General features: G+C 49.9%; 8 protein-coding genes and 1 long non-coding RNA gene across 16 annotated transcripts in view; 1 reads left to right on the forward strand and 8 right to left on the reverse strand.

Annotated features, from left to right (window-relative positions):
* Positions 1–5,412: 5,412 nt before the first annotated feature.
* LOC128140454 (BPI fold-containing family B member 4-like) lies at positions 5,413–13,799 on the reverse strand. The gene is made up of 12 exons (XM_052784224.1): positions 13,585–13,799; positions 11,747–11,870; positions 11,242–11,445; positions 10,869–11,148; positions 10,289–10,393; positions 9,638–9,784; positions 8,831–8,894; positions 8,239–8,299; positions 7,448–7,539; positions 7,304–7,346; positions 6,492–6,547; positions 5,413–6,302 (listed from the first exon to the last, which is right to left on the reverse strand). The coding sequence occupies exons 2-11, from the start codon at positions 11,853–11,855 to the stop codon at positions 6,516–6,518; spliced, it is 1,137 nt and encodes a 378-aa protein (XP_052640184.1). The 5' UTR covers positions 11,856–11,870; positions 13,585–13,799; the 3' UTR covers positions 5,413–6,302; positions 6,492–6,515.
* A 1,787-nt stretch (positions 13,800–15,586) lies between these two features.
* Positions 15,587–25,550, reverse strand: LOC128152189 (BPI fold-containing family B member 4-like). Its single transcript, XM_052810281.1, has 17 exons — positions 25,491–25,550; positions 24,802–25,063; positions 23,382–23,531; positions 22,162–22,699; positions 21,465–21,569; positions 21,163–21,306; positions 20,438–20,498; positions 19,809–19,869; positions 19,168–19,259; positions 18,611–18,823; positions 18,313–18,366; positions 17,654–17,824; positions 17,412–17,479; positions 17,223–17,265; positions 16,496–16,559; positions 15,980–16,056; positions 15,587–15,854 (listed from the first exon to the last, which is right to left on the reverse strand). Exons 1-17 carry the CDS (start codon positions 25,548–25,550, stop codon positions 15,831–15,833), a joined length of 2,187 nt encoding a protein of 728 aa, XP_052666241.1. The 3' UTR covers positions 15,587–15,830.
* Positions 25,551–25,636: 86 nt separating this feature from the next.
* Positions 25,637–33,568, reverse strand: LOC128140496 (BPI fold-containing family B member 3-like). 2 transcript variants are annotated; one of them, XM_052784460.1, is made up of 16 exons: positions 33,531–33,568; positions 32,321–32,432; positions 31,253–32,003; positions 30,786–30,890; positions 30,550–30,672; positions 30,094–30,157; positions 29,569–29,629; positions 29,115–29,194; positions 28,298–28,480; positions 28,073–28,126; positions 27,802–27,972; positions 27,343–27,410; positions 26,952–26,994; positions 26,435–26,498; positions 26,238–26,314; positions 25,637–25,988 (listed from the first exon to the last, which is right to left on the reverse strand). In XM_052784460.1, exons 2-16 carry the CDS (start codon positions 32,415–32,417, stop codon positions 25,914–25,916), a joined length of 2,016 nt encoding a protein of 671 aa, XP_052640420.1. In that variant the 5' UTR covers positions 32,418–32,432; positions 33,531–33,568; the 3' UTR covers positions 25,637–25,913. The 2 variants fall into 2 exon arrangements, with proteins under 2 accessions (XP_052640420.1, XP_052640328.1); XM_052784368.1 differs by having other exon boundaries at positions 30,550–30,675.
* A 761-nt stretch (positions 33,569–34,329) lies between these two features.
* On the reverse strand, positions 34,330–44,425 carry BPIFB6 (BPI fold containing family B member 6). The gene is made up of 16 exons (XM_052810294.1): positions 44,288–44,425; positions 43,722–43,821; positions 42,990–43,088; positions 42,737–42,886; positions 42,184–42,247; positions 41,556–41,616; positions 41,136–41,227; positions 40,661–40,837; positions 40,440–40,493; positions 39,948–40,118; positions 39,666–39,733; positions 39,179–39,224; positions 38,358–38,421; positions 37,973–38,214; positions 37,633–37,686; positions 34,330–34,491 (listed from the first exon to the last, which is right to left on the reverse strand). The coding sequence occupies exons 1-16, from the start codon at positions 44,394–44,396 to the stop codon at positions 34,330–34,332; spliced, it is 1,713 nt and encodes a 570-aa protein (XP_052666254.1). The 5' UTR covers positions 44,397–44,425.
* A 4,091-nt stretch (positions 44,426–48,516) lies between these two features.
* BPIFB2 (BPI fold containing family B member 2) lies at positions 48,517–54,035 on the forward strand. Its single transcript, XM_052784596.1, has 15 exons — positions 48,517–48,625; positions 48,893–48,992; positions 49,327–49,431; positions 49,582–49,719; positions 50,162–50,207; positions 50,490–50,550; positions 50,808–50,899; positions 51,019–51,195; positions 51,558–51,599; positions 51,725–51,889; positions 52,188–52,255; positions 52,948–52,993; positions 53,355–53,418; positions 53,518–53,594; positions 53,879–54,035. Exons 1-15 carry the CDS (start codon positions 48,517–48,519, stop codon positions 53,945–53,947), a joined length of 1,359 nt encoding a protein of 452 aa, XP_052640556.1. The 3' UTR covers positions 53,948–54,035.
* A 1,074-nt stretch (positions 54,036–55,109) lies between these two features.
* Positions 55,110–69,979, reverse strand: LOC128139990 (BPI fold-containing family B member 4-like). 2 transcript variants are annotated; one of them, XM_052783237.1, is made up of 16 exons: positions 69,889–69,979; positions 69,090–69,219; positions 68,218–68,332; positions 67,600–67,704; positions 67,177–67,332; positions 65,668–65,731; positions 65,181–65,244; positions 64,647–64,738; positions 63,420–63,593; positions 62,568–62,621; positions 61,748–61,915; positions 61,569–61,636; positions 60,141–60,183; positions 59,538–59,601; positions 59,087–59,163; positions 55,110–56,950 (listed from the first exon to the last, which is right to left on the reverse strand). In XM_052783237.1, the coding sequence occupies exons 1-16, from the start codon at positions 69,892–69,894 to the stop codon at positions 56,837–56,839; spliced, it is 1,494 nt and encodes a 497-aa protein (XP_052639197.1). In that variant the 5' UTR covers positions 69,895–69,979; the 3' UTR covers positions 55,110–56,836. The 2 variants fall into 2 exon arrangements, with proteins under 2 accessions (XP_052639197.1, XP_052639207.1); XM_052783247.1 differs by lacking the exon at positions 55,110–56,950 and adding an exon at positions 58,339–58,481.
* A 13,000-nt stretch (positions 69,980–82,979) lies between these two features.
* Positions 82,980–94,551, reverse strand: LOC128139993 (uncharacterized). 2 transcript variants are annotated; one of them, XR_008234582.1, is made up of 6 exons: positions 88,738–94,551; positions 87,239–88,391; positions 86,699–86,807; positions 85,762–85,845; positions 84,669–85,445; positions 82,980–84,580 (listed from the first exon to the last, which is right to left on the reverse strand). It is a non-coding gene; the product is annotated as an uncharacterized LOC128139993 (long non-coding RNA). The 2 variants fall into 2 exon arrangements; XR_008234583.1 differs by having other exon boundaries at positions 84,689–85,445; positions 86,699–88,391.
* A 16,247-nt stretch (positions 94,552–110,798) lies between these two features.
* On the reverse strand, positions 110,799–121,414 carry MAPRE1 (microtubule associated protein RP/EB family member 1). 2 transcript variants are annotated; one of them, XM_052783276.1, is made up of 7 exons: positions 121,298–121,414; positions 120,340–120,463; positions 117,428–117,573; positions 115,877–116,081; positions 115,382–115,491; positions 114,531–114,683; positions 110,799–114,107 (listed from the first exon to the last, which is right to left on the reverse strand). In XM_052783276.1, exons 2-7 carry the CDS (start codon positions 120,458–120,460, stop codon positions 114,051–114,053), a joined length of 792 nt encoding a protein of 263 aa, XP_052639236.1. In that variant the 5' UTR covers positions 120,461–120,463; positions 121,298–121,414; the 3' UTR covers positions 110,799–114,050. The 2 variants fall into 2 exon arrangements, with proteins under 2 accessions (XP_052639236.1, XP_052639247.1); XM_052783287.1 differs by lacking the exon at positions 121,298–121,414 and adding an exon at positions 120,725–120,907.
* Positions 121,415–121,869: 455 nt separating this feature from the next.
* The window catches only part of DNMT3B (DNA methyltransferase 3 beta), a 22,093-nt gene continuing 5,691 nt past the window's right edge, over positions 121,870–138,271 (reverse strand). For 2 of the 4 annotated variants that reach the window (XM_052783329.1, XM_052783319.1), the window contains exons 4-19: positions 137,137–137,289; positions 136,483–136,674; positions 134,786–134,944; positions 133,878–133,985; positions 132,751–132,892; positions 132,228–132,356; positions 131,727–131,771; positions 131,316–131,395; positions 130,917–131,029; positions 130,350–130,533; positions 130,011–130,095; positions 129,332–129,477; positions 129,085–129,175; positions 128,664–128,812; positions 127,933–128,018; positions 121,870–125,117 (exon numbers count right to left, since the gene is read on the reverse strand). In XM_052783329.1, the coding sequence (XP_052639289.1) occupies positions 124,976–125,117; positions 127,933–128,018; positions 128,664–128,812; positions 129,085–129,175; positions 129,332–129,477; positions 130,011–130,095; positions 130,350–130,533; positions 130,917–131,029; positions 131,316–131,395; positions 131,727–131,771; positions 132,228–132,356; positions 132,751–132,892; positions 133,878–133,985; positions 134,786–134,944; positions 136,483–136,674; positions 137,137–137,289 (2,004 nt within the window). In that variant the 3' untranslated portion in view covers positions 121,870–124,975. Of the gene's footprint in view, positions 125,118–127,932; positions 128,019–128,663; positions 128,813–129,084; positions 129,176–129,331; positions 129,574–130,010; positions 130,096–130,349; positions 130,534–130,916; positions 131,030–131,315; positions 131,396–131,726; positions 131,772–132,227; positions 132,357–132,750; positions 132,893–133,877; positions 133,986–134,785; positions 134,945–136,482; positions 136,675–137,136; positions 137,290–138,271 lie in introns of all 4 variants that reach the window. The other 2 variants (XM_052783309.1, XM_052783298.1) reach the window with 1 other exon arrangement.

Genomic DNA, 138,271 nt, shown 5'->3' on the forward strand with positions numbered 1-138,271 from the left:
TTCCAGATATTTTTTCAAGTATTTTTTTTCCTCTGCTGGCTGAGTTATTTAATAGTCAGGCATGGATCAGGGACGTGAAGATGGTCAGACGCCGGCCAGAGATGTGCATGGAGTGTCCCGGTGCCCACCGTCCGGCTGCGTGTGCAGGGAAGGGCGATGGACTGGTGATGGGGCTGGCGGGGACGGCTACGCACCCCCTTGCTCGGGCTCTCTGCACCCCTCCAATCCCAGGCTGAGCTCTGCCACGCCAGGTGCTCTCAAGAACATGAGTCCATAAAGTAAAAGTAAAATGCTTCCCGTGTGGCAAAGGTGGTGCAATTCATTTGGACAGCTCTATTGGACTGTCTCTGGGAAAAAGAAAGACTTTCTGTCGCAGGCTCCCTCCACCCCCAGCTCTCGGTGTGCCTGCTCCCGCACCCTGGCAGCGGCTCCGGCCCTTGGGTGATAGCCCCAGCACTAGAGGCACCTCTCAGCTCCTATTTCCCACACAAGACCTCCTTCGCTCTCAGAAATCTCGTCAGGGACGTGCCCCGGGGACGTGCTGGGTGTTCAGGACATCCTCGCTGCGGTACCCCGGGGTGCTCCGCGACCCACGCAGGGACGGGGACCGGACAGGGTAGCTCTGGGATGCGGGGAGAGCTGGAGCAGCAGCAGCAAATCGTGGGAACATGGGCTGAGCTGAGTGTCTGCTTGTGATCTGCGCTTCAGTGTTTGGCATGGAGATTAACAGGAACGTTGATGTTTTACCTGGAGAACTCACAAGATCAAACAACAAAGTAGGATTCAAAACAGCATTTTGCCTAAAATGTCAGAATTTCAGAGAGCAAAGCAGCCCTCAGTTGAGAGATGGCCTCTCTCAGCTGTGTACTGCGTGCTGCAGGATGGACTCGAGCAGCGCAGCTGCCCGGTGCGAAGCCCCCCGCACACCCCCCCGTGTTGCAGGGAGCCCCCAGGGCCTTTCTGCCCCCCCAAACCTTTGCTGTGCAGGAGATACTGCAGCTTCTCTTTCGCACTGCAAATACAACTGCTAATGGGGAAATTCGGGAACTTGTTTTTCCACTGGGGAAAAGACGACAGTGCAGTGGAAGCCCAGCACTGCACATGGTAATTTGGCTGAGCCGATGTCAGCTGCTGACCTGCAGAGGGGAAAGCTTTTTTTGGCGTGGCCAAAGCTGACGCCCTCCTCCCCTGGCAGCAGAAGCCCTTGATCTGAGCACCGTGCAGTGAATCGATGCTCGTGGTATATTGTAATGTGCCAGCTGCATGGGGATGGTGCAGTGCCTCATGTGCCTGGCAGGTTCTCATCCCTGTTAGCAGAACTTCCTCTAGGAAATTGGAAGTGAATTATTTCACGTTATTTCAAGAAGCCCATGACTAGGATCTCTGTTCCTGCTGGGTCGGAGCCACCTTCCCCAGCAGTCGGGCTGGTGGGAGCTGGTGCTGCCCCTGGGAGCACGGGGACAGGCAGGGCTGCCAGTCCAGCTGAGTGCCTTCGGCTTCAGGGATTTTCTTATTGTATATTCAGCGGTGTCAAAAGCAAAGCCCATTGGTGTTGAAAACACCCAAATCTCCTAAGTCTCCTTAAGACCAGGAAAATGCATTCCCTGGGCTTCATTCCCAGGAGTTGTTTGCACGGGGCAAGGCAGGGTAGGGGTGGGAAGCGGGGCCGGGTCGGCTGCGTGGGGAGAGGATTAATGCAAGAACAAACCTCATTTTCCTATGTATCCTTCTCACATTAGCTAGGAGGAGAAAGGTGCCCGATTCCGTGAAAGGAAACCCTGGTATGACAACAGCCTGATGTACAGTGGCATTTCTAATAGAGCTATCAGGGTGCTTCAGGGACGCTCCTGTTCATGGTGTGTCTGCTATCTGCAAAGTCAGGTCGCAGAGAATTAGCTTGCCCAGCCCCTGCTGTTGGCTTGCATGCAAAAATTACACAGCAAACTACGACCAGCTGCAGAACGGGTAATTTGCAGCAGTGCCTACAGCACTGGGTTTAGGCTGATTAATATTCAGCGCACTGCTGTGAAAATGAAAAGCCAGACAGAATTGTCCTCCTCCCCTTTCTGCATCCATGAAGATGCCAAGGGTAATGGCTGAAGCACAGAAACAAAAACAAGATTCACTTTCGGTCAAGCTGATACAGGGTTTCTGAGCCTAAACAAGATGCTCCATTCTCTTTGGGTTATTTAGCCTCATCTTTTAACCTGTTTCTTCTCTTTTTTTTAATGTTGTCCTTCTGTTATTTATTTACAGGAACTTTAAAAAGGAATAGTGGGAGGTTTTCTTTGAAGCTATCAGAACAAAACAGTAAGCATTTCAAAAAAGTTTCTCCTTAAAAAAGGGAAATGTTCTGACATTTTAAAAAAAGAATCTTCCCATGTTTTCTTATTCAAACTCCGTTTTGAAAAGCCCTTCTGCTGGGAAAATTTTCCCCATCCCATGCTCAGAGGAAAGCACAGCACAGGCCTGCCGGGAGCAGCGGTACCCGCTGGCAGAGACCTGGCATCCTCCAGGCAGCAGGAAGACGTGCCAGGGCTCGGGGGACAAACCAAACCCCCGCAGCTGGCTGGCATCCTCAGCGCTCGCCCTCGCCAGCTGCCTTTCCCTGCCCCGGCCGCAGGTGACAGGTTTCTCTCCATCCTCCCAGGGCTCTTTCCTCCCCTCCTTGGGTGGAACAGCCTGGGAGATGCTCAGACCCGCTGGTCCTGCTGTCCCACCCGTGTACGGTTGAGGTAGGGCTGGGTGCTCTCGTACAACAAAGCAGCTTGCAAAAGAGGAAAGCAGAGGCGCGGTAAAAGCCGAGGCTGCTGTTTGCCTTCGGGGCTTTGGTTTTGCATTTACACAGGCCAAAGTAAACCCTCACCCGGCAGTCCCAGACCTCATGTTTTTCTGTTGTGCAAACAGAAGCTGGATGAGAGCGGGCTGATGTGCTGTCAGAGCAAAACCCGCGAAGGCAAACACGGATCGAGGCGTTGCCGCGCGGGAGGAGCTGGCATCGCTCCGAGCCGTGCTCGGCCACGCACTGCCGACCCCAGGCCAGGCTCCGGCCACGCGGCTCTGCCGGCCAGCCACACGCCGACCCTCCCTGCGGGCAGCCACCACAAAGGACGGGCCATGTGTCCCGGCCGCCACGGGGGGAAAGAGCGGGGTAAGAGGAGCCTCGGGGTGCCCTCGACTCCTCTGCGATGCCCCTGGGCACCGGCTGGGGGAAATCCTGCACAAAACCACATCGGTGCCCTTGCAAACAGGGCTCGCAGGGGTCTGAGCTGTCCCAGAGTCACTTGCCCTTGCACACCGGGGCCAGGCGGCAGGGACATCCCCCGTGGCACCGTTTTACATTAATATCGGTGCATCAGACTGGTGCGGGCTGGTGAGGCGGGTGCTGCCGCCGGCTCCGTGGGGCTCGTGGTGGCCGATGGCCAGCTGCCCCCTGCTCTGTGGGAGCAGAGGTGGGAACCACCCCGCTAGCACCGCGCCACCTGGAAGGATTTGCTTTTTGGCATTTTGGGTCTAGGATTACTGAGGAAACCTTTACACCTGTCTTTGCAATTATTCACAGCCAGCGAGCCTGGGTTGGGAACTGGCACTTTCTTTAATCCTGCTCCTTCTGTTTCCTTAGGAACTGGAAACCGAACGTGCCCAGCGAGGTGTTACGTATTAGACAGCTTGGGCCAAGGCAATGCCATCCATCCCTGGTCCTTCCCCTCGCAGCTCTGCCGCTGCCATCGAAGGACATCCGTCCGTCTGCTCTTCACCTTTGTGCTGCTGAGCACACGCAGTTCATTGGCATAAAGTTCGATTTCCCGGAGCCCCCAGAGCATCAGTGTTCATTGCGAGAGGCAGGAGGGATGAGGGATGCGCCAGCTGCAGCCTGGTGGTGCTTAATGCCCATGTCTCAATAGCATCGTTACCTCTGTGTTTAATTGGCGGGGGGGGGGGGGTGACATCCTGCCCCCCACTGAAGTCGGGCTACTCAGGGTATCATCGCTCACTCACAGGCGGCCACAGGCAGGTAAAAGGAGCGAGGAGCAGCAGGAGAGGCTGGGCTGGAGTCCCTGGGCATCGGGGGCACCTTGGTCACCCCATTGACTTGTGAAAATGGCAGCGAGAAACTCTGAGGTGTTTAGAGAAACATTTAGACTCCCGAACACTCAGCTGCGGCGTGCAGGAGCTATAGGTTAGGCTACAGGAAAATGGTCTTTCCCCAATGAAAATTTTGTTCTTTCATGAAGAAAAAAAAGAAAACTGAAAGCTTTTGTTCACAAATCAAATAATTCTGTGGGGAACTTGAGCTGAAACACTTGACTTTTGGATCAGCTGCACAAGAGCTCTTCACTCCCCCAGTTGGGCCTTTGCTCCCCAGAGCCACTGCTGCTTGGCAGAGCTGTGGTTTCTGCACAGAGCCAATTTAGTACAAAAAAACCCCACTTTCTGTCAAACCCAGTTCAGGTGTGAAGTTTTGGAACAGCACTAGTGCCAGCTGCAGGGGCCAGGGACAGCAGCAGACACGTTACCAGCTGGAATGACAAACTGCAAAGTAAGTCAAGGGTAAATGCCAGGTGAGAAGCGGGTCCCGTCCTCCAACCAAGGCAGCGGGATGTGAGCAGGAGCCCTGGTCCTGGGAGCGGGGGCACTGGGGAAGATGCTGTCTGCAAACCCACAGCTCACGGGACCGGGTCTGCCCCGCGCCCACGCTCGTGGGACCTGTGATGGGCAGAGGCAGAGGAGGGTGTTGGTGCTTCCATCAGGGATGCCTGGCAGAGCCAACATGGGCGCTGGGAAGTGGCCGGCGGCTCTGGAGGCTGCAGGGCTCGGGGATCTGGCACTGGCCCTAGCAGCTCTCGCCGTGCAGCCGTTCTGCGCGGGGGCTGCGGCACAGCCGACCCCAGGACGTGCGTCGATGCGAGGAGCAGCCAGCAAGCCGCCGCGGCCGGGAGCGAGCTCCTCCTGCGCCCGAGAGCTCGCCGGCCCTCACCAGCCGCTCACCCCCGGGGTCCTGGGGGTCCCGGCAGGGCGTGAGGGACGTGTTTGTTCATGTCAAACAGCTCCCAGCTCACTGGCAACAAGCGGGGAGCAGGAAGAGAGAATAAACAAACCAGCAGCTCAGGGACAAAGGCAGAATAAATCTGCATAAATACAAATGAGGGGAAGATTTATTTCTCACATTGACCACCTTTCTGCAGCTACTTTAAATTACGAGAGGTATGGGTCCGACAGGGCTGGGCAGGGCTTAGACCCGGCTCCGAGGCTGCAGCTCGTTGTCGTTCCCCACCTTTCCAGCAGACTTCTCTATTAAATATTCTTTGCATGTGAGTTACTCCTGTAGCTGATAGGAGAGATAAATAACAAAACCCTTGCAAATGCAAAAATTCTTCGGCAGTTTGGAAAGAAACCAAATCGCGTGCTGAATGCAGATGAAGAAAAATCCTTTTTATTCTAAGGAGTAACAGGAGGGATGTGAATCCACCTCACCCACAATGCAACACATCCAAATCCACTTGGAGATTACAAGACAGGATAGCATTTACTCTGATCAGTTCAAAGCATAACTGTTTGGGAACAAATCAGCTAAGTACCCGTCTGGATTAGACTGCAGGCCTTTTTTGCCTTCTTGTTAACAGTATGAAATCACTGGAAACAGCAAGATTTCCTTTTGAAATAGTAAACTAATCAAGAAGCAGAAGGAGAGCAAAGACAAAGCGTTTACACTTCATCGGCATTTGTCCCTTTTCTCTCTTCCCTTCATGGGAATTTGGCGCGGTTGGTGCAAACTCACAAAATTCTCATGGGGTGGCTGCACAGGGACCAAATCGCTGCCGCCAGCAGGGCTGTCTTGGTCCAGCACCAGGAAAGTCTCCTCTGCGCCGAGTAATGACCTGGCCCGAACCATGGCCCCAGTCCAGGCAAAACTCGGGTGTGCGTGAGGAAGGACTGGAGGGTCAGGGCAATGCCTTTGTCAGTGATTGCTGTAACAAGAGGCCGTGACAGCCAGGAGGGCACATGGGCGTGATCCAGGGCTCCTGGCTCTGGCTCCACTGCCAGCAGCACCATCGGCACAGCTAACCATTGGCATGGCTAACCGTTGGCACGGCTAACCATCGGCACAGCTAACCATTGGCATGGCTAACCCTGGGCTGGACGGAGACACCAAAGGCTGATAAGGCTGAAATGTAATACAGAAGAAATAGTGTATTTTCTTGGTTGGGTTTCTTCATTTTCACATCTGTTCTCTGTGTATTGAGTCATCTTCCTTCCTTCCCTCCTTGGGGCGGAGCGGTGGGAATCGCCCACTGGGGCACCTGGGGGGATGCTGGAGCTGAGGTTTTGGGCAGCACAGGGACTTGGAGCAGCAGCCCTGTGCTCCCCCGTCACCCCCCACTACCAGGCAGCAGGGTCAGCCCTGGTGGGCTCGTCTCACCCAGCCCAGGCACCGGCACATCTGGCAGCAGAGCTCTGAGCCAGGTCTCCAGCCAGCAAATCATCCTTACCCCACAGCGCTGCTGGCCCCACAGCTATGGAAAGCTCCCGGGATCGATGCCTATGGCTGGGGGAGAGAGACCCAGGTCAGTGCACTCCGGTCCCCAGCCCCCCTGGCCCCCCTGAGCCCCGGCAGCCCCCACCCATGGGGCCGGGCTCCGTGGTGCCTGATGTGCCGGCGGCCTGAGAGCCCCTGGCTTTATGGGCAGAGATGATTTAGTGCCCTGAGGAATACGCCTCCGGGGAAGCTGGGACGGCTTCCAACTCTTCCTGCCCTCCTCTATATATTAACTTTGCATACATATGAAGCTGAAAGCTCTTCCAATCACCTCTGCAAATATTAATTAATCCTCACAGCATCCTGAGGACCATTATTCACTCCTATTAAGTAAATATTATTAAATCCTTTTATGAGAGGTGAAGTGACTTTTCCGGGGCTGTGCAGGGCGTAAGTAGGAGCGCATAGACTGTGTCTCACGACCGTACGCCCAGAGCCACCAAGCGCGGCAAAGCAGCCACCGCTCATGGGTAAACCTGCCCATGCCTGAGCTGGGGCATGTCTCTGAGGACCAGGGACCCCGACTGCCCTGCAGCACTGCTGTGCCGTGTGGGGTGCAAGCACTTTGTGGGACCACCCTGAGATACAACAGCACCCCGTGGCTTTGGCTGCGCCCCAGGGCCACAGGGACCCATTCCCCACTCTTGGCCACTACCCACGCCAGGGCTGCGTCCCCCCGTGCAGCCCTGCTTCTGTGGCTGCTGCCCCTTTGTGGTTCACAGACACCAGCGGGGATCCCCATTGCGGCATCGGGGCTGGACTTACTCTGAAGGAGCCAGTTGATGAAGGCGCTTGGGAATGGGGAATTCTGCGAAAAAACAAGGTGGCATTCAGGCGTGTGACTGCAGAGGCTGTGGCAGGCAGGAGGGCAGGCAGCGTGGGGGGACCAGGGATGGGACACAGCCGTACCTGCAAATCCAGCTCCACGAACTGCCCAGACTTCACCGGCAAATCGGAGAGGGCAGAGTGGATTTTCCCCAGGAGCCCAAAGGAGACAACACCTGGGGAGAGGGAGAGGCCGAGGCCATCAGGGCTGGGCAGAGCTGCTGCCTGCCAGGAGCCTGCCGGAGTGCTCTGCCTGCCTGGATCTGTGCGGGCAAGCGGAGCATCTGGCAGAGACTGGGAGACCGTAGTCCTTGCCTGGCCAAGTCCCCAACACCAGAGGAGGAAAAACCCCTCATCCTTCCCGCAGGTCTCCAACCTCCTGGGATTCAAAGGCTCCCATGAAAGCCGCTGTCCTGGAGCTGCCTGGTGCCTGTCTCATCACGTGGGAAACGTTTGGGCTACTTGGGGACAAGGTTGCTTGCAATGAAGCAGCAATTGCGTCTGTGCGGGATTCAAAGTGAACAGAGCTGGGGAGGGAAACCCCCCCGTCTCTGTGGGGCTGCAAACCAGGGGTCCCAGCAGAGCCACCTCTCTTGGCAGCAGCTTGGGTCTGGCCCCAGTTAGAAAAACAACCATGAACACATCAGGATCGTGATTCTTTCGTGATGTCAGACAGCAGGGGAGTGAGCCAGGACTGTGCCACCCACAGCAGCCTTGCCAGCGGAGCGGAGCTACTCCTGCTCGGTGCAGAGCAACTCCTTCTCCCATGGCTCCGGCTCTTCCGAGGACACCCGCTGCCTGTGGAGATGGCTAGACACGCAAAACTCAAGTGTCACTCTAAAAATTAATATAGAAAAGAAAATTTAACAACTTACGGTTGAGGAATTGTAGCTTAATATTGATGATGCTGACCCAAATATTCATTAATGGGCAAAGCTGCAACGGTAACAAGTGGCACAACCTTGGTGAGAATATCATGGGTGTAGCAATGTGTTTCCCTAACATCGTTTGAGTTTCACAGACTTTAAATCAAGATGGAACCATCAGCTCCTAGAACACAGTTTCCTCCAAGGAAAAAGAGCAATATAAATTGTTCAGCCCTCTTCTCAAAATGGCACAGATTCCATTTAGCAGAATAAAAGATTTTCTAACAAGCACCTTTTCTCTAAGTGAGACTGTCACTTCTGCTTACCACACCATCTCAGTACCAGAAGGCATTTCAGAAAGCAATTGGTTACAAATTATCCCGTAACATTGCATGATGGAATTTGAATTACTTCTAACAAATAAATTCTGATTGTAAGAAAGATCAAGGAAGTTTGCGGAATTCACTTATGGGATGTGAGCATATGTCTGGGCATGCACATATATATGTATGTGTGCGTAAATCTGCTAGACAATTATGGCAGGAGCACTAATTTCAGCTGAAGTGCAGCTTCTTACAACGAAGGACTTTCAGCCACTCACCAGCGCAGGTACGAGAGACTGAAGAGAAGAGTTCAGCAAACTGCTCACCAGATTGGTGAAGAAGCTGGAAAGGGAAAAAGACAGACAAAAATTACCAGGGAAGTTGTCAAAACCCAGGGCTCAGCATCAAGACAAATCTGAACTCCTCTGCTGGTCTGCAATGCTGTGAGTGCCGTGCCCGTTGTCATCTCATCTCTGATGTTAAAAGATGCTGCAAGCCCACAGCTCCCCCAGGCTTTGGCAGGAATTATAGATGCTCAGGACTGTTATCTGGTTCTCAAAATCTGATTGTTAAAGTGTAAATCTGTACCCAGATTTGAGACTGAAATTTTGCTCCACTGCAAACTTGCAAAGAGCTGATCCATGGCTAGTCCTGCCCATTATTTTAACTATTTGCCCATGCACATACCAATATCCCATCCCCTTGCAGGTTTCTCAAAATAAATTGGCTTTTCTATGAGAAAATCCCATGGCTTCCTCATGTTGGATAATGGAGCTGCCATTTACCCTGCATGCTGCCTCTGAGATTTTTGCTGAATTAACCTTCTCTGCGAAGTACTGGTGGTCTCAAGTCTGAAAACTAGAGCCTGGCTGGGGAGCTTGGAGGTGAGGGATGGAGAAACCTGCCTCCAGCACGAAGTGCAGCCCTATGCCAGGGGCCACGGTCGAGCCCCAGGTAAGCCCAGTGAGGTCGGGCTCAGCTCCTGCATGTGATGGATCTGTCCCTGCAAATCTCCTTGGGGCTTCAGTGAGCAGCTGCTCGGTGCATGACAGGAGCGCGGTGGTGGTGAATGCTCCCACACTCACCCCTTCCGCAGGTTGACATTGAAGCCGCGGAGCAGGTTGCTGCAATCCTTAATCACTAACTTGAGGTCACCAGGGGTGTCTTGGGTCAGTGCGATGTGTGACGTGATGTTTGTTTCTACCGAGGATCCGCTCAGAAAGCGAAAAATCCTGAAAAATAAGGAAGTAGTTTGGAGGGTTATGGAGGAAACCAAATCAGCACAGAAGAGCAGTATCTGTGGCTAAGCTGCAAGCTTGGGCTCGGCTGGGGCAATGTTTTAGTCTCAGGACTTCAGTCAGGCTCCTGGTCCTGTTAGCAGATCATTGAAGTCTCAATGTGCAAACAGGCATGGAGGGTTTTCCAGGACAGTTCTGACTTTGGGGTAGGAAGGACAAGTCGACGTGAAGAAGCATGGAGCCTTCTCGGCACTTTCCTTCCAACACCTTGTCCACAGGAGGGTCACTGCCTCTGCTGGCCACCGAAGACTGAGACCATGCCTTTGGAGTGAGGACAGCTGGAAATGTCCCCAGGGAGAGACAGCAGCAGAGCGCAGAGCTTTCCTCACCAGCCCCTCACTCAGCATTTGGGGACATTTCTCCAGCACCTGGGAATGTCCCATCTTCCCCAGCACCTTCAGGCCCCCATGGCCTTGCTCCACTTTCTCGCTCACCCACCCTGGCAAGCGGAGCATCAGCTTCGAGTACAGGTTCAGCACGAGCTCGCCCCCGCGAAGGACCTTCCACGACACTCGGATGTTCTCAAAGTTCAGCACCTTCAACCTGGGGTCGACACCAAAGCAAACCCACTTGAGATGGCAGGACTAGCAAGACCAGACCCTACAGTCCCATCTCCTCCTGCTCATCATTTGACCTGTTACTTGTGTGGATATTCCCAGTTAAAAATGAAGGTGGGGAAGGGCCAACCCCCGCTCCAAGAAGAGCCAACTTCAAAGCAGAATCAGGTTGCTCAGAGCTATGTCCTGCTGAGTCTCAACCAACTCCAAGGGTGGAAATTCCTCCACCTCCTGGGTTGCTCATTGCAGTATCACATCATCCCATAGAGAAGGCTTTTCCCGTCTCTGGTTGGAATTTCCCCCATCGCAGCTCCTCACGTGAGCTGTGAGCCCAGGACTGGTGGTTTGTGTAACAGGGAGGATCTGGTCCCCTGGAGCACCCCTTTGGGGGAACCCGTCCTCTGGACATTATTTGCTTACCCTGCAGTGACCACCACTGGTGTGCTTCTGCTCTGACTTACCAGGCGAAGCGTGTTGACTTGCGAGGGTCTCCATCATCCAGCAGTTCGACTTCACCCAGAAGACCATTGAGACCAAGCAGACTTCCATTGCCTAGGAGACCTCCTTTTCCAAGCAGCCCTGTGCCAAGCAGACCTGTCTCTCCAAGAAGGCTTTTATTGCCAAGGAGGCCGTTGCTGGGGAGGCCATTGCCGGGGAGGCCATTGCCAAGGAGAGCACTGCCAAGGCCTCCCCCACCAAGGATGCCTGTGCCGAGCAGACCACTGCTGCCAAGTTGTCCTCCTGCAACAGTTAGACCTCTGTTACTGTTCTGGCTTTGACTGCCCAGAAGCCCTCCTCTCCCAAGCACACCCATGTCAAGCAGACCTTCCTCACCTAGGAGGCCTGTGCCAAGGACCCCAGATCTGCTGGATGCATTTCCTGCATCAAGGGGACCTCCACTTTCTTCTCCAGTCGGACTTCCTCTCCCAAGGAGGCCGGTACCAAGTAGCCCACCTTTACCAAGAAGGCCAGTGTCAAGCAATCCACCTTCTTTGCTGATGAGACCTTCACTGCCAAGAAGACCAGTAGCAAGCAGACCTGCACCAAGGGAGTCCCAGTTACTCATCAGACTTCCACCATGGGACAGATTTCATTGACAAGCAAGGTTGGTTCAGCTACGTTAGGCTGACCTGCTCGTGAGGTCTCACAGAGACCCCTGAGCACACTTGAGAAAGTTGGGTTCCCCATGGAGCCAAGCCTGCCAGGAGGCAGGTCCCTGATGAGCAGGGGGATGCTCCATGAGCCCGATGTGGCACAGGACACACCGGGACCAAGGTGGGCATGCAGCCGTCTGTGCCACGACGCTCCCCTGGGAAATGTGGAAAACCTCCGAGCTCACCGTCTTTGGGTTGCGCTGGGCTCAGCCCAAGGACACTGCCCAGGCTGACGAGGCCCTGGGAGGGGGGCAGGAGGCCCCCGAGAAGGACGAGACACCAGAAGGGCAACATCTCCTGACCCGGCACCTGTGGGGAGACCCACATCAGCCCAAGCACCAGTCCCACGACATGGGAATCAGCAGCCTGGGCACCAGTCTGGCTCTCCATCTGTCATGTGTGCCACCCGGGGGTGGTGGGGCAGGCTTCCCCTGGACATACAGCCCCCAGACACCGTCCCCCCAGTCCCGGGGGACCAGCCCGGACCCACAGCACCTTTTTTCCACCCAGAGAGGTCAAACTGCTTCTGGGTATCAGGGAGAAACTGAAGCATGGTGACATGCTGTTCCAGAGCCATGGATGTCTCCATACCTGGCTGGGCTACCCCGCTACAGAGCTGGGTGCCTGACATCACAGGGAAGCTTGGAGGGAGGAAATACCATTTTAAAGAGAGCAAGAGAGATGGAGATGAGGCAGGAGAACCTCGTAGTGAGAGAGATGGATGGCTTCCGACCACTCTGAAATGGCCCTGAAAGAAGAACACTCAAAGGGGCACAGCCGAATAAAAAATGGCGTGTGTCAAAGTCGTGTCCTTCTCTCCGTTATGAAGAACACCTTGCATTATTAAAGCTCAAAGCGCAGCCAAAATCAGACTCACTTTTCCGTGGGCAGGTTGTTTGTTTTTCTCATCTTGCTCCATTCAGGCTATGAAAAGAGCCCATTTTTCCCTGTATTTGATCTGCTTCTAGTCAAAAGAAAACACGTTCAAGGACCTTATGTTCCCGCATGAGCTGGACTTCTTGGGGTTGCAACCAACGCTGTGGAGTGTTTGTTTATGCACAGACAGGTATTTGCAAAGAAAGAAAAAGAGGCATCCGCCGAAGCACTGCCGTAGGCCCCAGTTTAAGGGAGCACCCGCGTGCACAGCCCAGTCCCGAGCCGGACACCCCGCCTTGTCTCTTCTGAGAAAAACAACGTATGGGCTGCGGATTGCAAAGGTTCAACACTGAGAAAAAACATTATTTAGGTCAGACTGAACAACTTCTTTATCTGTTCCAGATACTTAAAAAAAATCCCTCTATGACAGTTCTCGGCACAATTAAATTAGACTTTAATTCACTAGACTGTCTTTCACATTTTCCCTTTGATCAGCATGTAATGATGCACAGCTCCTGTAGCTGTGATTATTGAACAGGAGAGAAAGATAGAGGCTTGAGCAGCTTCTATTGAAAATCGTGTCAAATAAAATCAGTGGGATTTGTTGGAGGGTCTCTGCAAGACGTGCATAGCATTGTAAAAGGATACCAAAATGGTTGTCAGGTCTTTTAGAAGAGCTCTTAGAGAGAACACGTGACAAAGTAGACAACTATCTCCGCAGTTATTAACAATATCTATTGGGTTGCTACCTCCTTGGTCACACGCATTTAAGCAAGCTCAACATTTTGCATGTGCAAAACGCATGTATGGCTTTGCAGATAAACACTTATTTTATACCAGCTGAGATGAGCTCTGATAAGCTGAAAATTGACCTGAATTGGTCACCAAGATCATGAAAAAAATCCTAGTCATTTCTGCTAGCTTAGTCATTATAACAAACTTAACGACAACAAAAATAAACATGGAATTTGACAAGCAAGAGCTCTACTAGTTTTAAAAATTAATTTTCATAAAAGATTAAATGCTGCTACAGAAATCAAAGGAAAACATCATTAAAATTCTTGCTTTTAAAGGCAAGTTACACTTTCCTGTAGGTCGTCTAATGGGAGCAGGAGCTCTGTGGCCACGGTACCTTAATGCCGCTTACCTGAGCCCTTTGATGTTGCGGTGCCGCTGCCTAAGGCATCTCAGCGGCGGCTGGCAGGAGCCGCTCTTATACACCCGAACTGCAGGAACAAGGAAAGTCCAGGGAAAGACGAAGCAGGGATAGTTCCTGCTGGCTCTCGAGTGTGAACCCTGCACCAGCCTGACCCCGAACGCCGCACGTAGCAGCGCCGGACCGTGTCCAGCGGCACCCGGCAAGCCCAGCAGCTCACCCCCGTCCTTTTGGGCTGGGTGCCATGCCTGGCCGGGGCACGCTGCCACCCCGCTCCCCAGGGCTCGTCCCCTCCTGCCCCCTTTGCCTTTCAAGACAACGCATGCCTGGGGCAGCAAAGTCCGAGGGTCCAGCAGGTCCAGACCCCCACAGCCCCTGGGTGCTGGGGCAGGGGCTCACATCCCCAGGCAAGGGATGCTCTGGATCAGACCCCATCCAGCCAAGTGCCGCGCAGCTCCCTGTACGTGGCCCAGGGTGGCTGGCTATGGCAGGGACACGGGCCGTGGCGCGGGTGGCTGCTGCTGCTCACAGCTACTCTCCCGAAGTGACCCAGAGTGGAGCAGGAGGGTGCTAGCACCCAAAAGCCCCCGGCTGCAAATCCTCCCCACATGCCCAGCCCCGCTGAAAGCCCCAGACCCCACTGGGAGAGCAGTCACCAGACCCACGTGTGTCGCAGGTGCCTGGTGTGGCTGTGGCCGTGGTGCGGATGGTGCCGTGCTTTGCAGATGGTGCCGTGCTTTAGAGGCAGCAGTGGGTACCAGCTCGCAGCTGCGGCAGCAGCTGTGTCCAGCCCAGGGCAGCTCTCACTGCCGAGGCAGAGAGGTGGAAATCTATGATCCCTCGTTCTCCCTCCCTCTCCTCTGCATCTCCAAATTTCCACAGGACACGCAGACCCCAGAGCATCCCCTGAGCATTGCAGTTACTATGAGACAACCTCAGAGCAGCCGGGGCAAAGGAGGATGCCACGGGGGGCTGGGGTGCTCCCAGGTCTCTGCCTGAGTAGAGGATCCCCGGGATGGTTCGGGGCAGCTCTGCTCCAGGGGATGCTCCATCATAATCAGCAGAGCACGAGAGTCTGAGGACAGTGAGAGGTGAGCAATTACCTCCCAACAAGTTAATTACATACAGAAACAGCACAAGGCTGACATTAAAAAAAAAAGTTACCACAAACCAAAGAGCATGTGGATTTATGGGGTACCAGATGCGCTGTGAAAACTGCCTGTCACCCAGAGGTAAGCAGGAGATGGCTTTGCCTCCAAGAAAGATCTTGGCAATTTAAAGGGGGCTTGAGAGACAACAAATAAAAGAAAATGGGGAAATAAATACAGAGGAGAAGGAAAAGGAACATGAAAGATGACAGAAAAACCCGAGTTTGACGTTCCAGATGGTTTTCAGGGTGGATCTGGACTGGACAGGGGCAGGACCATCTCAAAGACAGCAATATTACAGCCATCCCAGCTATTCCCTTTCACCCCAGGAGCAAGAAGCGGCTTTAGAGCCTTAAATTAGCAAAGGCTTCATTGCTTCAACAGGCAGCTGAACCGCGGGAAAGAGCTTGTGCATAAATAAACTGTGCGGTTCATGCAGAGTTCACAGGCATCAACGGGTGAATTACACCCGTGTCCCTGAGAGCTTCCAGGACAAAGCCCCAGTAAAGCCTGGGGCAGGTGATGGTGTGAGGGGTCCTCAAGATGACCAAGAGACCCCACGGCTTTGGATCCAGGCCCTGAAAAGAGGCCGACATGCCTGGGTCTAAGGCAGCAGTTGCTGGCAGACAGCTCTCTGCCCACCCTGAGCTGGGTGTTGGGTGGGCACAGCCGGGGCTGGGCAACTGGGCAGGGGGCTGCAGCCCTCCCACCCACAGCAGCCGGGGTCACCAGCACTGTGGGGTCTGTCCTGAGCCCCTGGGGTTCACCGGAGCTGGCCAGCCCCACAGACTCGAGAGGGCTGGTCTTTATTAAACCTGAGCACGAGAATACAAAATACACCCGCATCCTTCCGAGCACCCACAAAAGAGTCCAAAACACAATGTTTGGAGGCAAAAACCACCTGTGTTCCTTCTGTTCCAAGCAATGCAGGCAGGATGCAATATTTGCATGGAAAAGACCAAGCTGCTGTTTTGCTGTGTTAGGTACTAAGAGAAATGCAGTAGGGATCCTTCAGGCAGGCTGGCTTCCCATCCCTCCGGGGATGGATGGGGAAAACCAGGGGTCCCTTCCCAAGCCGGTGTCCCTGGCTCACGCCGACAGCACAATGAGATCCTGGCGAAGCAGATGGGTTACCTTCCCTCTGAACATCCCCCGTGCAAGTGACGGGCGCTGCCTTTGCTCCGGAGCGGAGCTGAGGTGCCGTCGGGAGAACCTTGGGGCACAGCTGAAGCACTTACCTCGATGACGTCGACGTCCGCGTTGGTGAAGTCGATGTTCAGCAGCCTGGGGAGGGGAACCCCTGCTCCCAGCACACCTGCGGGTCACAAGCCAGCCAGGCTCAGTGCCGCGGGAAGGGGGGTCCCTGCCGAGCTTCTGCCCGGGGCTTGGTCCCCAGCTCCATCCTCCCTGTGTGCAAACCCCTCCCTCCACAAGTGCAAGGCTCTCCGGAAAGGCTTTGTGTCATGGGACTTAGCATGTCGGCAAAACTTATTGTCATTTTCTCCTGCCCGTGTAAGCAAAAGCGGCAAGCAGCAAGCAGCCCCGTGGGGGGGCTGCAGGGCCCCTGCTTTGTGATATGCGGGTTCGCCTCCCGGCAAAATGCTGCCATCTGAAATGAGCCCCCCCGTCAGCGCAGGTCAGTCCCACTGGCTCCTATCCTATACGGCGAGGTAAGTTATACCTGCATGAACTTGTCATATAGTGTACAGTCTGGCACTCATCAATCCGTGGATAAGGCATAACAGCTTCCTTACCGTTCATTGCAGGCAGGAAGGCAACATCGAAAATCTGACCAACGAGCATCTCCAGGCGCGAGACCTGCAACAGGGAGGGGGGGTCGCTTAGTGCCATCAGTGGTCCTGGTCCCGTGGTCAGCCTGGCCTCACCCTGTCCTCGGGCACATGGGGATGCTCCGCTCACACCAGCTAAAGCCGAGCTGAACCCTTGGTGGTCCAGCTCCACACCTGTCTAATGCAAACTCCCAATTCCACAGAAATTGGACTTTAAGCATTCTATGGTCAATTTTTAGTCCCCGGCTAATGCCATTCCACAGGCCCCTTTCCACTGGCATTAAAGCTGCCTGCAGTAACCACCTCTGGAAACCAAATGTGCTCTATCTGCAGGTATCTTGAGACGAGGGAGCCCAGGATTCCTCCCAACTTTTGCTGTCATTCCCTACAAGGCATGGGGATGAGCCTCCCCAGGCGCATCCCAAGGGGACATTGTGGACACGTGCGGGGTGTCCTGTGGTTCACTGAGGACCCAAAACCTCTCCCTCTCAGTGAGGATTTTTTCTGAAAATTGCTCATGGATCATCCATGGAAAAAAAATCCATCTCCAGAGGTGAAAGAAAGGTGATCTTCAAAATACAACACAACTGTTACACCGTAATTGGCCCTTATTTCTCCTGAGCCAATATCTATCAGCACATTGCTTTCTGCAATGGATTTCGAATGTTGCTGAGGCTGCTCATGTTCTTACATCAAAACCACCAATGGACGAAGACACCAAGGAGAGATCAGCCCTGCAGGAGGAAGCAGAGGTGAGTGAAATCCAGGCAGTTCCTCTAATGACCCAGTCCTGTCGATGCCCTCATTGTTGCACAGCCCAGGAGGTCCCACATCCATGGCCACCCCTGGCCACCCCCCCAGATGAAGACCAGGGTCCTACTTCTCCAGGCTGACGCCGATCTTCAGTTTGTTGTCCTCAACTGAAAACCAAGCCAGCAAGGAGGTGTCCTGCGGTCAGACAGAGAGGTCAGGGCAGGGGTGGCTTCTCCAGCCCTTGCCCAGCCTTTGCCCAGCCACATCACGTCGGGTGCAGATCCCATCTACCGGCACCCCCACGCCTGCCATGCTGGGAGGGGGAAACTGCAGGAGGAATTTCTGGACAGGCTGTTCCTTCATACATACAATATTCAGAAGGCAGAGAGACTTCTGGACATCATCTGGGTGGATTACCACCACCTCTGCTGTAGCTGTGAGCTGGATCACACCTTTGTTTTTCTTTAAGGTCACCACCGGTGCTTCAGGGACTGCAATTTTCAGCAGCAGTTCACGTGACTCAGGGTATGCCTTGAAAATCTGTCAACAGCCAAAAATGGAAAGTTTCTGGTGGCTGTAACCAGGAGCCACAGAGCAGGCTGCCTACTCCGGCAGTGTTTGCACAGTGCTGCTCGCAGGGGGCACATCTTTGCTCCAGCCCAGCGAGTCTATATCTCAGCTAGCTGAAGTGAAGTCAAGCTAGCCGTGAGCTCAGCCCCGTGGATGCCCTGAGTCCCGCTGAGAGCACCTCGTCCTGGCTGGAGGAGCACAGACAGCCCCACATCCAGGCGGACAGGGCAGCTACAAGGCTCGCCTGTGACCCGAGAAAGCTGCGGAGGATGGGGTGACAAACCAGGCTCTGGCCCTGCTGCGGTTTCCAGTTTTGGACCCGAGACAGAGCTCGTTCACTTCCCTGGGATGTCTGGGATGGTGCCTCTGAGAAGGAAGGGACGGGGAGACCTCCCCCACCTCTGGACGCTGCTTCTCTGACCGGGTTCCTCGCAGTGCAAGGGGGAACCAGGACTCACCGCGGGAACCAGGGCTCCAAGGGTCGAGGTCGTTAGCGGCGGGAGCTCAGGAAACTGTGACAGAGAAGACAGAAATGCTGCCTCTGTGTGTGGTAGTTTTCAGCAGAATCTGCCTTCACCAGTAATGAGCCTTTTACCACATGGTCTCTCACACACATTTTTTCACCTAAGATAGCAGAGACCCTGATAGATGGTACAGAGGTGGTAAAGCATCGCACGGTGGGACCAGCCTGCACACTGCGTGGCCGACAGGCCTGAGTCCTTCCAAACCCAGAGGCAGGCAGTGCTCCCCACTCACCATGCCGGTGGAGACGTCCAGGTCCAGGGCACCCTCCTTCTGCAGGACGGAGAGCACCGAGCCGAGGAAGTTCACAGAAAGGCCCAGCTGTGAGGAGCTGGTGTCTGCCATGGGTGGCAGGGGTGGCATGGGGACCCGTGGTGGTGTGGGGACAGTTTCTGGCTTTCCCAGCGGATAGTCCACCAAGCCTCCTGCCGCTCTCCCGACGACAGTCTGGAGTTACAGGGGAAGGAAGCACAGGCCAAAATGTTTGCAATATTTGCCTTTATGGTTAACTTCATGTTCCTTCAGTGTGAAATCGCTGCACGCACGACCACGCCAAGTCAGGCCCCGTGACACTTCCTTCTCCAGAAATTCATGAAATGCAAACCCTGCTGCACTCTCCCATGACGGTGGCAGCAGCAAGAGCAGGGCACCGAGCTGGGAACTCCCAGAACTTTCCACAGCTTCCTTGGAGCCTACTGCTCAGGTGTAGGTGGCCCAAGGAGACCTTCCCAAACCCAAGAGAAATATCCCAACCCTGGTACATAGACAGAAGGAGAAGATGCAGGACTTACGTTCAAGTCTACCTCAAGGAACTGGCCGGTTACCAGGGGAAGGCTGGACACGGTGTACTGGATACTGCCCAGCAAACCCAGGGGCACCAGTGCTGGGGGGAGAGGAAGGGAGTCAGCGATTCCCTGCTGGGCTCGGGTGCGAATACCCCCTCCCCTGCCCGGCAGCTCTTTTTCTTCCAGAAGGGCCCTGGCTTGCAGCTGGACTCAGGGCAGCCACTTGGCCCCGGCTCCGAGTGCTCTGTGCCGAGCGGTAATGCCGCAGGAGACGAGCAGTGCGTGCCATGGCTGCAAATGGGGGGGGACAGCTCACAGCCCCCGTTGATGCCACCTTTATGCACCCAGGGGTCTTTCTGTCCATTATTAGAGACAGAGAAAGATGAGACGTGGGGAGAGGAGCGCATCCCGCAGTGTGCTGGGGCACTGCTCCCTGGCTGCTGCCCGGGGGTGATGGGGTCTGGGCAGGGAGCTGCTGGGGGTCCCCGCTCCCAGTATGGGGCAGACCTGGGGTATGCAGGATGAAGTGGGGGGGGGTCACTGTTCCCACCTGGGATGCAGCAGCAGAGGGGAAAGCGTCACAGTCCTCACGCAGGCAGAGCGGAGGTGACACGAGGGGCAAGGCATGGGACCCACCAAGTACTTACAGTTCACAAGACCCAGCTGGTCGTTGACGAGTCCCAGGGCGATGTCGACCACCGGGCAGAGCTGCAAGAGTCAGGGAAGGACAGTGGGTAACCTGCGTTCAGAGCCAGACAAGGACACGCAGCCCAGCTCGGCTCTGCCTCGCTTTCCCTGGGGATGGGAGCTCCGGGCGCATGGGATGGCAGTCCCCGCCGGTCACTCCATGGTGCTGCTGAGGCTGCACCAGATCTGGATCTGGCCCTGGGCACCTTGCCCATCATCAGAGAAGCAGGGTGAGGACTGGGTCCCAGGAGCCCATGTGGGATGGCTGGACAGACCCTGGCTTTCAGGAGGAAGGAGGCATTCAATTAGCCCATAACAGTCCAGAGCATCACTAGAAACTCCCAGGCATTGGGCAGACCTGCATCGGGCTTGCTGATTTTGCATTTGGGAGGAGGCAGCAGCTTCTCCCAAGCAGGTGGAGACATGGCATGTGTCCCCCACTAATCCCAAACTACTGAGTGGGCGGGTGGACGCAGCAGCCCTGGGACAGCAGCGGTGCTCCTGGACGCAAGCGATGCTGTGGGGAGCTGCACCGCAGCTTTTCAGACTCATTGCTCCTTTCCGGGATGGAGTTTTTCTTCTGACTTACCAGATTAGGAAGAAGTCTGTTCAGGACACTTGCCAATAAATTATCCACAACTGGGAGCAGGCTGTGGAAGAATAAAGGAGCACCATGAAAAAAACCTGCTGAAAAGTAAATGGGTCTTGTTAAACAATTCCCTGTGAATAGTGTGGAGCGCAGACCTCCCGGAGCAAGGCAATTGCAACAGCAAAGTGAATTGTGTATGCTTGGATTTTGCATGAGATAAGTGTAATTTGCATCCCAAAATAGCCAGTGGGAAATTTAGTGCTGCCTTTTATCTACTAGTGTATAGTCTCCTTAAATGAGCAGAAACAACCTCAGCCCAAGTGGTTTCTATGATTTACATACCACATACTTATGTCTCAGAAGACCCCGTGCAATGTCAGTTAAATTGACCTGTGAATGTGGCACGTGGGACAGAAATGTCCCTCCAGGACCTCTGTGGGGTCGTGCAGCCCTCTGGGACAACATGTTCATTTTCTGCGGCTGCATGAGGGGCATGCAGGGACCACGACTGCCAGAAGCCCTTTGCTCAGCCCCGTGCCATGGCCGGTGAGCGACTGTCACCTGCAGGGACAGTGGCTGCCAGTGTCACGGTCACCCATGGGATTGAGACACGCAACGGGGAAATGCCCTCGTGCGTTTGCCGTTCTGCAGGTGCGGGCTGGGGCCAGCAAAGCCCGATGGTGAGGTGGCTCACGCCGGCAGAGAAGGAAACCTCCATCACTCACCCTCTCAGGAGTCTAACTTTAATGCCACCAAGAAGGGTATTGCATCTTTCTGTCACCAGTTTGGGGTAGCCCGTGCCATCCATGGTTAGCCTGACCCTTGATGTGATGTTGACTTCCACTGCGATGTCAACCAAACCCAGGAGGCTGTGCAAGGGGAAGGGAGCAACCTTCAGAGGAGCAGCCTCTTCCCGGAGAACAGGAGCAGTGTCCCCCCCCAGAGACACCCCTCGTGGCAGTGCTTCCAGCGGGCCCAGGGCGCGGCTGGCACTGCCACCAGCAGCACCAGCACGAGCCCGACCTACCTCTTGGCGTTGAGGGCCAGCCGGGTGTAGAGGTTGAGGTGGACACCGACGCCAGGCAGGAGCCGCAGGGACACCCTGGGGAGCATCAGCTCCATGATCCTCAGCCTGCAGGGACAGCGAGGGGACACCACGAGTGGGCTCTGAGCCCAGCACCCCCCCACCCGGGGTCTACCGCTCACACAAAGCCACTGCTCAAGGGGTGGGTGGGTCAGAGGCCATTTAGACCAGAAATGGCAGAAGACACCAAGTTTTCTCAGTTATTTTCCTGTTTTAGTTATTTTCCAGTTTTATCAGAAGCTTTGTTCTAGTTGCCTTATTATTGCTTGTGCTTCTGCTTGGTGCTGGGCTTTAAATAAGAGTTAAAATGGGATGGCTGCAAACAAGTAAGCATTGGCAGCGGTGGCACTGGCTGCCCAGGGCTGATGCGTGGTCCGATGCACCCTCTAGGGGCAAGTGCCTTTCAACTACCAATTCCTTTAACTTCCCTTGTGTAGTTCAAGAGGCTCTTTCGCAGCCAGCGATGCAAACCTGGCAGGGCTTCCAGGCAGCATTTATCTCAAAGCAGCAGCTCCAAACCAGATCTGAGCATCTACTGAAGCATCACCATTGCCCCCTCGCAAACAGCACTGAGGTTGCCCCCCCGCAAACAGCACTGAGGTTGCCCCCCTGCAAGGAGACTGGACGGTGCTGTCCTTACCCAGTGAGTCCCTGGATGGTGCTGAGCAAGCCGCCTTCGCCAAGGACGCCGAGCAGGCCACCGCCTCCCAGCAGCCCTCCTCTGCCAAGAACACCACCGGGGCCACGGAGGATCCCTGCCATGCCGAGGAGACTTCCGTCACCGAGCAGACCTCCTTGTCCCAGCGCTCCTGCAGCAACCCCTGCAGGGATGCCATCCCTGGGGACATCGCCACCAGCTGCCGGCCAGCCTCTGGGAGAGTTTTTGGGCTCCCCCCCGTAGGCGCCTCCACCCAGCGAGTCACCGCTGGCATCGCCCCCTCCACCAAGCAGACCACCAGTCAGCCCCCCCAGCAGCCCTCCACCACCACCGCCCAGCAAACCACCAGTAATACCACCAGGCAGACCACCACCACCAAGCAGACCACCACCCAGGAGACCTCCTCCGAGGCCACCCAACAGGTCTCCACTTCCATCTCTGCCGGGACGTCCGCTCCCGAGCGGCACCTCTCCGAAGGCACCTTGGAGGACATTGCCTTGCCTGAGTGAGCCTGTAAGAGCTGGAAACATCACCCGCCATCAGCTTGTGTGGCAGAGCTGCCTCCCCGGCCACCACTTCAGCCTTCGAGTGGGGACCGGCAGGCAGCTGCCAGCCCTCTGCCCACACCATTACTCGTTGTGCTCTTCAAGCATGGGTTGTCGAGGGGTTTGTGCTCTCCATTACCATTGCTGCCTATCCCAGTCCCTAACTATCCCCTGTCAGTTTTCCCATATATGATGTAACAGAAAGGGCTTTGGGATCTAGGACAGGAGGCACCTTGTTAAGACCTGTATAAAGCAGCTCACGGGAATTTGCCTGCAGCCGCACCAGGTAAGGCAGCAAATGGTGTGGCAGAGGCGCAGGGGCTGGGCACTGATAAATCCTAAATGTGAGATAATTGAGGTGCTGTGTGGCTCACACCTCCTGAGCAGTGCAGGCTCCCAGGAGGAGCAATCCCCCACATGAGCAACGTCTCTTTCCTTTTAGGAGCCTGGCCAGTTGAAATTTTAATTACATAAAAAAATGACTACGGGTTCAGTTTGGAGGGGAAGGTTGGCATGCAAGCCTCCTGCTCTTCCATGTGCAATTCCCTTCCCTTCCCCAGCTGATTGGGCTGTGCTGGTACAAGGGCATCAACCCCCAAGGATCACTGTTGGTTCCTGTTTCCCAGGATCCCGCTACAAGGAGGCAGAGTGACTCACCATCGCTTAAAACACCTTTACTGAGCCTGAGGACGGCATCTTTCGGCTGGCTTAGTGATGGGGTCAGCAGGGCATACAAGAGGGCGATGCCCAGAACCAGTGGCATGGTGTCTTCTGCTCGGCTGGGAGAGCTCTGGGTGCTGGCAGGACCTGGGGAAAAACAACAGGAAAAGAGTGGGAATAGGCTGGGCAAACCCCTGGAGACGAAGGGGAGTCAGATATTTCGAGCTGGGTGAAAATTTTTCAGTGACTAGAAAACATGAGCTTTAGGAGGACCAAAACAGTTCACGAGTTAGAGCGACATTCGGCAAACAGATCTGGACACACACAGAGAGGGGGGTGTCCGTACGCACATCCTCAGGGAATTTTTCAAGCCAGCTCCCGCACAACCCCAGCACCTGTTTGTTTATTCTTATTTATGGACACCGCGGGCAGCCTGCTCCTTTCCATCCCCGGTCACCATGACATAATTTTAAACTTATGGTATGAAGTCATTATTCATAACTTATAGAACACACTGAGCTCCCCTCGCTAATAACCGCCCTGTGAGTAGGTATGCAAATTAATGTTGCAATTATACAAGCAACTCACATTTGGAATAAAGCTTTTCTTTTTAAAATGGAATGTTATAAACTTATAACAATAAAAATAATAATAACAACCTTAAAAGGATATTGCAACACAAAAATTCCCTAAATTTTTTTGTCAGATGAATGTTTTTTAATTCCGAGAAGGGTTTTCATTTTACTATAACAACCTTCTTGCCTGATTTTTCAGGCTAGTCACTAAAAATAAACCAGAATGACATACCTGCATTTCTACCATTATAGGTATTATTCCCATGTTTTTTTCTTGCTCACCAGAGTACATTGTAAGGCTTGTAGGTAAAATGGTGGCTCTGTGCCCCAAGCTTACAACACCCCATACCACTGTTTTGACCATCTTTCTTTACCTGGCCTTATCCTGAATTTCAAAGCCTGGCTTTGGTCTGCAGTGCTCAGCTCTTGGTCAAACGGAGACCTTACAGTGGTCCATAGGCACCTCTGCTTTAACATGTAGGAACAGTGGGTCCTTATATAGCAAAGCTGATGCAGAAAAAGTGGAAAGATGCCTAAATTGTAAAAGCTGGGATAGTGGATTGAGTGTATAAAGTAGCATTTGTGGTTTTAATATATTCCAATATAAATAAAGATTTGTAAAACAGGGAAAAGCATTGAGCAACAGGTTATTGGATACCCAGTTACCGGGCAGCGCTGTTACCCAAGAGCCCAGAGCTAAAGCAAAGGAGAAGGAGCCCGAGACTCTGCGGGCTGCAGCACATGAGGCTGCTGCTGACCCTGAAAGAGCCGTGCTGGAAAATCAGCTTATTCCAGACAAATCCCCACTAACACTTGCACACAAGCTGTCACACACAAATTACCATAGCAGAGTAATTTTTCAAGTTTCCAGCGAGCATGTGGGGAGGGTCCAGAAAAGCACCAGGAGATTTTTATCTCCTTTAACGCTTGACCCGAGAAGCAGTTTCTGAGGATCATCCCACTCGTCCTGGCAGCCGCCAACCGCTTCCTGGCAGCCGGTATTTCCTCAGCCTCAGAAGAGCCCCTGTGCGGAGGGACATGCCGCTCCACATCAGCTCCAGACCATAAGGGGGCTTTTGTCCTGGTGTTCTCAACACTTAATACCTTTGTGAGATAAAACAACCTGGTGCATCTTACACAATAAGGGGATAATATGCTCCTGAACAAAGCAGTACGAAGGGGTAAGCTCAGTTTATCTGTGCCTGGCTCCGTACAGAGCCTTGCACAACAACCACCGCCGGGCTCCACGTGGGACATGCTGCAGATGAGCCTCCAGCAAGGAGCTGCTCCCCATGCGACAAGGGCTTCAAATGAGTCAGAAATATCAGCAAGCGCTTTGCTAAATCCGCGCTGGTTTTGCATTGCGAGCACCTCCTCTGCCCCTCATCAGCCTGGCACGAGCAGCACCCAGCCGGGCAAGGGATGGGCTGTGGCAGGGCACCCATGTGCACCAAACCCCTGCTCCCATGTGAGCTGCCATTTCACACCTTATGGCACAGGCTGAGCTTCAAAAACACTTTCTGTAAGGTACCGGCTTGTTCGCTATAGGTACAGCCGCCTCTTCAAGCTGCGCTGCCTGTCCGTGGGCCATATGGCATAGGGGCACGGTGGCGACAAATGGATGCTGGCAGCCAGAAACCCATATCAAATAAATATTAAGAGAGAGAAATACTGAGGCAGTGAATGATTTTATTGAAAGAGCAATACGAGAGCAACCTTTATGCTTAAGAAAGAGCTCTGCTTCCCAACTATGGATGTTAAAAGTGGCCACAGAACCCCCCCCTAACATCCACCAGCTGAGCAGCTTTCCCTACCCCGATGCCAGTCTACACCAGGACCAGCCGACCAGAGACCCTCGGGCCACGGCAGTAACACAGGGTGTTACTCAAGGGAAAATGAAGATGGAGACAGCAGAGATGAGCAGGGCTCTGGGGCTCACGGTGCATTGCCTGCCTCAGACAGCGAACAGGGTCAAGGGTCCTCCCGAGCAGGATCTTTTGAGACTGTTCTGGTTGAAAGAGTCATCTGCCTGAGAGAAGCAGCACAAAAACTATTCAGTTTTCTCATACAGATTTTCACCAGCTTTTCCCTGTATCCCAGGTGAGGTTTTCCTGTGGGTCCACACCAGCAGAGGGACCTCCTGGAAACCAGGAGAAGCCCATGGGAAATGGGACTGGCCAGAGTGGCGCGGGGCTTTGGGCTCCGCAGGTCCCTGCCCCGGGGTGGGCGCAGCCCCCACTCCCTGGGAAGGCATCACTGTGGGAAATGCGATCCTTACATCGGTGATGTCAACCTTGGCGTTCCTGAGGCTGGTGTTGAGAATGTTGGGCAGAGGGACCGACACACGCAAGGCATCTGCAAAAGCAAGTGAAAGCATCTCGTCACTGGGGGGGAACCAAACGGAGGCAGCGAGGGAAGGGGGAGAGCCCCAAATCCGACTGCGTTTGAGAGAAGGGACCCAGACCCTGGCCATACCGTTAATGGCAGGTACATATGCAGCAGCAAGGACTTGCTTGAGCCATCCTGCAAGCGGGGAGACCTGCGGGGGAAGAAGACATGTGTCAGTACCAGTAGAAGAGAGCAACAGTTAGTGGGAGGAAAACAGTGATGTCAGGGTTATCAGCTAAGTTCTGTCACTGCAGGATGCTCAGAGCCATGAAACGCAAACGCTGGAAGCTTCCTTCAGTGAAACTCTGCCAGGACTGAGGGTGGGGGGCTATAGCAGGACATGGTCTTTGGGTAACAACTTCTCTGTTATTCCTCCCCACTTCCCGGCACCCCCAGTGCACTGCCAACAAGTGAACATATACATCCGAGTGTCACCGCTATAGGGCACAGGGGATCGACAGGGCAGACAACAATTGGCCTCTGCCAAGACAAGGAATGTGAAGACTGAAGAATAATTGTCATTTTGGTTCTCCTTCCCTACACACAGTCTCTGGCCAACACATCGCTCGCTGCAGCGCCTCGATCCAAAGCAGCGTGCACTTACACTGAGAGGGTCGAGTCTCAGGGGTGCCCGTGTCAGGTTGATGCTACAAAAGATAAAAACAAGGCAGAGTCGGGGTGCATTGGGTGCAGCCCTCCTCCAGCTTCCGAATGCTGCTCAGACCCTTTCACGGTCTGGCATTTGTCTCACCCACATAAAGATACATGGATTTTGAAAATAGGGCAACTTTTTTACAACTCTCTCATCACTTCAGACATGCACTTGGTCTGAGGTTGGGGAGAGGAGGCAGGAAAGCTCCAGCAGCCCTTTACATCCCTACCACATCTACACCGCATTCCCTGATCACTGCCACCAGACTCATCTTGTCAGGCTCCTGGGAGCATCCCCAGGCAGAGCCCCCCCTGCCCACAGCAACCACAGAGCTCGGCTCTACCTGTCAAGAGCCAGGGAGGTTTGCAGTTTGCCGTTGGAGACCGATGGGATGATGTTCAGAACGATGTCCTGAAATTGGAACAACAGAAGAAATTAGGTTATTTCCCTGTGTAGCTCCCAAGACTGAAAAGAAAACCCAGAGTATTTGTAAATAACCCATTCTGAGAAAAACCACCTGTCTGAGCCTAGAAAGTGCTTTTTTTTGACGGATGGCATCATGCATTTCTCTCCCCAGGGTTCACCCTTCCTGTCTTTATTTTGTATTATTCCTTAAACATTTCACTTGCACTTGTTACGAGCATTTTAAAAGGATGGGGCACCACCATTTTGAAGATGTAGTAAATTCAGAAGTACAAGTATGACATGGCTAAGGGCATGACAAGCCGAGGGGATGCCAGAGAACAGCCAGACTCACCCCTTGCCCTGTTTCAGAGGTCTCATCCCCCGGGACCCCACTCACCGTGTCGAGGGAGAAGAGAGGCTTCTGGGAGGACTGCAGGAGGGGACTGAAGACGTCGATAGAGGCTTTGAGGGTGGCAGTGGCTCTTCTGTCCCTCACGGCCACCACCGGCTTGTTGGCCACCCGCACGTGCAGCTCCAGCGGCAGAGAGCCGGGGAGGACCTTGGCGACCTGCACGGGGCAGGGGGAGGTCAGGGCAACGGGGGGGGTCTTTGCGTGGCCAGGGTGGGCGTAGGGTTGGAGATCAATGTGCATGAAGGAGGTGGCTGACCTGGGGCATGAGCGGCAGGAGGGCAGACGTGGACAGCGAGATGCTATCGGGCACCTGCAGGAACGGCACCAGCGGTGTCGGCGGCCAGGAGGGTTTGTGCAAAGCCCACGCTGGGCTCGGCTGGACCCCACCAACAAATACAAGCACGCGGTGGCGAGTACCCTTGGGTCACCCAAGAGCCACCAGGACCCCGACCCAGCCCCGGGGAGGGGCGTCGTGACCTACCATTGAGTCGGTGATGCTGAGGCTGAAGGCTCCCTGCCCCTGGATGGGCTCCAGCAGGGTGCTGAGGGTGCGCTGGGAGAGCCTGAGCAGCGGCGGGTGGCCGGTGGCTAGTAACAGCGTGGCTGCGAGTGGCGGTCCCTGCGTGGAGGCCACCACGCCACCTTCCGCGTCCCCGACGAGGAGCTGCAGGGGACAGAGCAGGGGAGGGACGCTGGTGGGGCTCGTAGGGCTGTGGCCACGCTGGGCACCCTGCTCGCCCGTGGACCTCGTGGAGAGGCTTCACACGGGGTGAATCGACACTTCAATAAACCTGCGGCTGCTTCAGCCTGTTCTAGCACAGGCAACGGCTGCATCTGCTGCAGCTTTCCCTTCAAAACACTGTCACGTCTCCCAGTCGGAAAGACACATTGCCAATATTTTTGGCCTGATTGTGGTCCCTACCAATTACATACCAAACTTTTACAAACCACTTAGAAATGGAACCTGCTTGTGAATGGTGACTACTGCTCCTGTATGAAATTAAGCTTTTCTGATTAGCAACTGTGAAAGTGCTATAATTATGCTTAATTAAGCAGCCTCAAGCCAATCTGCCTCATGCTACCCTCAAGGATTAGCAAGTAAAAAAAAAAGGTAGAGACCCAGTGATGGCATTAGCACAGCCATGGCCAGACCACACTCATCAGTACCTCCCAGTGAATGCTTTCCTGAAGACAGCTGGAATAAGACAAGCCTTCGACAAATAGCCACCACATTCAGATGAATTATCCAAACCCACTAAGTCCAAGGTCTTTGGGCCAGGGGAAGCGGTGGCACTTACATTTAGATCCAGCTGGATGGCGTCGCCGCTGATGATGGAAAAGGGGGGCAGATCTCCCAGAGTCCCGAGCGGGAATGCGGCTGTGGGACACAGGGAGGAAAGCCTTTAAGATGCAATGAGAGGGGGATGCTCCCAAATCCCGTGGTCCCAAGAGATATCGGAACCAACAGCGGCTCCTGCTCACAGCATTCCCAGCTGCACAAGCCACTAGAAAGCATTATTTTGCAGCAAAAATGTTGTTTCTAAAAGCAACAGTTCCTGAAGTGGCTTTCTGCAGGAAAAACTGTCTGCTGCTGCTCTGGGGCAAGGGAAATTGAATGCTGTACTTGAGCTGAGACTTGTGTTTTTAGGAAGTTGTTAAAATATTTGTATTTACCCAGTGTAAAAAAAGCAACCGATCCTAAGTGCAGGGGGTCACGCAGGAGCAGAGGAAAAGGAGGGTGCCAGCACTTACGCGTCCTGGAGCCGAGCAGAGCGCTCACCACGTTGAGCCTGCTGTTGACGATGTTGCACCCCTGGGGAGGCAGAGGACAGTTAGAGCCCCGGGACCCGCAGCACCGGCAGATGTACATTGCATTAACACGCGTAGGAAAAACCAGCTCTGCCGGGGTTGCGCGGCATGGGCAGGAGCCGCTGCCGGGCAGGGTTTGGTGGGACGCCCCGTTACGGCAGCGCTCGGCATCAGGCAGGCAAGTGGCCCCGCTAAGCCAGGGTGGGTTTCTCCTCCCGGGCAAGACTTGCTCACTGCAACCGCTAAACCAGCGCGTCTCAGAAACCTGTTTGCCGGTGGTACCTGGCACAGGCGATGGTGCAGGCGAGGTGCCGGTGCCCGTCGGCGGGGAGGTACAGGCTGACCTCCCTGGCTGAGCCCACAGCTGTGCAAACAGCCGCGTCCGCGGGGGCTGCCTGCCCTGCCTGCTCTGCCTGCCCACCCAGCACCGTGCTGATGGCTCGCGTGAAGATCGCTTTGCAGACTTACCACCTCACGCAGGACATCACTAAGGAGGCGTTTTAAAGGCTGATCCAGAAGTGGCACTTTGGGTCTGGGTAACAGGAAAATAGGAAATAAAAACTGATGTAGATTAATGGCTGGAAAATAAAAGTATTTTGCACAAGAGAAATATGAGGCCTCACTTGCACTGTCCAGGGCCGCATACAGTGCCAAAATATTACCAAAACCAAGCCTTCTGAATCCAGCCCGGTGCTAGGTTCCCAGCACAACCCAGAAATATTCTTTCTTGAGCCCAAATTTTAAAAGAAAGGTCAGCTGTTCCCCTCCGAGGCCAGCAGCCGGGTATTTCAGCCTCCGAGGCATCAGGCACAAAAGCACTGCCTTCGATGGCCAGCAGCACCAAGTTTTCCCACTGCCACAGGGGCCACGTGCTGGCCGTGAGCACCGTGCTCACACGGATGCCAACCTCTCACGGAAGCCTACCTCACACGGATGTTTATGTCCAAAGTCTTGCAGTCCTTATTGCTCTGGAGAGCCGCCCACTTGTCCTGGACCAGCATGACCACGTCTGCTTCCACCTGCACGCAGAGCGCCCTGCCCAGCGCACTGCTCGGGGGGCAAACACAGCACGCAGCTCAGGAAATTTGCTGGCCGTTTACTTTCCAAAGAGATGGTGACCCCCCCTGTCCTGAGCCATGCCCCTGACGGACACACCGTACCTGGTGCTCTCTACCAGCAGCTGGGTGTTGAAGCCCACCTCGTGCCCAAAGCCTGGCAGGGAGCGCAGACTTATTTTGGGGAGGGTGTTGTTCACAATTTTCAGCCTGGATGGTTGAAACAAGGCAAAGGCAGTAAGTAGCACATTTGTACAGTGGATGCCCTATCCCCTTGGTCCCCAGTGCTGCGGCCGATTGCGGAACCGCAGTCTCGGGGTCCTCTCTGCCCTGGATCAGCAGGGATCCCGACCGGCCAGGAGCAGCTTGTGGCACATACAAGGCACCCTTGCATAGCAGGCACATACAGAAACTCCCAACAGCTGAACCCTCACTTATGAACCTGCCCAGGAGGGGAAAGAGGGGGCCCCATGTGTTCAGACAGCAGGCTCCAGACCAGAGCCTCCTTTCCCCAACGTGACCCAGACACACAAAGGGCTGCTCAGGGACACCCATGTCCCACTCTCACTCACCCTGTGAGATCTCCACCATTTCCACCAAGAAGATTGCCAACGAGACCATCTTTTCCAAGGACACCACCTTTTCCAATGAGAATATCAAGGACAACATCAAGGAGACCATCAACAAGACCATCTTTGCCAAGGAGACCATCAACAAGACCGTCTCTGCCAAGGAGACCACCAAGGACACCATCTCCACCAAGGAGTCTGCCAGCAACACCATCTCCGCCAAGGATTTTGCCAGTGACACCATCTCTGCCAAGGAGACCACCAAGGACACCATCTCTGTCAAGGAGACCACCAAGGACACCATCTCTGCCAAGGAGACCACCAAGGACACCATCTCTGTCAAGGAGACCACCAAGGACACCATCTCCGCCAAGGATTTTGCCAGTGACACCATCTCTGCCAAGGAGACCACCAAGGACACCATCTCTGTCAAGGAGACCACCAAGGACACCATCTCTGTCAAGGAGACCACCAAGGACACCATCTCCGCCAAGGATTTTGCCAGTGACACCATCTCTGCCAAGGAGACCACCAAGGACACCCTCTCCACCGAGGAGACCACCAAGGACACCATCTCTTTCAAGGAGACCACCAAGGACACCATCTCCACTGAGGAGACTGCCAACAGCACCATCTTCACCAAGGACGCTGCCAAGAGGACTATCTTTTTCAAGGAGACTACTGAGCAGCTTGCCGCCAAGGAGACCACCCTGAAGCTTCTGGAGGTCACGTTTGGCTAGTGAATGTTTAATATCTGAAAAAAAGGATAAGAGGTCACTGTGAACTATGTGGACTCAGCATACAAGCACACTGTGTCAGCCTGACTGTTCCTTCCCCTCCACTGTCCCTCCATCTCCCTCTTTATACAACAGGGGTGGTGGCACCAGCCACTGTAAAGTATCTGAAGTGCCATCTCCAAAGTGCTTTATAAATGCAAATTACCAGCATTGCCACTACTGCTGAATGGATCTGGACAGTTTCTGATTTTCTGAGCATGGTCAAGAGACAGAAAGAGCAGAACTGGTCTCAAAAAAAAAAAAAAGATAAATCCTGTCTCTTCCATACACTTACCATCTACATCCACTTTGCCAACCGAGGACATGATTGCAAGTCCTTGTGAAGGGGTCAGCAGGCTGCAGAGAAGGAAAACAGCCCAGAACGCAGACATCCTTGGTCCTGATAACTGTTGAAAGTGATTGCCATCAGTGCAATGCTGGGACAGTGAACACAAGCCGGTGGAGGGAGGAAAGAGGAGGGTGGAGGAAAGAAAAAGGAGGAATGACTGTCAGGGGAGACAAAATCAGAGAGGAAGCTGCTGGCATCTCTCCCACCTCCTCACCACACTGGTAGGCACAGTAAAAATCCTGATGGCACTTTCCTGCAGGAGGAACGAGAACTTCAACAACGGTTGCTCCAAAGACCGACTCTCACAGCAGCCAAGTGAAAAGCAAGCACTTGTTCGCTTGTTGCTGTTTTAATCCCTCAGCGCCGGTGAGGAATGTTGGTGACTGATCTGGACGATCTGGGGCACATCTGTTCTGGGTGGGAATTTCTCCGAGAAACAAGATCCTGTATCCCGCATGATGGGAACACAGGACGTTTCTGACAACGTGATCATCTCTAGTCACGGAAAGAAAAGCAATGGCATCTACACAGGGCAAATGCACCAACATATCTAGTAAGGAGAGCATCTCCTTGTTTGAATGTCATGATCTCTCCACAAACATCAAGCATCTGAAGCTTCCCTCTGCATAAAAGCACCTTTTGCTAGAATTGTAAGAAGGAGAAAATAGTTTTCAAAGTTTCAGTGTCATTGAAATATTTCTGTGGGACCTACAGCTTGAAGTCGTTTTTTTTCTAAAGAACCATAATGAACTTCATTGCCCCAGATCTATTTAAATGTAAATAGCACATCAAAAAGGGATCAAAACAAGTGTGAGAGGTCTAATTCACCTTAGCTAAAAATCTATCACAGATAATAGAGTTTCACCAAAAATAATTTAAGTGATAATTGTTTATGAAAACCATGAAATATCCTTTCTTCTTCAAGGACTGCAAATACAATGAACATGCATGTCTGTTCTTAAGAAACTCATAGTGAAAGCCGCTGCACATTTTACTTGTTGGAGCATAATTCAGGCAGGCAGCAGGCAAGAATAACAATTTTTGTTAAAAAGCCAATACTCCCAAATGAACATTAAGGGTTGTCCTTTGGGAAGCATTCAGGTTTGCAGAAGCAGAAGCTAAGAGCACACTTTCAGAGGAATAAGTTTGCTTTTACCTGACCAAGCTCTTGAGTGCGAGGCTCTCTCCAGCCGATGTCCCTGTCTTCTGAAGATGACCTGCATCAAGCATCTTCATATATAGAGCTTTACAGCAGGAAAGAGGCAAGCGATGTCATTGAGGACATCCAGAATAATTGCTGGGGAGCAAGACAAACAATGTATGGTTTCTGGTGACTTCCACTGCAAATATTTCCTTAGAGATGTTAGGAGTTAGGTAAATCATTGAGCAATGACCCATAGGGGCAGAGGCAGACTTGGCCAGCTCTGGGTGCCAGTCCGCACACCGCTGCCTGGTTTAGTACATCATCCTTTCAGGCTTGCTCTCATGTCAAGATGCGGACATGGCTGAAAAGTCATGCCCTGATAAAATACTTTTTTGTTTTCAAATAAAATTGAGGTTTTGACTGAAAAAGGTGTCAAAACACTGGCCACCCCTCACTGTTATGTACTTCTACAGCTCTCAGTGCTGCAGTACTTAGCACTTTACCCTTGCAGTAAGCCCATGCAGTGGGGATGTGCCACACGTTACGGGTGATAAATGAAGGACGAGACAGCACCTTTCTCAGTGTAAAGACAGACTGTAGAGATAGTAACAGAGGCGGGTATTCACCACCCAGGCCAGCAGGACATGCCCAGCATTCCCATCCTAACTTTCCTACAGACTGTGACCTTACCCAACTTTTATCAAAGCCAACAGCACCTGTCCAGTGACTTGAACAGCTCATAATCTATTTGATAATTGAGGAAAAGCAAGTATTGAATTGGGAAGGAATAGTGACACCGTGATAAGGCATATCAATTGGGTGTCATGGCTTTATGGATACCCTGAGCTGACAGACTCTTCGGAGACACACCATCTGATTCAGAAATGCTGCACTGGTCTAACTGCCATGGCATTATTTCCAGGTCCATCACCTCTGCCTCAGAGCACTCCAGGAGGACTGGAGGTGGGATGCGCTGTCACAGGGAGATGCTCTTGAGAGCGTGATGCCATTGACGATGAAGCCAGGGAGCTCCCAGGCTAGACCCTGTTGGCTCTGGATCATTTTGAAATCTTAGAGGCACTGCTGATCCCAGTGTGGGCATATCAAGAGAGGTGGCCTCCCTGCCACACAACCCCACACAACAAATGTGCTGCAGGAGAGGAACAGCCATGCAACTGCCCAGGGTCAGCTCTGTCCAGGCCCTCACCCTCTCAGATTTCTGGCCAGTTTTTTTCCATGCTGAATACTTGTCTCCCACGTAGTCCATTATTGCTTATTTACTGCCAGATAATTTACTGCTACAGGCAGGAGAAAAGGAGAAAAATTTCTGCTGAGCCAACATGTCATGTGCACCCACAACCATGCTGGCTTTCTCCGTTTCACCCCGTCCTGATCCCAATCACAGGCACTGCATGGATACACGGAGCTGTTGCCTCAAGCTGTACCAGAGCAGTAGCTCTTTGGGGCAGGAAAAAGAAAACCCTCCTCTGGGGACCACAGAGCAAACGTGGTCCCCATGTGCGGATCACAGCGGCACATGTGCGGATCACGCGGCAGAGCGAAGGCTGTCCGTGGCGGAGGGGAGGATGCATCGGCCAAGGGGACAGTGGTGAACTATTCACTCCCCAACGTGCCCATTAATGACCAGGGTGGATGGGCTGCTCCTCAGCTCTGAAGAATAATAGTCCAGAAAAATGCTTGCTCAGAGTTAATACTTTCTGCAAACTGGGAAATAAGTATTTCTAGCAGATTAGCCAGCTTGTGTCACACATATTAATTCCAGCTTTAAAAAATATCTTAGCTAAAGGCCAAGGAAGGAATGGCGAAGGTGCCAAAATACTTAAGGAGTTGTCACTCTCCTTGCAACCTGATCAGCCAGGCACCTTGGGAGCACAAAGCCTTGCTGTCATGGCTAGATCATGACATTTGATAAGGTGGAAGAGAGTGTTAACAAGATGGTATTATGTTATCATCCCTCCTGAATCACTTTATACTTTGGGCAATCACTGTACGAAACCTGAATTACCATAAAGACAGACCTGATAATGGTCAGCACACAGTAAAGGGGCACTTTGGCACTGCAGAGAATAGCTTCTGAGCAGTGACCTTTCAGGCATGACAGTAACTTGGCCTTTCACCAGTTGTTGCTGAATGCAGAGGTCTCTGACAATTAAATATTTTGGATAAACCGAAGCAGATTCCCATAAAGAGAATGACATCGCAATGTCCAGGTCTCGCTAAAGTGACTTTCAAAGCCCCAAGAACACAAAGCCAAATCACTGTGTGAGGACAGAAACACAGACTAAACCAGAATGGACTCAGTCAAAGGGGGAAGAATAGGACTGATGTGAACAGACGCTGCTTTGACACTCGGATCACCTGGAAACTAAGATGTAAGGGCAGGCAGTCAGAGGGACACAGCCCCAAGAAGCGTTAGAGATCTTGACATTAGCAAGAGGGTAGTAGGCTTTGGCCAGTGCAGGTGATGTGAAACTTATTAGCCCTGGCTGAAAACGGAGACAGTTCTGCTCTGCCCTCCCGTTGATGGCATCATCCAGACATGGCCTTTCTGCCTGAGGAAACTGTCTCTGCAGGAACCCCTGAGCCAGGGCAGTCTTGGTTTGCTCTTTCATTCCTCTGGGACCATTAACTGTGAGACACTGGTATATCCCCTGCTGCCGGGATCAGGGCTGCTGGGGTCTGCGTACAGCTCCGGGGGACAAGGCTGGTGCCTGCACATGTCCGAAGGCTGCCCCTCCACCAAGTGCCCCAGGGCATCAAATACAAGTTATGTGACAGTGCAGCTCGACAGTGCAGTTAAGTGTTTCATAAAAAATTAACTAGGTGCCCCCTGAGATTTCCAGCCTTGATTTCTCCTAGGAGGGCTGCATACAGATATTTTGATTCCGCTTTTGTTGTTCTTAGGGAATTCAGACTCAAACTGTTCGATTGTTTATTAGCTAATGCAAGAACAATAAGGGAAATCTCTTAAAAAATGTGTTTGGCATTGACAATGTTTGCAGTGAAATGAAGAGAGAAGGCACCATAAACACCAGTCCTCACGGGGAGCTGGTTTTATGGCTGCTTCCCTCATTGCTTAGGACTCCTGACGAGGACAATTCCTTACAAGCGTTGCAGAACAAATGCCTGCTGGGTCTGGCAGCACACACAAGAAAACAAATGGAGTTCTCAGAGCCTGCCTCACAGCAAGATTTTCTTGGGGACGATTTCTTAAAAACACAATGATCTTTTCAAAGATATCCTTAGTTCTGCACCAGCTACCTGTCACCAGGAAAAAATGTTCAAATCATGTCAGCTCAATGAAATCAGGATCGAAGCTGTTTATTGACTTACTAACGACAGATAATTATCCAGCAATCAGTGAACTATACGCTTGGGATCAATATCTGCAATGCAGCCGACAAACCACGATGCTAGGCACTTCTGAAATATTAAAAAACACAGGGAGATGTCTAAATACCCATCTCTAACTCATTCCAAGCAGTCCTAATCCCCACACATGACTGCAGACACTCTCCCCTCCTCTCGCAGCACAGGCACCCCAGGAGCTGGGGGGTCCCCTTCTGGCACCCCCCTCCTGCAGGAGGTGTGGGTGCTCCACCCTGACGGCAGCCCACACTGCTGCCTGCAGCACGCTAATGCACGTGCTCTTTCTGGTGCAAATGTGATTTATTTAGGGACCAGTCCTTTCAAGAAATACCACCTCTGCCCAGACATGCCCAGCTGGCTCCACTAGATGCACAACAGGCCAGAGTCTCGCTGTGGGGTGGTGGGGTCTTTTTATTTCAGCTTGTGGAGTCAAACTACTGAAAAGTGAAGGAAAGAGGAAGAAATGCCCCAGGAACACCAGCACCCTTGCTGCTCCCTCTCCCACCTGGTCCTGGTGGGTCCTTGCAGTAGTGGCACGCTGCAGCCGTACCTCAGGTCTCCGTGGCAGGCACATCCAGCACTAGAACATTGTGCAGATCTAAAAATCAAAAGCACATGGGCAGGATTTAACAGTTGCTTCTGTGCTCAGATGTGACGGACTAATGGCACTAATTCCAGGGATGATACAGCAAAAGCACCGCGTGAGTAGCCTTTCGGTGCCTACCTCGAACCTGCTGATGCTCGTCCGCTGGTAGGTGATGCCCTCCGCACAGCACCCCTGGAATGAGTGGGAGATGCTGTCAGAGGTGCTCCAGCTGCAGCATCATGAAAAGCTTTCCTTTTCAGAAGGAAAATCAGCAGGGCTAGAATTGCCGGGTTTTGTATCTTAGCATGAATAAAATTTCTGCTTTTGGCATACTTTCCATACGAGTTAAGCAGATAAATGGAGGTTCCAGGGTGGGGTGGTTTTTTTTAGACACTTTGGCTGTTTTCAGGCATGGTAAAGAGGGATGTGTCCATTTTTGGAGACTTCAGAAACACAAAGATATTATGAAAACTGTTACCGGTTGTTCATGGCAAGTGATTTTGATTTTGAGAACAGGAACAACATTCAAAGGGGCTTCAGGGGAGAAGCCTGCACCCTTTGCAGTGGCTCTGCTGTGGGCGGGCAGCCATCTCCTGCCTCTGAAGGAGTGGGCATGCCGGAGCCCCGACCAGGAGGCATTGCCCTCCTCCAGCACCCACTGCAAACCCCACGGGTGCAAAACAGCCGGCAAGCGATTTTCCTGGCAGAGCCACTCACAGCCTTGAGGGCAGGAAAAGCATGCAAGATCAGCCAGGCAATGCCATTTCCAAAAAAAAGATAACAACAGTCTATAGGAAAAGAAATGAGAACTATTTCCCCCTTTCAGATAGCGAATCCTCAGATGAAGCCATAGCCGTGCTTACTGTTGATCAATGGCACATAAGCCACATGAATAATATCTGCCAAAACTCCTTTCAACGGAAGCTCCTGAAACACAGAGAAGTGGTGTAAATCGCCCATCGCTCCGTGTGCCAGCAGCCGCGTCTGCCGGGCTCACCCCATCAATTCATCCAGCGCCCTCTCCAATCACAGGAAAACTGCTAAGGTCCCCCCGAGCTGAATGGGAACATCTGAGAAATTCTAAATTTCCATGAAAACTGGCCCAGATGAGACTGTCCCCAGCCGCAGCAGCACTCTGCTCTCTGCCCTGCAGCCGGTGCCAGGCACCCAGGCGCGCTCCTCGCAGCCCAAAGCCCTGCTGCAAGACAGACCTTGTCAGCGCTCACCCTCCCAGGTGTCTCTATCTCAGCATCAGGATTAGAGGGAGATGAGGAGATTGGACATCCAGCGCACACCACCTCCACCCAGCCCAGCCCACGTTCCCACCCAGCTGGTGCCGCAGCGGGGAGAATTACTTGTGGCCAAAATTCTCCCACAAATGAACATGGCGCATTATGAGGAGGGCCCCCTTCCAGAGCATTTGTGCCTGTGGGCAAATGGTTTTGGCAGTTGGTTTGTCATTTGTAATTCCTTGAAATGTTATTCCCTGAAATAACATTTCAATCTTCAGCATTCACTTTGGTTTTCTTGTGGGTTTTTTTGTAACAAATCTGTTATTGATAATGAAAGCACCAGGATGGGGCTCCAGGGAGTGAATTCCTGGTACCACATTACAGAAACTGACAGCACGGAGATTCACAGCGGCAACCCCAGCCCCACGCACAGCACAGACTGCCCAACTCACGTCAAACATCCCGAGGGAGGAGGACGCCAAGGCCACCCGAGACAGACTGCAGGGAGAGGAAAGGCACGGCGTCATTCGCCTCCCGCAGCCCCCCGGCAAGCTGCCCCGTCGCCCTCAGCAAACTCCTCACCCAGATCTTGGCCTCCAGCAAACCTCCCCCTTGCACCAGAGGTGCCACGGCTCTGCCAGCCTCCCCCCAGGAATGGGGGGCTTCCCACCAAGAGCATCTTCTCCACCCTGAACCAACTTCAGCTCTTCAAACTTAAAGAGCAAAAAAACCCAAACAGGTTTTAGGTCAGCTGGATTATGTCATGTTGACCCTCATCTATGTTTAAATAGCTGTTAGTATAAACTATAAAAACATCATGCAGAGACAGCAAAGGTTCCTTCTGAAAATGCAGGGGTGAGATGCAGCGTGTGATCTCCCCAGCAGCCCAGGGACTGTCACTCTGCTAGTGCTGGCACTGGGGACCAGCAGTGGCGCTACCTTTGCAGAGCGAGGGAGAGCAGCAGCTTTTCTTCTGCAATGGCAAACTGCACCTCCAGGTTGCTGTGCTGCAAGGGGAAAAGGAAAGGGAGTCCCCACCGGGACCCCGGTTCCCCCCACCGCCACTCCAGCTCCACGGGACCCCCCCAGCCAGGCATCTTCCTGACAGACGTCCCTGCCCACTGTCCCGGATCTCTCGCTCTGGTGTTGGTGCGGGTTTGCTGGCTCGGGGCAGGGGCGACCACATTCAGCCCTCGCCAACTGCAAAAGGCTTCAACTCACAATATCCAGGACAAAGAGGGATTCGGGAGCAGAGTCTGAAGGGGAAACCCAAAACTCGGCGGTGCTGAAGAGCTGCACAAGGCTTTTGTCTGGGGTTATGGTCACCACTGGTGCTTTCTCTTCTCGCATTTCAATCATCACTGGCTGTGATGGGGGCAGCACCCTGGAAATCTGTGGAGAGTCAAAGCAAAGGGGTGACATCCCCTTTCCTTCCCAGTTCACTGCTCTGGGGATTATCCTGGTGGGTGCTGAGCATCGGTGACATTCACCAAAGTCAGTGGGAGTCAGTCAAGCTGGTCCATACTGCTCAGTAGTATGTCCCTTAAATAATCTTATTACTAAAAGTTTTACTAATAAAATAAAGAGATCACCAGTCTGACCTTGGGGAAAATGTTCCCAGCATGTCTTTGTGAATGGACAGCAGCTTTATCTGCTGCCATAAGTAGCCTGACATGACCCACAGACCAGTAGGATCCAGTAAAGTCCACCCACCTTGGGGATGAGGGCTCCCAGCATCGTGGTCACCAGTGGGGGAAGCCCAAGAACCTGTTGAGAAAGTGCCACGGGGCAGGGACTTAATGCACTCACTTGGGTGGGAGGGAGTTTAACATGGGGAAGGGAAGAGGCATAGACAGAGCATGGATCTGCCTTGAACTTGAGTGTAGATGACTTTAGTGGTCTCTTGAGGAAAATCTCAAGCCCAAATCACCCACCATGTTATTGCTGATCTCCAGGTTGAAGGATGTCTGCAGAATAGAGAGCTCAGCACTCAAGAAGTTTGCAGACAGGATGAGCTGGGTAGCAGCATCCCTCTTTGGTGGCAGAGAAGCAAGAGACGACCGGTCCATGGGAAGACCAACCTCTTTTCCCTCCTTTTGGTGGAGAATGGTCTAAAAGGACCAGTAAGAGGAGCCATGTCAGAGAGCACAGGTACATTTCCAGGACTTGCGTTTGGACCAGGTACAAGGTACAGGATGCTTTGCTTTGTAGTGTCAGCAATGAAACAGAGCAATAAACTCCATAGAAAACGATGAGCCAAGGAAGTGATTAGGTGATATAATGCAACCTGCACATGTCTGCACCCCTTCCAAAGCCTCTGCTGCCCAAGGCTGAGAAGGACAACACCTCCGAGCAAATGGATGTCAGAAACCACCGCTCCAAGAGCCGGCACCAGGCAGCAGCACTCACCTTCAAATCCAGCTCTATGAAAGTTTCACTCGTCAGTGGGGGGTTCAGCAAAGCATATTGGAGGGTCCTAGCAGTCCCAAGAGGGATCTCGGCTGCATGGAAGCAAAGCGGGATGCTTAACCAGAAGGTGCACGCTCTGCGCCACGGGCAGAGCGCTCACCAGTGCCAAACCACTGGTTCACCAGTGCCATGTGCCATTTACGGCTTCAGTGGGCTCCTGCCTCCCTGCCAGCCTCTGCGGTGCCAGGCATTTCCAAATCTCCACCAAGGAGGCGGTGGATATTCATGTGGCCCCTGTTGGGGATTGTCCCTGCCTGATGCTAGTCAGGGCTCAGCAGATTGTCTATCCCCAGTGATAGATCTGCGCTTTCCCCTTGCTGGGGGAAGGGAGGGAGATGGGTGGGATGGATGCCAACTTACAAGTCATGGTGGTGAATTTTGCATTCACACGGTTGAGCACTGCATCCACGGCTGGACACAGCTGTAGGGCGAGAAGAAAGGTGTGAGAAAACATTGCACAGAGGCTTCTGGTGGGAGCAGAGCTTTGTGGCTGCCAGGCCAGTGCAGCTCCCACCCTGAAGCACCAGGACCCTTCACTATTAATTATCCAGACAAGGGCTTGCCTCAGTTTTCTCTGTCCCTGGTTGAATTAGGTTATTCTGGAGTAAACCTGCCTTAAGCCAAGCAAAGAACAGGGCCAGAACCCCCCCAGATATCTGACTAAACCAGACTGACTTTATGACACATGTTAAGAGGCTGCAAGTCCGCCCTTTGACAAGCCTTTAGGAAGAAGCGTGCTCAGCATCGAGATCAGCTCTGTCTGAGCATCGCATCCCTAACCATCCGGCTGGGACAAGGAGGCTTTAGGCAGTGACAGTGCCTTTGCTGCGGGTGTTGACTGCATAAAACTAGTAATTGCTTGAAATGCTCCCTTTCACCAGCCTGCAAGCTCCTTTGTGGGGCAAAACTGTGAAAACCCTTACAGTGCAGTGAGGAAGAGGAGGAGATGATCTCCGGGAAACAAGGATGGGAGGAGGACCAGACTTACCAGACATGGCAGCACTTTCTGAAGGGTGCTGTCCAGAAACTTGCTCATAACTTCGGGCAGCACGCTGGGCAGAGACAACACATCAGCTGACACAGCCATTATGCACATAGCAATAATTATTTATGAAAGATCAAAAGGCAAGAAAGTCAAGCGCTAAAGAAACCTATCTGGTATGGATTAAGCCAAAATATGCCTAATGTCTAATAAAAGATGTTTTCTTTCTTTACAAACCTTTTCTCAAGAATGCCATCTTCTGGCTTTAAACAAAGCTAAAGGCTTCCATGCCTAAAAGAAGCTCTGATATCCCAGGAGTACAGCACTTAAATGAGGACTGATGCCAAAGATGAACATTGCATGGAATAACACAGGTAGAGCTGGCATAAATTTGCCCATAAAACATTTTGGTTTTCTTAGTGGAAAAAATGAACAGTTAAAAGTATTTGTGTTCTGTAGAAATCCAAACCTGGAGACTGAAAGATTCAACAATGCTGTTACTAACCTCTTAGGAATTATTAATATTGGCAAATCATCAGTGTTGTCCTTTGGGACTCACCTGCTGGGGACCTTGGTTTTAACGCTAACGAGAGCGATGTGGCAGTTCCTGGAGCTGAACCTGGGGATGTCCGTGGCGTCCTGCCACAGCCGGCTGCTGGCCGTCAGGTTTGCGGCCAGAGCGATTTCCATGTTTCCTCCTATGAAGCAGCTCAGAGCAAAGCTCGGTCACCGCAGAGCAAACCCCTGGGAGAGAGCCAGCCCACCCCAGCCCTGGCAGCGGATCTCCCCCATGGGCACCGGCTCCTGCTTACCTTTTCCCAGTGATGGTCATTTGGACTAAGACGGCCATGAAGAGCCCCAAGCCCGGCGAGAGCATCAGCGATATCGCCGGGGGACGGAGATCTTTCAGCCTGTGGGAAAAAAACAGAGGAAAAGATCTGGGAAAGAGGAGCCTGCAGAGCAGCCAGGTTGGGCTGCTTACATCAAAGTTGCCTATCACTGATATTGCCATCACTATCTTTATTATTCCGCTTCTTGTTTAAACTTTCCATCTAAAATCACTTTTAAATTTAGAAACAAGTTCTTCCTAACAAAAAGATTGCACAGTTCAATTTTGAAAAAATTTGGAAAAGAAAAAAAATGTTTTGGTGTTCAAAATGTCTCCCTGCTGTCACTCAGCACGAATCTGCAGGATGGAGGGCCAACTCTGATCCCCCAGAAATTCTGGGTTTCCCTCAGGATATTATTGACAAAAGCTGGGCACCCCCGGCTTTGAGAGCAAACCCCACCCGGCGCTGCAGAGCCACTGCAGCAGTCCCCAGCCGACGCTGAAGCAGGAGCCGACGTGCTTTGTTGCCTTTAAGTTATAGTTTCTCCATGTATTTGTAGACACAACCATGCAGAAAATCACTGGCTTTAATATCACACTTGTTAGTGGGGAGTGATTCGTTTCTGCCTCCAGGCTGACACTTCCCAACCTTCTGCTTTTATTTTCTCATTCCCAGGCTCAGGCTCGTGGTGTAAGGCTGCTGATCATCACTCACCTCGAGATGCCTTTGATGGGTTTGGCGTTTGCCTTTTTTTTTGCGGCTTCCTCTGCCATTTTCTGCAGAACATCACTCTCATTCAGAGCAGTGGAGACTGCTGGAAGATTTGCACAGGACGAGGAGTTTAGCACAAAAACCCCCAGGGAGGAGCCTGTGCCAGAGGGTGGGGGGACTCAGCACTCCCCACTGTACCCTATGAAACATCATTATTAACATATTCCCATTCCAGCACACCCAGGTACCATCAGGGCGCTTTGCATGCTGTAAATTCGGATTACCAGCGATCTCTGCTGTAAATTCGGATTACCAGCGATCTCTGCTGTCCCTGGATAATGGTTGGAGCTCAGCGGGCGCAGACCGCAAGGAAGCGGCTCCTGCTGCGGATGAAGGGCAGCGCCCGGAGCCCGCCTGCCCGGCGGCACTCGGCGGGGATGCACTCGGGGATGCTGGCTGTGCAGCAGCGAAAGGCGGCTTCCTCGCTGCGACACGGCCGGTGCACCGCTGCCCGCTGGTCCGCACGGACTCATGCCCGTGCACGGACGTTAACGTGGCTGAGCACTTACCGCGGTCAATCGTTCCAAGGTCGATCCTGATGACGGCTCCTGGGCCAGCAGCTCCTCCTGACCACGCCAGCCAGCCGCCAAGGAATAAAATGCACCAAACCCTTGACATCTTCCGATCTGGTACGGCTGCTCACAGAGCTCCAGGGGCGGCAGAGGCTTACAGGACTGTGTGGGCTTCAAGGGACAGAGAGAGGCAATGAGCTGGGGACAGTTCCCAAACCGCACATCAGGGGCTAAGCGCTGCACTCATGATAGAGGAAAGCGAGCAGGGGTCTGTGCAAGCCTGGCAGAGCTACACTGGCCAAAACACAACCTGACTACAAGAATCATGCCCCAAAATTCAGACGTCCATCAAGACCCCAGAGCAGCCCCATCAGGACATGCCTGTGTCCTGCACCACCCGCCCCGTGGTCGGTACCCAAGCAGGGCACTAGACCTTCCACTTCCACAAGTACCAGAGCTGCTCACGATGCCTAAAACCTGCCGTAGAGAAAGGGCTGGAGCTGCCTGATGGAGCACATGGCCCGCTGGGTCTCAGGGCTACCCCAAGCCCTGGCTGTAGGAGCGGCAGGAGAGCTCATGGCTGTTGGCCATGGCAGTGGCACAAGGCGTGATGAGCCTTTCCACAGCTATCGACATGGCTCTACCAGTCTGCTCCGGCTTGGCATCCCACTTCTCCCTTGCCCTGGAGAGAAATGACGTAGGCTGCTGCACCTCACCACGACGGGGACTCCCGCAGGGAAGGGCCCTGTCGTCACCTCGCCCAGAGAGTTCCCAGAGGTTGTCCAGGCTTTGTGCTGATCTTCTGGAGAGAGGCAAGAAACAGCCTGCATATAAACCGTGACCGAGAAAGAGGAAAAACAAAAGAAGTAAAAAGCTGGGTAATTACTGTGGTGTAAGCTAATCCCCAAGTGTTTCTGACATCCGCCAATACAAATAATTTCACTAATAAATTTGGAAGTCCAGGTAAGCCCTCAAGCCTTGGGTACTAGGCAAGTGCTCCCAGCAGGCTGAAACCAGGGCTCTTGCTCAACGCCCAGGAAGAGCCAACAGAGACTTGCACATCAACTCTGAATGAAAAACCTGATCTGTTTAATTACATGGTACAGGCAGAAGTGGGGGTGAGAAGAAATCTAAGATGTGCAATGGTAAATTCTGCTTTTGGAGACACCCGTGTAACTGCGACTCTCAGGATGAGTGGCACTCGCTCCCCAAAGGTGCATGAAGCTTGTGCAAATGCTGGGGGAGGACATGAGATCAGCTGGTGGAAATTGTGGAACCCAGTGGAAATTGTGATAATCTCAGTAATATTCTTACTGAGTTCAGCCAGGTTGGAGTGAGGCTGAGAAGAATCATCATCTGCTCAGAGAATGGGCTTCTCAGCCCCAGCCCCATCCCACCGCGGGAGAGCCATGCGTCCCACCAGACAGCACACAGGCTGCACGAAGCTTTCCTCCGGGCTGGCCACGCTGCCGCTCTTGCTGTGGCTGCCCATGGACCAGCCCTGCCCGAGCTGGGGCTAGTGGCCACCTCGGTGTCCTCACCCGTCCCCTCCCGGGTACCCTACCCAGCAGGACCCGGCTCTGGGAGTTCACCCTGGCAGGATCCTGCAGCACCAAGTAATTTATTTCTTCTCTTCATTTCTGTATAAAACGTGTCATGAGGTTTAATCTGCCATCACCTCCCTCTCAGTGATGTACTCGGTGGCTCTCTGCTAAGCCCAGACAGGGAGATTTACATCTTATCTAACAGGAGTGCAAGATTTATAGATAACTCCCAATAAGGAACGCATCATGTCAGAAAGACACTTTTGTGCTAGTAACTTGATCAGTCATTATGCTATAAGTTGACATCTAATTAAGCCTCCAAAGGGATCATTGGGTCCAGAACAGCTCTTCAGGAGGAGAAAATCCACCTCTAAGCACCACGGTGCCATCTCGTGCTGGCAGCTTATCCCCAGACCCTTGCACTGCTGTAAATGATAATAACACTCCACAGATAAATCTCCAGTACTGCCTTGAGAAGAGCTGCTGATATTACCTACGCTGGAGCAAGGTATAGCAGGGGCAAATTTCCTACTGCTGCTCTAAAACACAGCAAGGACTTATTTCTCAGAGACTTTTCTAGGTTGTGTCCCTGTCCCTACCAAAGTCAGATGCCACAAAATGCCTCCCATGTCTCCAGGGGACTTGTCTGCAGGTTACAACCTTCTCAATGGATTTACTTCTCTGAACACATTTCTTGCCTCTAAATGGGCTGCATACATCAGCGTAGAAGTGTAAATCCTGCTCTCCCTCAGTAGGCTGCTAGGCGTATATCTTCATATTTCCTCTTGACACTGCTATCTGGATGCCTTCAATGGAAATGCACAACGTGGCTGAAAGTCTGCTTTTCTTGGCACTTCTCTGTCACGCTGAGAAGAAAAGCAACACAGTGCTGGTGAGAGCCAAAGGCTTTGAACATGTCAAGATGCACCTGGAACCAGCACCCAATAACTCACTTCACCGATGCACAAAGGACAATGGTTGCCTCCCCGGGCAGCAGGTGTTTCAACAAGCGCTGAACACCTTATCCCATTGCCAAGGGATTCAGACAGAAATGGGCAATGCAACCCTCTCTGCAAGACTGGTCATGCCTCAAAGCCTGGATCACAAATATCGGGGGGGGGAAGTCAGAACACGAAGCACGAAGGAGAGCTGGGTGAGACCATGGAGGATGCGCTTACATGGCATTTGCAGGTAGTCCACGCTCTGTCTTCCAGACCAAAAGGAAGCCAGGAGAACACGATGGACCCCAAGCACAGGAAGGAGAGCGACTCTGAGTTCCTTCCATGAATGCTTTCACTGCTTGTAGAGACATTACCAAAGAGGATGGACACCACCCACCATTTTTTCTACCAGTTGTAATAAATATTGCCAGTGGCTTTTGATTGGGAATGGGTTAAAGGGAGGAAGGAATTATTGCATGTGGGCCATTCCAGATGTTAGAGGAGATAACTTTTTAAAAAAAAAATGATCTTCTGTCTTGTCTAAAAGTTACTGAACCCAACAGAAACACTCCTGTTGCCTTCAACAGACTCACCCAGGCCTGATGGAAATGGAGGGCATCCTTGATGAATTGCCAAGACCTCCTTCAGCGCAATACATGCAGGTCTCATCCCTTCTGGTCTGGGCTGCCCAGCCGGGAGAGCGACACAAACCAAAGCAGCTTCTTGCTGGTGTGGACATGGTGGCGGCTGTCCCTGTAGTGTTCAGAAGAAAGCATGGCTGCTTAGCAAAGAGACCGATGTTCGCTTTCTAACAATGTCGGATTTCTTGGCACCCTCCACCCAGAGACCTTTCTTTGTGCTCCTCAGTAACACCAGAATGAAGGCAAGCTGCCCCAGCACCTGCTGTTCAATATTTCACCTCGCTAGGTCAACAGCGAATGTAATCAAGTATATGGGGAAACAATTAAAATGGTATATAAAACAAAGTGTCCACACAATGTCCTGGTTTCCAGCCCTCTTTGCCAACTTCTGTCCCATCAGCTTTGGTTGTGAGGATATATAAAGCCAGCACAAATCCTTGGTGGGGCCACAGCAAGACACGAACTGAGTTAGAAGAATGGGAAGACTGGCCAGGAAAGGTAAAGATGCATTTGCAAACTAAATAGCTTGATATAGGCACTGCTTGTACTTACTTTGGTGTGTCTCTGTAAGGGTGAGTTCTCATCAGAAGTCCACCCTCTGCAAAATCTGATATAAATCCGTATGTTTTCTGCAGGTTAAACTTTCTGAATTACTTGTTTTCTTAATATTGTAAGAGCATTACAAGCATTATAAATAATTCCCAAATGGTTTTCAGAGAGGTAGCTAACACTTTCACCTTTTTATTTTATTTCAGCCTCCTCCATAACTTCCGTTCATTCCTCAGTTAATTTTAGCTCCTGTTTATCTGCTAGTTTTATACCAGTTGTAGGCCATTATATGCTCTTCAGCAGGCATAATATGGCTGCAAGCACCACTCTAGCTTACGGACTTGCCGGGGGTTTTCAAGGCTGAGCCTCCTTAGTTAGTGCTTTTAAATGCCCAGGCACCACACGAGAGCTATGCGTTGTTATTGCACGAAAGCTGCCAAACTTGGGACCGCAAGCCCGACCCAGGAGCAGATCCGCAGATCCGTGGCCGGGCTGGGGCCACGCCGCTCTGACCGAGCTGCTGCGGGTGCCCTCCTCTTCCAGGCATTGGCATGGCGAAGCTCCTCACCCTGAGCATCCTCCTGAGCCTCCTGGTCCCCGCTCACACCACCAGGTCACCCGACTGCGGGGGCATCCTCACCCCGTCAGGACTGAGCTATGGTAAGTCTGGACCCCGTACCTCCCCCGCCGTCAGCAGGGAGGGGAGGCAGCAGCATCTTTCAGTCCAGTGACAAAATACCAAACGCTGTCACCAAAAACTTATGCCATTAATCAGCTCGCTTTCATCATCCCCTTTCTATAGCTAGTAACAGGGATAGTTAGTAAGGGATAGAAGGGTGTCACCTGGGTGGATTTCAGTCTGTCCATCTCTGTGCATCAGACCACAAGCTCTAGAGAGTCTCATAAAATATCTGCCTTATTTTACAGTTGCTGAAGTTTCAAAGCCACATGCGGAGACAATCCTCAAGCAGGACCTAACGGCCCCGACAGTCCCAGACCTGTTTCTCGGCTCCCCAAAGCCCAGCGGGTGAGTCTGCGGCTCTGCCTTGCCCAGGCTTTGCCACCGTACCACCAGTTCATGCTGGCGTTTAGCCGGAGTGCTTTGAATATCATCACAAAAGGCATTTTGCCAGCAAAATCCTCCTGGAGACAACACAGCTGTTTGCCAGAGCGGTTTAGAAATGAGCTCCTGGCTCCTCCGTTGGGTTCTAAGGGCAGCGGCCCCAGTGCCACCCTCGGGGCACCGAATCATCCGTGCACTGTGCAGATCTCACGGACTTTGGGGGTTTGCCTGCTGTGAGAGCAGCCAGGGATTGCACATCAGTCTGTGCTGGTCTCCACCTTCATTTCTGCTCCAGCAGGAACCCAATTAACTCCGTCAAAGTCACCGAGCTGTCCCTGTCACTCATCCCCGACACCGGGCTGCGGCTGACCATCGATGTGGACCTTGGCATCACGCCCTCCCCGTGAGTGCCACGGCCGCGGGGCTGAAAGCAGCCCAAGCTCCCGGCCGGAGCGATGGGGCTGCATCCAGCACCTGCCGTCTGCCTGTGGGAGCAGGGGGGGGCCGAGGCAGCCCCCACGCTCCAGCCTCCGCCTCTCCTCCCCTGGCACAGCTCGACCACCAAGGTGATGAGACTGTCCATCCTGGCGGACCTCCACGTGGAAATGAACCCCGAAGGGAACCTGGAGCTGGTGACCTCTGCCTGCAAACCCACCGTGGAGGAGGTGCAGAGCACCGAGGAGATAGAAAGGTTGACCCCACCGTTTTCCTTGTTATAGGATCTGGGTAACGGGGGAAAAGAAGAAACTGAGGCACAAGCGTTTCTAGGCAGGAAGGTGGTATGATTAAAATCTGCTCACTGCCCTAAAAGCTTACAAAGGTTAACACAAAAACTTTATCTTCACGGGAGGGACTTTGTTCTGCTTGCAGGGTTGGTTTTCCCCCATTTTAAAAGAGTTTCATTCTCTCATAAGGGAGCAGATCTTTTAGTGTAGCAGGAACATTTTTATTGCAAGTCCAACGGCAATTCTTCAGTGTTTTAGGATTCTGAATGGTAATCATAGCTTAATAGATGATAGAAAATAACGGTAATACTGTCTCTGGATGCCTTTTGTGTCAGATAAAAGATGCTCACCTACCCTTGGCTGAGCTGGTTCTCGTCTAACTTCTTCCGTTCTGTTGTTTTCATCCAGCAAGTCCTCCAGTTCAGATGTGGACAAGGAGATTAACATCGATAAGGTAAGATAAAGTTTGTAAAGGCATGAGACAGAAGACAAAGTTGTATAGCTGTGTAAGAATTAGAGCACTTTAAGTCAACCTGGTGCTTTGCCAGGTCTCCCCCGCAGCCCTGCACGTGGGGCAAGGAGCAGCAGCCCCGTGGCCACCCAACGTGGGTGTCTCCTGGCTGCGGCACGGCTGGCCGGTGGGGACACCTGTGTCAGAGGTGTTCAGGGGATGCCCAATGCCAGCAGACCCCCCGTGTTCCTCTACCACCTCTCTTTTTTGTTCTTTATTCCATAGATTTGCCTGGAAGTCTCCAAATTGCTGCTTTTACCAAATGAACAGCTGATATCTCTGACAGGTAAGCACTTGGCTTTTAGTCCCGTTTCAGACTAAGGGTTTTGGGGCTCATTTTGGAGCAGGTCACGAGATGGGATGGGGTCCCACCTGGCAGCAGAAACCCAGCAGCATCGGCTCCACCGCCATCATCTCCACAGGGACCTGCTCCCCTGCCTCTTTCCCTGTCTCTTTACTCGGGGAAACCCAGACTCTCCCCAGCCCCAACCTGCCGTCACTGCTCCCCTCCTCTTTCTGAGCATCCCTCTGCTCGGTTTGCAGCTCAGTTCCCCATCACGCCAAGCTGCCAGGTCCAGTACCTGCCCCTGGCTGCACCCGTGTTCTCCAAGCAGGGAATCACCATATCCTTGCAAGTAAGTCCTCCCTTTCCAGCACTCACAGCCCAGCTCCAGGCTTTGGGAGAGCTGCTTCCTCCCAGTGCTACGTGCCCCAAGACACCTCAAACTTTTTCTTCTTGCCCGTGTCCCTGCAGACGACTTTCCAGGTGGCGGGGATGGCAATCCCCCTGCCAGTCAGCCCCGTGCCGTTCAGCATGCCCGAGCCAGTGAGCTCCAGCCCTTCCCACCTCACCCTGGCTTTCTCTGAGCACTTCTACACCAGCCTCTTCTTCGCCCTGGAAACAGCTGGAGCCTTCAACATGACCATCCTGGTGAGTAGAGCAAGCAAGCAAGGAAGGAGTAGAAAATACGCATTTGGAGGGACAGCCCTGCCCCACAAATGGTTTGGAGGAGCCGTGTGCCCTGCAAAGAAAGGAGAGTGTGTCTCCGAGCACCCATGGGATTCACAGCCCCTCGCCCCCAGGCTCCCAAAAATATTGCTGGTCTAGTGATGCATGGAGAATTTGCCACAAAAAGTAACCAGAACACTGCTCCTGGCACCTGCTGGTGTGCAGGAAGGCTCCTGCACATATCTGTGCATGGCACAGTGCTCACCACAGGGTCCACACAGCCATGCTGGACACGAGCCCCAAGCAGCTGTCAGTCAGATCACAACCTGTGTTTTGTCTTTCAGAGCCCACTGACCACCGCCACCGTAGCACAGAAGATTACTCAGGTTCGTTGCTGTCGGTCCAAGAGGCACGGCCCCAACTTGGGCAGTGCCCCCCAGCCGCCTGCCCACCACTCCGAGGGTGCAGGGGACAGCAGCCGTGCCCAGAAATAACCCCCCTCCCTCGGCAGATGGGCTCCCTCTTCCAGGAGGACCTACCGGTGATACTGCGAGCCGTGCTGAGGAGCTCACCTCAGGTGGTGCTGGAGGAAGGCAAGGCAGCCCTGAAGCTCTTCCTCACCACCCACATTGGGGCAGGATCACCAGCTTTCCAGAGCTTCCTGAGTGTGAACACGGTGAGTGTGCTCCGTAAGCGTGCCGAGCGTGTTTTGCAAATGTGCTCTGCGAGCATGGGGAGCGTGCTCAAGCTGCACATGGGCAATGCCCTTTGCTCCGAGACCCAGCCGGATTGCAGCCGTTGCAAGGGGCTGATTTAGCCTTTACCTGTCGCAGCACTCCTGGTCCCGAGCAGCGTTTGCCTCTGCTGCATAGAGCAGGTGGCAGCACACAGATGGGTTCATCGCATCCCACTGTTCAAAGCTGAAACGGGACCGTTTGCTCACTCTGATCCTGCCCTCTCTTTTCCCCTTGCAGGATATATCTGCAGGACTCCTCCTTAGCATCACTGACACAAGGATGACAATCTCCGCAGCGGTGATAGAGTAATGAACCCAGCCATGCTCCGCACCCTCGAAGGGGATGCGTCCCAGTCATAGCAGGGAAAAGAGAGGCAAAGTGGTCTGGGGAATTTCTTAGCTTTTATGGTTTGGGCACTGCAGAGGTAGCTCTATCCTGAAGGAAACAGTGAGACTCCGGTGACGTGGTTAGAGAGAAAGTGGAAATTGCACCCGTCCACCCTCTGCATTCAGCACAGCCATATACAGGCGACCGGCAGCAACACCGACCGCCTCTGCCTGTTCCTGCCGCACCATCGGCACCGCTGCCGGGGAAAGCACACGGTCAACCACCCCACCTGCAAACACAGCCTGCAGCTGGGGGAGCTGCAGCGTGCCCGGCCACGGCAGCGCCTGCGGCTGCCCACGGTTGCAGACCCTGGCCCCGCAGCATCCCGCGCCCCAGCCCACTCACCCCAGGGCAGCCTGCCCGCTTCAGCAGGGTCCCAAGAAAGCTGTTCAGTCTGGGTCCTGGGGGCCAAAACATCCTCAAGCCCTTGCTGCTGTGCCTGGGGGGGGGGGGGGGAATTAAGGCTCCAGCCATCTGCTCAGATGTGCCCAGGCACCAAGTTCACTGCTGGCTTGGCCCTGGACTCAGCCGTGCTGTTTGGGGGAACGTGAAAGTCACTGGTTATTACAAATTATTACAAGCAGCTCCTATGCTGCTCTTTGTTTTCCAGGGATATTGAGCTCAGCCTGGCTGCCTCCGACGTGGGTCCTGTGCCGGTAGGTGCCCCCAGTCATGCACCCCACAGGTGACCGACCAACGGCCACGTCCCCTCCTTGCACCGTGCTGCTGTGACTTGCTGAATGCAACAGCCTCTGCCTTAGCACTGTCCTCTAACAGCCTGGTCACCCTCAGTGGTACCAGCCAGCTTAGACTGCCCTAAACCACCCTGGGCAGCAGTTATCAGCAGGGAAATATTTACTTTGGGTGCTCGCTGCACCCTGCAGAAGGGAGATGCAGGTCCATGTGGGATGAGGAGAGGTGCAATGAGCATCAGGACCTCTCTCTTGCTGGTCCCTGCCCCTCTCCTGCTTTAGAGTCACGCCATAAGCGAGCTGACTGTGGATTTCCCTTTGGCAGGCTGCCTTACTGGAGGAGTTATTTTTGCCCACAATCCGTGAGGAGGTACCGGCTCAGATGAACGGTGAGGAGCCGACAGTTTTGCAGGGGTGCTGCCACACTGGGTGCACAGCGAGGACAAAGGCAGCACCCAGTTGGCAACTTTCCCTCTTTTTTTTCCTAGTGGTCCTGAGTGAAGGCATATTCCTGCCCCACGTCTCCAGCTTTACCTACACTGACATCAGCGTCGTGATTCACAAGGTAAGAAAGAAGACATTTAAATTGCTCCCTGCTATGTTTGATTTAAAGGGAACCCAGGACTAATGCTTACCTCCTGGCTCCAGAATAAATCAGAGCCTGCTCCTCTAGCCCTGTTAACCCGCAGAACCAAGTTTCATCGCTTTAAATAGGCATAGTTCCTCTCTAGCCCCACTGACACGAGCAGTAGATGTGTTGGAGGGGCCATTGGCCGGCGGAGAGCCCCGGGCAGGCTGACGTGAGCCACATGGGCACTTTGCTCAGCCCTCGTTCCTCCCCTCGCTTAGGACTATGTCTTGGTCCCCTGCAACCTCGAGCTACAGGCGAGGACTGGAGAGCAGACCACCATGGGCTGAAGTCTGGTGACCAGAATAAAACAGCAGCAAAATTGTTCTGTTGACTTAAGTCATGCTTTGTGTTTTGTCACTGCTTGAAATGCTGAAAATCTTCTTTCTTGCTCTACCAAAACAACGCTTTCTCAGATTTAGGATAACAGCATCATTGCACCAGTGGCTTTCTCTTCCAGTCCTGCTCTTGGTATTTTTGTTGCACAAAGAGGATGGAGTGTAACAATGTTCCATACTTTAATTAAACTTCTCTCTTTCATACTGCATTTTCTGGTATGACTATTGACTTTTTTCCCCCTCAACAATTTGTACCCAAAGACAGATGAATTTTGTCTTGCTAAGAACTGGTACCAGTACAGCTGTTCAGACCTTACATTTAATTAAGGGAGCATGAAAATTCCACTAATTTATAAGGATGCTAAGCAGCCCCCTGCCTCTCAGCTGCAGAATGACATGGCCCCTACCAACAAGAGATCTTTCATCTGCTTTTCCTCCATTTCTCGTGTTACTATGGGAACATTACGGCTGGTGGTTTTCCCTGGGTCAGAAAGAAGAGGAAAAGAAAAAAAAAAAAAAAAGCAGTCTGCACAATGGTTTCTAATTTTAGACTTGAAGGCAGTTATATTTTCAAAACTATTCTTCTGACAAAGCTCATCACAGAGAAGATGCTGAATGAAACGTGACTGCACACATACAGACAGTGCCACACGCCGGCTCGGCACATGCCCGCCCAAGGGCACCAACGGCTGCATTTGTCGATATTGAACGCTCTCTCCTACTGACCAAACGCGCCTCTGCACTCAAGAGCTTGTTCAGGAAACTACAAGGGGGGGCGGAAAACCCACAACAGACTTGAGTGTCCAAAATGGAAGGGTGGGCTGGTAACAGAGCTCCGAAAGCCGCTCGAGTCGCTCCATCGCTGGGGGCTGTTGGCAGCTGCCTCCGGACGGGTGAGGGCATCGCTGTGCCGATGCCCAGGAAGAGCACCCTTACTGCTGACTCTGCAGCTCTCATGTGAGCTCTGCAATGGTGATGCCCTTGAAACCATATTAATTGTATATACATCTGCTTTCATTTGCAACAGCTATACGCTTCATTTCTAGCCTCTAGAGCTGCTGAAAAGCACTTCAAAACCTCATATTTCAGAGACTCAGAAAAAGGAGAGCAAACAAAACAAGCCAAGTTGATTTACTATAAGGAGTAAAAAACCCTGAAGGTTTATATGCCCAGCTCAGGGACCTGACTAATGGTTTTAATGCCCAAAGTTGGCAATAGCGGGAACTGCTCCTAATAAAAGTTTCCTGGTAGCGCTGCAACCATTATTCTTTGACTAATATATCTTAAACCAGTTTTCCAAAAGGAATAAGCTACAGTAGTAAAAAGATGTATTCATCCACCAGTGGATATTCTGGCTTTAGATTTTAGAGCATGGCTCTGCATCTCTAGCATAGGGTTGGGGTGACAGGAGCTGCACACCCTGACTCCCAGCCGCACACATCCTACCTAGGACCAGCTGCAGGCTTGAAGGCAGAGCTGGCTTACGCTGGAGAACTGGGGTCTTCTGCTGCTCCCTCCTGTCACCCGATTTACTGAGCCCCCCCAGCACAGCTGCATCCACAAGAGACAGCCAGTGTTGTCCCCAGCAGTCATTTTGGATTCACCTGGAAAAAGAAATGCTGAAAAAAGTGTTTGTATTAGTGTCCTTGGCATAAACAAAATCCATCACTTTCCTTGGCAGTATCCCAGGGTCCCACAGGAAGAGCCGCCTGGTGAGACACGGCTTCCCTTGCTGGAGGCACATGGAGCGGGACGTGACAGCCGGACAGTTCAAACGCTGGAGAAACAGAGATGAGCCCCTTCGCCAGCCCCTGTGGAGCAGCAGAGGGATGAAGCTTTACCAGGACATTGCTGGAACAAGGGCTGGAGAGCCCGAAGTCCCACGCATAGCCCGGGTAGAGCAGCCAGCCCATCGCACCCCACTCCTGCTGCTCACCCATAAAAAGACTTTCTAGCATGTCAGGGTGCTGGCATGCTGGAAAATGACTATTTAGTGGGTTTTCCACTGTGGACAGGATTGTCCCAGTTCTTATGAATTCTGATTTGCAGTTTGCTGCTCTGGATTTACTCCTGAGCCCACGAGCAATTCAGAGCACTAGATTTACAAGTTGCAGAAGTAACAAGTTACACCAAGGAGATGCTGCCTTTTCCTTTTGAAAAGGTTCCTCTGCTCCTTCCTGCCCAGCCCTGTGCAATAAACGGCATGACGGAGGCCAGGCCCCGGGAGGAAAAGCCGTTTCCATATGCACAAGAAGACTTTTCCACTTCTCCGCCATCCCAGGCTCACACAGCCCCTGCCCTAGCTCTGCGAGACCATGAGCTCCCCAGTTACACACTTCCCACTGTCTTTTCTTTCTCAAGTCAAACAGACCCCTGGGACAGTGACTGATCACAGATTACTCTGTAGCATGCCAGCAAAATTAATCCCCTCCAGCAAACCAGAATGCACACAGAAGTGCTGGCCAAAAGAGTGCACAAAAAAGGTGCTAAACTTTACTTACTGTACAGAAGGTGTTTGCTCAGGAACCAGAACAAAACCTTGTACAAACAAAGCCTGTTATGCCAACCTGCGGGCAAAAAGGATTGATGGAGAAGCCAAGCCCAATCAGTCCAGTAACCCCGAGGTGGCCCAAAGCAAGCTGCAAGCACTCCGGCTGTGCGGCTGCCAGCGCAGGTCAGCGGGGCTGCTCATCCTGCCCCCCGGGGAACGGGGTCACACAGCCCCCCGAAACCCCGCTCTGCCAGCACCGCGGGCGTACCGGCGTCAGAGAGCACGAGCAGCAGGGGCTGAAGCTCCCAGCTCATGAGCACGGTCCAACAGCCCACGGTGTTCCCTCTTGTTCACTCCACGCTTCGCAGAAACTCCTCACCCGTGCGGTTTAGCTGGTGCCAGGGCAGCCGCAGCACGTTGCTTGAGCGGGGAGTCCCATCACCACACAGGAGCATCATTTCTGCCTGGGGACAGGGCAAGGTCCGTGTTACCAGCAGTCGAATGGCCTTTGGAGAGCATGGTCCCACCAGCACCATCAGCCTGCACAGGGCTGGGAACCAAAGGAGCCATTCAGACTAGCCAAAACACTGGTCTTCGGTGTTACCGTGTACTTCAACCCGCCCAAAGCCCCTCTGCTGTGACACAAGACATGCCAGCCCATGCCGTGACAGTGTGCAACACCCAGTTTGTCATTTGGCACAGCACAGGAGAGCTCTGGGTGGTTTGCATGAACTGGGACTGCCGACAGGTCCAGCACGTCCTCTGCTGCGTTCAGTGATTCCTCTGCAACACCTCACTGTGATGCTGGAAATTAATGCAACAACCAAGGACTTTGGCCCGGCAGATATAGCACTATTCTTACCTTTAGGCAGAAACGTAGAACAGGATATTGCCCCTCTCCATTACCTGATAGGCGCTAGACTTCTTCCACGCATCACCCATGCTTTAGCAGTGACATACCACCGTTAGCTTTGGGGACACTAGCAACAAATAACACACTAGTAATAACATCTAGTGCTGGAGAAAACAGGTGTTTGAGAGGCCATTTAAGAGCTCAGATTTATTTATTTTTTACCCAGAATCATTTGTTTTTCTGCAATAAAAAATGCCTGAATTCTTTTCCCTGTGACAGGCAGAGACCAACTGACTGTTACATCAGTTTAAGCAGATGTGGACTACTGCAGGCAGATGGGTGTGCTCCAGTGTTATCATACTTCTCAGTTATCTGGTAATGAAGTTTTCCCTTCAGGTTCTATTAGGAAATGCTTTATGACCTTTGGAAATTCGATTTCATTCTGATTTCTGCTTGTGGGTTAGCATTTGGCCAGTAGGTTACCTGGCCAGGAGCAGCCACTGAAAATCCAAGTGTTTTTTTCCTCAGGAGGTTTCAGTGGAAAAAGTTTTCCAACTGAAAACCAAAATATCAGTTGTCACAAAGGAACCAGATCCCATAGCTGGAAGCAGGACGGATACCTGCCCTGAGAAGCATCAGAAACCAGAACCTCATTCCAAGCACTAAGAAAGTAGGAATCTTTATTAAGAGAGTTACATGACAAATGTATCCTGAGCTCCCACTCAGCACTTCATGCCCTTCTGAACGTGGATGGTGACATTGACTTAGAAAGCCATAAGCAATTTTTTCATTATATCAAGAACAATTTTCCCTCAGAACAAAGTTAACAATTCCACTGCAGCATCACATGCAACTGCTATAACTGTGACCCCAAAATCATGCTAATTCCTCTAAATAAATATTTGTACACAGAGCTGCCTAACGGGTTTTGGCTTATGCAAGTATCTTAGTACTCACACAAACCAATTAACTTTAAATTGTCTTAAATGTTATCAAGAATCTTGAATCAAGTTTAGAAAAGAAAAGTAGATAATGCCATTCTTGATGTTCCATCCCCGCTGGTCTGTCTTCCTCTTTCTCTGCCCAGAAAGACCTCTCCGTGCCTTGTACTCCCCAGCTCACACCAGAACCACCAGCAGGCCCTGAAGAAGTGCAAGGAGCGACAAATCCACGTTATTTCCCGACTTCGAGGGATGCTGGTTCACAACAGCTTGTTAGCAACACACAGTGAACATAAAACCCTCTTGCAAAAATCCTTATGACAAATTTGTAATAAGGGGGGCACAGTACCCTTTGGGAAGTGTCGGAGAATATCCCGGCTCCTCTGGGACATCTCCAGGATGCACAGGGCTGGAATTTGGTGCAATTCAAGACACTTTGAATGGTGCCACTCGAAAGTTCTTGCCAGACCCCCTGGACGCACATCAGAGCTGCTCACAGAGAGTTCTCCAGAAAGGAAAGGCAGCCTGAATGGGGGAACCAGGACCTACCCCAGAGGGACTGAACATTGCTCATTGCGTACTTCGTTCGATAATGCTCATGGGCACGAAGTACTTGGGCAGCATTTTCTGAGCTGAAGGAGGTCAGACAGAGCAACCCTTTCTGGCCTTTCAAGGCTTAAAATCTATGGCTCTTGCACACTAAACCACCACTGGCAGGGTCCTGTTACAGGACCCAGCTGCTAGAAACAGTCCCAGTGACCTGCACCGGTGCCTTGCAGGAAGAAATAGCCCTTCCAAACACTTACCGCTAATATCTGAATATCCACCTTTATTAAGGGAATGCCCAGAACATTTGGCAGAGGGATCCCGATGCCCAGAGCACCTGCAGGGGACAGACAGGTCCTTACACACCGCCGGAGGGGTGAGCCCAACTCCCACCCCACGACAAAGCTGCTCCCGGGGAGGGTGAAGGGAGCAGAGCTACTCAAGAGGCACGGACTGCAGCACCACCGCACGCGATGCCTTTTGGTTTTCCTTACGTTCTCTGCCACTAACTGTTGCCAGGACCCTTAGGACTGAAGCTGGGGTAGATGGTGTAAGAATAAGGTTGGGACTTTTAACTACAGCCTCAAAATGGGGACTGCAGACCTTTAGTTGCTCCAACTCTCCTGCTACAGCTTTCAATCGTGCACACATACCCATCTCCCCTCCTCAGTCAAAGCACTCCCAATGTTACAGCTATCCCGGTCACCTTACCATTGATAAGAGGCAATAAGGTTTCCGCCAGCAGACTGCTGCAGTGTGGCTTCAAGTTTGAGATCTGAACCAGAGAAGGAATAAGCACGTGAGCAGTGCTGCCAGACAGATGACAGCGGCAAGCACAGCCCAGCGCTGCGGCTGGAAGACAGCCAGTCCTTGGGACTGGAAATCACTTCCCACTGACACAGCAAAAGAACAAACAGTCCCTCTTTTCTTTAAAGCGAATCTACTTTTCTTCCTCGATTTGTATTTGGTACTTCCTTTGGGAAACCTTCTACCAGGTAAAACTCCTGCTGGAGCTCTGTGTAAGCTTTGCCCAAGCAGGGGTGAATAAACAAACAGAATTCAGGCTTTATATTTGCATTATTAGAAAAGGCAGAAGAAAAAAAAAGAAAAAAGCAGCAAAAGAAGAATTGCTATGACCTACAAAGTAGAGCAGCTAACAGCAAAGACCATCAAGCAGATGTAATCCATCACAGCCAGGACACGTTACAGCATCACACAGCGACCGCGTGTGTCCGTCCTTCCCCAAAGCCACAGGGCACAGCGCTTGGCCGCTCTGCCCACCTAGGAGAGCCTAGACTGGTACAAGAGACTTACGTTACTGATGCCAACATCAGAGGACTCCAAGGAGAGGGAAGTGCTGCAGGGAAAGGAAAGCAAACAGCACGTCAGATGCCAAGGCACTGGCCAGAGCTCACAGATCCCTATTGTGAGACCGCTGCCACCTTCTAGTGCAGCATTACTCAGCCCATGGGCAAGGGATCCCTGCAAGGCATCCATAAAGGGGTCACAATATTGTAACACAAGAAGCAGGCACTGCCACACTTGCAAGAGAGAAAAGAAAATAGGAAAATAAAAGCTTCACTTAATTTTTATTTGCTTGTAAATGAAACAGCACTGCAACAGGGCACACACCAGCTCCTGGCTTCCCTTTCCCTCTCCCGTGCCCAGGTAGTTATTCATCTTAGGAAAAGGAGTCAGCTCCTGTTTAGCTGAGAGCAGAGCTTCTAGAAAAAGCATCCAGGCTGGATTTGAAGATCATGAGCTCTAAAGAATTTGCTACAGCTCCTAATCTATCATTGCAATCACACATCTCCATAGCTAAAACGTATGCTTTATTTCCACTTTGAATTTCTCTTTTCTACTTCTATTGAATCTTGTTATATCTTTGTCTATTGAATTAAAAGCCCTGTGATGCATTTCTGTTCTCTATATTGCTGCATACAAGCTATGCCAATGTTGCTTCTCAATCTAGCTCTTTGACAAGCTAAATGGCTTGAAATCCTCAAACCTTACACTATAAGGAATGCTTTCCAACCTTTAATCATACCTTGACTGGCATTAATGACAGTACTTTCCTTTACTCCTTTATCACTCATGTCCAATATCAGACATCTCAAACTACTGCCCAGGATGAAAGTCAAGCTGACAGTCTTATAATTATTCAGGTTACCTCATTTCTCCTTGTTATAAAACTGACACAAGACTTTTCTGCCAGTCTCCTAAAACTTTCCCACTGCTGTAATGTTTCCTGAAAGTCAGCAATACCTGTCCACCTCATGCCATCAGCCAGGTACAAAATTCTCAGATTCAGGAAAGGAAATGTCTGTTTTACAGGCATTGAAAAACATTTCAAGTCAGCGGCTCCGGAGCTAACGTTGCAATGCGGAGAATGTCACCAGCCTGTAAAAGGGCAGCACTGCCCGGCTTTGTCACAGCCAGGTTTGTGCAACGCTCCTGTCCCATCTGCCATAGTTCCAGCAGCTCCAGCAGTGCTGTGTCACCGAGGGACACACTGTTACAGCACTCAGAGCATCCCTGATGAATTGCAGCCCTTCCTGCTGTCCTGCTCTCTTCTGGCCACTGCTTCCCAGAAAACTCAACCTGTACCCTGAGCTCCGGGAAAGCCGGAGTTTCCCAGCACGGCTGAACACCCAGGGCTGTCTCAGGGGAGCGAGCAGGCTGGGGCGTTGCAGCGGGTTTTGCTTCGAGCACCCCTGCGCAGCTGCTGCGGGGACAGCCTACCTGCCCAGGGACAACCCCAGCACCAGTCTGCCTCCAGCCATCGACACGTGGGTGTTTAGACCAAGGTCCTGCAAGCAGACAGGGAGAGGATCAGCCCGTGGAGACGTCCCCATCCCAGCTGCCAGTCACTCGGCTGGCTGCACGCTTCACCAGTTTGAGGTCTTTACATCCACACTTACAGCCTTCAGCAGCAGGAGGTTGAGGATGGGTCCATCTAAGTGCTTGATGAACACCTGAATCATGACCGAAAGCTCGACAGTGGCTTTGTTTTCTTCCAAGAGGATGAGCGGGTTCCCAAACAACGTCAGCTTAATGCTCAGCGGACTGGTCCCATGGCAGGAAGGGCACTGTGGGAATCAGGGATGCATGGATGTGGCTACCCACAGCCCACGCACTGGCCAGGCAGGGGACCGGCAGTCCGCTGGTGGACTCTCACAGCCCCTTAATTCTGTAGGGCCTCCCCCAAGGTCACACAGACCTTGGACAAGCTAAATTTACAGAGCAAATAGGTCTGGCAGCACAGGTCGGCACTCCTTGCTGCAGGCAGTAAGGGGCTGAGGAAGCAAAGGTGGACATGAAGGGGGCTGTGGCCGTAAGAAGGTGCCCGTGATGCCCAGAAAACGGGAGATGCCAGACATTTATCAGCTCTTTCTGTCAATGGCTGTCAGCTGCGAGAGAAGGTGTTCCCCTGCTTAGGGAGCGGGAGAAGGTTGGCTACAGCTGATGGCACACAGGAGAGCGGGCACCGTGCAGAGGCTGCCGAGGGCTGGGCACAAACCTCTGGTCCCTTCACCCGCTCCCCTCGGCCGGTCGAGCAGCAGGGCACCCTCAGGCTATGCTGACACGGCTCAGCTGCCGTGCGTGCTCAGCACGGCCAAGAGGGGAGCAGAAGACTGGAGACTTTGGCAGCAGCACGCTGGCACATCCAGGTGCATCACTTGGATAGCCTCGGACCTGGCGAGGTTTACACAAACCCTCGCGCCAGCAAAAGTTACTCACCCCAGCAGGAACGAGGGTTGTGATGGCTTCTTGCAGACGGCTGGCACCGGAGAACTGTTGGAACAAAAGTGCAAGCAGCCCTGATGAGCACTACAGCCGATTTCAGCAACACCCGTCCTGCTGGGGCCACCCCTCTCCCACTTGTGTCCCTGTTCCCAGACAATTTGTTCGCACACCTGGGGCCAGTCCCCCAGCATTCATTCACTCACTGTCCTCAGTGAAGCCCCAGGCAGCTCAGTCCCACGCAGACCTATATTACGGCAGCACACCGAGCCCTCTGCCTTCTCCATTGCTCCCCAGCTGCCTGGGCAATTCCTAGCTAGTCGTTAAGGTGAGAGCAACCAGCAACAGAAGGAAAAGTAACCCAGAGGCTTTCAACATTTGTCAGTGTGTAGACTGCTAATATTTCCCAGTAGAATTACAGATTGGAAGTACAGAAAATGCATACGCCTAGAGAATTGCATTGCATATACGAAGTTGCTTTTCTCAGTGACGTTTTGCAGATTCCTTGAAATGGATTACGGACCTCCAGGAGTCCATGGCATAACCAGTGCACAACTGGTTTCAACAGGTATCCCTTGGGGTGCCCATACAGAAAAAAGAACAGCTGATTGTTGCACGTGCTATTATAGCTTTCCAAAAAGAGTGGTAAGGAGGCAACTCTGGGGCTTGAGCATCTGCAAGTGAGCACATGCATACGCAGGCCCCAGAGCGGCTGCATGCCGAGAGCCAGCAGAGGCTGTGCGTGCCGTGAATCCGTGCGCAGCAGCTCCCTGAGCTGAGCTAAGGTCAGGCTGATGCCCGTCCCTTGCCACCTCCCCTGGCATGAAATACAGGTGCTGCTACACTCACGACTTCTGGCGTGCAGGTGAAGGTCTGCGGCGGTATCTGGATCAGGAGGGACAGGACTGCATTGAGAAAGCTCTGGCGCAGTCCCAAGACCAGAAGCTTGTCCAGCAGCGGAGGCAAAGCAGAGGGGGATGAGTCATGGGGGATGATGCTGCCTCCCACCTGCTTCACCGCACCCTGCAAAGAGAGGTGACATGGATGTTAAACTGATCCTTCAAAGCCACGAGGCATGCCCAGATCCTCGAGACAGAGAGTGCAGGGTCTGTGCCAGCTGAAACAGCCCTCCCCTCGCCAGCAGCTTAGGGAAAGCGTTGGACTCGGAGCAATTCCCTCTATATTTAACGGATGAAAGGAGCTGATAAAGGCCAGAGTGTGTAACTGAGGCCTTCTTAGCTAATAACAGACTTTGTCCAAATCACATTTCACTGCTTCAGTTCACCCTTGAGATTTCACTCCAAGAGCAAACGAGCGGTGAAGGTGCTGCCAGCCCGACGGTCCCAGCCCTGCCTGCCTTCCCTCCAGTGCCCAGCCAGGCGTGAGCCATCCTCGGACTCTACAACAAACTTGCACTGATACCATCTACTTGCTAAGGAGACTAACTCTGTCTAGGGGTGGTGGGGGCAAAGGCTAATCCCGATGAAGTACCTGCACTAAAGCAAGAGCAGCAGCGCTGATCGTACAGACTGCAGTGTTTGTTATTAGCCCTTGCTATTCTTCATCACTTATGTCCCATTGCTTCTCACTAGCCACTTTCTTTTCTTTGAGCTCTCCTGGTTGAAAGTACTGTTTGGTTTTTGCTGTTTTGTTCTTTTCCCACTGAGACAGAAGTAAAAAATACAGCCATTAGCTTGGTAGCATTCACCTACCACAGACACTGAATAGTGAAGGCAAAAAGCAGTAACAGCCAGCCTGCAGGCAGGGTGAGGGAGGGGATGAAAACTGCTTGACCCAACGGTTATAAACAGCAGACATGCAGTTTCAGGCAGTCTCAGGATACGTTTGCAAACAAAGCAAAAGAGGTCTTGAAGAAAAGTACACGCAGTCACTTAGTAGTGATTTGGATAAGGATCTAAATATTTAGCTAGCATTTCCAGAACAAGTCATTAGCCCAGCTCCTCCACGTGATTGTACTGGAAGAAGACAACGGCTCCCACGGGATGAAGTGAGCAGTCTGAAAGGCACCACGCTGCAGTCACGCTCGCAGGGTCCCGTCACCCAGTGTTAACTTACATCTAAGTCCAACCCAAGGAACAAGCCAGACGTAAACGGGAGGCTGGCCAGCTGGTAGTGAATCGTTCCTGCCGTACCGACTGGGATCACCGCTTCATGGAGAAAAAAAGATCATTACAAGATCAGGAAATAAGCAGCAACACAAACTCCTCTCCTGACCCTGCAGGCCACCAGCCAGACCTCACACCCACAACCAGGTCCCAAGCATGCACTTCTGTGCGATGTTCGCTGCTACTCAAAATGGCCAAAACATCCCCAAATTCAGCTTTGTGGGTTCTGCCTTTAGAATATAGCCCATAAAGAGCATCAAAGATAAAAAGCTAAATCCAAGGGTGACGTATAAAAATGGCGTAAGGAGGACCAAGGTACAGGCAGTTCACTTGGACTGCTGGGGTGTGAATTCAAGGTTCAGTAACAATCCTGCAGAAGTGCAGCTCCTCCCTGATGCACTTAAGGACTAGTCGTGGGAAAGTCCCACCGCGGGACTGCAGGGAACACGGGAAAGCAGCACCTCATCCTCCATAAGAAACGCACCGTTGAGAGTGCCCAGGAGCTGGATGTTCACAAGGTTGACGACAATATCGACTACTGGACACAGCTGCAACACAAAGCAGAAGTGCAACCGCTCAACCCTCCTCGCCACCCCTCTGCAGGGAGCCGTCACCCTACAGCCTGATCAGACCCACTCCTTTTAATCTAAATCCCCAGGGAAAAAGTGCTGCGTGGCATCAGGCAGCAGCTGGGATGCTGTGAAGGACTTGGGGGCAGCGGAGCATTCCTGGAGCTGTGGTACTACACCAAAGGGGACTGCTTTGATCTGGGGAATATTTCAGGCATCCCCTGCAGGCAGAAACACGCTGGCAGCAGCCAGGCTGGCCACGGGCATCCTTGCCAAGCAGCGCATACTAGTGACATGGGAAAGCGACACAGAAAGATGATGCAGCTTGCTGTGACCTCGTAACATGTTGTTCCTGATATTTCTGCATTTCAGCTATGACAGGAGGGCAATCTTCAGGCTTACCAAACCGGGCAAAGTTGCTGTCAGCTGGTTAAGCACTATCTCGTTTACTGAGAGGGACAGTAAGCTGGAAAGGAAAGAAAAAGAATTTCCGATCACTACAAACACAGCTCCAGGACAGGAGACCAAACGTTCTCCAGCCTTCATTTTACACACTACTATACCCTTAGCCACCCCTCAGGGACACTGCTGCAGCTACTACTGGCAAGAGCAGGAGCTGTGCAGAAGGCAGGGAGGGCAAGGAGCTGCTCCCCTCCACCAAGGGGAGAATTGGGCTAATTTCTGAGAATTGAAGGCTTCAGCACTTGGGGTGCACAGACACCATTGCATGAAAGGAGTGAGCCTCTCGCAGTGTAACCCGAGTTTGGTTGTCTCCCTCTGGTATTTAAATCACTGCTGTAGTTAAGGGAAAGTGGAGCTGTTATGAAATACCTCCATGTTAGTTATGGGAAACAAACAATTTACATGTGGAATAACAAGAGAAGAAATGTGCGGTGTAACATTTCAGCACTGCTGCTAAATAGATCACTCTGGGACGCATGCTGCCTGCAGGCAGCGCAGAGCCATTTACTTTTGATAATCAATATATTTCTGGACTATTGGGTTAGAACATGCAGCAGCACACTCGGCGAGCCACAGACAGCAGGAATGCATAATGCATCTCATTATTTATGCCGAAGCTCTGCCTATAGACCCATCTGAGGAACTGCCATGAAGTCAATCACGTACATCCACGCTCCCCCTTATCCCACAGGGAGCTCACTTCCTGCAAACCATCGCTTTAATCCTGCTAAAACTTAAAATATGACCCCCAGAGTGGGTGAACTGTGTTCTTCTATTCACTTACATAGTCTCTTTCAAACCAGCTGCTGCACTGATTGAAATATAATGTATAATGCAAAAATTAATTAGGAGAAATTCAATGAACCCGAAAAGTGAGTAATTCAAAAGCAATAAAAGAAAATATTTCCCATGATCAATTTACTGTTGCATTCATCAATACATAAAGTCAGTAAATTCTTTCTGCCAAGAATTTAATAAGGCTGAGTAAGAGATGGGACATTTGCATGGAATTACACACACCCACAGTGGCCAGACCGAAAGTCTTTCTGTGACAGCAGCCAAAGGCAGAGTATAAAACCAGGGCAAACAACGGTCCTGTTCTCCTAGAACACTCCCTGCCCTATTATTTCTACCCTTTGGGTATCAATTCAGTAGCTAAGTCTAAAGAAAGTGCATTGGAAGAAGTACCAAACCTCATACTTCAGATCTTAAAATTTCCACAGGAAAACAGGGCAAATTAACCCTCATCTTCCAACAACCAAATTTTTTGCCGGTTCCACTGAAGCAACTGTCTTTGGCAATGGGAAAGAAATTACTTCCCTAAGGCCTGGCTCTGTATCAGCTTAGCACCGTCTGTGTTCTGGCAGACTGTCTAGATCATTGGATAAAGAGAACAGCATTGCATGCAATGGAAAACATAAATGAAAACATAAATCCACAGGCACTTACCCAGAAAGGAGCTTGACCTTTATGGCACCAAGAATGCAGAGGCAGTCTTCAATGACAACCTGGACTGTGCCTGATTCAAAATTCGTGCATTTAATGTTTGCAGTAATGTTCACATCCACTAAGATATCAATTAGTTCTGAAAGAAGGCCAACCAAGCTGAAAAAAAGTAAATGGGATTGAACAGATCTCATGTCTCAACCTCTAACCAGAGAAACTCAGCAAAGCCAGTAGCAACAAACTGCACCTCCATCTCCTGCAATTCATTACAAATACCACAAGCCATCTTTTGGTGCCTATTCTGCTCTGTGACTTTATTATAGGTAAGAAACACCTAGAAGTCCATAAAAGATGCAAAACATTGCACAATAGGAAGCCTGTGGGTAGGGGTTTCCCTTAACAGCCACTATGAAACACCCCACTCACCAGTTGCCACTGAGCTCCAGCTTTGCGGCGATGGTCAGCTGGACCCCGATTCCTGGCAGTAGCACCACTGACAGCCTGGGGAGCCGAACCTTGACAAGGTGCAGGCTGCAAACAACAGCAAAAGCTGGCGCAAATTAAAAGCATCTTCTAACAGCTGAGCAGCTGTACCCACTGAGGAACCTACAGCGCCCACATCACCACGGCCACCTCCAGCTGGAGACTCGAGTATTATAAGCACAAGTATTGTAAGCAAGAGATACCAGCTCCAGGATGAGAGACAGGGTCTGCAGCTGAAACCCAAAAGAAGGCAACCAGAATCAGATTAGGGTAGAAACCAACTTTACAGAGCAGTCGGCTTTTTCCCTCTGTGGCCCCTTCCTCCCTCTCTCAGGGCTGCCGAGCATCAGAGCCGTCATTCTGCATCTGCATCCACAACCTGCAGCGCACTTCACCATCCACCTTGCTACCGCACAGAAAACTGTTATCGGGTCAGAATTTCAGTATCAAAATAAAGAAGATAACTACTTGGGCCAATCATGCCAACTGCAGCTCAGCTTTTGTCGCTTCAGAATTGACGGTGAAGGTGCACTCACAGAGAAGCCCTTGCTCTCCACTTACCCAGTGATGCTGGTAGGAGAGTTCAGCAGACCCCCTTCACCCATGATGTTTGGGAGCACAAGGCCCTGCAGGTGCTGCTGGAGAAGCCCGTTCTGAAGTATGGCATCCGAGAGAACTGGAAAACATCTCTGCGTGAGGACCAGCACTTGCAGCCGTGACCTCTCTCCACTCAGTCAGATCTGTCCTGGCAAAGGTGTCACACAACAAAGCCCCACCGCTCCCCAAAACTCCTTATAAAGTCATTAGCTGTCTCAGTGCAGTCAAATCACACAGGGGATGATATTTTACAATGTGCACTAAACCGAAGCTGCCGTTAGTGAATTAACCCGGAGGGATAGCAGTGGAGAGCATCCCAGACCTCCGACTTCAAGATTATAGTACAGTTGTGCACTACCAGAAATGACAGCAACCCCACTCAGTGGTTGTGCTTCAACTCACAGCTTGCTTCCCATTTGTAAAGGGGTTTTGTTTGGGTTTTTGTTTTTGTTTTTTTTTAATAGGAGCAACTTGAAACAAGCCTCTTTTTTTTGCTGGAGCATTACAAATGTAAACACTGCTGCTAAACTTCACAGCAGTGGTTTGCCAAACATCAGCTGCTCCAATATGGAGATGAGAAACTAAGACAAAATGAGGGAATAATCCAGATCTAGCCCTGAAATTCTGTATGGCTCTTTGGTGCTGAAACGTGTCCCAGTTCTGGAGCAGAGAGATTTCCCTGACCCATGAACCCAGTGATGGCTGTCAGAAGCTCTGAGCAAAGTCTGCAGCCCTACGGAACTATAAAATAGAGATGAAGACACTCAGGAGGTTTTACTCCACATCACGGTCCCACATAGCTTTCAGAACAAACATAACCCATGTTTTCTAGTTACCGTTCTGCATTGCCCCTGGACTGACGGCACAGGACAGACCGGACAAGACTTCTTGAGAGGGTGAGAGGAGGCCACAGAAAAAGATGATTCCAAAAAGCTTCAACATCGTCATCTCCAGAAGACTCCCCTGCTGCAAGGGAGACATCAGAGTGAAAAGTGGGGGAACAGGCTCTAAGAAGAGATCCCAGTGTCTTTATGAGGAAAGAGGTCAAGTGAGAAATCCCTCCTCTACTCTTTATCAAGCTCAAGACTGCTCGAGCCTGGGGCAGCAGGACCTTGTTCACATCCACACACGTGGACAGACTCCAAGCGTGGATCAATAAAAGCCCTTTCCTGGTTCTTTGTGACTGTCCCAAAATATTCTACGTGTTCACACACAAGAAAGCCAAACTGCTTTTCCCCTGAACCGATGTTTAAGCAGTCATTATTTCTGTGTCCCTTAGAGGAAATGTTATACATGTTTTGGTAGGGGTCTTTGCCAAGGGAAGCACCTGAGGATTATTCCCATTCTTTCTAACTTTCAAAAGCAATAAACTAAAGCTCAAGTGATAAAAATAAGCTAGATATAAAGTTATAATTTAATAATTATTAACACAAATTTACTTATGAAATGCCAGACATAGGCACATGATTAGGAGCTTGGTGCACAGCAAAATCTCAAACTAAAGAGGCCAAGCATTAGGCACACGATGCGCGCCCTTCCAGAGCTATAAGGCAATAACACTGCTACCACGCGAGTCTCCCTGCCACCACGCAGCCTTCACCAGCCGAGGCTTTGATGCATAGATGATGTTATTACCTGCATCAGCTGCAGCCAGCTGGGAAGGGCTCTCAGGTCTGCTTGGGCTCTTCTGGAAGCCGTCAAGACTCAGCGTCGTCCTCCCTTTTTTTCCTGCAACTGAGATGGAAGAAGTTGCCCTTATATAAAAACTGCAGCCAACCAGACACACCTTTTCCTCACAACCTCCACGTCTCATGAGCAGGCATCCCTCTATACTCTTGCTCTTTGCAAGCAACACCCAGCTGCCACCTCCCTTGATTTATACGAGGTAACGTCACCGCTGACTTGACCGGTTGCCGTTTCCCTTTGCGGCCTGGATCACTCGGATGCCACTTTTTCCCCCCCTAGTCTATCTCAAAAAAGATACCCTGTAATGGTGGCCCCAGTGGGGATCCCCATGCTTTGAGGAAGCCAATTTTTTTAGGAAATCGTGAGAATTACTGAAGCATCTAAATCTGACAGGAGACCAATGAGGCTGCCTATACAGGAAGGCAGTGCACGGAACACATGGGCATGGATTCAAGGAGGCTTATAGTAGGAAACAATCTGCTTTTCCCAATCCCTGAGGAGTTGTGAGACTTATAATGCTCATCCCTGTTTCAAATGCAGCACTGGAAAAATATTTTCTTGACAAAAAGCAACGTGGAGAGGTTGCAGAAACCTGATAAATGTTGGCTTTGTTAAGACCAAGCTTCAAATTTATTTCAGTCATATCTGTAAAGAGTGTCACAAATTGACGGTAAAAAATGAAGTTGTATTGAAATGTATAAAGCCAACAATAAATATAATTTTGAATAAGCAACGCTTATGCTAGCTGAATGAGCTGGGGGCAGCAGAAATGCTTATTTCAAAGGAAAAATCTCATCCCTCAGCGGACACCTTGGCTGGGCTTCACGGAAGTTTCCATTGTGCAGGGCCCTGGGAAGATCTTATCTGGGGACTTTGTTCAGGTCTGGTCACCCATGTTCAAGAGGGACGGACTCAGACAGAAACCGGGCAGCAAAGGGCTGCCGCGATGACTGGGAAACCGGAGAGTGGCCAGCGCGCTCGGCCTCATGGAACAAAGACGAGCAGAGATACGATCATTCTCCACAAACACAGGAGAGGGAGAGGAGAGGACGGAAGAGCTGCTCAGGCTCAGGGACAATGTTGGCACAGGAACAAACACAAGCCAATATGTTCAGGTTGAAGTTAAGAGAAAGCTGCTACTACCACAGCGAGTTTTGGGCTAGCTTTCTCATGGGAATACAGAAGGCAGCAAAAATAGTCTTAGGATGCTCTTCAATACCACACAAGGTGGTTTTCTGCGGTAACGGCAAAGTGCTTTCACCAAGCAGGAAGGTCCTTCAGCACGTGCTTCCAAGGGCTCAGACTCAACGAAGCATCCCATCACAGAAACACTGTATGAGCTCTTGTTTTGTTTAACACACACTCAGTCTGGACTGCATTTGGTGTGCTGGTGACAGTCTAGTCCCAAAACCAGGGAATGAAGTTAGCCCCTCTGAGAAGGCTGGAGCAGCAGAGCAAAGTCAAAACCATCTCCCTCAGAAGATGCAGCCCTGCTGAGATCACGACTGCAGTGCTTGGTCAGCAGGGAAAAAGACATGGAGCAACACTACAGCCCACCCCCAGGCCCTTCATGGGGTGCAAAGTGCAGAGCCACGCAAGCGGGGTCCCTCCTGCAGCTGACCTCCCGGCAGCGGATCCCTCGCCAGCACATCCCGGTGCCTGCATCCCATCACTGGCTCTAGTCCTGCTTTCCGCATTTTCTCCCCAGGTGTCTCAGGGTGATTTACACTTACTGTTTTTATTGCTGACTCTGCTGCTTGCCCCAGTGTGCTTTTACTGCCTGGGACAATCTATCTGCGTTTCTTCTTTTTTGTTCCCTTTCAAAGAGCCTCATCCAAATGCACAAGGCCGAGCGGTCATCATGAACATCCACAGTGAAGCGTTCAGGAGACTGCTCCAGCCTCGTACACACTACAGGAATATCACTGCTGGCACAAGTCAGCTACTGAGCACGTACAAAAGCAGATTTCCAAATGGTTTCAGACATGCCACCATGTGTGCAACAAAAACCCGAGTCGTTGTATATGCACAACACGACTGCACACTCAAATCAGATAATCTCGCAGTTCAATGACAAGAGGCAGACATCTGTGTTTGTACCTGACACACATGTATTGTACCAACAGCAGCGAGCAGAAGCTGTAAGGAAAGCAGCACATTTTATACACTGCTGTAGATATTTCTTCTTGCTGTGCGAGTTTTTCTTATTCAGTCATATCCTTTGCCTCCCTCTCACGCGCCTATATTTCATTCTCTCCTTGCAGCAGTGATTTAGATATCACTTACCAGGAGGCTGAATTCAGTTCTGCAGTGACAAGGGAATATATATTAAAATGAAGCATTGCAAGAAATGCTAGAAGAGATTATCACAACACAAATGCTGGAAAGTGGAAGGGCTTATGGAAAGACTAACACACGCAGAGGAAAGACGCTCCGGAGCAGCTTCTGGCATTCCGAACTGCCCCGAGCTTGTGGCTCAGAAAGATGGCAGGTTAAACAGCAACAGGAACTTTAGAAGACTAATACTAAAGTAAATAAATATTATAATTTATTAAATATGATTAAATTCACTGATATTTTTTCTCTAATGTTCAGAACCATAGAAGCCTAGGGAAAACTTAGGAGAATTACATACATCCCAAAAGAAAATGTTAAGCAACATTAAAGAACAAAGAAAATCAGAATTTCTCCACCACAGTTTGAAGACCACCACCACATTTTTAAGATAAATGGTGGTTTTGAGACATTCCAGAAGTTTGCAGGCTACAGGAACACAAAATTTCTTCACTGTTATGTGCCGGGGCAGGGGGCGGGGAGAAGAGTAACCTCAGCCTGTAAAACTTCATTAGTGGGCAAATAGTAACTCCCTATGAAGAATACACATAAACTGAATCCTGTCTCTTGAGGTGAAAAACCTAAATCTGATAGCATGAATTACACCCTGTGATGGAGCTGCCTTGTACAAATATGCAGCCTGTTCTCTTGCAGGGACATTTCCTAGAAGTAACTGCTTCCAGATGGATGCTGTGAACATTAATGAAACTGCTCAGTTCAAATGTCGATGAAAAGTAACTTCCCTGATGTCAGCAAAAAGAAGCCAGCTCAAGAGAAAGGAGAAAGCACTCAGGTAGGAAAATGACACAGCAAACCTCAAACTAAATTAGGCTGCTAGAACAAAAACTGGAAAAGGAAGGGGAAAAAATGAAATCAGTTCTAAACACTGACTGCACCTGGGCTGTGAACTTCCAGCCCAGTTTCTGAATAGCTGAAGTTCAGCTTTATGAACTGTTTTCCCTACCTGGCACTTCACTGGGGAATATGGCAACAATGGCAATACAGTTGGATTTGCACCGCAGTAGGTCTGCCCCCTCAGCCAGCACGTTGGTCAGTGGCAATTCAGTCCAGAGACTGGAAAACAAATGCACAGAGAAGTGTCATTTGATGCTGTATTCATTCTGCCTCATTGCAAGCAGCCTTGCTCAGGGGAGATTTTTTTCCAATCCTGTTTATGCTCAGGGAAGTGGGAGGAGGGAACCTCTCTCTGAACTCCCCAATCCAGTGTAATATGCTGAATTATGCTAACCAGAAACTCTGCGTTAGCGAAGCATCTGTCTTCGTAAAGTTACCCGTGTTCTTGTTTGGTTTGGGATGGATGAATCCTCCCAGAGCCAGACTCAAAAGCTAATTTCTAGCAACAGGATTTGTCAAAACATGAACTAAAATCTCCTAGAAAGGACCTGGAGGGTTTTAATAAGAACTGAGGGAATCAAGCCCTCCTCAAGTTTGGGGACTGGACTTTAGCCCAGGATTGTCAGAAACCCACAATCCCCACAGCCAGATTTACAGTTGATTTAGCAGCTTCCATTGTCAGCAGTCCACAAGGGCAAAGCAGCTTAATTAATACCAATCACTCTTTATAACAACAGCGAGCCTTGCCAAATCGATCGGAGGCTTGCACTGACCCAGGACCGCTTCTTAGCGCACGTACCGGGGACTTGTGGCATGTTGTGCGTGGACAGACGTCAAAAGCATCCTTTCCAGATTTACTTGTGTCTGATCGCTCACCCATGCAGTTTCCTACGTAGGGAACTCAAGAAACAGAAACATGATCTCAGGGAAGGGCCACGCAGAAAGCACAGGCAGGGAAAACAAGGAAAAGAACACGAGACTCACGGGCAGCAGCTCTAAGGAGCTGCCTGTCAAAAGGAGTGAGAACAGCAACATTGATTTCTGGATGCATCCACAATGCCGAGCATAAACAGCAAGGCAGAGTAAAATCGCTGCCATGAGATAACAACAAATCAATGTCTCCAGGAATTTTATAGACGGGAAACTTTCTGCTTCCGAGATGTGAACTGAAGTAGAATGAACGTAATGTTGTCGGCTACAGAAAAAGGACAAACTTCATTAGCCAGATGCGGCATGATGAGTTGCAGCCCAAAAACGGAGGCATTTTTGCGGACATGTCTTCAGGCCTTACCAAGACATCAGAGCTCCACAATGCAATGCTGAAAGCAGCACTGGCCAAAGGACTCCCAGGGGGAACCAAGCCACACCAGGCAGGAATGCCTAGGAAGCCCTGCAAATCCTTCCCCCGCTGCTTCGGGCAGGCATTGGTTTCACTGAGTTTTGCAGTATTTTGTCGGTGTCTGTCTGTTGTCGGCCTGCAGAGACAGAGTTGAAGTCGAAGTGCCACCCGGAGAATTTTTCGGGGGGGGGGGGGGGGGGGGGGGGCGTATCTTGCATCTTGACTTTTTCAGGTCTGGCACATTCCAGGTTTCCCCAGGGCATCCTTTTTCACCTGGCCCCCCACAAGGCAAGCTTGGCCACTTTGCCACAAATCACCTGACGTTCAAAGGCCTAGTCAGGTCAGCAGAGGAGGCTGTAACCTTCCTGTGGGACTGCCAGGAGCCCCCAGCGAAAGACCACAGGGCACGCACAGGCTCACTGCCCCACGTTTGGGGTGCACGGCCAGAAGAGCCCCCATGTATCTGCAGGCAGCCAACCTGCACTGGCATACCAGCACATGTGCTGCCTGGCGCACGCCCCAGCAGAGACACGGCAGCATGGACTTCTCAGTGATGCAACGTGCACCTTAAAGTCAAATCTAGTCCTATATTTTAAACAAATTAATCCCTTTCCTGCCTTCTTCCCATCACTTCCAATCACTTGCGCTGTGAGCGCTGTGAATGCCTCAATTCCTCCTCACTCTTCATTCTTCCAATTTATTTTTTGCCTTCCTTCCAGTCTGGAAAATGGATTTCTGTCCATTTCATTGCCTCAGAAAGTATCAGCACTGTGATGCCAGCAGAGACTTTTAAAATAAAGACAGCTATTTCCATCTGACTGAAGGAGAGCAACACAGGCTCAAAGCCGTGTTTCTGTCTTGCCTCAGGTTTGGGGAAGCTTCGCTTTACAAAAAGAAAAGCAATATTGAGTGAAATTGTCCTTGATCTTCTCTATTAATCCCTGGGAAGAATTAGCAGCAGCCTTATATTACACACATACATCTTCTGTAAGTAAAGATTTTAGGCTTTCTGTCTTATTCTCAGCTTTTAATAGAGACTCGACATGGTCTCTTTGGACACATCATCAGCACAGGTGGCAGAATTAGTGCCATGCTTTGTCCAGACATTCCTTGGGAGATACATTACAGCCCCTACAAGTAGTCAGGTGTTTTGAGTCAGCATTATGTAAATAAATGCTTATTTCTAGGAAGATACCAACTGCTCTAAAGAAACTGCAGCTGAAACAAGAGAGCTAGTTCCCATTAAACAAACCTTGCTAATGAGTTAATTATCCTGATGAGTAGGTCGGAGGTCTAACTCACCCGTATGCTATTTCCCCTCCACGGTCAGTCCAGTGTTGGTTCGTACGCAGATCCTGCCTCAGGGCAGAAGCCTCAAAACACCAGCGTGACATTGAAAGGAGAAAACAAAGGGGCATTAGAGGAGATAAAACCCGGAGCAGGCTGGAGAGGGTGAAGAATACTGTCGCGCCGGCAGGGCAGGTGGCTGTCCTGCCTCTGACCCTCTGCGGCTCAGCATCCCAATTCACGCCTACAACTGGTGCGGATAATTTTGAGTACCCATCCCTTGTCCTACTCATCCCCTATGCACCAGGGAGACATTACAGATCGTGTACACATCTTCCCTCGGTTCCCCTGTGTCGTGGTTTAACCCCAGCCAGCAACTAAACACCACGCAGCCGCTTCCAGCGGAAGCGTGCTGGGCCCATAACCCAGAGGTCGATGGATCGAAACCATCCTCTGCTACTCACTAATAAAATGACAACAGAAATAATGAAAGGATTGCAATGTACAAATGATGCGCAGTGCAATTGCTCACCACCCGCCGACCGACACCCAGCCAGTCCCCGAGCGGCGAATCCCTGCCCCCCACTTCCCCGTTACTATACTAGATGGGACGTCACATGGTATGGAATACACCGTTGGCCAGTTTGGGTCAGGTGCCCTGGCTGTGTCCTGTGCCAACTTCTTGTGCCCCTCCAGCTTTCTCACTGGCTGGGCATGAGAAGCTGAAAAATCCTTGACATTAGTCTAAACACTACTGAGCAACAACTGAAAACATCAGTGTTATCAACATTCTTCACATACTGAACTCAAAACACAGCACTGTACCAGCTACTAGGAAGACAGTTAACTCTATCCCAGCTGAAACCAGGACACCCTGCTTCCAACCTGGAGAGCAATTTTGATGCAAAAAATGGGCGAGGACCTCAGGTCTTGGAGAGGGAAACAAGGGAACGGTAGCGAGAAACAGCCACGTTTCCTCACCCCACGATGCGGGCAGTGCCGGGAGCCCGGAGATAACCCAGGGCCGGGGCCGACGCTGCCCAGACCTCGTACTGACACAGAAGCAAGCTGCCCTCGCCCTGGCGAGGTCTCCCCAGGTGAGAGACACCCACGCACGGCAGCAAGCGAGAGCACGAGGGAGAAGCCCCCGGGGACACGCCGGGCACAGGGAGCAGGGAAACGGCCCGATGAACACGCAGCGCGGGGCCGACGCGGCCGGAGCAGCCAGGGCCGGCGCCGCGGAGCCGGCGGGGCGAGGCTCGAACCTGCGGCCCGAAGGGGCCGCGGGTGGCTCAGGGCGGCTCCGCTCCGGCCCGGGGCGCTGCGGAGTGCGGCGCAGCTTGGGTTGTACCGCCCCCTGCTGGCGGCGTGCGGCGGCGCAGGCCGCTCCGCGGGGCAGGGTCTGCCCCGGGACACGGCACCCCCCCCCGCGCCCGGGGACAGGGACCCCCCGGGGACAGGGACCCCCCACCTTGTGAACAACGCACCACCCAAGGATCAGAAAGGGTGTACGGGATCAGTGCCGAGCAGCAGCAGAAGAGTTTTTGCTGAAGCCTGATGCCATTTAACGCCTGGCTGAAGCGCCGGTGTTTACTCTATTAGAGCTGGAACTGAATGTAAAGCGGTTGGGCACGTTATGCAGAAAATTATTTCAAAGACACGCACGGGATAACAGTCTTCTAAAGCAACTCACAGTAGGGTCAAATTGATTCCTGTGCACAAAAATGCAACAGGGACAAAAAAGGGAGAGATCATTTAATTCCCCTTTAACTCTGAAAAACAATTTGATGCCTATCTGACACGTTGCAAAGAACTAAGTATCAACCTAGAAAACAAATATAGCACAGTGGAGCGAGTCACACACCAGGCCCTAGTATTTCACACTACAGAGTGAAGTTAAGAAAAAAAAGAATTGGTTCAAGGCCAATTTCACTCACTCACACAGTAAAAACAAGACTTTGTTAATGTTGGAACAGCACAGATTGATCCATTAACAACATCCACTAACAAGCTCCACAGCCAGAGCTCCTTACATACACAATGGCAATATACTCACCTACACAGGCATGCCAAAGGTACCCCGCCATCTGCGAGCATGCAGCCCCACGGCACTGCGGGAAAGCACAGTACGTTACTCAGCTGCATAGCAGCAAAAAAGGTGTCATGGTTAAAAACTCACCACCATCTAATTAAAACCTAAATAAGGTTCCACAGTTGCTTTTAGCATCCTATCATTTAGCAAGAGACACCCTTTGTAAACATTTGGGGGCACAGATGCTTACAACTGGAATTTGTGCGTGAAATTGCCAAGCGCTCTGCTGAGACGTTTCAGCTGGATCACCACAGATAACGAAATGGCTGAACCACAGCACGCAGCCGTTAATATTGTCTCCAAAATGAAGAACTGGCTTCTTCAAGGCATCGCCAGGCTCTGGTAATTTCCAGCAGCCTCTGCTGACTGCAGATGCTCAGACCATAAATAATCACTACACATTTTTGCTGCCACTGATATTTTATTGCCTGAGGCAACCACTCGCTGGTCTGCCTCCAAGATAAGGCCGGGAGAGCTTCAGAGAGTTTGGGTACTTTGAGTGGAATCTTCTCAACATCAAAGTCCCAGTAGGGTTTTTAGTGAGACTTTAGAAACCAAGTTAAGGATTTTTAATGTGCCATACACCAACTAGCATCAAAGCGACAGCCATCTGCAGGGAACTGCTGTTTAACAGAGTCACCGATAGCACGGAAATAGAGCTGAACTAAACAGCTTCATCACTAGTATTTTGAGAAACTTTTATGTACAGGAGATGAGCACTCTGGAGGTTTATCTGGAGCAGAGAGTCTGAATAAAAAAATTGAGTTCCCTATTTGCCATATAAAATTACTCAGATGAAAATGAGGTCTTGAGATTCTTTGAGCTTGTGCCGTGCAGCTCAGAATAAATATTCTTATTGAATTATGATACTTCACAGCCTTCACACACAGAATCAAGGTCATCTTTAACAGTTAGCAAGAGAGCTCTGCTCTCTGATCTTTGCTATTTCAGGACACAATTCTTTTTTTTTTTTTTTTTTTAACAGCAGAAGTTATTGCTAAGCAGGGGCTACCCGGGCTGTAAGGAGAGGGACCGTGTTTAATATGACCACAGGCATCAGCAATATTGCTGCACAGGAAACACGGCCGTGCTGTTCAGACTTGGACTCTGATAAGACCGGTGACTTGTAAATCATTTTCTCCTGTTGTTCATTTCTTCCCAGGAACCACGAGCATCTTGTCACTCGCACCGAATTCTCTGCGTGCCTGCAACACCGCGCCCTTCAGAACCGGCAGCGAAGAGGCTTGTGATCAAATACCCAGGACTTCAGGGTCACAGCGCTGCCTTCGCTAAATCACGCCAGCAGCGAGGGCAGCGCCTGTACCTCAGCTGCAACAAAGAGCATCTGTTTTCTCAACCAAAATGCAATTCAGCACGGAGGAATCCAGGCGCTGCTGTTGCATTGTTAGCTTTATTGCTCTCAGCAACACAAGCTGCTTTTCTGGAAGCTGGAGCAACTATATGTTTTCTGCCAGTTACCTCTATTTTATAGAGAATAATTAAGACGAGGAAGGGCAAAGAAATGCCACTGTGGCAGAGCAGGCTACATGGCTCCCTTCTGCAGCACTCCACACCCCAAACGAATGTGAAATGCCTGCTGCCTCACACAGGTGATTGGACATTTAAAGACATAACACACAGAAAACAAAATCACGGCAGTTGTCTGTCTTGCCTGCGATACGGTAATGGCTTCAGATCTACACGATTCTCTCACTTTTTTTCGCCAAGCCATGATGCAAGGAGGAGATAAGACATTTTGAGACTTAATTTTCTAAGGAGAAAAGCAGGATTCCTGATTAGATGCCTGTTCCTTGTCAAAGAAAACGTGCACCCAGTCCTACATTGCAACAACACTCTGTCTTCCTACCCCTTCACCTTTTCTTCTTTTTTATTTTTTAAAGTAATAGCCTCTAGCATCTTTTCAGATCAGCGGGCAACATGCCTACAGATGCCATGGCCCCATTGCTGAATATTATGCTGATGACATTTGTGCAAAGCAGCAAGTCTAAATTCAAATGCTTTGGACAGCTTTTCATAAACCATTCTGCTTGGACAAAAGCAGCTACCTGCTGTAAGCCAAGAGCTGGGCAGAAGCAGGATTCCCAGTTGCCACACAGCTGAAAAATCAAACAAATATTATTAACTTAATGCCAGCCCTGGGTGCCTCCACTAGCTATCAAGGCCACCTTCGGCTTTGCTAACATGCAGTGACTTGTAAAAGGCTGAGCTGAAGCAGTATTTCATGGCTTGAATTGCTTCAAATCCCCAAGGAACAAGTGTCAGGACTTTCAATAGCTATAGTGTTAATAATAAAACAGGGACCTCTTCCAGTATCAGAGCACAAACAGTAGTTATTTCTCTTTCAAAGCTTTGATTCCTAAAACCTTTCTTACATTCAGCTTGACATCAAAACACCCATCTCATTCACTCAGACTGTCACAGGAGAATTGTGTGGTGCTATTAGAAATAGCCCTGAGGTGAATTAAGAACAGCCTGTAATGATGTTCCACTACAGCAACTTTATTTCTACCAAACCAAATAAATGAGCAATATTTTATCTGATGTGCCTTGGCTCAGCAGAGAGCGGCAGCTGCTCCCCATATGATTTATTGAATGGATGTTTTCTAAATAGCCAAAGTCGGGCTCTGAAGCCAGTCACAAAATCTCCTATTCATAACAGCCCAGCACAAAGATAGGGAGAGAGAAATTCAGATTCTGGATAGTGGCAAGTTTGGGCATGAACCATTTTATTTGCAATTTTTTCCCCTATAAACAACAACACACATGCAAGAAGCTGTATAACAAAATCTATAAATATTGATGCTCAACAGCTGGCAGCAACAATACAGGGCACAAACAAGCCTCTTGTTATACAAATGCAGAAGCAATCCGGTCCCTTTCAGTCCAGCAAGAAGTCAAGGGAACATTGGGTGTTCGAAGGCACATAGAGTGCCTCCAGGACACTGCTGGATGGAGGGTAAGGAAAGGGTGGAGGGTGGCAAGGAAATACGGACCTTGATACGTTTTTGGAAGTGGTACAGGCAGCACCTTCCAGCACTGCGGTCACACTGGGGTACAATACTGTCACATACCCAGTACGCTGGATTGCTGTACCAGTTGCCCCAGAAGAGCCAACCCCTGGCACTGTGGTGAGGTAAGCAGAAACAGAGTAAAATAGAGAAATCACATAAGCACAAGACTTCCAGCAAACAGGACTGTGGCATAAGCCGCTAAAGCAGGGATTTTTGGCTTCTCGAGAACTGGCAGGAGGAAGTGTATTTTCACATTGGCGATTCAAATATGGGATATTCTGCCAAAGGACATCTCCGAAGCCAAGAAGTTAATTAGATTCAAAAGAGGTCTGGACATTTACACAGACACTGAGGACACAGGGAAGCATCACAGTGACCGGTAACACATTTCAAGGATATTACACTTTGGTGGGCTCCAACGCTTACTCCCAGAGACTCTGAGACCAAAACCGCGAGGAGAGGCAGAAGGGTGGTTTCACATGTGCTGCAGCGTGCTGGTACCTCCCTCTGAAGGGCCTGAAAGCAATAGCTGTCAGCAAGAAGTGACAGTCCCGAACGGACAGAGATGATCCATTCAGGGTATTTCAATTATTTTAATGCCAGAGCAAAGAGAAAAGCTGACGAGGGCAGAGCAAAATCCTGACAAGGCAGCAAGTGCCTGGCGTATGCAGCACTGGTATTCCTGCCCCGAGATGTGAAAAACGCCCAAATATTTATAGCCCGAGGAATGCCAAGCGCCCGGTTCCATGCACTGGCTGAACGTTTGCTCCGGGAGTAGGAACGCCATCCCTGAACTGCCGGGGATAAGGGAGCGAGGGGCCCACTGCGCTGCACCGAAGAGACACTGGCTCCAAGAATTACCATCTGTGGAACTGCTGATAAAACATAACCAGGCTGGGAGGAAAGCTCAAATGGCATTCTTTTGTTGGCTTGTAGTTAGCATGTTAGCCCTGTCTCTAATGAAACTTCAGGGAAGCTTTAAGGAAAAAATAGCTTAAAACATTCACAAAATGCTCACAAAGGCTTGTCCTGATGCCAGTTCGAGTCCCTCTGTGCCGATTTCCAAACCAAAGAAACCTTTGATGCCAACGGGGTGCACATTCACCACAATATTTCACTCCACGGCTATTAAAAAAAAAAAAAAATTCTTTGATACTTAGCCCTCAACTAATGTACACTTAAAGAAATAAATAACCACCTGGCCTTGCCATTGAAGAGTGGCACAAACATTTCCACAAGCAGATTATTGACCAGAAGTACAGAAGCCAAGTTATAAACGGGTTAGTAATTCAATAAACAAAACAGTAAAGCATTTCAAAACAGACCATACGAACCCCATTTTACCTGCCCTCCTACAAAGGTAGTCAAATAACTATTTATGAGATTATAACTACCTATTTTCTATGCCATTCAACAAAAAGAAGAAAAAGAATCAAGATAAAAAGAGGGCATATTTTAGCTGTAAAGGATTTATTCATTCAATTTACATTTGAATCAATTATCCAGGCAAAGCTCAAACACTGCCAACGTGATTTAGGTGACTGAACACACACCATAAATAGCATAGCATTCAAGTCATATAATCCGTATCTGCAATTTCTGGATAGCTTCATGAGCAGGAAGAATATCCCGACTCACAGTGTGCCTTTATTTCTGAGGAGCAGTGTGCTGTGCTGTAGTCGGGAACAGAGCCTCTGAAACCTCTCATTCAAAGAAAACCCTTCATTTTAACATTCAGCCCAGTGGACTAGGGATAAAATCCTGGAAGGCTGGGTCAAGCACGCCAGCTAGGACCAGCGCTGAGCACGAGCGCGTGACTGCCTCTTGCAGGTTTTGACAAGGATGGATGTTACCTACAGAAATTTTGTCCACGGTGCTTGGCAGCAGCCAGCACGCTGGCTGAAGCACTCGCTGCCTTCCCCCTGCCCACTCCCCGCACCTACAGCCCGGCTGCGCGAGGTCTCACCCAGGCGCTGGGCGAGCAGACCTGTTTGTAGAAAGTTGATCTCATTTACTTTGTGAAAGATGGAAGGGAGGTTTTGCAGCTATTTTCTGTCCACAGAAAAGGAAGAGAGGTGTGGAGGCCACCACTAGCCCTGCTGCCCGGGCAGAACTCCAGCAGCCTACCATCACGTTTTGACACACATTTGTTGGGCTTGATCTCACGCCAAGGAAAGGTTGAACGCAGTCAAGTCACGGGGGTATCTGCGCAGCTCTGCTGCGTGAAGAGGTGGGAGGAAACCCTTCTGCTACCCTGCAGTGCATCTGCTGCTCTCACTACTCTCCGCGCACCCTGTTTCTTATGGGCTGCGTGCGAAGTGCAGCCGCTTGCTCCCTCCCTGGAGAATAACAAATTGCTGGTTTGGGGGAAAAGATCACAAGGAAGGTGCTGGCAAAGTACAGCCATTTATGTAAAGCAACCAAAAGAAAGCAGGAGCAATAGTCAATGTCCCAAAACTTTCCCTTGAAGCACATAACCAAGTATGACACCGGTTTGGAAAGCAGCACTTCTAGCAAAATATATTTTTAACAAGGAGATTGTTTAGATCCTCTGTACTTCCTTAGCTGTAACTCAAAAGCAGACACAGGAGTTTTTCCCACCATTAAAATAAAGTAATCAAAGTTTTCAAATAAAGAATTATGTTAATTAAAATATCTTCAACTCATGACAGTATTTCTCTTTACTGGTCAGTGTCAGAGACACAACAGCAAGCAACTCATCCTGTACCTCAAGACTTCCTTTTTCTTGTGGTAGTTACAGCACACAATACATCTCTAGGAGAACAACAGATGAAAAAAAGCCCAACTAATTTCACAACCAAAGAGCAAATCCTCTCTTCTGCTAAGTTTTTCTCTAGTAGAACATATCTACTCTGCAATAGAGTTTAGCCTTGTACCAATGCAAGAAGAGAGACAAAGAATTATGAAGCTATGAATCCCATTAGCATCAAAATGCAGCTATGGAGACAAGAGGATTTTACAGAGATAAGATATTTTTTGGAAGAGTACTAGGAGGAGGAAAAATTTCTTTTACAAAGCACTCATTTTTCATAGACCTGGAATCCACAGCACATTATAAAACTGAATTTGTTGCTGTTGTGTTTACTTTACAGCATTAAGCACTAAAAGCTTGCTTAGGTGGGCAGGAAAAATCCATTTTCCATTGTATTAACTTCATACAATTTAAGAAGCCTTTCAAGACCCACATAAATGCAAATAAACACTTCTGAGTCTAGCTGGTCCTGTGCTAGCCTGGGCACACGGCTGCACAGGAACACATCCAGCTGGACCTGCCTTCTGCAGACATACCTGCGCTGCCGCTCCAGAAGGCAGAAAGCACTTAAATCACAGCAGCTCCATCTACCCAACGTTTGATTTAAAGCCCTTAGGAAATTAGTATTTCCAGAGCACTGTTTCCAGTATTGCAGGGGCATGATTCTGTTTAATCCTACGTCCTTGGACAAGTGGTAGAATTCATAGGCGGAGCAAATGCACGGAGCAGAGAGGCAGACAAAAGGGACCGGCGCATGCGACAGAGGGGAGAGGTGTCGTTTAAGCCACATCCTGGCTGCAATGCACAGGACATGTTTCCGAGGACAATGACCGCCTGTTCATAAATCCGTCGGGCAGCAAGCAGAATGGGCCAGCTACCATTTAGGGACAGGAGATGCCTCCTCAGAGGTATTTGGTTCTGTGCAGCTTCTGCTGGACATGGTATTTTAAAAAACACGGTGTTAAGAAAAGCTGCTACACATCAAGACACTGCAGGGAAGGGGGAGAGGAGACTCACCCTGTATCCCAGAGGGTTACCTGTGCAGGGGAGAAGTAAACATCTTTGTGTGCAGTCCTGGGATCTGGACTTCGGGGATTTTTCCGACTGACATATGCTGAATAAACAGAGATCCCAACGCCCTTGGCCTGCCCAGTCTCCCTATTAAGGTTTGACTAGAACCAGGATGGGGAACAAAGGGAAGTACCAGAAAGGTTCAGTGCAGATATTTAACAAATTTCTTTCGTATCTGCAAAAAGCTCGTGTGCATTTACAGTACAGGAATATTGCTCCAGTGACAACATGCTGCCTTTACTCAGTTGTTAGTAAAATCATCTTATTACAACATGAAGGAACAGATGGATTTGGTGCATGCATCTGGAGATAAACAAACCTAAGTCAGGTGTATGCAGAAACATGCACCAGGGCTTTTGAATTTTACTGTTCAGTCCCCCAGACAACCACATCTTCATACAATATATATCCATTGCTTTAGCACATAAACAGCACAGTCGAAGAACCAAACCAATGGTTGTGTACTTGGAAGATTCCTAATACCCAGCTTGCCTTTTAAGAAGTAAACACAGGTAGAATGTGCAATTGCTGCAGCAGAGAGCAGACACTTGAACTGCTCCAAAAAGGGAAAAAACAAACAAACAAAAAAACCCCCACCAAAACCCCTCTCAGCTTGCATAATTTGGATTTTGACTAATGAGAAATCAGGGAAGAAAACATCCCTATGGACTTACAGTTGATTCCCAGAACAAAAGCTCCCAAAGGGTCTTGAAGAAGGTTGATCTGAAAAACAAAAGATGACCTCATAAGACAGTCAGAAGAACGCATTGCTGAAATCCTACCCCGTGTCATCTAGTAGGAAGTGGATTTCTGCTAGAAAGGCTTTGCACCTTGTTGCCATGTTAGCAGGAGCCAGTGTGAAAGCTGTTTTGGCATGGCATGGCATTGTCACGGGTTTGTCCCCCACTCCTGCCCCTAACCTGCTGCTGGGCTGTTCACTACCACTCCGTAAGCTGTTCGTACACAGCTTCTTGCAGAAACTATCAAGAAAACTGTTGTAAAATTTCAGACTCGCAAACGACACTCAGCTCACACTTACTTCTAGAGGTATTTCAATGGAGTAATTATGCACTTTGCGTGGCTTGAGCACATATGATTTTCCCTCTCTCAAACGCAATTAGAGCTGCACAGAAGCAGAAAAAGATTTATGAACGAAACACCAGTAGAATCAATATATCAGATCAGATGGAAGACCATGATTTTGAGCTGCTACTGAACTATATTAAACCTCCTAAATTAACTTAATTAGGTGTCAAAACAAGTCTGCTGGATATATGAGAGATTTGTTTTTAAAAACACCTCAGTCTAGTTTAAAAAAGTAGGCCCAGCTCCCAATCCACATAGCTCCTCCAATAAACTTTTAAAAACTGCATATACCTTGAGATACCAGCCATCACTGCAAAAGTTTTCTTATTTATATATAAGTTTATATTTAGATAACAGGGATGTCAATATTCAGCAATTGACAGACAAAAAACAAATCAGAAATATCAGTCAAAAAACTGATTCAAGAGAAAATAGGGAGACAATTTAGGATGGAAGCTAGCCTTTACATGCCTAAACTTCCTATAAGCCCTCAGTACAGCTGCAATTAGCTCTTCACAGATCTGGATGGAAACAGCCACATGAGAAGACATTGAACTTTTATATTTTTATATATATATATATATATATATATATAAACTACATCCCTGCCCTTCTTATTTCTCTTTTCCATGCATTTTTCACTTTCCATACACTTAAGGCAGCATTTAGAGTAGCCTTTCTAAACAATTAGCAAGCACTCCCATGGTCCGCTCTGATCTGAAGCCGGTGACAGATCAATGTGTGTGCAGCTGGAACAGGCACATTGTATTCGAGGTGCCCACAGCGTCAGAGCCCACTGCAAACACCTGGACAGAACGAAGAAAGCACGAGGGCATCTCCCCACCAGCATGATCAGGTGCACAGAGAAATTGGAAAGGAGCATCACTTACAATTTTTGTGGTGCAGCAACCTCCTATGCCCAATGGAAAAGCAGCTTGAAAGTATTTTAGGCATCTGAAACGTGAGAATGTTATTCCATTCCAGGCCCAGAGATTTAAGCTTAAGTCAGGGGAAAAAAAACTAGGCCTGGATTGCTTTTCCTTTTAGCAGTGGCAGAATCTCCCCCGTGCTGTCACACATTGTTTCGGAGATGTTGTTATTCATTAGCACTGCAGGACTGAGCAAAGATCTCCTCCTCCTCTAGAGATGGGGCACAGAAGGATAATGCACGCTGCTCAGAAGGGCTTAAGGTGTAACAAAACTACGGTTCACTCTGCTCCCGGCAGGCACCGATCTGCTGCAGCCCTGGAGAGGCAACATGCTCATGGCCAGGAAGATAAACCAAGGTTCTGCCCCGTTTCAGCAGCGCGGGTTTAGAAGGGGGTCTCACAAAGCACGTGCTCCATGTCTACACCCGGAGGAGCTGAGTGAGAGTAATTCCTCTTCTCTTCCTCATGGCTCTAGGGAACATAATCAGAAATGATATGTACCTTGTTTTTTAACCCAAACAGGATGTTGTTTCTTAATGTGGCTTCCATGCTTGCATCAATATTGCTGCAGACAAAATGAAACTATTATGAAAAAAACCCAAACCATTATCAGACAAAAGCAATTGGGAGAAAGAAGAGAGCTGATCATCAGATGATTTGAACCCAGTTTAATGTTTTTAAGTGCTGCCTCCGGGCTGCTGCCTCAAGAGAGGGCAGTCTTAGCAAGCAGATGAACTCTACTCCTCTCCTGTGAACAGGGAGCAAACCAACCACAGCAGGCTTCTTTTCACAGCTCTCTCCAGGCCAGTCAAACCCACAACTAAGAGGCTGGTTCAAAAGGCTCATTGCTGAGAGCATGCCACACCAAGGTCTGGACGCAGGGAGACCACAGCTGACAAGCCCCACCAGTCAGCCTGGGCTTTGCACCGACAGCGTGCATTCCTCCCAACGTCCCCACACAGCAGCACCGCAGGCTACAACAGCGGCATCCCAGCCTTCACATCTACAGGGCCATGCAGTTCATACAATGTGGTGGGAATTCTGTATTTACCTAAAAAAGAGCATTTTCCCCCTGTCCAGGGGTAGGGTCGAAGCCTCTTAACAAAATACACGCCTGTAAGTTAGTCTAAAATATAAAATCATTCACACCTAATGAAAGGCTGTGGAGAAGCAAAGAGTAGGACAGTATTGTGGTGAGCTGGCATCTGTGCAAGTCACTGCCTGGGCACAGAGGGAGAAGCGAACCTGCCAAGAAGAATTTCAGATCAAAATATTCTCGGTGGGTGACAATGTGATACGCAGAGACGTGGAGGAAACCTTTCTCCAGGAACTTGAACAAATAGCTATTCTGCTGGAAATAAATCCAAAACAAAGGTGGTAATAGAAAATAAGAGCTATTGACAGGCCTTAGCACAGGGCTCTGGCCCACACAGACTTTTCTGCGTGTGAAAAATCAGCAGCACTCACCTCAGGCTTATTTTGACATCTATCAGACTTGCTCACCGCGCTATCTGGTGAGTGGTCTGCCAGCAGGACCAGCATGCTGCGGTTCAACCTGGCAGGGACCACGTCAGGGACGAGGGCATTTCCACTGCCGAGGCAAAGCCACACTGGGTATCTCCCATGCACCATCACAGCTCCTGGCAGCTGCTCTCTATAGGAAAAGGCAGGATTAAAACCCACTTCCCTCAAGAGCGAACACCATTGCTGCCCTTCCCGGAGCCTGCTTTCTGCACAGCCCTGCAGAGGAGCCTCAGTTTCCAATAAACACTGCTCAGCACAAGTGGATGGATACACTGACACTTCTGCAGGGGAAGATGCATATTTCTTAGGTGACTGCTGTATCCCAAAGCTCTCAGTCTGCTGCAAACACCATTCAACCCCAATACGCTATGGCTACTCTTGACCAGAACAGGCAGCATCTTAGCTGGTATCTCACTGCCCCTTCACTAGGGCACAGACACCAGGAGCTGGGGAGCTGCTGAGACATTGACACAAACCTGTATGGTGATAACAGTATCCAGTATCCTTGGGAAACTTTCTTGGCTCTTCATCATCTACCATCTTTTGGGACTCTGCATGTATTTTAACAAGAAGGGACCTAGGTATAGTGTTTCATTTCTGCAAATTTTCTTGATGAAAAATTTCATTTCTTCTTCCTCCTCTTGCCCTTGCAGAAGCCTTCATTACACATTTCTTATGCTGCTGAAAGAAATGCAAATGCCACAAGAGCCTTCACAGCCAAAACTCACCAAGTACCAAAGATACTGAGAAGAGCAGAAAAAAAAACCTCCTTGACCCCAACTCCAAGGATACACCTGGCCTTGATTGGAAGAAGTGTAACATTCATGATGTACAGACTGTGAAATGAGGCAAGAAAACATAAGCAAAGGTATTTAGTCTCAGAGCATCCAGCAAAGCAGCTCCTGAAGGGCCCTTTATTTGCTTTTAAAACATCAACAATACAAAAAAAAAAAAAACCAACACCCACACAGTTAAAGATGCAGAATAGCAGAAGGAACTGTCCCTAAACAGCCCTGTCAGGAAACAAACTGCAGAGAGAAGATGGAGAGAAATGAGACTGGCTTTTGCAAGGCAAGTGTCCAAGGCTGCATCTTTTCTTGCCAAACAGCAGACACATTTATTCAATAAAATGTTTTTTTGGTTTTATTTTGCCTTGTCATTTCTCTCCAGATAATCCCTTGTAAATGGGGTCTTGGCTTCAAGTTGTTTGCAAAAGCCTCTCCCTCAATTAGCTTGTCGATCCTGCAGGCAGGCTGTAATGGATGTACTCAACACACCTTTACTTATCACGTAAGTTCCTCCTGCAGCCACCAGTTTTGCCCTGATGCATACAACACTCACTGCAGAGACACCTTTGTCTACAGCTGGGCCTCGAGACATTGTCAGAGGACAAAGAATCGTGCAGAATCCTTTATTCTGTTTGCCACTCATCCATTGATAGCTACTGAATCCACCTTTAATTCTGGGAATGTGAATTTGTTCATTTCAGACTCAAAAAGGATATTCGTTGCATCTTCACAAGCTGTAAAGAAAAGCACTGCCATCAGGACTAATGCTCGGGATGCCGACCTGTAACTATGGAAGAGCATTTAAGCTGTCATTTTCTCACTTCTCTTACGGGGGGTAACGCTCAAAGGAAGCGCAGTGGAGGCTCTGCGTTTTCAGTCAGCTGAAGCTGCACACAACAGAAGTCAGATATCCAGATGCATGCAGTCGCACCCAAGGAAGCAAAGAGCTTGCTTGGTTTATTAGGGGCAGGGGAGACATTTGTGGTTTTAATTCAAGTGGATTGCAGCTCAAAAATAGCTGATGCTGCAGGATAGATGGAAAAAAGGAGTCCTTCAAAACTCAGTCAGCCTCAGGAGGAAGGGGTCTACAAAACAGGACTAGCTTAGTTTCCTAAAAGAGATGACATTTCAAATAACTGGGGACTTTAACAGGACATATAAACAAACAGAGCAGTGAGGAAACAGACATGGAGAAATGCTTATACAATGTGCAGAGCAGCTGGGATAAAACTGGAGAGGTTTTACTCACCTTTCTCTTACACTTCTTGAGAGACAATGGTGCTTTCTGCATTTGAACCTTGCAGTGACATCAGCAGACCACACAGAAGACAGATTCAAACCATCATCTTCAGTCTTAATAACCTGCCAGTAACACTCCCATCAGTACAACAAAGAGAATTCTCCCTTTGCTGCCTTTCTTACTAATAATTCGGACAGACAGACAGGCATACCCAACAGTTCAGATAAGCGAGTAGAAAACCCTACAAATATTTAAGATGCTGTAACTTCTCTTTTTACTTTTTTCTCTAGAATAGTTCACCCAACATCAGTGATTTCAGGGTCCGAGAAGCAACTCAGAATTGCCTTGCAAACTATTTGAAGCATACTTTTAAGTAGTGTGAATCTCTATTTTTACTTAACACACTCTGGTCTGAGCAGGGAACGCTCCCTTACACAGGGTGGAAGCCAGAGGTCCTTCCCCCAGACAACTACTACAAAATCCAGCCCTGGCAATAGCTGTTCAGGCAGCAGCCATCCGACAAACTGCCCTGGGTGTGCCTCGGAAAACCCAATCCTCAAAGCTCATCTGTGCAAGTGTTTCATCGTGTGCTGTTATGACTCTCAATTCCCCGAATCATGAAGCAAAGATCATTTTGTACAAAAAACATTCATAATAAATACCTAACATTAAAAAGTAATAAGGACCTTGCTCTGTTGCTTTACTCTTACCTCTAATGATGAGAAAAATGTGCTTAGTTCTGAGAAGCTGAGTGATGAGATCTGGATACCAAACAGCCCCACAGCACAAAAGCTTAGGAATACAAAAGATCAGGAAAATGCCCTAAAATCTTAGGAAAAGTAGAATACAAAGCCAATGAAGTAGTGCACCTTCTCCACGCTACAACACAGAGGCAGCCTCATCGCTGACTTCTCAGGCACCCGTCCCTCTAGGCAAACATACCCTTGCTGAGCTCATCTGCAGATCTTTCTGGCTGCACCACCAAACCAAAGTCCTTCCCCCTCCCAAGTAAAATGAGCAAATAAACGTACTCAGTCAATAGCATGAAGCGAAGGTGCAGTCCTCCAGTTGCAGCCAGCGTACCAAGAACATGTCCTGCAGCCCTTCCTCCTCCCTGCCAGCTCCAGCGGGTACCCAGAGCCACAGGGAACCCCCTCAAGTAGAGACCATTCTGCTCCAGGCACCTGAGCAGCGACCAGGCTGGCGATGGTCCCGAGCACAGGTCACGCTAACCTCTCGGGCCACATTAGTCACTAAAGGGGTGAGAGAGGAAAGGCCAACCCTGCCGACACCGAGAGCAGGATGGGACCTTCTTCCCTGAGCCCAGGGCATCCTCCCTCCTCTCCCACCACCGACGCTGCGCAGCACATCTTCACATTGCCCACGGGGAGGTGAACACACACCACTGCCAATTTGCCACCACGGAGGCAACACGCTTTGCCCCCAAGCTGCTGCTGGCTGTGATATTAGCAGCAGCCGTTGTCCAGGCTCCACTCCGTTCAAAGCTACTTCAAAGACAAGACGACACTTCAAGGCAGTCCCATAATTGCATGCTAATGACACCTCCGAGAGCTCTGCACAGCAAAAGGCTCCTGCAGAGATCTGCTAATTGCTCATCTGCCAGTGCACAGTAATGCCACATGCTTGGCTATAGTCCCAGGGGATACACCCCAAAAATATAAAGCTATATTTTAAATTAGATTTACAGATGAAATGTCAATACCCAGCATTTCTGTCAACTGCAGGTCAACAACTTCAGGCAAACAGAAGCACAAAAAACCTCCAACAGCCTTTCAGGCATGGATGAACATCACCTGGGTTTGAGCACCACTCCTTTTTTTGGCCATCCTGGGTGTCACTGGAGCTCTGTCTTACCAGTCCACTTGACCAGAATCCCTGCTTTGAAAAGCTCTGCTCTCAAACCCATCACTGATGGTCTCTTTTTGCTCTGCCCCCTTGCCTTCCACGCACAACCTGCAGCAGTTTTGGAGGCAGCCAGCATAAAAGCCACTCGAGGGGACATTTTCACCTGCCACAGCAAAGCCCTACGCACAGTTAAAGGTGCCGCCTGACTTGTGTAAACCTAAACTCTGAGTTGCTATTTGTCTCACCAAGCATTAGAAAGTTTGCACATCAGCGGTAATCAGTGGTCTGTTACAGCCAGTTTTATTTTACAGGTGCCAACCCAGTCTGGAGCTTCAACCACTGAATTTCCACACTGGCAGTGCCCGTGGCTGAGCTGCACGCTGCTCCGCTGCAGTGCCATTCTGCCTGGGCTGGACAAGTATATCACAATCTGTGATGGCAAAGCAAGCAACTGCCCGCATCAGTGCTCCTACAGTCTCCTTCCTTGCTCAAATACAAGCTTCGCAAAGCTCATGTACAAATACACATTTTGCACGCAGAACTTCTCTCCTTCGTGTCTGCCAAAATCGTTCGGAAAGATTCAATAGACAGTTCTTCTGGAAAAACACACCGCTCGCTGGGTTTGTTCTCCGTTGCCCCCGTTTCCCCACTTGGAGGGGTGATGGCTTCCCATCAGGCACAGCCGGCTCCCAGCACACGAACAAAGGCAGAAGCCAAGCTGACACGAGGGAGACGATGTGCTCTGGACGTCGGCTGGTCTCCGGCAAACTCGGGGTGGCTGGTAGCAGTGACGTTGTCAGGACCATTGTCAAGGCTCCACTTAGTTCCCAAGCTCCAAGTCATTTCAGAAACAATGATATTTTTCTAGAAAAGGGCTAATTATGAATTAATAAAATACCAAGGCACACTGTACAGTACAAAGCATTGTTCCACCACTTAGGTTTACCTTTGTATTCAATATATGTGCAGTAAAGCTCAGGCTTAGATTAGAAAAAAGCAACATTACTTGTTAAAAGCATTTACAGGCATCCCTTTCTTTCCCTACAACCAAAAGATGACTCGGACTCCCTGTGTGACACCTGCCCTCCAAAGCTGCTCCTCTGCGCTTTGCTGGGGGAAGCTGCTTCCCATTGCCTTGCACTAACCCTTTATTAAGGTTGCAATCCAAGCCTTGCTGGTGCTTATGGCGATGATGTAGTGGAAGCTGCCACATGTTTAAGTTTTCCTAACTGTCCCCTATAGTCTACTAAGCATAATTACCAAATAATGTGGGCGAACATGAACGCGTCCTTGGCAATTAGGGTGCCGCCACAGAAGGGATATCAGCCACTCAGCTGTCTCTCTCGCTGCGGGTCTCTGGCCAGCCACCATTATCACACCACCTCATCATCTTGCATGCATTAGCAGAACACCACGCAATGCTCCACTTTCCCCTAACCAAAGCTGCTGACAGGTTGCTGCTCAGGATTTTAGGCAATAAAAACAACAAACTATCAGTGTTTTAAGGAGCAATTGTTCAGAGGAAGGATTATGAGCCTGTACAAATGGTCTATTTGCACTTTACACCAGCTGCTTCCCTGTATAAATCCGTATGGCCAGGTCTCTTCCCCACTGCACTGAGTCTCACCTGTGGGTCTCGTCCCTCAGAGCCTGTGGCCTCATTCTGCTCCAGAGGTAGGGCCATGGGATGGAGCCACATGTAGCAGACAACCACCCCCAATGCCTGCAATGCCACAGGGACCAAAAAGCAGGATCACAAGGCCAGAGAGAGAACTGCAAAGGAGACATTTTAGCCATTGATAGAAATAATAAAGCTCACAAGTCCTTTTCTTGCTTTCACGTCCCTGCTCTTTCCAGCAATCCTGTACCTGCCCCCAGTAGATTTCAGTCTTGGAAAAGAGGCAGCGACATGTCTGCACTGTTTGTCAGCTCCAAGCAACCTGATCAGCCTGTTCTCAATAAGCTTGGTTTTCATCATCTGTGTTTTTAAATAATCTATTTCAAGGAACTTCCCTGCTTTCACAGGATTCTGGGAGGCTGGCACACCCAGGCACCTGAAAACCCAGCCAAGACAGGGCAAGGCTGCAGTGGCTCCTGCCTGACGATGCTGGCATCCTGCAACCTGCACACCCTCTCAGGAATGGTCTGCTGGTGATGGGAGCTCCACGAAACCTGCCCCACCTGCACGCTGAGGCTCAAGAGTTAGTTCAGGGTATATTCACTAGTAGTTGCAATTATTGTAAACATGAAGATTGGCTGTAAATATTCCCGATCAAAAATGACAATGTGAGGTAACAAGAATTGCAGCATTTTCCCACCATTTTTATTTGTATTTTGGTCAGGCTGAAATTAATTTTTATTTGCTATAACTCTAAAATTCAAGCATCTGCCCCTATAATGTGGCTGAACCCAGATTTTTTTGCTCAAGAGCAACAAAACTTACAGTATCTTTGGAGTTTAAAAGCTAGAGGCCAAAATAACTAACACTTTGGGGACAAGGCTATTAAAAATAGAGATAAATATTTATGTATTTCTTTTCTTTTTAAAAATCTATACATAAGTAGAAACCTACTGTAAGGGCTGTCAGGGACCCTTCAGACCCATGGACTGTTCCTGCGCTTGCCTCGTTTCAGCCCTTTCAGCGTCTGCACAGCACAAGCTCTGGAAACCTGCTGGCACTTCAGCTGGAACCAAATCCTGCTCCCTGATCTCCTACAACAACCGACCGAAGATTGAAAGTATTTCTAAGAATGAAACCCTTTTGATAGGAACCAGGCATCCTCCCACACTTTCAAATAAGAATACACAGAGTATAAACAAATCATGTGTTAATTATAAAACCAGCCATAGCAGCTAATAAAACACTGGGAGGTAAATACCTGCTCTGATGAGATTATTCTGCCGCAGAGCCAGGGTCCCACTTCACAAAAGGCTAGCCTATATTAATGGGTGAGTATTCCACGTGGTTGTACCTACGTATCTCCCTGACAGCTTCCACAGTCTGACATTGCAGTTACTGCTGAAGTAACGATAAGCCTGAGACTTTTTATATAAAAAATGTGAGATATGTTCTTCAAATGACCCTCCAAGAGCTCAGAAGCTCTGAAGGGACCAGGGATGAGATCCAACCATTTGCAATCTGCTGAACAGATAAAATAAAATTAATTCATGAAGATTCTCACTAAGGACAAGCTCAACAATTTATGGAGGTCCTTGTCAGTTTAACCTTTACATCTTCTCCACTATCTAAATTATTTCTGCAGGAATTGTCCCTGTGACTTTAAGAAACTGGAAGAAAGTTATCTGCCAAAAAAAAGGCGGGGGGGGGGGGGAGACTTTCATCCCTTCAGGGATATGGACAGCAATAACATGAACAACTTGTAGGGTTCAGTAGTTCACAGCAAATATTAGACCAAAATCTATGACTCTCAGACACAGCATGGATCAGCTGAGCAGAGTCTTGTTTAGAGATTTGCCTGATGTAAAGTCAGCACCCTGCTGGACCATATTTCTGCATTCAGTATGGGTAAGTATTTTAGTTTAGTTTCCTCCTGAAGAGACTCTAATGCCCAGTCAAGAAGATCCAGTCATTAGCTTCTATAGACGTGGTCTGGTCAACTGCACTCACCTTTACAGTGCTCTGCTCAGAATTTGCCCAGCATTCCTCCTTTCTTACCTACCAATGAAGCATAAATGCAGCCATCCTCAGAACCGGTGATTAGGATAGTTGTGTCAGGATTCTTCTCACATTTCTGTTGTAAAATCACCTAGAAGGAAGGACACAGAGTGACTCATGCATTGTCTGCTCTCCTTCCTCAGTGACCAGTGGGTAGGCTGCAGAGCAGGACCAACACTTCCAACCTTTTGTGCAGCTGCTGTTTCACTCCTTAGATCTTTCTGCCAGTTTTGCTCATTTTACTTTTGCTAAAACTTAAGTTTTAGCAGCAGCTCTCTGGCTCTTGAGAGAATCGACACATATCTTGACATTTTCACCTTCTGCTGGTTGGGTTTTCTGCAAATGTCAGAAGCATCATCACATGCCCAAAGCTCCTACACTTCAAATCATACCCCACAGACCATTAGAGTCCTGCTTTTATCTGAAGTACATTCTACATGTTTGAAGTCTGTGACAGCACTTTTTGAGGGGCATTCTTTCTTTTCAAGATTAAGCATAAGAGAATGTCTTGTAAAGACAGATTCTGCAGCAACTTTACTGAGATATAAAATAGCCAGAATTAGAAAGCTATGCTGCTGACCAAGACAAGGCAGAGAGAGAAGCAAGAATGCTAGGAGGTGATGCTTCCTCATTTCTAAAAGAATCTGTTGCTTGGGAGCAGGATTCACAGAGAAGAAGCAACAGTGCTTACACAGTGAGCAGCACAGTTTGGATCAAGCCCGACTTTGCTCCAGCTCTTACCTAAAGCACAGAACCACACTTGCTGATGTCCTTTTCCTTGAGCAGTCTCTTCTTCTTCAGGCTGTTTCATGACAAGTGAAGAAGATCCCAAATCTCTGCAAAAGTAAAAACGGGAAACAGAAATCTCTTTAGCACCTTGAGGCATCATCGAAGACTGGCTGTATGAGCCCACCCAGCATGCTTTCCTCTCATCAGCCTCACTTGTAGCTTGCACAAAAACTTTGTTTCTTTTGCATGCTTTTCATGGATTCCTCTTGATTCTCAGTAAACATCTAACCACTGGAAATGAGTCATGTTTCATCACGAAAGCCTATATTGATGTTTTCTACTATCTTTCTTTCATCATGCTGCATTTAATACCATTCATTGACTCCAAGAGCACTAAGAGCAAAACAGTATCCACTACCAGAAGCACTTGGAAAAGTTGAATCACTTGTTTAGAGACACACCTGGCAGGACGGCTACAGCAGTTTCCACTAGAGTCAACTTATAATGGCTCCACTGAGAATAGAACAGAGCCATCAGCTCAGCACAGTATAAGCTCCACATCCAAACAATATTCATTAGAATACCAAGAAGATTAAATTCCCCCCTACTACAAAATCAACTGCTTTGGGAAACTTAAGGTAAAGAGCATGATGCATTTGCAAAGCATACAATAATCCTGCACAGGTGCTAGCAGCGCCGTCTGGAAGCTAGAAGAGATTCTGAGCATCAACAGAGCACTGACTGAGTCATGATCAGAGTTTTAATCTAAATTTGTTCCATTGATGTGGCAGAAGATTTGTTCTACATCAAGCTGTTTATGTTATGATGTGCAAGTGAGTGGATTTAGCTCATGTTTCAGTCTGTTAGAGGCCAAGACATTTCTTAGAAACATGGTCCATTTAATTCTACTTGTTTTTTACTGCTGGAGTACTATTAATATGCATACTGCTTTTATTTGGATAACTTCTCCATCATTCTTCAACTAGTTTCTATTGGGCAGTTCTCCAAAACCATAATACCTCTACAAATATTCACCACAGTCCCAGACCAGGAAAGGCTAAAGACAGACAGGACTGCAGAACAGTGATACAGCATAATGTAACAAAGGCCATCTCCATGTGTTAATTAGAACTGATGAGAAACAAATTTAACTTTTAAAAAAATTTCTTAAGTAAGCGTAAGTGTAATTTGATGAGCTGAACAATGTATAATTTGAGTGCCTGCATGAACCAAACAAAGCATTCATCAGAAGAACTGGTAATGTCATAGTCCAGAGAGTGAGGGAGAGCAGCTACCTGTGCACACCCAGGTCTCAGATTTGCCTACGCCATTAGAAATGGGATGATTTTGCTACAGCCCTGATTGCATCAGGAGATCAGCTCACGTTTCCAACACCGAAAGACATGCCTCTTGCACAGCTTCATCCAGTGTTACAAAAGGATGCCTTTGCATCCCTGAGGGATCATGTGGCTAGGGCTCACACAAGCTGTCCCCAAAAGGAGAGAGATCATCAAGATCTGCATCAGTTATGCACCAACTCTTTATTATGTATAACTTCAGAACTATTCATTATACAAATTTATAAATGAGAACGAAGAACAAACTTATTACTTCCTCTTGATGGAGATGGGACATGATAGCTATCAGACAAATGTAGCAGCACAATAACTGGATTAGAAGATCTGCAAATATAGCTTGTTGGAATTGGAGGCTCTGTAACAATTTTAAAGAAGGAAGGAAACAATGCCTTAAGGACATCTGCAGTCTTGTGTTAGTAGTGAGAGCGCCATTAAAGCCTAGCATATACCAAAATACTCTGCCATGCAGAGTCTGTCTAAATCATCATCTCCTTGCAGGTACATTGAGAAGGATTTCTCTACTCTCATCCATGCCCCTCTTTCACCAGGAAAGGGGTGCATATGAAGAAGTTGCTTACTGTACTGTAACAGGCATCAGCAACTGGACAATGGTCCCTCAATATATTCCTGCCAGGAATGGTTTGCAGACAAAAGTGATCCATCAAGCACCAGTAAAATCCATTAACGTGCAACAAACATTGTGAGGCCAAAAAGACGGGGAATCAGGGGGGAGAAAAATTCTAATTGCATGAATGCTATTTAATTATTTTTAAGGTTACAAGAGAACCCTGACAAAATACAGGCTTTATATAGCAGCCTTTGCAGAAACATCTACCAAACTTATTGTAATTCTGCCCTACTACTAGAACAGTACTGCCATTAATGCTGACCAGCATCAACTGGCTGATTAAGATACAAATCTCAATATTACTAATAAAACAGCAAGTGTCAGAAATAATAGCCATTATAGGCCTGTATGATTTCAGCTGCAGAATGGAGAGGAAAAAAAGAACTTTTATGGTGTCTTGCCAATAAATTCATCTCTGGGGAACCATCAAAACAGAGGATGCCTTTCTCTAAAGCAATCACTGATGGCCTATGAGCAAAGAAAATATACAGCTATGCATGAAAATGACAGCAGGTCATTTGAAACACATTGCTGATTCTCAGTGAAGGCTGCGTAGGACAGGTCTGTGTGTCTGAAAGAGTCTACATGAAGGAGAGGAATTCCGGGGTAAGTAAAGAGAGCATAAAAGAGAAAGTTATAGAAAAGCAGAGAATATTAAAGAGGAGAGATTGGATAAAAAGAAGGCAAGGCAAAGAAAGGAACAAAGGAGAGACATTTACAAAAGTATCCAAACTTTGAACCTCTGTAGTGGTCACAGACAAAAACTCTGACCTAAACAGATTTAGAAAAAAGCCTCCATCCAGACAGTGAAACTCAACTGATTAGATCCATATCCAGGTAAAAAAAAATATTACAGAAGATCAGGGGCCATTGCTGGCCTTCATTTCATGCAAAGCCAATGCTACATACAAATGCTATGCAAATTCTTAACTCTGTTCCTAGAAGGAAAACCAGAGAAACCCAGCACACAGTTGTCGCTTCACTCCTTTTTGAAGAATAAGAGAGGAAGAGAAAATCTCCTTTTGCAGTGGGCTGGCAGTAGGATTTTGGAAGCTGTTAAAGACTGCAAGGAGAAGGAAAGACACAGATGCATGATATTACAATCCGTACAGAAAAGGCAGCAGAGAAACAAGACATGGACAGAGCAGCTCGGCAGAGGGATCCGGCATGCACTCTTCCTGCAAAAGCAGGAACAACTAGGAAGCAGAAGTCAAGTGCAACCACTCTTCATACAATCCCTTGGATAGCACAACAGCCAGGACGGGGCTCTGGCAAGTAATATACTCAGTGATTTACAACCTAAAATCAGAGAGTCCTAATAGAAAAATAACAGCCTGTCAGTGTAAGTGATGGTGCTTGCAGAGGCCTGCCAGCCTCTTGGAGCAGCCGCTTACAGCAACCGCTGTCAAGGAAAAGGAATGACCAGCCTGAGCAATGGGCTCTTCTGTCGGGAGGGAGGGCCAAGGGGGCTCCTGTTTTCTTTGGGGATGGTTGGTTTCTCTGGTTTACAAGCCCTGGACATCCCCCTGAGCAGGAGGCTCAGACACCCAACAGGCACTTTGCAGATCAGTAGCACCTGGTACTCTAATGGAAGAACCACAGCTGCAGCTAAAAACTAGAACGCTGGCAAAAAAGGAGGCAAACACTGTGAGCACAGGTGAAGGAGGAAGCACAGGGCGAACTGATTAAAAACCAACATCGAATTTTGGCTTTAAAAAGGGACCCAAACAAGGAGGTCACACCTAAGTCATGTGTCAAGATGCCTGGAAATTAGTATCTCCTTGCACTAGAGAAAACTGCTTTGCAAACACAAAAGGCATTTCTAAAAGGAACCTCTTTTGAACTGGCCTTCTCCATCCCCTTGCCATGAAGCATACATGAGGGATGGCTCTGAGGAGCAGTTCTGGCCCTGCAGCATGATCCCAGGTCTGCTCAGTTGCTAAAAAATAAAATAATAATTTAAAAAAAACCACAAAAAAAGAACCCCCCCCAAACCCCCACCATCGTTTGAAAGGATGCAGATGTATAGATTAACAGCAGCAATGGGCCCCCAAAGAAACAATTTAAACAACCAACAGCACTCCTCAAATGCCAAATTCTGAATATTTGGGGAGTAGACAAGAATTTGCAAGCTGCTCACGGGCTGAAATTCCTTCTTATACAAAGCTTATGTGCAAATAACAAAACAAAACAAAAAAAATCCGCAGAGATGACCCTGGTTAATCCCACCATATAAATCCTTCCCTGAAAACCGTACACAGAAACCCAGGCTATTTACAGCACAAACGAAAGCCCAACATTACCACCTGGTGGTGATCCTCCTCTGCTACAGCCCGAAGCGGAAAAATCATTACATTCATTCAGCGTATTAAAACAAGCCGGTTTTAAGCAGTGGCAGACCATTACACCACCATCAGAGTTCACTCCCCTACACTGAGAGGGGCCACCGGAAGCTATTGCTTTAAAAACCACAAGTTTGTCAGAAGCACAGAGAAACTGCTTGCTTAGGGGTAAAGGCAACATGCCCACAGGCAGAATAGCTTCCAAATCACCCCATCGTTTCCTTCACATGCATCTATCCAGATGCAAAAGAAGATGCACGAGGAAGATTTTTTTAGTAAGATAAGACAAAATTTACAGATTGATAAATTATGACAGCCACAGAAGACTCAACAGTATCCTATGCAGCAGCACCAAAACCAGAGACGTTTAGGAGTCCAGGTGCCAGCAGTTGGGATTTTAGACTCTTGGAAGTGGTAATTCAACATTCATATCTTTTGTTATCGCAGAATTGTCTGGACAGGCAAAACCGCAGTTGCAGAGACCCACAATTTCCAGGCAGACGTTATTCAGCCTACGTTGCTGAAGAGCAGAGCATAGCCCAAATAGGCAAAACAGAGAGGAAACAGTGATTACGGAGGCTGAAGAAAACAGCACAAACAATACAGCTGTAGATAAAAAAAATTGTCAGATGTCTCCCAACTTTATAGCAGACCAGATACAGAAACACGTTTGGACAATTGCCAGCATGCTAAATAGCAACTATGGGGCTTTCTGTTGTACCCCATTAGCTTTCAGGAGATTGCGGATTGCTGCCAGACTAAATGCATTATGAAAGCAGAGAAGGGGGATGGGAGAATGCAGAGCCACGAGAGGGGAAAAAGTGAGAAAAAAAGAATGAAAGAGGAATGAGATGCATATAAAGAAGGGACACAATCAAGGAGCGTGAAAAAAAAAAAAAGAAAGAGATGGGAAGAAAAAGGGAATTCAATGGTGGGAAAGTTGAGTAATATTTGCAAGAAAAGGCAGAGAAATAGGTCTGAAATTTGAGGGACGTGATTGACCAGGAAGATACCCAGCTTCCTCCACCACCTTACCCCATCTCCCTGCAAACATCTACACCTCCCCAGGCTCACCCTCTCGAGGCAGGCTTCCTCATCAACAGCACGCCCAAACTCACCATGAGCCTCCGGTCAGCAGCAGCTCAGCCTGAGCCTCTCTGCCACAGCCTACTCCCCAAGTCACTGCTCTGCTCCCACGCCATCCCCCCTGCACCTTGACTGCCAATTCTGCCAAACACAATATGTCTCTGCTGGCAGAAGACCACAAGTTTTCCCTGGGCCATAAAGCCCTGAGCTGGTGCACTTCACTCAGGTTCCTAAGCCAGAAAGGAGAATGCCTTCGGATCCCTTTCCAACCCAAGGGGATGCTTCAAAAGGGCAAGGCTTCCTACAGTTTTCCTACAGAAACTGATCCTGTCATACCCAATCATTCTCCCGCTCTGCTGGAGCTGTCCTCATACAGTCTAAAACAAGTTCCAAAAGCTTCATTTATTTACAAGTGAAAAAAAAAAACAAAACCCACACATAAATAATAAACAAGTGAGCCACTTCCACATTTTCTCCCCATCTCATGTTTCCCAGCACCAGAAAGTTTGGTACCAGTATGTTCGACCCAGAAGGAAGAGAATGTTAAAATACCAGCAGCACTGCCTGATACCATTGTGCAATGGATAAATTACAGAACAGAGGGAGAGACCTGTCTTACCAGGGTTTGCCGGTGTTATTTTAATGGAAACAAAGTAAGCATCATGGCTCTTATCAGCTGCTGAGCAGGAGGCAACAAGCTTGAGCTCAGGAATGAACTTTATCTGGTGGCACCAGTTCCCAAGGAGTGCCTGCAAGAGAGGAATGATTTCACTTAATGACACTGTGGTTTGAGCCTCAATATGTTTTACTGCAAACGCCTTGCTTTCAGGGGAGGAGATGGGTTGGGGGGTCAATTTAGTCTAGTCCACTGTTTCCGATTCTTCAGAAAAGAAAGAGTCCAGTGGAACATAGACGGTAAAATGTGAGTCTGAGGGGAAACAGAAAACAGGAGGGAGTGGAGGGGACTGGCCACAGAAGGTGGGGAAAAGAGAAACACTATAGAAAGCTGAAGGAGAATAGGGGGGATACAGCATTTCTGTGCGTAATGGTGGTTCAGGATAAACAGAAGACTAACCATGCATCATTTGCACTGAATAAAGGCCATAAGAGTCTTAACTGCAACAAGAGCAGTAACATTCCCCCAGAGGGATTCCTCTCTACAATCCAGTAAGCAAAGGTTATGTGAAGATGCATTAGACATCTGGGGCAGTGCAAGTGCTGTGTACAGCCAAGTGCTAGAGAAGGATCACACCAAAGTCACTGCTCTTTGGAGAGCTGGCCCTAGGGGGGTGCAGACAGCAGAGCTGCTCACAGAGTGCAGTCACCATGTCCTGGTGACCCAGAAGGTGCAGGAGCATCAGCAGCAAAGTACGATTTTGATATAGGAAGGTACAAGCAAGCAGAGAAGTAGGAGTGCCACTGATCCACTGCTATTAGTATTTACATTATGCCAGTAGCTTATGAGCAATAAAAATATCCAAGAACAATTGTACACACAAGATTCACTGCGCATTTGAGATACACAGCCACAACAACAGTTTGCTGCGCTGCCCTACAAGAAAATGCTCTGAGGTCTTTTCTGTAAAGTACAGAGCTCTTGAAGAAATGTGTCAGGTCTCCTGGCAGGAGACAAATGCATTGTTTGAAGACCTGGAAGAGAGTTACAAATGGTTGGAAAATATATCTAAAATGGCAGAAGTAAAAGTGATGTTTAATTGTCTCCATACCATTTAGTAGTGAGAAGTAAAAAATTAAATAAAACATAAAAAAGCCTTACTACTTGCAAAACACGAATGAGCAACAAGTGGGAACCTGAACTAATCCATGAGTAACAAACTAGTGATTACCTGGAATTTGCCACCGTGACTATGCAGCACACAGCAGCCACCCTGGACATTGCAACATGGTCAGTGCAGAGCTCAGTCCCCACGAACTGAAAGCAAAAGTTCCCACTCCCAGCGCTGAGCAGAATCGTCTCTAAGTGTTAGGAACATAGAGCCCAGAAACAGCAAGCATCATTTTACACCCCAGGGAATGCAATCAGAGCTCATGAGCACTGGTTTTTTCCCCCCTCTCTGGGACCCCTTTCACAGAAGGGAGGCACAGACGCCTGATCCAAAGTCCTGTTGTAAAGAAGTCATTTACCCGTTTGGAGAAGCATCCCACCAGTAATCCAAGGCCGTGTCACAGCTGTCCCATTCAACAAGGCAAAAGATCCCGTCACATTTGTTGTCACCGATATCAAAGAATTTGGTGCCAGGTCTGCAGCAAGAGATCCCATGACACAGGACTAATGACACACTGATGGCACTGTGGCTTCACATGCTTTTAACCTCAGGCATCCACAGCCATTTTGACAGTGATTCACAAGCATGCACGGTATTAGATGTGCTGGTAATATCCTCAAATACAAAAATCACAAGCTAACTGACAAAGGCAAAGTTCCTTTGACTTCCAAGGAAAAGACGCTGTGCACACCCCCAGAACAGGTAATAATTTTTGTAAATATCTGCCAATAGTTTCATCAGCAGATCCTATCTCCAGCAAGCTGACATTGCTCAGACCCACATCTTTTGATGTAGTCCTTGATTAATCTAGCCAAGCTGCAGAGAAGAAATGGGTTGTTTCCAGAATTCAGGCAAAAGGGTGCTACCATCTGCCCCTCTAAACTTCACTGTCACTCTAAGTGATAAATGGGCTTCCTTGTGCCTCTGCTCTTGGATGAACTCCGCCCCAAAAGAGTTGCAAGTCAAATGCTTTTCATCCACAATAACCTTTAGAGAAAAACAAAAAATTCAAGAAAAACTCTACGATGTTAGCTTGAAGCTCACTAATGACAAAATGGAAAGAAACAGGAATCAAAGGTCTAATTGCACCTCTCCAGAATTCAACCTCCATTCATTACCTTGTGCTCAGTCCAGAACAGTTGACTTAACAGGCAGTAACTTGAGCTGAAACTAGACACTTCTGTTTAAACAGACCCTCCTGGGAAATTAATGAACAATATTCCCTATGTGAAAAATTGTTTGGTTTCCCTCTTACACTTCCTAAAAAGTCTTCAGGAAAGCAGCAGCAATACAAAGGAGAAGCATTTCTTGCAGACATCTTCAACCATAAATTCATGCACACTCTCACCACCTTGTGACACTGCTCCTGTCTTTGCTTTCTCAGCACCCAGATTTGCTAACTTTGAAGTCATCTGGAAGAGTTTCACTCCATGGGCTCTCTCTGAATGGAAAAGAAAGAGTTGCAAAGCAAAGGAAAAAGATGGGAGTAGGATAAAGTAGGAGAGGGGACATTGTGCTTTGATGAAGAGGCAAGCACATGCAAGAAGTTCATCATATTTCACCTCAGTGAAGATCTCTATAATCCCTAAAGAATCGGAACCACTTGTTTTTTGAACCATAGAATCAAGAATGGAAGTAGAAGGGACCTCAGAGCAGGGGGGATCTAATCCAACGCTCACCTACAGTGGAGCCGGGATCTTTATCTTTCTGCTAAATGTTTGTCAAACTTTTGCACTCTCCTTAGAAAGTCATGCTCTACTGCTGCCCCGCCTTTAGTATTAGAAAGGAAAAAAACTATTTTTCTAATATGGAATTTAATTCCATGAGTTTGTTTCACCACGGACATGGCCGGACTCGGTTTTTTGCAACAGCCTCTTATGCATACAAAGACTTAAGTCTCTTCCTTCAACCTCAGTGTAGTCTTCTCTCTAGGTTAGATTAACCTCAGTTCTTTTAATCTTCCTAAATAGGCCATTTTACCTTTGCAAATCTAAAACCTGTGAAGGAGAATAACTGCCATATCTTATATCCTGGTTTGCCTTTGTAACAGGCACAATCTACTAAATTCATGGGTTTACATACAATAGCCAAACCAGATTGATTAAATCCAAAAGAGAACCCATTTAAAGGAGTCATTTATCACCAAATCTATTACTTTATAGTAGACATTGTTCTTAAATAAGGGACTGGTTTATTAAGCCAATTTCATCAGGGAGGATGCTTATGTTTTCTCCCTGATGAAAAAATGAATGCTTAAGTAGTAGCCATTTTTCATGGCAGCACAAGAGAATCATTTAAGTGGAAGACAAATACAAGCAGCTCTTAACACAGGATTGCGCCTCAAAAATGCCTTACAGTCAGATTACTTTCTTGGGCATTTTGGAGAGCAGGTGTGATTTGCTTTCCAGCATGGTATCCTTGCTTCTGAATTTGGGTAGCACATAGTCCAGATACTCTTCCTGCAAGATAGACAGTGATTTCATTTGCACAGTACCAAATGGGAGAGTAGAATTCATTATCTAAGGTTCTGTGGTGTTGACAGAGCAAGAATTATGGAAGATAGCTATGAAAATAAACACTGCCCTACCACCAGTAACAAATGATGTTTGATTTCTTTTTTTCTTTTTTAATAAATCAGGAAATTACTTTTGCAATTGCTACTCCTTAGCCCTCATCTTTCATCACAGAGGACAGCGTCATTACCCAGGCTATGAAGCATCACAGTCAATGTCAGTCTTAATAAAGACATTGATGACATGTTATGGTTAGTATTATCTGTAATTTCTTTCATTGCCATGCAGAACTCATTCAAACCTGTGAAAACAAGCATTGCAAATTGAGATCTAGACTCAACCAGATAATTCATAACTGAGAAAAAAGATCATAAAGATGGCATGCTGTAATAGTGTTGTATCAAAGGTGAGACCAAAAAGAACCCTGCAGCACTTTTCTACAGTTTCCAAATCAGCGAATGCATTTATTGGAAGCCTAAATGGTGCAGTTCATAGCCATTATGCACCCAGACAGGTACAGTATGCATTTATTTTAAAATGGGCCATTTATACATGCTGCTTTCCAGTTTGCACATGTACCTGCAATGATTTTGCATGCAGAACAAACCACTACGTAACTGCAAAGTATTAAAATTGTGTTGTGAATACCACTCAGTAATCAAAACTTTCCTAAATTCATCAAAAGGGAATCACAGGTTGCAGCTACTATCTTGCCTTACTATTAGAAATCTCTAGCATGAATGTTATTGCCTTTAAATATTGAATATTTGAAGGAGAAAGTGAAGGTACGTTTTTCATAAAAAACATATCATAAATTAGGAGGTGAGGAAACTCTTTTCATCAAATATTTTGAGATGTTTCCTAGCCAGTTTGTTGGTTACTGTAAGTGATCAGAAATAATATCTTCCACTTGTTGGGCACAGGAGATATCTCTGAATGGCAGTCTTTGACCTCTGAAAATCTCCTAGGATGAAAAACAGTCTGATTCAAGAATGGACTGTGTGGAGCTTTTATGGCACACAATCTCATAATTATGTCCTGCAGAAATGGAGGAGGAGTTGCAGTACAGCAAATACCCTGGAAGACACTTACAAGGTTACTATTTCTGACACACTATCTACAGCTGTAAGAAATGGGCCCTGTTTGAAAAGCTTTACCATCCAAGGTAACCAAGCTAACATCTCCTGCCAGCGTAAACACGCTTTAAAGAGAATAGTGCCATGAGATCAGAGCTAGCTGAGAGAAATTTAGGATAATTCAAGTGTTAAACCCCAATTTTGATAATGCTTTATGACAAATTTCAACCCCGCCTTAGTAGTACAGGTTTCAATTCATAACTGTGGGGCAGCTAACAGGAAATTATCAGGATGGAGAGGGCACCAACCCCCGTGGACACAGCTGACCTAGCTGGCTTTCCAGCCACCCTGCTACAGCAGCTAAAGCACGGTGGACTCGTGGGGCTCATTTGCTTCGAGAGCAACAGGGTGAAACCAGTAAAGCCTCCAAACAGTTCGCTCAGCACCGAAAACAAAACTTCCCCTGCAGAAGGGTTATGTAAACGTGGATGTTTCCTGCTCAGAGCAGTCTCAAAGGTAGGGATAACTGCACACACATATTTCTGATCAAAGAGCATTTTAGGAAACTTCTAGTACAGAAGAAAACTTTTCTCCTCATCTCTAAGGGCCCTAAGAGCATTCCCCCATCCGGTAGATTTGGCTGGCAGGCCTCACACCATCTATTCATTTCAATATATTTATGTGAATGTATAACTATTTATTCATCCATTAAGAAAACAAGGCAATATAAAACACCCAAAGCAGTGATCAAGAGTTTCAAAGAATCTTCAAAGCAATGAGTGGCCTATTGCAGCTGTTTCATTGAGGCCATCCGAATTATGTTTTAACAGAGCTAGAGATTTATTTTTTTCTTTCTATTCACCTGCACCATGGCTGCTCATTCCCTTGTGCTGTTTTTGAAGACAGATCATTAACAAGAGCAGCCCATGTCTGCCCTGAAATTTCAAATGAATGGAAGTAACCTTATGAACACACTCACCGTGACAATGCCTTGACTGCAGCTCACACCCGAGCTAGTTTAAGATTAGCCAGCTCACTTAATACTATCCGGGTAGCCATGGCAGTACCAAGCCCTACGTGTGCTAATCACCCACGTGCTTAACCTCCCAGGCCCACATGACTTGAACTAACCTTAATAATACAGCCGTAAGAAGGAAGATCTCTCATTCCTTTATTACATATGAGGAAACTGAGAGCTCTTAAGCTCTTCGTATCCATCCAAGTACTTAGTAAGGATCTACTGTGATTGAGATTTCTAGGGAGGTTCAGAAAGAGCAGCCTTGTCTGAAAAAGGAAGGAAACCAGTTGTCCCCAGGACTTCTTTGTGTCCCACCTTTCAGCACTGTGTCAGAGTAAGGTGGTTGTCACTTCTTGTGGTGCTACGCACCCTTGTAGCAACACGTTTCATCTGTTCCCAGCTCCCCTGTGCACCCACTGGTCACAGGGAGACAGCTCCCGGGGGTGACTGCTCCACCTCCCTGGCTTTACACGGGGCTCCTGTGGAGCTTCACCATCATCTTGACAGCCACTGTCACAAACCTCTCTGTCCGTTTTCCTCCTCACTGTCCCAGAAAGCCCTTCTTTGAGAGAAAAGCCAAGATTAAATATGGTTTTGTATTCAGGTTGTGAAAATGGACCCACCTCTACTGTCCCCTCATTTTAACCTCATTGGCTCATCGCTTCACAAATACCAATCTGTGGAGCTTTGAATATGCTGAGATTTATATCCATGCTGTCCCGTGAGATGTAATGCCTCCTGAATGTCCATTCATCCTTGTGCATCCCCTGGGGACAAAATCAGAGTCAGAGCACTATGAGAAGATTGACAGACAACCATTTTATGAAATTATTTTCAAGAGGAAAATGTCTGCAAAACATCTCTCAGACTTAAAAACAAAAACAACACTAGTTTGTGTCTCCTACAGTTCTGACCGGTCAGCCAAAGATTTTTTTATATCTCTATAAAATACATATTACATATGTGTATGTAATATTTTAATATATGTTTACTAACATGTTATTTCAATATTTATATATTGTTTTAATAAATATTTATACATATAATAATATATATCAATATGTTAAATATATATATTATTTAAAGGCCACAGTTCAAAAAGTCACCCAGCTGTGTTGAAAAAGAGAGAAGAGTAATTTTTACAGAAAGTGGCCTTTGCCTCTTCAAAGCTGGGATTGCCTTCTGGAAACTTTCTTTTTGGTCTTCAAAAGTCTCAGGAGTTAAGTTTAACTTTGTTCTTTCTCTATTAAAGGGAAAAGAAAAACAAACATTTTCTTGGAAGATATAGATTGTCTGTATTAATGACAGTGTAAGCATGCATGTCCTCAAACCGTTTTCTTCCAGATAGTCTGATCCTTCAATTTAACATGTATTACTCAAAAAAGAAAACCCATTTCTTTTCCTTTTCTTTGGATGGACTTTGCCTGTATTAAAACTAGCACCTTTTCTGCAGTGCTCCTACCTAACCACATATTCCCTGTCAGGTATTTGTGCACCCATTGTTCCTCTTTGGCCATAGAATATTGCACTTTTCCTTCCTTTCCTTAAAGGTGTTCTCTCACATCAGATTCCTTTCAAGTGTTATCTGTACTATTTCATGACATGATTTTATTCCTATGCCTTTATCTTGTTCCTTTATAACTGCAACCTTCTCTAATTTCTACGTCTGTATATACCTTTCATGTTCTCTAGTCACATTTATTTAACACCCTTCCCTCCTCTGATTCGAGGCCCATTAACTATTGAAACACAATTTCTGTGAGGAACTGACAGTCACAGACACAAAAATCTCATCCCAGGAGATCTTACTTACCACAGAGTTTATTCAGGCCTCCTTTCAGGAAAACCACAGTTTGCATTTTTGCTCCCTGCATTCTAACCATCATCAGCTACAGTATTGCATACTCTCATCTGAACTGCTTGCAATTTCATATTCCAATTAACCAGAAGTGGATCTGCAATTACTTCGTCTCTCCTTGCTTTCTCCGCATTAAAAGATCAGTAAATTCTTCAGCTGTCCTGCTAACAAAGTGCAGGTGCCCCAATGCACATTCCTTTTTCTCTGCCAGTAACCCAGGTCATTTGCAGCCCCTGCAGTAACAGCCCATATGTTAGGCCCACATTATTATCATTATCCCCTCTATTTCTTGCACTAGTATAGAAATTGAGAGGCATGGTCTACGTAGCACCGGGCTATCTTGAAATCTACAGTACAGTCCTTATTAGGTTTACACACCGACTTGCAAAAAATATCTTTCTCTTATGAGAAGTAGATTCCAGCCTTATCCTTGGAAGGATGTTCTGAGAAATAAAAACTCCCACTCCCAAAGGACATGCACGTTCCTGTGGATGGACATTCAACTAGACAGACAACAAGATGACTGAGTGCTCAAGCAGCCACATTAAATAGTGATATGATACAACAGCAAGTAAGTTTTTGGCCTTTATTTGAAGGCTTTTAACAGTTACAGTAAGAATTGTCATTGCAAACCAGGAATTTTTTAAAAAATTGAACAATAAAAGTTAAAAAAACATCACAAGTCCACCTGCAAGTAAGACATGTTGGTACAGAAAGGAGATGTGAGCTTTTGCTTCTTCCATTCTGTTAATTTTTCAAACATCTGATAGAACTAAGATACTAAGAAAGGTTGGATGCTATCAGAATTGTTCTGGCAGGTGAGCATTTAATATTTAACAGCATATACTGTACCAGTGTAACAGAGTAGCTATGTTAAGTCTATGGGTTTGAGTTGGGCTTATTGTTGTTATTTTCTTCTCAAAAAGGACATTAAAAAACAGATTATGCCAAGATATCTATAATGTAGTCATAAGCTGACTACATGAGTTTGTCCCCATTCTATTTATAACTCATCTTGGTAGCAAAGAAGTGACATAAGCAATTGGAAATCTTAGCAGCATTTGACTTGCAAGACTGCAGTTTCAATTTAGTTTTATAATGCACGTCCAATAGGTCCACACACTCAACAGTCTCACAAGGCGCACTAGCGGTATTTCTGACTCATCATTCTCTTAGCATAAAAGGATATTTACTTGCTTTGCTAGCAGAGATCAAAATCAACCTAATGTAACCCATCTGATGACTTGGGTGCTTCACAGTTCCACAGGTTCAATCCTGTTAAAAAGAGACTTGAAGCAATCAGGTCCCAGTGTGCCACCGGACGGCAAAGAGCAGATGTGCAAGAATTCCTCTTCAAATTCAGCCACATGCTATTGCCATCTTTTGCTTTGAGTTGCTGGAATAACGGAATATTTAGTCGAAAATATATGCTTCTGACCTCAAAGCAAGTAAGTAATGGTAAAGAAGATTTTATGTGCATCAAAACCCCCGTTCTATGTCTGCACTTCTGTAGTCCAACACCAGTTTTGCAATACAGTAGGCAATGCCAGCAATGCCTGTTCTTTAGAATAAGGCATCCATAGAGCACTTCGGGGGCAGGGAGTGCATTCTGCAGCACATTAGAGAAGCCCTGCAGGGAACGCTTCCAATTTCAAGGTTAGATATGTCACATAAGTACTTCTCTGAAGATGCTGGTCTGTGCACACATCTGTGACAGTAACATTTAAGCTCTTCTATGAAACACACTTCAAATGAAACAAATCAACTAAGTTTACAGTCAATCTGCCCATAGAGACTGGTGACAAATGCAGTTAACATTTGTTTATAACTAATAACCAGCATTTTCACAGCTTTAAAACACTTTAAACACGCTTAAAGTCATGTGACAGCATTCCTGATACACAGCCCCATTTTCACACCCTTAGAAGGGGGAAACCAACTATACACTCACATTTCATCCACTTGTGGGAGGGGGAAAAAAAAAAAATAAAAAACCAAACAAACCAAAAACTCAAGCAATGGTTTCCCCCAGCACACTCCAAGGAAAGTTTCAACATTACTGCTACTCAAGTTAGCAATGACTATAGCTAGGACTGGAGAATGAAAGCTGATATTCCAGGTCCTGCAAGCTTCATCATGAAAACTATCACGAACTTCAGCTTTGCCTAATCATATCTGAAAGCATGAGAGACTCCAGTAGACATGACACTCTTGAAATACAGAACTTTATTTAGAAACTGCTTAAAATAGAAAAACCCTGTCAAGAAAAATCCAAGTCAAATATGGTTTCTCAGTAAAATGGAGTTTTAGGGCAACAAAAGTCTAAAAGGCCACAAGAGAAATAGCACCACTGCAATTTTAAACAATGGCTAGATACTTGCATTTTTGGCATTCACTGAATTTGGGTTTTTCTCTGAATTTCACAAAGATTCATGCACTACACAACAATTACCATAAAATGCTCTCCTACACACATTTTAGGACAAGCTACCACCAGAAACAAATGAATACAAGCACAACAGGACTGATCAATCTCAGTAGTGAAGGGGGATCAGAAGTCTTGCAGGATCTTGCCAAACACAACAGTAATGAGGGGCATGATAGCAAAAAAGGACAGTTAAGGAAAGTACTTTAAATATTAATATTTAAGTTAGTCTCAGTACTGTATTTTCTGCAATAACATTAGCTCTGTTAGCCAGCATCTTTTAGTTTTTACCCCAGAAGACTACTGAACTGGCAAGTATTATTATTAGATATGGCCTGGTTTGAAAGGGAAAAAAGAGACAGAAAAATTATCATCCTCATGTGCTCAATTCACTTCCATTCTAAGATAGTTGCACAGTGCAAGTCCTGTTACAACTGTTGGATTTGATCAGCATTCCTTGGGATGGGAAAGAGAAAAGAACAAGTGAGAGACCAAAAAGTATACCAACAAAAATAAAAAGAAACAGGACAAATAGAAACAAGAGCCAGGAAGGAAAATTACTTCTGAAGAACATTTTAGGCAGTAAGACTGGATGCCCTTTCCTTTTTTTGTTGTTTTTTTTTCTTACAGAAAACACAGTACATTTTGGCAAAGTCATTAGCCACAATGCCACAGAAAAAGGCTTTAGCACTCTTCAAGGTAATTTATGTGTCTCAGCTGTTCATACTCCCTCTAATCTTGTGACAGGCAACGTTAAGGCCTATTTCATCGAGAACTAATCACTTAGTAAGCAGCTTTACATAGGAATGGAGTTTTGTTTTAATAGCCCCTTTTGAGCACTTGCTGACAAAGTGAGATTGCCATGCAAGGCCTCTCAGACAGCAGTGAATGGAGTTAAACAAACGTCTACCCCAATATGAAGCACATAAAATCTCCTGTCACATTACTTCAATTTGGCATATGGAAGCATATTTTAAATACTCTTAAGGCATTATAATTTCTGTGCTGCAATTTCACATTAACTCAATCTTTCTGTGAGTCAGAGTCTTTAATTTCTCTACTACACACCACCTTAGATACAAAAAGAGTCTTCCCACAAACCAGTGTTTTACCAGCAAACCATTCTGCAACAAGTTCCAAATATTCAGCCTCTTGCTCCCTAAATATACCACCTAGATGTGAATACTGCTCTGCTACAAAGTGAGAAAGAGCTCCTAACTCAAACCCACTGTAAAAAGTGAAACTTCCGCAAAGTGCACTTTAAGAAGAGGTACTTTTTTGCTTATGAAAAGAAACCAGTGAGTCCTCTAAGAATAAAGTGGAGTATTTTACAGTTAAGCACATGATCTGGGGCAAAGAATTCTGATGTTGCTGCTCTGCTGGTACAGTATGTGGTCTGTTAATACTCTTCTTGCTCCTCCTGCGGTGCTCCTTCGTCAGGTATCACAAAGCCTTCCTGAAGGGGAATAAAACAAGTGCTTTAATGAAAATCTGATGTCAAACCAGTTCCTGGCTACTCTGTATGTTTCATTTTTTTTCTTTTTACTTAGGATAGATACCCTTAAGATACCCATTTACAGTGTCAAGATATATTACCAAAGGAGTTATTTTCCTCATCTTTGATCTATTTGTTACATACTCTTCATTAAAGGCTAACCTTGTTTGTTGCCTGACTATAATTATGTTACCTGTTTCTTTACTACAGGAAAAAGCTAGGCCATAAGCCTAAAGGGGGGGAGAAAAACAAACAAACAAACAAAAAAAAACCACACCAAAAACCAACCAAGTAGAAAGAGAGGGAGCCCTGGAAAGCAAAGCAGCTTCCAGTTACAAGGGGAGGGGAGGAACTATGCAATACAATTTATACCAGATTACTTACATCTGTGGCATAAAGAATTTCCACAATCCTCTGCAACACTGGATCATTCTCCCCTTCATTTTCCTGGCAGATCAATTCAATGTTCCTCAATTTGCCAAAGTAGAAGTCTCTCTCCTTCTCCAGATCTTCAACAGTAAGTTTCAATACATTGATCTGCCAAAGGGCATCAATAATAATATATCCACCAAAACCAGAATTTAGTATTATCTATGCAAAAGGCAGGGTCCCCAAAGTTCTCAGAAGGGTGTTAATAAGCAAAGCACTTCAGAAGTAACCAAGATGGGGGCAGGGAAGGGGGACTGTGAGAGGAGGAAAAGGTCTATTTCTCAAATTGCGATATTATTGTCACAACAAACACCCAGTCCAACACATGCAATACCACTTGGAAATTCTAAAGGCTTATTACATGAAATAGGTAAAACGCTAACCTCCTGCAGTTTTCTTTGCTAACACATTCTTTCAAGACAACTCTCACACTGATGACAGTTTTAGTTGTATTACATTCAGTATTTCAGTGAAGTAGCAGCTGCTCATAGCTCAGTTGGAATGCTGTGATAGCTGAAACACAGCTGTGGAAATACTTAAAAACAATGCTATGTGTGATATGGCACATACTAGGTTTAAATGTCTGGGTACTCATGTACTGCAGAAGGGGTTTCGCTCCTATCAGGAGAGCAAGACTATTATAGTGAAAGCTTCCAATTAAGTTATTTTAAATGAGCTTACTAGATTCAGATAATTTTCTTCCATCTGCCTGACCCAGCCATTTCATGCTATTAAAAAAAAAAAAAAATCTGCACATAAATCTATAAAGCAGAGGTCAATACACAGGGCCATTTTGGTCAACACACCTGCTCAATCAATCCTGCTGATTCATCATCTCCTGCAGCCTTTTTGACCATTCCACTACCAGTTTTTGGAGTTGCTGCGGTCCTCTGTGTAACAATGGGCCTCTGGGGGGCTGCAAGATTAATTCAGTGTTAGTTCCTCTCAGAACATCTTTCTTCCTCCTATAAAGGTACTAACCCCCTTCCAAACAAGCTTAGGCATGTAAGAGTTTGAAGATATGTTCCTTCCTTCTTCTTGACTCCATGTGACATGTCCTTTTTTTTTTTTTTTAGCATGTGTTGGCACCAATCCTTGCCATTTTCTCTTTTAGAGAAGATTGTTCTTTCTGTAGCTCCCAGATAACTGGGTACTACAGGATGACTCGGTGTTTGAAGCCTAGCATCTCTGAAACAAGATGCAAAATACTATAATTTCATACACTGATTTTAAATAGCAACCAGTCTTATTTTCCCCAGAATTTTTTATGACCTAGATAATCTTTTAATTATTTTCTCTACCTGCACTGCTAGAACTGAGAGATTTCTTGGGTTTGTTCACAACTGGAGCAACAAGGTTTGGTGCTACTGTCTCTTGGCCTTGTCGAGCAGCAACAGGATCATACTCCTTCCCATCATAGTTTGCATCAAAAAATTTTTTGAACCATTGAACAAATTCAAAGTTGTCCTGAAATTTTCCTTTCACTAGTTTGTCCACAGGAATTATCTGGAGGGAGGGGAGAAAAAAAAAAAAAAAAAGGTCAAACTCATATTAAGGGTAAAGAACCTCCCTCTCTCTTTTTATATAAAGTTTTAAAATTAGTGCACTCAGAAGATATGCAAATGTAATTCTTTGTCTGGTCTAGATAAAGTCTTCCTTGAACATAACCGTATGTGAAATAGTAGGATTTTTTCCTAATAATTGGAATTAAAAACAAATCATGCTTTCGCTGTAATTTTAAACAATTCTGCAGCAAGGTTTCTGCTACACAAAACTTCCTTCTGTAAAAAGGCTCATCCAGTGCTAGCTTTCATGAATCTGAACTGCTGACCAATCTCATAGACTGCTAGCACACAGAACTGCTACAAGATCTGAACATCACCTTTTTAGTAGATTGCAATTTCAGTTTCTCTGGAATGAGGAGTATAACTGAAGATTATTAAGAAGATGCAGCAAATTGTGAAGTCTTGTCTGTAGGCCACGAGCTGAGAGTCCATGACCTGGCAGGGGCTGGGAGCCACTACCAAATGTGGTCATTCAATATTTGAAAGCATGACTGGCTGTCCAGTTCTGGACATACTGCACAAGCTACTTCCCCCAAGCAGAAGACCGATCCGATTAAGTGTGTGTTGAAGCCGCTAGCCAACACAGAATGAGATGCCTTCTTAAAGACAGTAAGAGCTTTAACACAGAAATGTTCTGCATCATACCAAACATGCTGTCAGTAACTATTACCTAGATAAATCACCCTTCCACAAGCATAACTATCACTCGATCTGAAAAAGTTTTTTTCATGGATCTCATTTTCACCAGCTTAAAATTACATATTCTAATACCTGGAGGTATTCAAAAGACATCTCGATGTGGCACTTAGGGACATGGTTTAGTGGTGGACTTGGCAGTGCTAGGTTAACGGTTGGACTCGATGATCCTGTTAAAGGTCTCTTCCGACCTAAATGATTCTATATGCTTGTAAAGAGGAATTTGAAATCCTTAGGACTATCATACCAGTAGGTTATAGGAACATACCTGGTACAAAGATGGTTCAAACAGGAAGCTCACATAAACCTTAGCTCAGAAATTTCAATATTAGTCTGTGCTACATAAGTTGCACAGAATTAAAATGGAAAAAATTCATCTCATCATTAAGACTGGAAACCTAACCCTAGCTGGAGTAAAGCAGATAGTCTCCTAAATCAAATGAGGACCCCAATGCAAACCAAAACCAAAAGCTTTGAGATTTATAAAACCAGAAGCAAACTGTTCCCAGATTTTTCCAGCTCTAAATTTGAAAGTACATTCCATCTACTTTGATGCTAAGAGCACAAAGAATCAGTTACAACCCAGCTTACTTTATCAACACCCATTCGTTTAAAACCTGCTTGTAGAACCTTGAAGTTTTGAATGTACTCATGTTCCAATTTTGCCTGAAACTTCACTTTCTTGAGCGCTACAGAACCTGGGAAGAGCATATCCATAAACTGACAGTATGCAGCACCTGCCAAAAGAAAAAGAATACAAATCCTATGATGAAACAAGTCAACTCACAAGCCTACGTAAGTAACTTTTCAGTCAGGTCAGCAAACTATTCATTCAGCAAAGTGACTCATTCCTCAGGTACACAATCCCTTAAAGGCAACAAAAGCAAGAAAACAGGAACCTTCAGTCTCCTTTATTGGTGCAGCATGGCCACAAACAAGCTTAAGTGAGCTGCAGAACCAAACTTTTGGTCTCATGACTTGAACTCATACAGAGAAGAGCGATCCTGCCTCCACAGGTCCAAGAGAAAAGAAAAAATCCAATGAGTAATTTGACTTTCCTTTCTTTATGGATATCAGTACAGATCTGAGATGTTACATGTGTCTAACAGACATGTAATCTCCTCTTATCAACATTAATAGAACTTAACTAGAAAAATAATTATTCTAAAAATTATTTTTAATCATTATTAAAATAGTGATACATTTACTTACTACAAACAGAACCTATACACAATCAAGGTGCCCTCAAAGGTAAGAGGTCAAATTAAGCTGGATTATATTTAAATCAAGCCTTAATCAAAGAACTGAAATAAGATAGTGTTTCTTTCTATTAATTTTAAATCCTGCATGTCCTTCAATTCAGCTCTTACTGTAATAACAGCAAAAGAGGGATTCAGTTCAGCCACAAAGAGCAGACAATCACCTTAAAAAAACCCCTAGCTTTTGTAGAATATATACACCCAATAAAAAAAAAAAGATATTTTTAAACTATATCCTCACTCTGCAGTGATGATATGCAACTGTGTGCCACTGAAAATACAAGCACAACATTCTGAGCATTATTCCCCCCACCAATATAAACGAATTAAGTGCACACAGAGAGGAATGGGAACCTTAACCTAAAACACCAAACAGCTACGTGACAAGCTTTTGTGAGCTACCTAAAGGCCAAGAAGTAATACACCACGGTGTTGCCCTAAACTAGTCTCTTCATCTCAACCACAGGTAACAGAAAGTCCTATGTTGTTCACTTTCTATCAAGATACTCTGCAGGTCTTTTGGGGCACCCACTTTCACCTGCTACTAGACGACTACTGCTCATCCACTGGTGCAAATAAAAAAAAAAATTCTTGCCATTTGATATTCACTGTCTTTCAGTTCACTTGCTGAAGAATTCCAATGCCCAACTCAAAAACAGATGACTTGCCAGAAATCAGGGTTTTGCTAACTAATGGTAGTCTAAGTGATAAGCGCAAAAAAAAAAAAAAAAAAAAAAAAAGAAAAAAGAGATCATAGCATCAGCCAAAGGTCATCTTTGTGCATTTATGCAACCTCAAATTGCTGCTGTCACTACTGCCCTTGCCAAAGGTAACAAAGCAAGCTTGGAAACTCCTGTTTTCACATGACTATGACAGTGAAAGCCACTTCCATACCTGCAGAGGCATGAAGCATATTTGCAGACACGGGAAAGGGACGTTACTCAGCGCATGCCACATCAACAGCTCTCAGTCTTTTCCTGAAAACAGGTGAGCTGAAATTCTGCAGAGCCAGCATTCATTATCCTCACTTCTCAAGACAGAGCTCTCGCAGCATTCAAGATTCACACCAATTCTAAGCAAAACTTCTCAGCCATATAAATCAACGCAGCACATGACAGGTTTTTCTAACCTGCCTATCTGAAAGCAGACAATGCTTACCATTTCCCTTACTTCTGTGGTTGTAGATCTTTAGTTCCTTCACCCTTACAGTTTTTCTCCACCATCTCACTAGACAAAAGCCACTACAAATACCTGTCAGATGTCTACTGTAAGTCCCCTGCTTCTCTGTAATCTTCGTGAATGTTTCTTCCACAGACTCAGCCACTGCCTATATTCACAGTCCCAAACTTATTTTAAGTTTACTCCTGCTTTTATTCCACCTCCAATTTCCACACCTCTCATTCTGTGAGCAACACCTTATCTCAAACTCACTGTACGAGCTGCGCTTCCACTTTTTGCCAAGTCCCTTTCACCTGCCTGTTGCAGTTATCCAAATTACCATCTTTTACCTAGGCTGCATTTTTAGCCTTGGGTTTTTTTCAGCTCTTACTCCATAGACTATTATCTTCTATTTGTTCCTACAAGCCTCCTCCCACACACACACACTCCTCCCTGTGATGACACTTGACTCCATTTCGGTACCACAATCACTTCCCCTTTTCTGCCTACAACTCTACCCAAGATTCAGCTGTGCTAAAGTCAGCCCAAGCCAGAGCAAGCCGGGGTGACACAGGCTGACACACTCTTTTACCATAAGGAGCTGTAAAGTCCGGAAGGTGAACCCAAGAGTCACCAGTACGCCTTCCTCACACCGCTCCTTCTGCCCAACCTCCCAAATCTCCTCATAGCTTGCTTCCATAAGAAATCACATTTGTTTATGCTACTTACTACACTTGTAAGACTTACTCTATCCATCAAGACTAAATGCTTAATCCCTCATTGGAAAACACACTCTCCTAAGAGTCTTTTTTTCACATTAACCCCCATTCCTTCTTATTGCATCTATGCTGCAGTGAGTCAGAAGAATATGCCTTTTCATTATGCTTACATTATTAACAACCATTTCAATAAACCTCTAGCCATAACCAGATCATAACACTGACCATGAATCTGTTCATACCAGGAATTAAGCCAACAGCAGGGCTATAGAAGGCCAGCACGGACGGTTCACACGGTGCAGCCGTACCTCTGCAGAACTAGGGTGCACATCAGATTTGGAATTCCCCTCACGCTGAGCCCCCTTACCTGAGCACAGCTGTTCGATCTTTGTCAGGGTCAGCTGCAGAGACTCATTGATCCATGCGAGCATGTCATGTCGACTCAAGTTATCGCTGGTCACTGAAGTAGAATACACATTAACTGCCATTTTCTGAAAGACAGAACCAAAGGCGTAAGCACCACAAACGTTAACGCCGCACGTTTTCATCGCTTGTGTTAAGGCACGCTCCCTAGGCTGCAGCGGAGGCGCTTCCTCTTGAGCCTTCACGACACAACAGCCAAGCACAACATGATGCACAGGAAACGCGATGAAGCTGTCTGCTGCTAACAGCTGGGAGGACCTTACTTCATCACAACTGTAAAGGACACGGGTTCGTGCTTTCTGAAGAAAAATTAACACCAAGGCACTCACACGGAAACTCTGATGAAAGGAATCACGGCTGCGGCAAGTTTTTCGTCCCTCTCATCCACGCCAACAACCCAGCACGGCCGAAATACTTCCTGGTGGACCACGGTATCTCTCTCCAGGGAGAAATACCAGCGGCCGGTCCCCGCCCAGCCCCGCCGGCACAAAGCGGAGCCGCCGCCGCCGCTCTCGCTGCCCGGCCGCAGAGCTCCGGTGCAGCTGCCGACGGGCAGGGCCGGCCGCGCCGCACGCCCCCGCCGCGGGCGGGGCACGGCCCACGGCCCACGGTCCGCGCCCCCCTCCCCCGCCGCCGACCGCCGCCGCCTTCCCCTTCTTCCCCGCTCCGCTCCGCTCCGCCACCGCCTCCCGCCGGGGCCCCGCGGCACCCCGCGCCCGCGGAGGGCCGCGCCCGGAGCAGGGCAGGCCCGGCCCGGCCCTGCAGGCCTCACGCCGGTCTCCTCACAGCCCGCCGGGCGCCGGCCCGCCCCGCCCGGCCCGGGCCAGCCCGGCCGCTCCCCGAGCGCCGGGCCCGCCTACCCCGCCCGCCCGCGGCCTCGGCGCCGCGGCCCGGCCCGTTACCTGCCCCGCTCTCGCCCCGTCTCCTCCGCGTTCAAACCGGCCCCGCCCGCCTGCCCGGGGACCGCGTCACTCGCCGCACTGCTACGCGCTTGCGTCACGCCGACGCAACGTCGCGGCGGCAGCAGCGAGCGCCGCTCGTCGGCTCGGGCCTTGGGCGGGCGGCGCCGGGGAGAAGCGGCGGGCGGTTGCTAGGGGGCGGGGGGAAACCCGCCGCGTTGCTACGGCGCGGCTCCGCCCACCCCGCCCAGCGGGCCTCGCCTGCGATTGGCGGTGCCGCTAGCCCCGCCCACATGCGTGGCATCCCGCGTGCCGGCGGCGTCTCTCACGGCTCGGGCCCGACGACCCGCCGGGGCCGCCTCAGGCCGCACCGGGACCGGCCCCCACCGTCCCCCCGCCACAGCCGGGCGCGGCCCGGCTACCGTGGTGTCAGGCGTACCGGTTTCCGCCGGGGCCGCTGTGCCGGGCCTGTCACCTCCACGGGCAGCCCGGCTCATCTCCTGTGCCACTCGTCCCTCTGTGGAACCCCCTTCTCTTGCACAGGACGAGTTTACCAAAGGAGGACTGCCCGGTCATACAGAAATACTTATTTTTTAATTAGACGGCCATAAATGGTAAGCCGTTGACATGGATCCCCTTTCTTTCCCGCACGAAAATCAGTAAAACTGCATCAACGAGGCACAGTTTTGAGTTTTCGCCCTCCCGATACAAAAAGCATATGAAATGTGTTCAACAAAATGATACACTTCTTTATTTTTAAAAGATTGTATAAAAACCCGCAAGACTTTCGACATCAAAAATCCTTAACCTAAAAAAATAGCACCAGGGAGAGTTAGAAACCTTTAAAAAGTATTTAAAAGGCATTTCTGAAATCTACCTCTCCTTACAATGTTTTTATAAACACATAGTAAAAGGCAGCTTTTACAGGGAAAAATATTTCAAGGAAGACTTGTCTACTACAATTCTTATCAAGTAAGCTTAATGCCAAGACAATTCTCATTCCTCTTTTATCTTTGTTTACTTTCCCAGAGTCCTCTTTTTTCTCATCTATTTATTTTTCTTTTGATCAGATAGGAAAGGATGTGAGATCTGGAGTATGAAATTAAGAGATGCCGTGGAGTGGAGGTTACGTGTTAGCCCAGTTTGGAAAAATAAAAACCATCAGAGGATCCCAAGGCAGAGGATGGCTGTCACCCCTCCAAGGCCCCGCGTCAGGCTCCGAACGGGAACTGCGGCTGGAGCTGGGCGGAGCAATTAGTGTTGTGACTTGGATCCAGGCTGGGCGTAAGGATCAGAGGTTGGCGAGGGGTCCGACACCAGCCGGCGCGGCTTCGCGAACCCCTCCAGCACCCGCAGAACCCACTCCGCCACCTTCCCAGTCGGGGGTCTGGTGACAAAGGTGGTGAGAGGGTACTACTTGTCCCCAAGCACTTGCCGAGCATTGCAGATGCCAGCAGCGACACGCAGGAGACCGCCTGGCTTTCTCCAGCGTTTTCTTAACTGAGGCATGCGGCTCGAACGCGCGTCACTGAGAACGAACCCCTATGGGAAGACTTTAAAGAGTAACCTCCGGGCAGGACCAAGGAAAAAAAGCTTTTAAACTTCACCTGGGCTTCCCTTCCTGCCCATTCCCGAGTGTGGCCTTGGGTTGGAGACCGAGAGAAGATGGTCTTCAGAGCCTGGGGATGGGCACGGAGTGGAAAGCTGCACACAAGAGTGGAAAATGGGAGGCTCCCTCCTCCGGGGAGGCTGCCGTCCTCCACCGCCCGTGAGGGGGGTGCAAGGGGGTCCCCGCATGTCAGAGAGGTAGAAGGAGCCAGGAGAGAAGCTCTCATTTCCCACTGATGCTGTACAACACCTCATGAGACAGCCCAGCCTCCAGTGAAGGGCTGGCCCAACACAAAACACCTTGCACATACATGCCTAATTTTGAGAAGGCACCCAAGGACTCTGCCAGACCCAGGCAACAGTTTGTAGTGAACAGCAGAGGTAGGGGAGGAAAGAGGGACTCAGGGGGGAACATCACGAATTGTTTCAGTGCATTGAAATGTGCATTGGAGTCAAGAGTCCCCATGAGACGCCGGCCAGGACAGCAGCCCCGTGGCTACGGAAAACCTGGCAGAGATGGATGGGCTCTGCTGCCCACACACCTGCATCCCCCCGGATGCTGGCCATGGGAACAGAACGCCCAGGACTTCACGGACAGCGAGATAATCACTCTGGAAAAGTTAGGGAGTGGAGGAGGGCGATCAAAAGTGAGCATGGCGGTGGCCACAGGAGCTCCTGGTTTGGGGGTACGGCCCCAGGAGCCCCCCAGGGTGCTGTCAGGCTGGGCACATGAGCACCAGCGGCATCCCACCTCTGTGCACAGCCATGCAGGGGGAGACGGCCACGCAGGGAAGGAGAGGTACAGTACAGCCCCTGCCTGCAGACCCCCAGGATCTGCCTCTGCCCCTGGCACACGCCCCCCACCCCAGAGGCAGTGCCTGCAGCAGGGGGACACGCACAGCCCCCGGCCGCAGCAGCTTTCCCACCTCGCTGCCGCCGCGGGGTCAGCTACCCCTACCCACGGAGAAGGATGGGCGCGGGGTGAGGCCAGTGCTGCGCTCCTGGACCCCACAGCCCCAAGGGCCGGGTGGGATTTTCCCTGCAGGGAAACCCCCTGCACCACAGCTAACGCACTGGCAATACTGCTCAGGTCTGTGACATCGTACATGACATTTGGGGCACTGTATTTTGAAGATGACGTTGACCACTACGCTATCCTTCCTGCCGACACACACATTCATTTGGGAAATGAATGCTCAGAGAACATTTTCCTTTATGGACACTGGAGCCCAAATCCTCCCTGCTCTGATTACTGTGTAAGCTTTCAAACCACTCAGCAGGATTTTAAAATGTAAGAAAAAGTTTTAGATGCTTTAAAAAGGAAGTAGTGAATATTTGTAAACTACAGCCAAACATGTATAAAACAATATTTCTTTAGTTCTAGCTAGAAAAGTAATTCTATCACCTCACAGTTCAGTTTCAGCTACATTCAGGTCTAGGAATCTCCACATTCTTATGTAATGCCTTAAAGCAGCAATAGACGTTAAACAACAAAATTAAAGTTCATCAAAAAAGTCTTAAAAATAAAAAAGATTTGGTTTCTGTATCCTGCATGTTCAGTGTATGTAACCTGACCAGGGTCCCTTACACCTGCTGCTACAGTTTGGGGATTTTTGGCAGTTGCTTCAAGAGAGGTTTTGTTTGTTTAGGAAAAGCAGTAATTCACTATAGTTCAAGTTTGCCTGCAGCACCCCGGCAGCTGCCTCCACACTTACTGCTCAGCAAGTTGTGACTTTCCAGCTCTAGGCTAAAACGGAATATTTAATGCTCTGGAAGAGACTTCCCATCTCATCAGTTATGCATAGAGCTTCCTGCACTGGGTAATTAAAGCTCTTTTGTCCATCATTTTCTACGTATCACTGCCGTTAGTCCCTTTAAAGAAAAGTTACCCTGCCAGGTTCTTTGGTTAAAGACATTTCCTCAGCTCTCCCTGCAGGGCCAGGCTGCCTTCCCACAGCATGTGGCCGGGGAGGAATGGTGCCGTGGCAGAGTCTGGCGGCCGTGCCCGTCCCTCTCCCGCCACAGCAGCGGAGCTGTGCATCTTTACCAGAGAGACGAGGGACGCTCGGCTTGCTATTCGCAGGCAAAGTAATCCTTGAGCGGGGAAAAGAGGTGCCGGATGACGGGGACGCTCCACGATCTCCCCAGCAGCTTCTGGCGAGCCCCGCGGCCGATGTTGGAGACATCTGTGTAGTGGAGGGGGAAGCCAAAGATCCTGCGGAGCAGAAGCAGAAGAGGGGTGAATGAGGCTTGGTGGCTGTCCCGCTCCCCCGGCGCCCACCGGCTGCAGCCAGGACGCAGCATCCCTCTGTCCCGTCCCCGCGGCCAGCCCGGGGCTCCCCTAAGCCCCAGCCTGTGTTTTACAGTCTTGCTGAGCAGAAGCTTCTCACTGCTAAGAGTCAGTGCTCTCCTCCAGCTCTTTCCCAGAGCGGCAGCAAGCGAACCATGTATCACTTTCCACCCCCCCCTCAGAGCGTTCGGGAAAGGCGACGCAGTCGTTCCTGCTCTGCCCAGAGCCAGAGGCAGACTCGCCCCAGGGCAGCAGCAGGCAGCAGCAGAGCAGAGCAGTGCCCGCATCTCCCATGGCCCCATTCCTGCAGACACAGGCAGCCTGACAAATCATCCCACGCGTTATCTGTGCAAGCTTATCTGTACCATACAACATAACCTGCTTGCAGACGGGGACCAAGTGCCCAGACCCAGCTGCAGACTCGGGATGTGACCCATCCCGGGGAGCTAAGGCAGGAATGAAGGAGCCCTGCGCTGCACCTGCTGGCTCGTGGAAGTCTACGCATGGCAAATATGTGCACACACCTCTTACCCTGGACATGCCTGTGGGCAGAGAACAGTGAGCTGCCCCGGCTCCGGGGGCTCACAGCACCAGCGCATTTACAGATACTGAAGTGAGGGCAGCCAAAATTAACCACCAGCAATGCTAAAATTTTCTGTTACGGCTCTGGAGTCCACTAAGCTGCTAAGCTGCAGTGATGTACACTGTACTGAAACACCAGTGCCCCTGGGCAGGCAAGAGATGTTGATGTACACCCTGAGAAGTTGACAGGAAAGCAGCAGCCCTGGGTGGTCACTATCATCTCAGGTTTTGAGTCTTACTGAAATTTAAGAGACATTTTCTCACATCCAGGATGCAGTACAGGGCTCTTGTCTTACCCAAGTGCCCCGATGTGTAGCCCATCAAGTGAAACGCAGCAGGTCTGCCATGCTTTCCTGAAGCATACAGTGATGTGTTCATCCCACCAATGCCCTCTCCTACATCCACCCACTGCTCTCCTACTGAAATACCAGCCACCTCCACAGATTGCCTGCCTCAAAGGCTGGAGCAGAAGTGTCAAATACCAGAGCATCGCTGCTCCGGACTCTCGTTGGAGGGAGCAGAAGCGCTGCCATCCTGTGAGCTGCAGCAGGGTCCCAGCCCACCACCACCAGCACACCCAGCAGCCGATGCCCCTGGGAACACACCCCAGCAGAGCTCAGGTTCCCCAGTTAAAGGGAGATGCTGGCAGGGATTAAGACCCTAGCATGCTGTCTCTATTATAAAACTGGATTAGGAAAATAAAAAGCAAAACAGAAGAGCCATCAATAATCCCTCAGCCGGGAATCAGCGCTAGCACTGAATGTGGGGAGTAAAATGCAAATGCTAAATATCTAAAGACAATAGAAAATTCCTCCTCCCAGCTCTGCGTGTCAAGTCTTCGTGCAGCCTCTCCTGCTTGGCTGAGGTCAATAGATCACTCTCCAAGGAACCACCAAGTCATTAAGAGGTCGTTCGCCATAAACTCACACCTCTGCCCGCTCTGGCGCATGCCAGACCAGAGCAGGTCCTCCCAGGGCGGGCACAGGAGCCCTTCTCCCCAGGGCAGCACCCCTCCTGAGCCACCCAGAAAGTAGGGAGAACTTCAGGAGTCTCCTACAGGACAGGCACTCTGCTCCCCAGCACGGTCAGAGCCCTGTAGCAGCCGGAACGGTATCGCTGGCCTCATTAGCCATTCCTAACAGGGCCGGGCAGTGCCAACCCCCTTTCCCCAGTGCACTCCGTAGCTTTTCTTGGTAAAAAGCTTTTGAAGGAGCCCTGTGCCCCTGCCATCCTGCCTGCCTCTGCTCAGCAAGGCACCTCTGCAAGCATCGCCCCAGGCTATTTCATGGAGATAGCTCTGAGTCATCGCGCTGGGGCTTCCGCCTCCCCACAATCAGATGAAAGTTCAAGTGCCATTTCAAATGGCATGACAGGACAAAGGCTTGGTAATTGCTATTTCACTTTCAAATACCTACATGCCTCTAGCTCTGCTTTAATTCGTTTTAACTCCCAACAAATACTGGCAATTTGAATACAAACAAGCGAAAATATTTAAACCCAGTCTGTGTTTACTGGCTGAGGCGTTCTCTGTGAGAAAACTCTGGGTTTTGTTGCTAGGAGTATTTGGTGTGCAGAACTGCTAGTAATTGGATTTTAATCTACTCCAAGTCCTTCTGTTGTGTTTTGCCATGAATTCGGGGTGCTACGAGGTGTGAACAAAGTTTGGAGGAGAGCAGTCGTGCTTTGCCGCAGCAGCCGCCTGCTGTAGCGTGAGCTTCCCTGTGCTGCCGCACCGGGCTGAGCGGCCCCGGCCAAGGCGGCTGCTCAGGTTTATCTCCAGCAAACCCCTGCACGGCACTGACCAGGGCACGGGGCTGCCATACAGCACCCCCACATCAGCCTGGGTCTTAAAGGCTGGTGCACATGTATCCCCAAGCTAGACACACCACACAGCATCCTGCACAAGCCCTGTCACTCCCGTCTACAGGCTTCAGGTCCGGGGCAGGGGATGCTGCTATACTTTTCCCACAGTCTCATCACTGCTCATTAGCAAGCACATTATCATGTGCACATCACCGCAGGGAAACTGCACCATATGGGAGCTGCAGCTCTTCAGCTCCCAGGAGCTGGGCTTAGGGCCAAGGAGGAAAGAAGAACCACACAAGCACCACAAAACAGAACTAACAGTGAGAGATTCAAAATGACAGCAAAGGATTACCTGTTCATGCCTGGAAGGTTGCCCCAGAAATAGCGTGCTCGGTGGGCAGCTGATATCTTGATAGCATCAATCATAACTGGGTTACACTGCAGGCCACGAGAGGGGGAAAAATAAAAGTTAGAGGAGGTATGGGCTCAGCCCTCTCCTGCGTGGAAAGCCCTTCTCCACTGCACTGCAGGGACTTCAGTCTTCAGCAAATCTTCTTAAGGATGTAGCCCCAACAAACCCTTGTTCCACACCAGAGCACAGTCTGGTCGGCCACGTGAGCTCCCACGCCATAGCCGTGGCCAGCAGCTAATGAAAATCACAGCATGCTTCAGTGCTGATTTCTCCGCGCCAGGATCAGGACCATCAGCCTCTGGTGGGACTTTTTACACACGGGGGTCCCTGCTGACCCACAGCCCACCTTGGCTACCAGAGAGTTAAAAATCCTTTCCAGTCCCTGACCTCCCTCTCCCTAACAGGCACTGCTCTGAACAGATGCTTTCTGCAAGGCTGGCAAAAACCTTCCCCTGGAGAACTAGTGCTCAGGGTTAACCTGCTGAAAGCCAGAGGGGATTCCAGAGCCAAGACTAAAAAGTTGATTCCTGGCGTGTGCATCAGGCCTGGGGTTTTCCAGTGTCGGGCCATACAAAACCACAGCCAGACCCTCACAGCCTCGGCACACCTCGCACAGCCCAGCAAGGGTCTCCTGCTCCGACGCCTCTCCCAAAGCCAGCAGCAATCCCTACCTCCAGAAACCGAGAAATGTCCCTCTTGTCGTTGACCCTCATGGCCACCATGTTCTCGAACATCCAAAAGAAGGGGCGCTCCTCTCCCGCCTTGGGACGGGCGTAGTTGAGCAGGTGGTAAAATTCGAAGAACAGTCTCCCGGTTCCTTCTACAAGGGAGAAAGCCGGAGCGGCAGGTTGGGACTGGCAAGAGGTTGGGACCAGCTGCAGCACGGGGGGCATGGGTCCAGAGACCTGGCTGCCCTCCCCACCGTGATGGCATGGAGACAGCCTGTGCTTTGCAGATGGATGATTTGCAGCTCAGAGGGGAGCCACCACCAACACACACTGGGGCTGAACCACTTCCTTGGACTTTAAGGTGGCTCTGCACCCCGGGAACACCCCGGGGGTACCCAGCCCTGCAGAGGCAAAGCAGCCTTACCATACAGCCCCTTCCTGGCTGGATTGACAAGGGAGAGGTCGTTACAGGGGCTTCCACCAATCACCAGGTCAAAAGGACCCCACTCCTCAATCTAGAGCGAACAGACAGACCCAGTTAGGATATGCCACATAAGTGGGTTTCTCCGCCCTGGCAGGGTGGGGGGCAAGCCCGTCCCAGACCTGGTGAGGCGAGACCCACGTGGCCGTGGTGCCACGTTCCCCAGCCCTCCCGCAGAAGCAGCGCTCACATTTCTCTTGGTTATGTTCCTGACGTCGTGCACGTAGGTGATGTTGCCCTCCTGCCGCGTGGTGCCCACAGCAATGGGGTCTTCGCAGATCTCTGAGGCAATGTACTTCTCCACTTGGATGCCCAAGTCCTTCAGCACCAGGTATCCTGCCAAGGGACAGAGGTCTGAGGTTGCACTGCTCTCTTTAGTGTCCCAGTCTCCTTCGTCAGCACAGAAGCTCGATGTGGCGACTCTTGCATGTCCTAGGTGGGTGCAGTCACACAGGACTTTTGGAGGAGCAAACTACGTTTTTTGACCCATTCCTCCAGGCAGGTTTGCTCCCAGAAAGAAGAACTCCAGAGCTGAGTGAACTGAGTCAAACCAGTTGCCTTCAGGCACTTCTTTACCAGAGGCCAGGTTACCAGCACTCCCACAGCTCTTGCTTCTCAGTGAAACCAGCCATCCAAGATGGCACTCTGTGCAGCATGCCCTCCCTCCACCTCTCCACCCCTCCGTCCTCCACAGCCCTGTCCAGCAGGAAGGGGAGCCCCTGCCCTCATTCCCTTCTGACAGGGATCCCCCTGCCCCTCATCCCCTTCTCCCCACCAAGCTTTCAGAGACAGGTTTGAGGCCATGAAACTATTCATCTCTGACATCCAGTGCCGCAAGCCACCAGGACAGCGCTCTTCCAGTGCCTCACCTGTTGCTATGCCATCAAATAAAGAGAGCACTCGAATGGGTCTCCTCTTCGCTGGTGGGACCGTTGGGTAGATTTTGGGTGCAGCCTGCAATGAAAGGACAGCAATGAAGCCCCAGCTCTGGGCAGTGCTGCGATGCTCTGAGGCCAAACCTTGGCTCTACAGGCATCGCCTCCACCTTTAGGGGAGCATCTGCAGGGCCAAGAGCCCAGCACCCATGGAGAGGGTAGATGAGCAAGACCAAGGCAGAGGGCCAAGGAATTTTGAGCCGTTCACCCTGCCCTCTGCAGCCCTCTCCTCCAAAGCCCAGCACGCTGGGCTCGCCTGCCCGCAGCCCTTACGTATTCCTGTCCCTTGTCACTGGTGAAGAAGTCCTGCAGACGGGTGTTCCAGTCCTGCCGGCGCTGCAGCACCCCGTAGCTCCTCTGGGGCTGGCACATGTAGCAGTTCCAGGGCTCCTGCTCTTTTGCCTTGGCCGACGTCCCTCGCCCCACCAGGACCTCCAGACACTCCACACAGAAGCACCTGCCCAAACCACAACACCTCATGCCCGTCACCTCCAGAAACCCCTCTGGGTCACCCCAGCCTCTCCTGCACTCTCCCCTGCCATGCACCGGAGCCCCCACCCCACTTTGCAGGATGTTTTTCTATGCAGTATCCTCGTTTTTTAGGCTGCTAACACAAGCTGGTGACCCAGGCACAGGTAAAGCTTCTGCCATCGTCCCCAGGGCTTATTCAGGTGCAGAGTGGCTCAGTGGGGATGGGTGGGCTGTGCTGGGACGTGCTGTGTGGCGGCCAAACGGGTGCCAGTGCAGTGCCCTGCCCAGGCTCACACACAACCCTGCTTGCTTGTGGCTCCCCAGGAGCTCTGCTGCGAGCTCAGCCAGAGAAGCAGAGACGGGGCCCACCTGCAGCAGCTGGCATTGCTGCAGAGCAGCAGCTCCTTGCCTTCGCAGCAGACAGTGCAGTAAGACTGGTAGCCGTCTTCGTCGTACATGTAGAAGAGCTCCAGGAATCTATCCTAGCAAAAGGACAGCCGGGAGGAGAGAGGGACAGAGGATCAGGATCTGTGCTCAGAGGATGAAGAGAGAACACAGCTTTGCTCCGTCCGCGGTGCATGCTGAGACCTCAGAGGCGCACATCCTCAGTGCTTCAAGTGGAGAGAACATGCCGAGGGACAGCCCCGTGGTGGATACAGCTATGGCCAGGATCTGCCACAGTCACCCCTCCTGTCCCAACAGGGCTGGACTCTGCTCCCCATCCTCCGGCCCTAGACTCCCGCTCAGTCCCGGCACGGCGGCACTTACCCTGCACGTCTGGCAGAGGCCCCCCTCAAACAGCGGATGAAAGGTGGCCGGGTTTCTCCTCCCACAGGACAAACAGCTGTCTGTGTGACAGAGAGAGCTCCGCTCACTCCGGGGTAAGGAGCTCCATGCAGGAGCGCAGACCCCGCACCTCCTCCCCACCGCGGGCTGCAGAGGCTGGAGCCTCTCGTCTGAACTGCCTGCAGGTCCAGATGCAGCTGTGGCTCCCCCAGGAACAGGCCCCCGCCTGTCCCCCTCCACGCCAAGGGAGGCCCAGTAATCTGCAATCACAGCACCTTCCCCCTTTCTGCACGGTGCCGTTAAAAAGGGACCCGCGATCTTTGCCTAGTGCTGGCTGCAAGCACCTGCATCAGCCCCACACCTTTTCCCAAGAGAGGCAGGGCAATTGATTACCTTCGAGACTCCCACTGTTGTTCGTAACTTCGGAAACCATTTGCTCTTTATAAAATTTAAAAAAAAAGAGAGATTTATCATTCCTTATGTAACAAACTGTAAATGCACTCTACTTACAGATGCCTTATTTCTTGCATTAAAACTGCTACAGCTTTGCTGAGCATTGCACAGAGAGGGCAGGCCATGGGCATATTTTGGTGCAAAACCCATGTCCTTTCACTGCTGGAGATATTAGAGCTAAAGCTCAAAGTAGCAACACACAGATCATTTCCAAGCTGAGCAATTAAGGGAGCCCAGCTTGTGGCACCATGGCTTACAGTTGGGTTTGCTGGTGTCTCGTAAGGCACAAGTGAGCAACAGGAGACCACAAAAGCTTTTGCCTTCAGAAACCAAGCTCACGGCCCCTGGGGAAGAGCCGACCCCTTTCCCAGAAGTTTCCCGGTGCTTTTTCAGGATGCACAGCCCAGGCCATGCTGCTCCCCGGCTCTCACTGCCGGTTACCTCGGGTCTGGTCCTCTTCCACTCGCTGCTCCTTGCTGTTGTTGCAGGGGTTGGTCTTCAGCCTCTTGGTGGGGGGGCACTGCTCAAGGGACAGCACCTCCTCCGTCCCGTTCCTCAGGGCCCCGTTCTCTGCAAGGGAAAGGTGGCTCCCTGGGGACAAGCCTCCGGTCCCGGGAGCTCCCCAGGGCACAGGGGGACATCTCCTGCTAAGCCCTGCCAGGTCCCACCGCAGCCAAAAGCAAAGCCCCTCCTGACCACCCGGGCTTCCCACGCATGGCTCGAGGCTCAGCCAGGTCATTGACTTCCAGGAGCAATGGCTTTGAGGGTGCTTTACTCTGGCTGTTTGCAGTGCTGCTGGGGGGGGACCCCAGTGAGGAGTGAGGAGCCCCAGGGCCACCTCGGGACCGGGCCAGCACGGCTGCGGCAGAGGGCAAGCAGCCTCGGCCAGGGCCGGCCGCAGCGGCTCGGCACCGGTGGCCGCTGCCCACACCAGCCCCACGTCCAGCTCCTGCCACCACCTCACCTGAGGCTTTGGGTGGTCTCAGTCCCTTGAAGCCCAAGGGTTTGAAGCCGGTGAGCGCCCAGTCGATCATGGGCTTCAGCTGCTCCTCCAGGGACTCCCCAGGGGCGGCTGCAAACGTCTTCCCCGACCGGCTCCGGGCAACCTGCCGAGAAAAAGAGGGACGGCGTGGGCCAGGGTGACCGGGGCTGGTCCCCCGACCGGGGAGCAGCCCGGCTGCAGCGTGCATGGCCCACGTGCCTGCCACGGCCGCGGTCCCAGGCCCCCTCCCCACCATGCACACACGCGCGCAGGGCTCGGCATCCCGGCACAGCGGCAGCTGCCGGATTCCGGCGCTGGGTGTGCCCTCGGCCACACTCCTGTGCCTCCCCTCCCTGCAATGAGCCCGTCTGTCCTCCACCAGCCCCAACCTAGCTGGGAGCAGGGACAGCCCAGCCCCAGCTCTTGCCCAGACTCTGCTCCCTGGCAAGCAACAGAAAGCAAAGAAAAGGCAGAAGAAGAAGAGGTGCCTGTGGGTTTGCAGCACCGCAACCCGGAGTGTGGTGCATCCCCTGGATGGGGATCAGACCCACGGGGTGCTCAGTGCCAGCCCAGACTGCAAAGGTCATCAGGCACCAGCCCAGGACACCTCCTGCAAGCATGACACTGCCTTGCAACCCCGACGCTGCCGCACGTCAGAGCCCCCCAAGAGAGCCCGGCCCGGGGGGGTTTCTGGAGCAGCGAGACCCTGGAGCAGCAGCAGTTACTCCTGAATCCCCTGGGATAAGCAGAGTTTGGCCCCACAGCTGCACTTGGAAATAGTCCCAGCAGAGAAAGGAGGGGTTTCCTACAGACATCTGTCCACATCAGCCCAGCAGATGGGGGAAAGATTAATTCTGGATTGTTGCAGGAGCTCCCTCACTGATCGCTCTCAAGGTGATTCACAGGCATTATCCAGATGCAAAGCAGAGCAACGTGCAGCGGCAGAACCGCGAAGCCCCGGCCCCAACCACCTCCCCACACACTGCCCGAGCTCTGCAGGCACCTGGGATGCATCCCTCATCTCTCCCTGCCCCCCACTGCCCCCCGCAGAGCCCGGCCGCTTCACTTGGCACCTTATCCATCCAACCCCAGCTCTGCTCCGCAGTTACCTCCAGGGCATGGTATATGGCTCGTCGGTAGGAGACCAGCTTATTAAACGTGGAAGAATTGAAATGCTGCCTAAAGGCCATCAGTCCCACCAGCTTGTCTGCAGAAACCTGGGAGAGAGCAACAAAAGCTTACCAGCAGGCACAGGCATGCTTCGCTTCAGTCACGTCCCCCACGGCACCGTGACCCCGCGCCGCAGACCCGGCCCTGCAGCACAGCGGTTGCCAGCACGGCTCTCACGCTGCAGCCGAGGGTGCTGGGCTGCAGCCGTGTCACGCCGCTGGGGCTTCGTCTGCACCGTGCAGCCATGCGAGGAAGGCCAGCATCAGCGTTGCAGAGGGCGACCAGCGGCAGAAGGAGGAGGGCAGAGGTGGTGGCATTGCACTCATGACTAGGACCATTGCACTCATGACTAGAACCATTGCATTTGTGACTAGGACGGGTGTTTTGCACCCTCTGCTGGCACCACACCTCTGCCGGCACAGCCGGCACGGCACGGCACAGCACGGCACTTCCCTCCCTCCTGCCTGCAGCCCAGGGGAGGCACGGGACGGCCAAGGGGTGATGGGGCTCTGGGAGGGCATCCCTCACCAGGCAGGGAGCGACAGGGGCAGCCCTAGAGACCAGGGCTTGGACAAAACCCTGCGAAGGGGCCGCGCAGACATCCCCATCGCTGGATCCTGTCACCAACTTATGGTAACCAGCCATTAGTTATAGACGTGGGAGCCACGAGAGCATGCCAGAGCCTGACTATGCTAAACACCGGGGTCCCTGCCCAGGGAGGCTGCAGCTGGGCGCACACACACCCCAGAGGCAGCCCCAAAAATGGGACAGGCGGCAGAAATGCGCAGGGCAGGGGATTCCAGCCTGGGCGAAGCCGGGCGCAGGCAGGGGCAGGCAGCAGGCTTACCTCAGAGAACTTCCCGTCTCCGAACCACTGCACCCATCGCATGCCTGAGACAGCCTGGCGCTTGGCCGTGGCTCTGTAGGAGACGACGATCGCAGGCCACCAGGAGAAACCTTTGATCTTTCCCCAGACGAGCTCCCCAATTCCAAATTCCTTCCCGTCCTGAAAGCAAAAAGAGGCCAACACAGATCAGCCAAAAGCACGCGGCCCCCATTTTATCCGAGCAGCTCTGCAGGAGAGCCCTGGAGCGTGGGGGAACAGCCACGGAGCACCCTGCAGAGCCGCTCGGCCATGTGTGTCACCCGCTGGAGTCAAGTCACACGCGTGGACCTCTGCGCAATAATCTCCAAAAGCTGCACCCCCCTCCCTCAAAAAAATGGCACAACACAGCCCTGGCAGTGCTGGCTCCCAGCCCTGCACCACGCCGGAGCTCGGCGGGAAGGTCTGCGCATTGCCAGCCCCACGCCAAGCCCAGCGCCTGGCACGCACGGCGCGGTGCGTGCTCTGTCCTGCACAGCCCTCCTGGCACCGGCGCCCGCACGTGCCCACTCCTGCCTGCCCTCCCGGGGTCTCTGCAAATACCGGGATGCCTTTTCCTGCACCCACACAAACCAGCAGCTAGGAAGCTCCAGCTGTCACAGAAGGGCTTGCAGCAGTCCCAGGGATGGAAATGGGCAAGACGGGGCGGGCGGCCGCTCCAGGGAGCGCAGGCAGACTCTCCTGATCCCCTCGCCCGTCGCAGCCACGTTTGTCTGGGAGAACTTGGCTCACTGCGTGCTGCTGCCGAGCCTCGAGGCACGGCCCAGGCCGAGGGATGTGGAAAGCACAGCCGGGGATGCTACGTGCCCTGCCTGCCACAGGGAGGACTTTGCACCGAGGTTGCTCCCTGGGCTCCCCAAGCAGACGGGGTTGCTCCTTGGCACAACCTTCACAGGGCTCGCGGCTCAGCTCGTCTGGCTGCACCCCAGGGAGAGGGCGCCCACCCTCCTCTTGTTCCCACAGGGCAGAGCAAAAACAGAGAGAAGAAAAAGAAAAGCTGGGAATTTTGGTGTGACCACGCCAAGGGCTGCCAACAGGCAGCCTGACGGGGGCCACGCCGGCACGGCGCTGTGCCTGGGGAGGGACCTCGCGCAGGAGCAGTCACCTCAAGCCTGCAGAGCCCTCCTTCCCAGCTTTGTTCTGCAATTAGGCACCTAATTATGCAGCAAGATGCAATTGCCCAGTTCCTGCAAGTCTCGGGCCCTGCCCTGCCGCCCGCAGGCACTGAATCACTCTCTGCAGCTCCAGCAGCTTCGTTTCTCTCCAGCATCCCCCGACAGAAACATTTTTTGCACATGCAACTGCCTGTCTCGGCAGGGCATGGCTCGGCTGCCAGCTCGGCGTGTGCCGTGCACGTGTCTCTCGGGGGCCCTTGGAGGTTTTGCAGCCCCACATGTGTCACAGGAGGTGGCTCCGCAGGGCTGGTCCCTGCACAGCACCGACCCTGCTGCTGCCCGACGGACGGGGACAGCCCGGCACCATCACACACTGGACACACAGGGAAGGGCAGGCAGGGAAGAGGAGGCAGGAGAAGCAGCAGTGAGGTTTCCAGAAGGTCCCCTTGCTTGCAGGCTTGGGACAAGCCAGGAAGGCTCGTCCTCACCCCGCACCGTCCCGGGCACAGGATCTCAGTGCAGGAGCAGAGTTTGGCCCCTCCGTACCTGGTACTCCAGTGCCATCCCCACGTCTCTGCTCTCCGGCTCCTCGGCCCCCAGCTCGGTGGAGCCATTCTGGCCCTCCTGGGAGCTGCTGCCGGAGAGCGTGCTGCTGCTGCGGGACGAGTCCCGGGAGTCCTCCTCCGTCAGGTCGATGGTGGTCATGGGGATGGATGCGGCCGAGCGCCGCTTGGAGCTCTGCGGAGCAGAGGGAGCGGAGCGTTAGTGTGGCAGGGAGAGGGAGAGGGGCAGGGGAGAGCAGAGACCTGCCCCACGTCACCCCCAGCCCCACAGACAGGGATTGGAGAGCGGAGAGAGGGAGCCAGGGAGCAGGGACACTGCCACAGCTGGGAACGGAGGGGAGAGCCCAGGGCTGGGGCGTCTGAGGGAGAACTGCTCTGCTTTTACTTGCAAGGCACACAGAAAACGGTGCACCGCTTGCTCTCTTCCCTTTTGCTCTCCCCAAGTCATCCCAGGGTGTTCAAATCACCCAGTTAGTTCACAGCAGGGGCAAGCAACAGCACATACCCCCCGCAACTCTCCCAGGGGAAACTGAGGCACAGAGAGGCTGCAACATGTCTGAAGCCACTTGGCCAGGGCACAGCAGAAATGCAGATCTCCGGAGCTCCAGGGAAGCCCTGGCCCCGCGCAGACCCTCACCCGCAGGGGAGCTGGCAGGTCCCTGAGAGTCTCCACACTGTTTGTTTCCTTGATCTTCATCTCGTGCCGGGTCTGCCCTGCCTGGAAGATGAGGCGGACGGGGGGCTTCTGCCTGAGGCTGCTCTCCCAACCAGCGCTGCCCCGGGGCCGCACCTGCAACCAGAAGAGAGAGGTGCCGTGGCACGGATGCCTTCCCCACGCCAGCGGCATGCGGGGACACGGACAGCCCATGCTCCTCAGGGCTGGGCACCGGCAGCGCCGGAGCCCTGGGGATGGGGACACGGGGAAGGCAAGAGGAGCGCAGACGGCTGCGAGAAGCACCTCGGGCTGAGCCCCTTGGTGCGACCACGCACTTCACAGCATCTCTGCTGGGCTGCACAGCCGTGCTCAGGTGCACCCCCTGCTGCAGCACCCAGCACCCAGCACCCACCAGCGGCTGCTTACATCAACTTTTGTTTCCAGCTGTCATGTGCATCCTCGACTATACCCTCCTACACCCTCCCTCCTCGCAGCTACAGCCACATCGGTGCGACCGAGAGCAGCGGGAGCCAGCAGCCGGGAGGACCGGCCACCGGGAGAGCCGCAGACCCCGGCGGAGCAGCCGTCCCAGGCATGGCAGCCCGCTCACACACGCGTGGGTGCTCTCACACAGGTGTGGGTGCACTCCCTCCCACAGCCCAGCCCTGCGAAGGCACCCAGGGCAGCCTTTCCCCTGCGGTTTCAGCAGCCGCAGTTTACAAACAGTCTAACCCAGGCATGTTTCCTGCATCCGGCATAACAGAGTTTCAAAATGAAATGAGATTTTGCAAGTGAAGAGCCCCTGAACCAGACATAGTGGGAAAGCAGAATTTTCACCACAGTTGGATTTATGGCTCTTTTTTTTGGAAGCTGCCTCATCACAGGCAGATCTCCAACCTTGGGGTTTTATTTCAAAGTCAAAACAATAAAGCCAGAAGGCAAAAATGCTTCCAGACCCTGGAGGTTTGTCAACCTAGTCAACAAAAAAGGCTGGGGGGGGGGGGGGGGGGCGGGGCGTGGAGCAAAACTGGGATCCAGCCCCAAAGCAGCTAAAAGCAGGCCACCCTAAGAGTGGGAGACGCAAGATGCTTCAGTTCACCAATATGGTCAAGACTTT

Source organism: Harpia harpyja, chromosome 1, assembly GCF_026419915.1.
Source record: "Harpia harpyja isolate bHarHar1 chromosome 1, bHarHar1 primary haplotype, whole genome shotgun sequence".
NCBI classification, from domain to species: Eukaryota; Metazoa; Chordata; class Aves; order Accipitriformes; family Accipitridae; genus Harpia; species Harpia harpyja.

Coding starts and splice junctions, on each gene's coding strand:
- LOC128140454 (XM_052784224.1), bottom strand. CDS start 11,855: ATGTTGCCCTTCTGGTGTCTCGTCCTTCTCGGGGGCCTCCTGCCCCCC. Junction 9,785..10,288: donor CTGATGCTCCGCTTGCCAGG/GTGGGTGAGCGA, acceptor CTTATTTTTCAG/GATTTTTCGCTTTCTGAGCG. Junction 6,548..7,303: donor CATCAACTGGCTCCTTCAGA/GTAAGTCCAGCC, acceptor TCTCTCCCCCAG/CCATAGGCATCGATCCCGGG.
- LOC128152189 (XM_052810281.1), bottom strand. CDS start 25,550: ATGGCCCACGGACAGGCAGCGCAGCTTGAAGAGGCGGCTGTACCTATA. Junction 22,700..23,381: donor TAAAGGTGTTTTAAGCGATG/GTGAGTCACTCT, acceptor TGATGTTTCCAG/CTCTTACAGGCTCACTCAGG. Junction 15,855..15,979: donor CGGACGTCGACGTCATCGAG/GTAAGTGCTTCA, acceptor CTGCTTCGCCAG/GATCTCATTGTGCTGTCGGC.
- LOC128140496 (XM_052784368.1), bottom strand. CDS start 32,417: ATGTCTGCGTTCTGGGCTGTTTTCCTTCTCTGCAGCCTGCTGACCCCT. Junction 32,004..32,320: donor TGGCAAAGTGGATGTAGATG/GTAAGTGTATGG, acceptor CCTTTTTTTCAG/ATATTAAACATTCACTAGCC. Junction 29,630..30,093: donor GTGATGTCCTGCGTGAGGTG/GTAAGTCTGCAA, acceptor CTGCCTCCCCAG/GGGTGCAACATCGTCAACAG.
- BPIFB6 (XM_052810294.1), bottom strand. CDS start 44,396: ATGTCAAGGGTTTGGTGCATTTTATTCCTTGGCGGCTGGCTGGCGTGG. Junction 39,734..39,947: donor CCCTCTTTGTCCTGGATATT/GTGAGTTGAAGC, acceptor TTCCCCTTGCAG/CACAGCAACCTGGAGGTGCA. Junction 38,422..39,178: donor CCTCCCTCGGGATGTTTGAC/GTGAGTTGGGCA, acceptor TCTGTGTTTCAG/GAGCTTCCGTTGAAAGGAGT.
- BPIFB2 (XM_052784596.1), top strand. CDS start 48,517: ATGGCGAAGCTCCTCACCCTGAGCATCCTCCTGAGCCTCCTGGTCCCC. Junction 48,626..48,892: donor CCCGTCAGGACTGAGCTATG/GTAAGTCTGGAC, acceptor CTTATTTTACAG/TTGCTGAAGTTTCAAAGCCA. Junction 50,208..50,489: donor AGGAGATTAACATCGATAAG/GTAAGATAAAGT, acceptor TTTATTCCATAG/ATTTGCCTGGAAGTCTCCAA.
- LOC128139990 (XM_052783237.1), bottom strand. Junction 67,333..67,599: donor CTGGAGCTCAGTGGCAACTG/GTGAGTGGGGTG, acceptor ACTTTTTTTCAG/CTTGGTTGGCCTTCTTTCAG. Junction 65,245..65,667: donor CAGCAACTTTGCCCGGTTTG/GTAAGCCTGAAG, acceptor TTTGTGTTGCAG/CTGTGTCCAGTAGTCGATAT.
- MAPRE1 (XM_052783276.1), bottom strand. CDS start 120,460: ATGGCAGTTAATGTGTATTCTACTTCAGTGACCAGCGATAACTTGAGT. Junction 115,492..115,876: donor TCTCAGTTCTAGCAGTGCAG/GTAGAGAAAATA, acceptor TTAATCTTGCAG/CCCCCCAGAGGCCCATTGTT. Junction 114,684..115,381: donor CAGCAGGATTGATTGAGCAG/GTGTGTTGACCA, acceptor GCCCTTTGGCAG/ATCAATGTATTGAAACTTAC.